Here is a 144,179-nt window from a genome sequence, read left to right on the forward strand (position 1 = left end):
GGGTGGCGCAGTCGGTTAAGCGTCTGACTTCAGCCAGGTCACGATCTCGCGGTCCGGGAGTTCGAGCCCCGCGTCGGGCTCTGGGCTGATGGCTCGGAGCCTGGAGCCTGTTTCCGATTCTGTGTCTCCCTCTCTCTCTGCCCCTCCCCCGTTCATGCTCTGTCTCTCTCTGTCCCAAAAATAAATAAACGAAAAAAAAATTAAAAAAAAAAAAAAAAAAAAAACATCTCAGGAGATTCTTGAGGGAGAAGGCAGATTCATTTTAAGAGTGTTCTTTGGGCTTGAGCACTTTGTTTTAGTTTTGCCACTTGCTGCTGGTTTTGAAACAGAATTCCTTGCTGCTTCTTTTTGTTGTCCATTTTTGTATTCTTCCACTTTATAGATCTTTCCCAAGGTGGCTGGTGAGGAGGAAGAAAGACAATTGAAAGGGAATAATATGAAGTAAACTATATTAACAAATATTCTGACTTTCTCTGTTCACCCCTTTTTCTCCCCAAATACAAATAAACAAGGTAGACTCTAGAACATTCTAGGCAAAAATTTCCCATAAGAAGCCATTAACCTTTGAGGTAATGAGATGGTATTTGAATACAGCCTTTGTTTACCAACATCACAGGACTGTGGCCGCATTGGGGATGCAAGTGGCCTTGGGTGGGAGGTTGGGGGCCAGCTCCTAAGGAGAAAGGGACAGGGGAAAGAAAGTGCAGCCCATACAGCATTGGGACTCTTTCCTTGGGAAGTTCCTGTGAGCTGGCAGGAATGCCTGGCAGCCTAGGGCATGACCAGCTTATGTGTGGCCCCTACCACTGCCCCAGGGTGCAGTTTACTAAAGTCACATATGAGGATCGCCTCTTTCTGTGACATGTGGCCACGGGAAACTCATCCCGGGGAGAATGCTTGCACAGAGGCAGATGAGGGTGGCGGTGGCCCTGACTGTCTGGAAAGGATAGAAATGGTCTCAGACAAACTCTACTGAAGTGTAGCCAGTGGCTTAAATTTTGAGATTTGGATGGCTTCATCATTTGGCTTCTTTGAGCTGATGGAGAAAAAATGTGATTCACAATTGTATTCAGTGACCATCTAGTGCCCTTATAAACTCATTGGCATGTATGCATGTGAATTTGGCCATTTAGTCTGAATAAAATGATGCTTTGTTGTGATCAAAACACTGGAAAGTGCCCGAGGGTCTGGGGACAAGGGCAGGGAAGTCAGGTTTAGCTGAGGCTCGGGAGAGGTGAGCAGAACACACGCTGAACCTAGTGGCTTCCCTCCTCCCTCTGTTCATTAGGAAACTCTGGGAGTGTGAGTGGCGGGGGTGCTCCTGCCGCACCGAGAGAGGCCTGGGGCATTCTGAGTCTTCTGGTTTCTCACTCCACTTGTATACACCCTCAGCAGGTAAATGGGACAGGACACGTTGGCCACAGGGGCGGAACCCGGTTACATGGGGTTACATCGTGACAAGGGGAGATGGATTGGGTTTTGAGGAATGTGAACCAGGGATAAGGTCTGGAGAACCCTGACTGCCCTCCATCTCCCGAGGGACTCAGGACATCTGCTCGCCTTCGTGTTTCCCTCTGACGTGAGGACAGCGCTGTGTGTCTTCCCTGTGGTGGGGTCAGAGGTTCTGTTTGCAAAGTTCTTTTGGCTCCCTGGGGTGTTTTTCAAGTTTAAAGACTCCAAAGACCTAGACTCCTAGACCTGGGTTTTGTTTTTTAAAGCAGTTATCCATACAGAATCGTGCCAACTGTGGAAAACACTTTTATTAAACCCCATTCATATTGTGAAATGTCAGAAGAGGAGCCAGGCCATTATTTTAATACTCAGACTGTGTCTACCCAACCCCAGTCTTCCAGGTGGAAAATGCAGTCAACCATATGTAGATTTTACTAGTATCAGTTTTACTTCCCACCATGGCAAATCAACCTGTACTTTCTCTGTTTTTTTATTCTTGATTTTGTTGTTGTTGTTGTTTCGTTTGCTTTTGCTTTTTGTTTTGTTTTTTTTGAGGGAAGAGCCATAATTATTTGGCAAATATAATTCCAGCCATTTGACAAGTTATTAAAACTCAGTCAGGCATTTCAGTGTTTTGCCCATGTGTTGCCAACCATCTGGATATTTCTACATTTGTGAATATTCCTGTGCTGTCTGGTATCTTATGGACAATAGCTGAATTTTTCCACCTTTTCTTGGAATGATAGTCTCAAAGTTGTAGACCACGTTGATTTCCTACCCCCCCCCCCCCCCAGTTTACATCCTGACCTTTCCTGGCTTATCGATTGGATTTTTGGTCAAACATTCATGGTTGCAGTGAGAGCTGTGTTTTCTTCATTTCAGAGTCTGGGAAGTATTTGGCGGTTTCCAGTGGAAAGTAAAACTTGAATTTCAAACAAAGATGAAATAGGGAGACTTACATAAACACGAAGGTTTTGTTGCATTAAAGAACAATCCTTGGTATACTTATGAAATAATTTTAGAATTTGGGGGGTTTTAAGAGACTCGTTTATTTCGAAAAGTTCTTAACATTCATTTGGAAGTTTCCTTCTTAACCAAGGTTGTCCTCTCCGGCTCCTCAGCATCGACTGCCAGACTGGGTGGGCTGCATGGAGCGCTCAGCTAGGAATGGCAGCTGTCCCTGGCTGGTATTTGCCTTAAAATTTTTTGGGGTGTGTCTGCACCCTGGCAGCCTTTTGTGACTAAATGTACTGGCTTACCGGGGTAGCTTCAGAAAGTTATTTTTGACTTTCATAGAGGATCTTGATTAACCTATCAGGGTTTGACTGCATGTGGCAAAATCCCAACTTGAATGAATTTAAATCCCAGAATTCATTGCTTTGTGGAGCTGTACGTTTGGAAGTGCAGGGATTGAGCTGGCCTTAGGGGCTGAGCCCTAGAACCCAGGTTCTAACAGCCCCCAGACTCTCTCTCCATCTCTTGGTGTCTTCTCTGTGTGACATGAGAGCTGTCACTAGCAATTCTAGGATGCTCCCTTCAGAGTCTTATGACTGGAAAGCAAAAGCAGTGCCTGGGTTCCAGCTCCAGTTAAAACAATTCCAGTGGAGTCTTCTGAGCCATCTGGACTCACATGAACAGAAGTCTGTTACTAGAATTGGGGGAGGCTTCACTGGATAGACAAAAGTGATATGTATCCTTTACAGAGCACATTTTGGATTTGCTGCCTTACAGAAATTTTAGGGTCTTGGGGCTCCTAAAGAATTTAGGCAAGTGGAAGACTTTGAATTAGAATCCACATCAATCCCAGTAAAAGACGGAAGAAGCTGTAGTTGCCAAGGGAGCCCTGACCTCCTCTGGGCACTTGAATGTCCTCTGGCCGAGGCTAGACAGAATAGGAAGAGCAGAAAGAAACTTAGATTTTAATTTCTTCATATTTTAAGCTCTGAGACCAAGAAGGCTTCACTCTTGGACTCTAAATTTTCCTTGAGAATTTTGTAACGGGAGGGACTTGAAATCGGGATATTTCATATTGCAGGTATTGTATTATCAGAATACCTATCATTTCATCTCATTGCTTACACTCTGGTGGGCTATTTTGGACAGCATGAGTTGGCAGAATATGGGATTGGGAAAGGACAGGCAGGAGTGGATTTTCAGCTTAGAGGTCAGCATGGCTTTGGAGTTGGCTAAAGAATGAACCCTCCTCCTTTCAGAGCCTTTTGGGGGCTGGGGGAGATCCCTATCTGTAACCCCAGGAGGACACATGGTAGGACAGTGGTTGGCAATGGGGAGGCTCCTGAAGGTGGAGCCGGTGGTCCTGATCCTCACTCTGAAGGAGCAGCCACAAGTTGACCTCAGGGTAATGGTCATGCCCAGTGGGGCCAGGTTAATGGTCATGCCCAGTGGGAATAGTCTTCTGGGGATGTTAAGGGGACTTCCATTTTCCTCTCCTCATGTTTCGCTTCTGGCCTCTCTCCTCATCCTGTACCCCCTTTCCTCCATGAGACTTGCTGTATCTGAGGGGTGAGTGGAAAGAGCCCAGTCTCCATTGGCCTACTTTCTCTAGTTGGTGACAGTAATGGGTTAGAAGACACAGACATGTGAGTTTCCTCTTCGGGTCTGCCTTGCCACAGGCTCCATTCCTGCTTCCACATGGGAGGGTCCTGGGTTGTGGCTCAGGCCTGTTGCTTTCTCCCCACCTGTGAGGCAGCGGCCCTGAGGGGTTCTGCTCCTAGGCTCAGCTCTCCCCTCTGTATTCACCTGAGGGTCTGGAATTGGAGAAGAGAGGAAGACAGGAAGCATGATGACGGTCACACAGCCGATCCACCCTCTTTAATTTAACCTTATCAATACTAAACCTGTTAGTTTGATTGTTTGCCTATGTAGAGAATATAATGAAGTCACAGTATGACTTTTCAAAAGTAGAACAAAACAAAGAAAAAAGCAAAAACAATATTTTGGATCCAGAAAGGGTTCAGTTACTGTTTTTAATCACAGTCTTCAAATCATGATTTTTTACATGAATTGTGTCCATTTTGGATTACTTTTTACCATTGAATCTTTTTTTTAATGTTAATTTATTTTGAGAGACAGAGAGAGAGAGAACAAGCAGGGGAGGGGCAGAGAGAGAGGGAGAGAGAATCCCAAGCATGTTCAGTGGTGTCAGCACAGAGCCCAATTGGGGGCTTGAACTCATGAACCGTGAGATCATGACCTGAGCCAAAATCAAGAGTTGGACACTTAACCACTGAGCCACCCAAGTGCCCCTACCATGGATTCATTTTATCAATTAATTCTGAACTTTCCATCCCTTTATTCTGAGAAATAGCCCTTGACAGAATTCCCTTTCTGGGAATATACGTATTTTCGTTCGTTGTGGCTATGCCTGTACCCTTAAGGATGGATGGTGATGTCTGAACCAAGATAGTGAGAAGTGAGATACCGAGTTCACTTTGAACATGTTACATTTGGAACTCACATGGGACTATCATCACATAGGCAGTAGGGACTGTCAGTCTGGGATGGTTAGGCCAGAGCTAGACATCTGGAAGTCATCAGTTTTGCTAGTAGTTGAAGCCTGTGTGGCATCCTACACTCCCCTACCCAAAACCATCCTGGGGTGGACCTTCCTTTCTTCTTTGGAGCCCAGGCCAGGTTTTTTTGTTTTTTTTTGTTTTTTTTTTTTTGCAGAGTCTTTAGGTCTCTCATGGGACAGAGGGTGGTCTGGCAGTGAGATAGGAATCCTTGAACAGATCTGTACCTAAAGTGAGACCAAATTGTGCCTTTAGACTCAGTGGACACTCCTTAATATGTTTTCACTATTTGCATGATCTTCCTGGTCCTTGGAGGTATTTGGGTTGGATATCCTTGGTTGATCTCATGAGTCTAAATCCTGCTAACATCTTTTTCTTCAATCCATCAGCCATTTAAGTGAGAACCAGGCATAGGGTCAATTGTGGTGTCAAGAAAGATGCCAGAGTGGCAAGGTGAGCAAGGGGCAGGTGAGGAGTTTTGCCCCTGTCCACTATGAAAAATGGGCCCTGCAGATGTTGGTCAGGCCAGCCTGCCTTGGGAACCTAGCTCTGGCATCCCAAGGGCATTCGTCAGCCCTGGAGAATCCCTTGAGGTCACTGTGCAGAAGCTGAAGACCTTCTAAGGACAGACATTACAGAGCCATTGGAATTTTGGTATCTATCCTTGAGCAGAAAGGGATCCATACTTTGACCCTTGAAGCAAACTGGCCTTCTAGAGCCCTCTTGGATGAGACCTGAGGTTTGGAGCTAGACCAAAGGAGCAACTCTAGGTACTGACTGTGCCCTTATTTTCCATTCCTGAACAAACCAGTAGAGGTCTCATGGGAACCATGGCTCAGACATGTCTAGCCTGGCAGTGGCTGAGAATCTGAAAGATCACCAAAATACCATATGCCACTTGGTACATGGCAAAATATTCTTGAATTTGGGTAATGGTTACTGGCACAAACTCTGGAAGTGGCTTTGCCATGGTATGAAATTGCTTCTGTCACAGCAGACTTTAGTAGCTTCCTTCTTCTGTCTGGAGCATCTTACCATCTGCTCTATTCAAAGACAGCCTTGAATGGGAAGAAAAGGGGAAAGACATGGACAGGAAATTCTTTTTTACTTAATCTAAAATCCCTTAGGCTGCAGCTTAAGCTCATTTCCTCATTTTGCATCCTGTGGAGAAGAAAAAAACAGCTTGTTGTGGCCCTAACCTGTCGTGCACGCTCTGTGAGATTACCTCCCAGTGTTCCCTCTGTTGGGCCATATAATTCCTGTTGTGTTGACTTTGGGTTTTTCCTTTGTCCTTTTTAAAGAGGCAGCTCGTGGGACACATAGCTTTAAAGAATATACCCAGTATCATATGTCCTTATCAGGCAAGAATACTGAGAACTATTATAAAAGGTCACGTGCTGCATTTATCTAACAGAGGGTGGTCTATTAATAAATTCTAAGAACACTTAGAATAAATGAGGAACCACTTTGTCATATTGCATCTTTGTACTCCCAGAATGTTGATCCCACAGCACAGAACCAGAATGCAGTCTGCAGTCCTGGAAACCAATTTCAAAGTCTTTATGCCTTTACTTCACATTTAAGGAAGGAAATCAGGAGACCTACAAAATGATCATCAGGAATAGAACATATTGGCATGTTTCTAGTCCCAAGAAGAAGCTTTCTGTCGGGTAATCCAAGTGTATGCACATTGATTTGTGCTGCCTGGACTGGCTGTTCCTTAGATAGATGCTGATTTGATGAGTTCACCGAGAACTTGGGCTCAGGGAGCTCTGGGTGGGCCTGGAATGACAGACAAGATCACTTTTGATCTAGGGTCTCTCTTCTTCTCTTCCTCCAGTTCTTTCTGAGGAGGGTACAGATGGTAGGAAGCATCACAAATGACATCAATTTTAAATATCAAAGTTGATGAGAATCCAGGGGGTGAAAATACCTGCTAATCAAGCCACCGTATAGTTTGTTTAACTGTCCCAGTTTGCCTGTGCTGGGGGGTAGGGTGGGAGGAGGGGTCATGGTAGACTGGCCTCAGGCCTTTGGAAAACCTTACATTCAGGATTGATCTTAAGGAGATTGATCCTCAGGCTGCTTTGAAAGTATGGTTCCAGGTCCCCCAAAGGTCTTTGTGTTTAAAAATGACCTTCATTAGGTGACTCTCTAAGGCCTAAAACGTTGCTATTAGAAAAGTCATTTGGTCTCAGGTTTTGTCCTAAGAGTGCAAATATCCCTGAGAGAGTACCTCGTCCACTTCTTCCATGCCTTCAGAGAGAGGGAGGATGAGGACACCCAGCACAAGGTGCCATGACTGGGGTGGGTCAGGAGTGCCCCCCCGCCCCCGCCCCGTCCCGAGGGAAAAGCAGCATGGTGGAAGAAATGGTAACCACAACTACAACTACGGAGGCCTTATCTTTTTTACAAGGGTGGTTTCACTGGCAGTGATCACAGATCATGTATGGGCCGGAGCAGATTCTGAGGATCTGGGAGCTGTGGGGGAGAGGGAGACCTGGGCTTTAGAATGGGACAAAGCAGGGCTTGCATTTGGCTTCCCCTGGGTGCAGCTGTGTGACTCTGGCTGAACCCTAACCTCCTTGCTCTAAGGCCTTCTTTCCCCCTTCTGCAATATGGAGGGAGTTACGTGTGTTCTCCCAGGTTATGTGTGTTCTGAGCGTCTCCTGCAGCATAAGGTTGGGTGCTCAGAGCGGTGCATGGTGGACGGTAGACACTCGATAAATCCCTCTTCCTGGGGCGCCTGGGTGGCTCAGTCGGTTAAGCCGCCGACTTCGGCTCAGGTCATGATCTCGCGGTCCGTGAGTTCGAGCTCCGCGTCGGCTCTGTGCTGACAGCTCAGAGCCTGGAGCCTGTTTCAGATTCTGTGTCTCCCTCTCTCTGACCCTCCCCCGTTCATGCTCTGTCTCTCTCTGTCTCAAAAATAAATAAACGTTAAAAAAAAAATTAAAAAAAAAAATCCCCTCTTCCTATCCACTGAACTCTCCCATTCGTATTTACTTTAGAGCAGTTGCACGCACCATATGGCCTTTTTCTCAGCATACACATGCTGGCTCAGGCAGTTATCAAGTGGAGACACACTGATGGTACTTGATCATTGGCAACAGGAGAACAAACAGACTCATGCATGGATGCAGTTGGAGGCTCTGATTGTGTGAGCACAACGAAATGAGATTCATTAGGTTTTGGCAACCCAGAGGTATTTGCCCCTTGCCCTTCTTTACTTGTGCCCCTTACTGGAGCTCCTTGAAGGTTTTGAGTGTTTCCCCATATGCTGGGCTGATGCAACCATTTGAACATGGATTCTTGCGTGAGTTGGAAATTCATCTATGCCGGGTCCAAGGGTAGATGTGAGGCAGAGCCGGGAAGAACAAGGAGTATGTTTATAAATTGTTCTTCTTTTCAGATACCGGTAATGAAAGTCCAGCATTTTCAGGCCTAGGCGGGTTTGTGCTAATTGAATCACGAGTGCCCAAGAGAAGATGTGACAGTGTTTGGGTTTCACAGGCCTCTTGTTTCAGCTGTGTCTGTCCGGGATCTAACTTTTCTTAGATTTGGAATGGAACCGTAAAGAAAAATGTTATTCACGCACTCATTGATTTGTTTTCGTCCTTGGGAGAACCGCCCAGCCGTGAGCATCCCTTTGCAGGCTTTGGAGACCTCGCTTTACTCTTGCACACCTTTTGGTCACTGTGAAATAGCAGATTCCTGGAACTGATTTCTGCCGTTGGGGGAAACATGGAATGCAACTCGAAAAAGCTCGTTAGTCAGATGGCAGAGGAGGAGGAGAGGTTTCTGGAATGAAGCCTTGGGAAAAATAAAGGGAACCGAGGGAAGGGAGCCCCAGTCCTCTGGCTAAGTAAGTCCTGGAAGGTTTCTTGTGGGTGAGGCAGGAGTACGTGAGCATTATTGAAGAGTAGCTGTGATTGCTAGTAACTGCGCAGGAAGTCAACCCCTTGCCGTGTGTACAGTCTCCTGAACTCAAAATTCCACACAGAGTACCAGGTTTATTTTCTGATTTCTCCCATCCTGACACCCTCATCTCTGGAACTGGGGACGGGTTGCTTCGTGGGTTTCTCTTCGTGCCCGTAGTCGGACAACATGCTTTTGTCTCTTTCTCTTCTGCTTTCAAATCATCATATTCATTCTCTTCTTTTTTACTCCTTGGATTTCTTTGAGTGGGGTCCACGAGTTCTCCCCTTTTCTCATCGTGTTCCTCCTGAGGCAGCGGGGAAGTTTTGGGGTATGTTAGGGTCATCTGTGCTTCCTGTGTTCTGAATTTTCATCCAGTATTAAAATCACATACTAACCAATCCACGTTTCATCATGAAACACTTCCCCTTTCTTTTTCCACGAGGTTCCAAATTCACTTTTCTTAATGTTACTAAGTTAAAAGGTTTCCAGGTTTTTTGACTACTTTTTTCTTTCCTGGGAGTGCCTGGCATCACTGAATAAACAGTTTCAGATCCAAATTTGCCTAAACTTTATTTGTGTGAATGTTTAGCATGTGTTTATATTGTGTTATGTGTTACGTGTTAGGATCCATTACGGTGTGGGCTGAGAGATTTTGTTTGACAAAATGTTATGTCTCATTTGGGTTATTTTTGAAAATCTAGAATACTTTTACGGAACCTCAGAACTGAAGAAACAAATGGAATTGTGCTTCTTAATAACTTGTTTTTCCTCTTCTGGGACAAAATATGGAGACATTTAAATTAGTTATATTCAGATATACCAGAGGCTTATCTCCCTTTTAAGCTGTTGATGATCTTGGTTTGTTTTCTTTGTGGAAATGAACACTTCCATTATCTCACTTTGGCTGCAATGGATAGTCTCCCTTATCATGAAAATTTTATGTTGCTCTCAGAGGTATTTTAAAGATTATCCAACTATACCATACAAAATGCTGAGAAGTTATTTGATATATGGTTGCCTCTGGAGAATATGTCAAATTATGAGTTCATTGTTCCTGTGCTAGCAAAGCAGCATAATCAAGCCAGAGAATGCCTCGAGTTTGTTTTGATTCACTTTTGTTTTAAATTTACCACCCACTGTTTTATCCAAAATACATAAAAGCTTGTGGGTTTGGTATGTTTGTCTTGCTCTCATCCTGTAATGATGTTCAAACATGATTGTACTTAAAGTCTTTAGGACCAGACAAATGAAGAGTCATTTGCTCTTTTGATAACAATATCAGAGAACACTGGAAAAAAAAATTCGTTTTCCCAGTCTGTGTTCCCGTAAGTTCATAGTCATGCTGTTTGCATAGCTGACCACCCACTGAAGCCAAGGCACGTGAAACTGCTGTCCACTAAAATGGGCCTGAAAGTCACATGGGACCCACCCAAAGATGCTACCAGTAGACCCGTGGAGCATTACAACATTGCCTATGGGAAGTCACTGAAAAGTCTTAAATACATCAAGGTGAATGCCGAGACGCACTCCTTCCTTATTGAGGATGTGGGTAAGTGACACTCTGGTCTTGTTCCCAGTCAGAACTAACTGTACACCAACCTTCTCAGTTCCCTTCTTAGGTAGGATGGCTGTTTGTGAGACACAGTGTGGACAGGCTCAAGGGACCTCCTGGTTCTTTGGGAATGGGGAGCCGAGTTCATGAGGCTGTGGCTTAACCTTTATCTTGCCCCTGGGCTTCCTCATTCTGCATTTGAATTCTAGTATTTCTGGATATCTCTCTAAATGGATGTAGGAAACCATTTTTAGTTTCTGAATGTGCTTTTGGAAAATACGTTGGTCCTTTGTTTGTTTCATAGAAACTCAACTACTTTGTAGCTTCATCTTGAGATTTCTAGTTTACAAATCAATCAGAGGTTACTCAAGTAATGAGTCCCTGTGAAGGTACGTATGTGCGATATTCGCTTAGCCACATCTGGTTCAAAGATGTAACATTCTCCCCGTTAAATTTGATTCTGGAAGTTTGTAATGTTTGCAGTTTTTCCTAGATATATTGTTTTATAAGTGCAGGTATAGGCGGTTTTGAACTTAGGTTTTGAGCTGCCACCTCCCAGGGATCCCCTGGCTTCTGCGTTTTTGATCTGACGAGCCTGAAACTCCATTTATTCTACAGTCACGTCACAGCCCAACCTCACGATGGATCGTGAAGAAGTAACAGAAGTCAGCATCCATGACAGCCAGGTCTCCCTGTGCCAGGTCACCATTTTCCTGCCTTCCTCTGGTGGATCAAAATCAACTCATGACTCCTTGGGTTCCTGGCCGTAGTCTACGCACTTACTCCTCCACCTCCTGCTCCCTAATGTTAGGTTTTCTGAGTAATGGAGCAGAGAGTGTATAGAAGGGGCATAAGGGGGGCCAGATTTCCTTCTTGGTAGTTCCAGCCACACATACATTTCTCTGAATCCTTTCCATGTCAGTATTACCCTAGAAAGTCCAACTACGAGGTTAAATGGAGATTCTGTTGGACCGAAGGCATGAGCAGGGTCATATCTGCTTGTTCAAACCTTAGGTTGTTAAGATTGCTGCAGAGAAGAAACACGTGCAAAAAGAGAGCCCTAGAGCTCACTGAAAAACAAATAATCCCTCCCAAGTAACTCACTGATGAGTTAACAGGAGTCAGAGACATGTGGATGACATTTCTTTGAAAATACGAATAACCTCAGGATGAAGAGAGAAAGTGCCTGGCGAAGCATGATTTTGCGTTCTGTCTGGATCTAGAGCATTTTCCCGTTGGTCTGGCAGGTCGTGCCAAACCCTCAATGCCACCAGGCCCTGCCTCAGTCAGACAGAAGTCACACTGGCCTTGAGCACAGCAGGGATGCTAGATGGCATCACTGTGTCGCTGTTCCTGGACCTCTGGCCCGAGAACTAAAGTTCCGTTGCAGGAATACTCCTCACTTTGAGAAATGTAATAACCGTTATTGTCTTTGATACAACTAACTCTTATCTCTCCAGCCTTTGGCCCCTCACATGCCCGCACACTTTCGTCTCCTCAAGGAGTTCGCACCTTCACTTACCTTTTGCAGTACTTTATTTTGAGGAAAACCAGCACTACTGGAGTTTCGCTTTCTGAAGCTGCACATTTGGGGCGCACTCACTTGGTAATGTGGCGTCTTGGCTTCCCTTCCTGTTCCACTGACTTCAGGAGCTCAGCCAAAGAGAGCATCGCAATTTGACCTTGACCCCTAGATGCAAGTCAAAAAGTGGAGCCCAGTTATTTCAAGATTAGCATTTCCAAGATTCCAACAACTGTTTTTCTAGATATTTGTTGAAATAGTCAAAGACAGCACGCAGATCTAGTAAAGGGAGTGTTTTACTGGGATAAGGGGAAAATTTCACGAAGCTTTATGTGTGTTGCAATGAAGATTTCCCATGTGCTAAATTTTATGAGTTCCACTGACATTTTCTTACTGTTTTTTGGAGATTTCTGTTTGGAGCTTTCATGGAGAGATATTATTGGCAGTTACTGATAGCATAGGTTAAAACATCTAGTTAGCAGACAGTGCATTTCTATTTCCTGCATTAATTTCACATTAAAAAACTCAAAAGCTTTTTCTGCCTACTGCTCATGGATCCAGGCTTATTACACATGCCATGTACTTTGTACTACAAATAAATTTTGTGTTCTTTGGGTCAGGTGTATTTTAGTTACATGAGAGGAATGTTAGCGATAGCGATTAAAACAGTGAGAGAGAAAGCCGTAGTTAGACTTGTCGCTTAATTCAGATTTCTTTATTTGGTTATATATGAGGAAGACGGTTAGTGAATCGAACTGTCATTCTTGGAGATGTGAAATGGTGGCTTGATATAAACCATATGTTTCAGAGCCGGGTGTAGTGTACTTTGTGCTGGTTACTGCAGAAAACCACAATGGAGTGAGCCGTCCAGTTTACAGAGCTGAAAGCCTGCCTGGTAAGTCTTACCTAGAATTGGAGGCTGTCTTTGTTACTTAGATTGGGAGAAACATCTCTCCTTGCTTTCTCAGGTCTACACAAACGTAGAATCTTTAAAGAGTTCCCAAACAGGAATTTTCTTTTTTTTTTTAGACTTGTCTAGCAAGCTGAAAGATTGAAAACTAGGAGAGATTTGCTCCTTCTTTTAAAGTAATTTGAATGTAGGTCATTCGTGTTTTGTCCTATTTTTTTGAGCACTCGTTAGAGTAAACCACGTGCAAAAGACCAAAAAGATGTGTTGTCGATAAAGCGTATGTGCCTTGTTACTGATGTGGCCTGAGCAGATCCTCTGGAAGAGTGTTGAAAAGACCATTAAATATACGTTAGGGCTGCGCAGAAATGTGGAAAATCCAATCGTTCTTGTTTCTAACTATGAAGTTGCATTTTCCTCATTTAGGAGGTGAATGGATCAAGATTGATGGTTTTCCCATTAAGGGTCCAGGACCATTTAATGAAACCGTCACAGGTACCTCGTGCTCCTTCGGTTCATGTCTTCACTGAGGCACCGTCTCGCAAGAGGGTGGTGTTTCTGTCACACACATGTGCTCACCAACCTTCATTCAGTTCCCATCGCTAAACTAACACACATGCCACACGGTTTTGGTCAACCTGCTGTGCACCTGATGGCCCAGACTGCAGCCATTGTTGCTCATTTCTCACTGTTCTTTCATGTTCTGGAGTGGGGAGGTGTCCGCGTCCACATCTGGGGATACTGTTGCACTGTTAACAGGCAAATATGGTGGTTGAGATGGCAGTCCTGGCCTGATGAGGATTGTTACAGCTCTTTTTCCTGTGGATGGCGTAAATGAATGGAACCCACCAAGCAGTGGCTTTTATTGGCTAATATGCTGCATGCATCAAGTCTTTCTCTGTTTTCTTGTAACCATGGGATATTTTGTGATATGTTAGAGAACCTGCCTTCCATCTCTGCTCCATATTTGTATATATGTTGTATCATTTGGATGTTGCTGTTGTCTAGTCATGTTGTTTTACTTGTTGAGAGAAGTGTGTACATTTCTTGTATGTTCTCGTATGAATGTGGTTGTTTTGGAGTGTGGTTGGATGATATCCCAAAGGCGATATGGCGAGGAACTGTATATTATTTTCATGACCCATGTTTTTAAGTACATCAGTCTGGTGTTGTTGTTGAGAGGAAGGTGAGTACTTTGAAACCAATGACCATAATCTGCTTCTCAGGTCAGATTTGATGGGTGTAGGCAGCTTCAAGGTCCCTTTTCCACCAAAAAGGGGTGGAAAAATGAAACAACCAGAAAAGGAAACTGGCTTTCCAGGAAAGGTGATATGTTTTTGTTCCAATATGTTGGACTTGTGTTGACCCCAGGGGTGATGGAAGGGAGACATGTTAGAGGTGATTACATGTGAAGGGATGAAATTTGGAAGAGAGAAGTAAGAGACAGACATGCATTGTGGAGTCATGCTCCAGAGTGAGAGTGCGAGCAGAGAGTGTATGAGGGTGACAGGAGAGACAAGAGCAAAAGGCCAAGGGTCAAAACGGAGAGGATGGTGACAGTAAAGTAGCCAAGATGGTAGTACACCTAGGAATATGCAGAATAGACAAGGGTGTTTATTCCTCGATTGTCTACCCCTGAAGAGGGACATGTAAACTCTTTGCTGACAGAGGTTCAGTGCCTTGTATTTGAATCTTGTATTTTAAATGACCATTTTATTTTTTATAATCTTTCTGATAAAGTTTTCTGAATGTCAGTGGTTTTAGAACAAATAGTTTTCTTTTGCTTTTTCTTAAGTAATGAATTTCTTGTGCCTTATTTAATAGAAGTACGTGTATGTATGACCTTTCTGTGTGTGTGTGTGTGTGTGTGTGTGTGTGTGTGTGTGTATGATATAAGCATGAACTACCAAAATGCTGGGAATTGGGACTCATGGACAATCGTGTTCCAACTCATTATTGGTCTTATGTACAGTAAGATGATTTAACCTCTCTCTGTAGAAGACTTTGTGTGCCCTAGTTGTCAAAGAGCACTCTTCTATAATACATAATAGTATATTTGTTATACATTATGTTACAAAAGATACTGGAAGAAATTAGCTGAAACAATTTACAGCATATGGTGTAAAGCAGAATTTTTTTAATGAATATCCAGAATGCATGGACTTGGTGACAGTGCACATTTCATTGTTATTAAAATAATAAGAATAATTTATGAGAAGTGATCAAGAAGTGATCGGCATGCATCTACACCTTTTTTTATAAGGCTTGGAAAATACTATGCTGCTGTTCTGAGGAATGGTTAATAAATTATAATCCTGGTAGTTAAACAAAAGAAGTATTCTGAATTCCAAGTGTCTTCATTCAAAGGAAGGGATTTGTCCTGGAGATATTGGCAGACATTGGCATTGACTCCTGGGGTGAGGTCCCAAGGGTTCCCTTTAGTGCTTTGACTGGTGACATCCCACTTTATTCTAGTGTTTTATTTGAAGCCAGAGGAAAATCTATTCTTTTGCTTTGCTGGAAACAGTAGTTTCAGTTCAAATTCCAGAAGGCCTCTTTATGCTGCTGAGACCTATCTTGACCTCGTTATCTTTCCTTAATTATTAGATTCATTCATTTAGCGCCATTGGTTTTGCCAGCATGTCTGGATGCTAAAGATACAATAATGAAGAAGATAGACAAGCGCTTGCCTTAATGGAGACTGTAGTCTAGAGGGAAAGAAAGATAATAAACATATAAGCAAAACATAATGCATATAATCTGTATTAGTTTGCTAGGGTCGCCATAACAAAATACCACAGAGCGTGGCTTAAACAATAGATGTTTATTTTCTCGCAGTTCTAGAGCCTGGAAGTCCAAGATCAAGGTGTCAGCAGGTCTGATTTCCCCTGAGGACTCTCTCTTTGGCTTGCCTTTCCTCTAGGAGTGCACATTCTTGGTATCTCTTTGTGTCTCCGAATTTCTTCTCCTTAAAAGGACACCAGTTAGATAGGATTAGGGCCCACCCCAGGGGCCTCACTGTAATTTAACCACCTCTTAAAGGCTCAGTCTCCAAATACATTTACCTCCTGGGATAACTGAGGGTCAGGACTTCAACACGTAAATTTGGGCGGGGGTGGGGGTGGGTGGGGACACAATTCAGCCTGTAGCATGATCATAAGTTCTTTGAAAAGTGAACAACATTGAGATCTAGAATAAGCAGGGTGGGGGAGCCCAGGAGGCGCAAAGATGGTGACACCAGGCTGAGATGGTATGGGGACCGCGGGGGTGAGCGTAGGAGGAAGAACGTGCCAGGGCCGACTTGAGTGATTCTCAGACTGGTCGCTTGTCCAAATCTGAAAACCCAGAGGACTCAGAAAGTAAGAGGACTACGGGGCGCCTGGGTGGCGCAGTCGGTTAAGTGTCCGACTTCAGCCAGGTCACGATCTCGCGGTACGTGAGTTCGAGCCCCGCGTCGGGCTCTGGGCTGATGGCTCGGAGCCTGGAGCCTGCTTCCGATTCTGTGTCTCCCTCTCTCTCTGCCCCTTCCCCGTTCATGCTCTGTCTCTCTCTGTCCCAAAAATAAATAAACGTTGGAAAAAAAAAAAAAAAAAGTAAGAGGACTAAGCAGAACTGCAATTCCCTGGCAGAAGTTTCAGCTTTGGCTTTGGGTAGCTCCTGTTCTATCTTTCAGCTAGAAAGTTCTCTGTGTATTTAAATGTAAGATCCCTCTCACTGAGACTTAAACCCATATTCCTCTGTTTAGTCCAGGGAAGAGAAGTCCCAAGTTCAGATACTGGAATCTTATTATTTACCTCCCCTGAAGACTTCTTTTCTGAAGCTGTTTTAGCTTTTTATTCCCCCTGTTGACTGGATGTGGGGTTATATGGTCTGTGCAAAGCCAGACACTGGGGTCGGGACAGGACCATGGCCCGACTCTGATTCCAACCAGCCCAGCGACTGGGCGCGCAGGTCAACCTGCCTTCACCAGGCTCTTCATCTGGAAAATTTTAGTTCTCAGTAAGATCATATGTATTTTTTTTAAGTTTATTTCTTTATTTTGAGAGAGAGAGAGAAGAGAGCAGTGGAGGGGCAGAGAGAGAGGGAGAGAGAGAGAATCCCAAGCAGGCTCTGTGCCGACAGTGGGGCATGAACTCAGGAATCTTGAGATCGTGACCTGAGCCAAAGTCAAGAGTCAGATAGATGCTCAACCCACTGAGCCACCCAGGCGCCCCGGATCATATGTATTTTTAATAAGGTGATGGTTTTCTAAAAATCGTCATGCTGCCCTTAAGCTATGGGGCCCAAACTAGACATAATATGGAGGGAAAAGTCAGATTTGTGCCTCATATTTTGTTATATCATATTTTAGTTCCTGAAGCTTGCTCATTTTGTAGACAATTAACTTATAGCTCAGACTTGAGCCCACAGTTCTCCGTGGCCATTCTCAGCCAACACTGGCTTGGTACCTGACCTCCAGTTTGCTCCCCAAATACAAATAGCATGTTGGCGCTAGGCTCATAATGGTCTGTCCACACTGGCGTCCTTCATGACAGTGGCCCATGTGACAGCTTCACCTCAAGCTTTCCAGCTGCTGCCACCTACCACCCGTGGTAAAGCTGTTCCTCTCCACAGTCATCTCGCCTCCTCAACTGCCTCGCTCTCCTGAGCTCGCTTTCAGACCTACTCAGGCTTTGGGTCCAGAGACACGTCCCATTTCCACGGTCCAGAGCCGTCTCCTGGTTCACTTCTCGTCTTATCCTGGTCCCACTCATGTCAGCACGGCCGGCCCCCTGACAGAGGGACAGCCTCAGTGGCCTGCTAGTCCCCCACCCCCCCGCCCCCCATCCCTCCTGCCTGTGCGTTGTTGAGCCTCATGGGAGAAGCAGAGAGTTGAGCTGATCTGCACCATTGTCACTCCTTACGGCTGGTTAGCCAACTCCACGCGGGTCCTCAGCGCTGCTTGGCTGTTGTTCTATGTGCCCTAAATCCAGCTCCTTCTTTTCTTCCATGGGTTGGGCCAGAATGTTGCCACTTTGCTCAGGCTCCTCCCTCTGCCCGTTCTCCTCTCACTTTTAGCCCTGCTTCCCTCCTCCCTGGGAAATAAAGGCCATCAGCGTGACACCCCTCCTCTTATTTCCTGTGACCTCCAAACTCTCATCTCCCTTCCCTCCTCTCGGCTCTGAGGAAAGCTGCAGTCTCCACGTCTCTTCAAGGCTGACTTCATGCACGTGAAGCTGCTTTGCACGCGTGGTCAAGCCAGAGGGCAGGCCTGGGTTCGCATCCATCATGGCAGCCCCGACGCTCCCCTCAGTGCCTGCCTCAAACAGCTGATACCTGCTGTTGAACAGGTGTCCAATTATTTGACATGGAAATGATGAATCAGGAAGCCATGCGCCCCACAGTTTGGCGTCTTCCTGCCCTGGCATTTCTTTTCATAGGCAATACCTATAGGCATATGAGAAATGGGTATTTCATAATCTAGAAATACGAATTCTGCCCTTTTCTATCAGTTTGCTCATCAAAATGAGCACTGACCTTCAGGTGTATTTTCGTGCCAATTTATTTAAATGTGACTGATGTCGAGCGTGGAAACTCTAACCCTGGTGTGCAGCGATGGGCTGTTTCCTGACCTGTTGACTTCAAGCCGCTGTCCCCATCAAGCCGGTGTCTCTGCCCTGTGCACGGCTGCCCGGGCTGCCCAGGACATTCCCAGATCCAGATTCCTCAGCTGTAACATGCTGCACTCGACAAGAAGTTTTTAGGCTCCTTTTCTAAGAACTGTCTCAGGTTCTAGGTTTCATTCTACGGTTCCTTTCAGCTTTGAAAGTTCGTGAATTTTGGACACTAAGTGGATTGATTCACCACTTTTCATGGATGATTTTAAGCTTAGCAGGCGATTGGGAATCATTTTTATTACTGAGAAATGGCTCTGAGCCTTTCTCTCCACCCTACTTTGGCTGTTTTAGGTCAACAAAGTCAAAAATCCTATTGGCAAAGGGAGAAACACTGACTTGGAGTGTCTGGTGTTGAATGTGTGCCCAAGGACACACAAGTGCACAGCAGAAAGAATTGTCTCCAGGGATCCACTGAAAGTGCCTCCCCCAACAGCCCCCCCGTCTGTGCTGCCCTCCCCTTCTCTGTGTGTGGTGGCAGGAATCCTGCCACGTGGGCCAGAAGACACGCGTCCGTGTCACTCTGGGTAAAAGGTGCCGGCACAACCCACCTGTGGGCAAATCACACACAGTGCTGATTATCTGATTATCCATCAGGTAATGCTGGAGCCAGACCATGGGCTGCTCTGTGCCAGACTTAGAGTAGACTGCAGTCCAGAAATTTTTAATTAATTATGATCAGTTGGTCTTTTTGCAAGCTAGTTTCCATTAACGTCCCGGCCAACGGGGGTTTAATAATGTCTGTGGCATTATTTCCTCGGGAGCTTTCTCATGCCATCATCAGTTGTTACTAAGTACGGTTTGCAGGGCAAAAATCAATTTCTGGTTCACAGCCCGGGTGGTGAGCTCCTCAAGGGCCGGGTCCTTTGATTTACTCATTTTTTTTTATGTTTATTTATTTTTGAAAGAGAGAGAGAGAGACACAGAGAGAGACAGAGAGTGAGTGGGGGAGGGGCAGAGGGAGAGGGAGAGGGAGACACAGAATCCAAAGCAGACTCCAGGCTCTGAGCTGTCAGCACAGAGTCTGGCGCGGGGCTCGAACTCACAAACCATGAGATCATGACCTGAGCTGAAGTCGGATGCTTTAATCGACTGAGCCACCCAGGCACCCCAATTTACTCATCTGTTTATCTCCAGGGCCTGGGGCAAGCACACAGTAGGTGCTCCATAAATGTTTTTTAAGCAGAAATGCACTTGGAGGCTGCTTCCACTGGGGGGCTGTGCCCTGGTATAGGAGATGAGCAGTGACGAGAGCTTCCGCATCACACAGCGCCCTGTCAGGAGGCCAGGGTCACCTCTGCCTGGTTCAGCCGCGGACTCTGGGGTGGTCCTGGGCCGGCCGGTGTGTCGGCCACAGAGCGGTGTGGTCGTTAATCAGAGATCCTAATTCTTGCCTTCTGTTTCTTGGAATGATATTGACTGTGTCTGTGGATTGGGATTCCTCGAGGCGGCTGGTCTGTGAGATGAGATGGGTGCACAGTCCCTCTGCTGTGGGGTTACCTCTCGGTCCCTCGGAGGCACTGCCCGGAGACAGGTGCCTTCCTCTTGGGGGCTCCCAGCTCTTTATCAGAGTGACTGCTTCCAAGTCGCCTGTCACATTAGGGGGGAGACTTCCCTAACCTTCAGGCCCGTTCTTCAGTAATGAGAAAGTAGGGCGTGGAGGCTTGTGTGCGGAGCTGTGTGACTTCTCACGTGGCCGGATGTGCTTGGGTCAGAGCCAAGCCCTCGGGGGTTCCAGCCCCCACAGGTTTCCCCTGGAAGGGAGTCAGGAGCCATCACCGACGGCCTTCTCTGACGCCAGGGCTTCAACCAGCCTTCTGTGGCGTTTCCCCTGTATTGATGAAAAGGATATGTGCTCACAGATTTTCCCTTCCGTGAGTTGCTAGGAAGCCAGTGGCCAGGAGTGAGGCTGTTTGCTCGGGGTGGGCTGGTGCTCCCTTCAGAGCCGATGAGTGGCTGCTCCAAGCAGACAGGGCAGGGCCGAAAGCTGGAGAGATGAGCTGTCCCCACGTGAGTGGCCTTGAGTGAGGGGCTGCTCTCCCTGCCTTCATGTCCTGCGGTCATTACTAAACCCAGTGCTTCTGACGAGGTCAGCGTCCTGGGGGCCAGGTGCCGCCCTCTGACTTCATATCCACCGTGGCCTTTTCTTTTGATGTCTGAGTGGAAGAGAGGGAGGGCGTGGCCCCTGTGAGGTCGCCAAAGAGGGATGTGCTCATAAGGCAGGATCCCTGCAAATGCAGATCTTAGTCCTGAAAGAAAGCCCTTTTCTCTTTTAGCTTTTCAGCCTATTCAAATATCGTAACTGGGTCTTCCATTTGCAAAGGACATGTTGGGTCACAGTAAGAAGTTGAATTCTTAGTAGCCACTCAGCAAAAACATGGTCTTCATTTCCAGGGAACGAGTGCGTTACTTAGTTGTCTACTCCCGAATGAGAGCGATGTAGACGAGCTTTAAGACTAAAACAACTGAACCAAACAAACCTTTGAACTGGGACATGATTTTCCTCAGAATATTTCCCAGTCCTTCGTCTCGGCCTCCATAGTCTCCGTGTTACACCGCGGGGTGAAGAAATGCCAGAGGTCTGCATTTCAGCCGCTGAGGAGGTCAGAAAAGGACCGTTCCCCCTTTTGCTTTTCTGTGGCCCCCGTGGGTCCTCAGGAAGTGCCTCTGGAAATGACGATACCCCTAGAGGGATCTAGAGCAGACGCTTTCAGTGACTGCGACTGCCCATCATGGATGGAGGAGGCCTCCACAGCTGGAGAAGCTCCCTGGATCCCCTCACGCTGTGTCCGTGGGGCTGGGCCAGGGCTGGGCTCCCCCCAGGCTCCTGTCGCAGGTGGCTGAGGACATCGGTGGCTGGTGTTGTTCTTCAAGGCTTATACAGGAGCTACTGCCGTGAGTAGGAAGCAGACCCTTGCTCTGCCTACACAGTAAGATGGTCAGCTTAGTGTGGGGAGAGATGCCCCTCGAAAGGCTTAGGATCTATAAGAACTGAGGAATGTGTCCATGCAGGTGGTTGCTGAACCTCTTAATTCTTGTGCCGGTGGCCAGGCTTCATGACCAACTTGTGCAGGTGTCACTCATGTAGCACTGGCCGCCATCTCAGGGTGACCTGGCATTTTGTAGCCCTGGTCCTGTGGGGTGAAATCGGTGGCATAAAGTACTTTTCACTGATGTTCTTTGCACCACCGAGGTCGAAGTCAGCCACCGTTTGACACGTTGGATAACATCCTGAAGCTGCTGACGCACTAGTGGTTCTTGGGGCTTCTAAACCTGGGGTTCTTGGAACCTGGAAGTCCGTGAAGGTATAGGATTCACCGGCCGTGTCCACAGGAAGTGCTTTCTTGATGATCAGTCATTCAAAACGTTACTTTCTAGTGTAAAACAAACACCAAAATATTAAAGAGTAGTCTGCAGAATTGACGTGCAATTTTGAGATAAAGACTGCATAAATTGCCTTACTCCAGGCTTCTGGGATTGTGCCATCTGCTTTTGCTGTTAAGTAAACTCTGGTGAAAAGTTTGAGGAGCTATGCTAAGTGATAACGTGAAACGAACAGCCAAACAAAACAATATGGCCACAGCTGAGTGGTCCCAGGATGGCGGAAAGTATTTGCTTTGTTTCTGGGACCATCCCTACTGGATTCCGAGTGCCCTATTTTAGGGCACCAGTGCTGGCTGCCTCACACAGCCTGTGGGGTTCTGACCACACCGTCCTTTCTCCACGCCATGCCAAGAAGGATGCCCTGAGGCTTGTCATCTGGTGACAGCCTGGACATCACTGCATCATCCCAGGGAGCAGGAGAGAAGAGTTTGTGAAGACCTGGACAGGTCCAGGGGGCAGGAGAAAGCTTGACGGAAGACACTTAGGTTGGTTGATTTAAGAGTTAGTGTGAGATGTTTTATAAAGGCTCTTTAGGGTTCGTGATCCATCACAATGTTAGTAATTGACATTGATTAGCTTGGGGGAGATCAAGGTTGTTTTTCTTTCTTTTTCTCTTTCTTTTTTTGAAGATCTTCTGTCTTCTCCCAAGCCCTGAAAAGGCAGTAAGGGTCCAGTGCCTCCAAGTGTGGGCTTAGGGCCACCGCTCTAGTGTCTCTGAAGGACGGAGAGATGTGTCTAACTTGCAAAAATTCTCTCCTTCATGTTCTGAATGCTTCCCCGGATGAGTCAGGCGGCCAGGCCGTCGGTGGTGCTGCCCAGGTCCTGGGCTCTTCATCAGACGGTCTTCCCTGGAGTGCTGAAATGTATAAATGTCAGGGGAACCGTGTGATGAGTGTATCCTGATGGGACAGATGGACCAACTTCTCTTAAGAGCAGCCGGGTCCTTGGGGTCTATGCTGACATTTTCCGTAAGTGGGTGTCCTCGTGGTGTGGAAGTCACGGGCAGTGATTACTGGAGCTGCAGACCAGATCCTTCACCTGAGGTGTCTGTGAGGCACCAAGGGGACCTTCTCCCAGGGCAGCCGCCATGCTGGCCGCTGGTGACACCGACTCTATAACCACCGGGAACTTCTGAACAAGAACGAAGTGGAGAGAATCAGAGCTACAGATCCCACAGATCAGGGTTCCAGCCCAGCTTAGTGCCCCTGCTGTCTGGCTTTGAATCCCCCCTTAACCATTCTGAGCCTCGCTTCCTTTGTAAATGGGCCATTATTGGATTATTGTGAGGATGTTTGTCAAATGCCTTCTGCCTGGTAGGGATCCAATTATCTTACGAAGGTTGGTGACATGGTGACAGACACTATTCCAAAATAAAGAAATAAGACAGTCTTTCTCTTTCTGGTTAAGTAATTCTTTATTGTTAAAAATATTTTCTCACTGTTGTTAAGTTGTTAGTAATAAACTGTCAAATAAAAATATTTGGCCTATCACACAAAAGCTTAGTAGTCAAATCACTGAGGGTGTTTACTGGAAACGAAAACATGGCATTAAAAGGACTTCAGAGGAAGAACTGCAAATGTGGGTGTGTGGAAGGAGAGTTTTGTGAAACATGCAGAGGTGTCTCAGGAGATTACGTGTCAGAGCTCGCCCAGGAAGGAGCCCTTGGCAGACAGAGGTGCTTGCAAACCTATCTTGGCAGATGTCAGTCAGTGCTGGCCTGGACCTATGTTAGCGACAGGGAATCCATACTCTGAGTGGGGACAGCAAAGCCCATGTCCTGTCTCTGTTCTGGCTGTCCGTGGTTCATCTTCACACCCCTCTAATGCACATTTTCTCCCCTTTTCCCATCCTGTCTCTTCCTTATCATGTTTATTCATCAAATGTGCACGTAAGCTTTGGACTCTCTGGCCCTGATGGGGGTGGGGGCTGGGGAGTGTTTCCACAAGCCTTCCAGGTGATTCCGCCCCACACTACCGTGTGGGGGCCACTACTCTAGCCTCACAGGCTGGACCTCTTCTCGCTGGACGGACCGGTGCCCCCACTGGCCTCGGGGGTCTGATGTTTGGGGTTGGTGGGGAAGCTGCCTGGGGCAGAGGACGAGTGAGCACACAGGCCTGCCCTGCGAGGCCATGGGAATGGGGATAAGGGCCATTTACCTTTATCTTTGTGAGGCCTGGAGGTCAGGGAAGTGGGGTGTCAAGTTGGTCAGTGGAAGAGACCACTTAAACCTGGTCCTCAGAGCTGCGCACCGAGTGATACCTCACACTCTGCGGAAAATGAGAATGTCCTGGTAGCTGAGGCCAGGCTGAGGAAAGTGGTCCCTGGACAGCAGTGGCCACGGACTCTTTTAGGCCAGCGAAGAGGAGGGACTTGATAATTGTTAGATGCTTTCAGTTCATGGTGCAAAAAGGGGTCTGGATTAGACCACCTCGCATTTGAGAAGGTTTTCAACGTAAAGAGTCTTTGGCAATAGGGCATCTTTTGCTTTTGTCTGGTTCTTTGCAACGCATTTTCGTGGCGCCCCCCGTGTGCAAGGCATCATGATGAGCTGTGTAGCGCAAGTGTGGCCCACCCATCCAGTGAGTCTGGTAAATGAATTTCATTTTTATCACAACTGCACACACAGCTAGCAATGAATGTGTGCTTAATATATGCCAGGAACAGTTTTAAATGCCTTTTGTGGATTAATATTACAAAATTCGACATGCTATATACTACTTTACAGAGGAGGAAATGGAGCTTCAGTGAATATTCTCAAAGTCACACAGCTAGTGAGTATCAGACTCAGATTCAAACCCTGACTTTAGAGTCTGTGGAAACCCAATTCAGAAGCAACCATGTTTAACTAGCTTCAAATTGTAGATGGGCAGAGCATCACGTTGGTTTTTAAAGTTTTTTTCTTTGCATCAAGAGCACATTCTGAGTCCGTGTAATTTCAGAATATTTGCCAATTGGTGTGGCTGGCAGTACAGGTCAGGAGCGATGTCCTAATCCTGTTTGACTTTCTGAGGTCTGCTATAATCCAGATGGTAATTGTTGTCCCCAGTTGACCTGCCAGGTAGATGGTGTGTAATTGATCGCCACAGGTCTTCTGTTATTGACCAGTTCTGAGTAAGATCTACCTGGTTAGGTTGTACCAGGAGCAAGGGAGAGATTGTGTCCCGCCAAGGTTAAAATACACTCTGCACTGGTCAATGTGAGCGGGATTACCCGTGGCAATTGTGACTTCCTGTTTTCAAGATAAAAGACTTACAGAGATTTATTAGAAAAATTTCACAGGGCTTCTGTGAAGCTATCACATACAGCTTAGAGAAGACACCGAAATAGTTTCATTGCAAGTAAATGTGAACCATACGGATAGTTTTGTTTTTTTTTTTAATGTGTGCATCAGCTTAGAAGAGAGTTACCAGATGATCTATAAAAGGTCTATGAAAGATGTTTGATGGTGTGAAGGACCCAGCATATTAAAGAAATTTTCAAAATACCTGAAAAAAAAATTATAGCTGGCGTTTCTAAAACCAAGGTTAGAAAAATGGAGGGCTGTGTTGAGGGGGGTTGGAAAAATGGAGGGCTGTGTTGAGGGGGGCATTTTCACCTTACTCTGTGGTTTTCAGAGTCTGGAACGTCCGTGTGGTGTGGGAACAGTTCTCAGGGCAATCTTTGGTGAGAGGCCTTCTCTTGTTTGTTTGTTACCTGCTGGGTATACTGTCTGGTCCATTGAAACACACGCACGCCCACATACACGCACACACACACGTGCGCGTGCCCACACACACACTCTTAGTGCCCACTGTACGAGGCATTATACTCATACCCTGAAGACGGCCTGTTCAGTTCTGAACCTTGTTTGACATTCATTCATTGGCAGACGAGGTTAGGTGGTTGCCAAGGTGGCATATGGGGTGAGGGGAGAACGTAAAGGGGAGGCGTCTAGTTAGACAAGATTGGAACTCGGCCCGCAGTGGTGGAATTCGGGTCTCCACTGGGCACTCGGTAGCTGTGCGGCCTTGGGTCAGTGACTTCATCTCTTTGAACATCAGTTTTCTCTCAGGGATTATGATGTCTGTCCTACTTACTTGGAAGCTCTTGTAAAGACAATTAAAATAAACCATGTGAGGGCTTGGGATAAACTGTGAAGGTCTGTATACAGTAGGCAGTGTGGTTGGTGGTTGGGGCTGGCCTCAGCCCTGTGGTTGGTGGTTGGGGCTAGCCTCAGCCCCGTTCCCTGTTTTCCCCTGAGTTCCTTGTACAGCAGGCTCAGCCTCCTTCCCAGCCCTGGTGCGGAGAGGTTGGACAGCAGGTCGGAGCCGGGGGTGAAAGCCCATACGATCTGAGGGGGCAGCCACTGTCTTTGCCACTGGGCAGTGTGGTGGATAGTTAGTGGGCCTCGTGTGGGTCAAGACAGAGCCACAGGCACGTCAGGCAACAAACTTGTGCCGTCTGAGACTGAACTCCTTGTCCTTGGAACCTTACCCCTTCCTCCTCCTCAGGGACTCTGTCACTTTTCCTTGTTACTGTTTTGTCAGTATTTTACTGTTGAGTGTCGGAGGTTATTTGTCTGGAGCAGAGACCCGCCACGTTCCCCAGGCCCAGCAGTGACAGTGCACCCTCCGGGAACACTTTCCACTGTAGCACGCGGGACATGGCTGGAAGCGTCCCAGGCCTGGAGGAGAGCTCCAGGGCAGGGAACAACCATCTCTGTCCAATAATTTATTTTTTAGCTGACTCCTGTAAGACCCATGTGTGTGTTTTCAGTACATTTGCCCATTTTGCTGGACGTCATCCCAGAACTCCCGTGCTGACGTGTTGCTTTCTGCAGTGGTAGGAGCATCACTGTAGGCCGCAGAGGGCTTTAGACCAAGAGCTCGGGGTGGGTGAGTAACACTGAGAACAGTCAAATTGATAACAGCACCATGGACATCTGTCCTGTTTACTGCCGCTCCTCGAGAAACAGACTGTGGCAGCCATGGTTGGGTGGTGACCCTGTCATTTCCACCCAAAAAACAAGCGGTGCAAATGGCCTGTGGCAGCTTGAGCAAGAGTCATTTTCAACCCCACATCACTGAGAGGCGCCCTTGAAGAGGTATGAACTTTTTATAAAAGTCAAATAAACATCATATGTTGTTGGCAGAGATCATTTTCACCTTTTACACTTTTTAAAAATGTAGTACCAACCCCTGCCCAATGCTGGGCATCCAGTGAAATCAAACCCCAACCTCAGGTGGTTCACCCTCAGAGAGTCTGTGTCATTAACTCATGAGAGGATCTTCTGTTAAAATGGAATTTCGTGTGTGTGGTGACAGTTTGCATTAGAGTCCCACGGGTAAAAATGACTTAGAAGATGTAAAGACAGAATGAAGCAAAGGGTTTTGCTTCCTGTAAAATTTTCTTTCTTGACTTCTATGCCCATGCTTATGGCTCCTGTAAAGTCTATTTCATCACTTTGCACAAATCTGAAAATGACATGAACACTATTCCTGAGAAATTAAGCTTGGTTATGTATTTTGTTCTGATGAATGTCCCCCCAAGATCTGCTAACTTTAAAAAACAAACCAAAACGTCGTTGTTGATAAGTGAGACTGAACATGCTGTTCCTTATTCAGATTTTACTTTTATATGTGTTGTTTTATAAGACATTTTCCTCAGTATTTAAAAAAAAAATCTTTTCACTGTAGCCCCACACAAAGTCTGTTTGTCAGTGACCCATGCTGATGAAGAAATTCATGTCCACCTCTGTGACACCGTCATCTGTGGATAACTCAAACACTTAATAAGTTTTGGCAACCTGGATCTTTCTAGAAACATGGGACATCGCATTGTTATGGGTATGAAGTAAGAGATCCCCACTGGGAACTCTTAAGAATAACAAATCATAGGATTAATATAGGAACTCATATAGTTAATCAATGCTGTGCCATTAATGAGTATTAGTACTGAACAGTTTTGGCAAATGATTTTCTTTTGAGCTACTTAAATGAATATATTTGTCTTTCCATATCATTTGGTGGTCCTTAATTTTTATAGAGGCTAGTCCTTGAAATTGAGAGCCTACCTCTTAACTTGGAACAAAACGGAGATCAGTTTGGTATAACTCCAGGAAAAGTTACTCGATATCAGGCTGCAAGTTCCATAAAGTTAGTCCCTTGACTACACTATTGGGCTAAAAACAAAAAATCTTAATAGTTACTACTTTGAGGGGCACCTGGGTGGCTCAGGTGGTTGAGCATCCAACTCTTGATTTTGGCTCAGGTCGTGATCTCAGGGATCGAGCCCTGCGTCAGCCTCCATGCTGAACATGGAACCTGTTTGAGATTCTCTCTCTCTCTCTCTCTCTCTCTCTCTCTCTGTCTCTGTCTCTCTCCCTCTTTCCCCCCCTCCCTCCCTCTGCCCCTCCCCTGCTTGCACGCATGCTCTCTCTCTCAAATAAAAAAAAAATTACTACTTTGCATATTGGGCAAAATATTTATTTTACCATAACATGATATTCTCTAAGTAGTCTTTAGGAATGCAGGTGCCCAGTAACTGAGTAGGTAACTCCAGCTAGTGTACAAAAGAATATCCCTTTTGATTACATTTAAGACATTGGAGCCATGTGTCTGGCTTTTTAGAATAACCATCTCTAGTGTCTATTTGTGTTATTGAAACTCACACTAACTCGTGACATTAGATTCTGTTTCTATGTCTTTGCTTAGCTAAGAATGTCTAAAACACTAGTCAGAATTACTAATGGGCTGATGTAGGTTGAAGAACAATACCTGGGAAGACCTGGCCTCTGTAACCAGAGAGACACATATTAGCCTAACCGTATCCTGATGCAGGGCTAGAATGTGGCCCACTGTCAGAAACAGGCAGTGTGGTCTCCCCAGGGCCCCTCACCCTTGTTCCCAAACTTGTCGGCTCTTAACTGATGTAAAAACAAGATTCAAAACACTAAGTACTGGCCACCAGAATGCATTGCTTTGAAAAAAGTGAACAGTCAGAGCGTTTCTGGAGATCGGCATTTAGCAAGAGGATTTCTAGGCATTGATGTCACGAGAAGGAAAGAGCGGAGACTGGGGTGAGCAGCGGGGTTTACCTGGCGGGGCAAGGCAGCCATGAAAGAGAAATTACAATAAAAAGCAGAAGCCAGTTAGTATTTAGCTCTTAGGGGTTTAACCGTAAAGACAAGGAGAGGCTGTCTTTTCAGCCTTAGAGAGGAGAGCTTCCTGGAGGACAGTTAGAAATAGTACCGAATTGCATTTCCTATGTTTTTACACTGACCTTTAGCTCTCACCGGAGAATATATAGTTTTGGCCTTAAGAACTCAAAACAGGTGAAAAAGGACGTTGTAAAACATCCAAGATTTCTGGCTGGCAGCCCCACAGTGGTATGTTTCCACTTGAAGTTCTCGAGAACTCTCGGTCCGAAATGCGGGGAGGAACATGTGAGTGGAGTGTCGATACCCGTGGGGGAAATACGTTCCTCCTCGAATGCGTTAGCGAACATGGAGGTTTCGAGCACAGCTGCCAGACTTTGGACTGACTTGACATACTCAATGGTTAAGTCTGAGGGGTGTACTGTTTAATAATTTCTGTGTCATGTCCTCTTTAAGAAAAGGAAGTGCCAAACAAGCCCTTGCGCGTGCGTGTCCGATCCTCAGACGACCGGCTCTCCGTTGCGTGGAAGGCACCACGCCTGTCGGGAGCCAAGAGTCCACGCAGATCACGGGGTTTTCTTCTGGGCTACGGGGAAAGTGGCCGGAAGATGAATTATGTTCCGCTGACAAGAGATGAGCGAACACACGAAATTAAAAAGCTGGGTGAGTTTAATGGTAACTGATGTTTTGATGACCGATGCAATCTTGTCAATGTTTAGAAGCTCGTTGATGACAGAAAGGTACATGGTAGGCGTAGCGTTCATTTTCCAGGTATTGCGATTCTTCCGAACTGAACTCTGCAAGGTCTGCCCTCCGTGCCTCTGCCCTTTCAGCCTTCCGTTAGGGGCAGGACAAGGCCTCCCCTCCAGGTGTCCATCAGTTCCTTGAGTTGGGCCATTTTTCTGGACATGAGAGGGAAGCTAAGGTTTTCTCATCTTGTCTCTGTTTCCACCATTTTGTCCTTTTTTTTTTTTGGTAATGTTTTATTTATTTTTGAAAGACAGTGCAGGTGGGGGAGGAGCAGCAAGAGGGGGACAAAGGATCCAAAGTGGGCTCTGCACTGTCACCCAGAGCCCGATGCACAGCTCAAACTCATGGTCTGCGGGATTGTGACCTGAGTTGGACGCTGAACTGACTGAGCCACCCAGGTGCCCCACCGTTTTGTTCTTTTAAGCTTTGTCCTAGATCCCAGGACACTGGAACTTGGGTCCTTTCAAGATGAAATGTGGTGACTGCTGATGGAAGCTGCATATCAGGCCTGCCTTCCTCCTTCTCTGCAAACCTTTATTGTGGGAAGGAAGCCTTGGCCACGGAACGTGGATGGGAGGGAACGTCTGCTGTAACGTGGAGAGATTATGTGCATTGTTCTTGCTTGGGTGGAGGCCTGACCTTTGCTGCCTTTCTCCCCCTTTCCTCACACCCCCTTATTTACCTGATGAGTTTGGTGGTCGGCGTTGGGTAAGCGTGGGTTGCCCTTTGTGTGTCCTCCACTTGGGGGGAAGCCAGGCTCTAGAGAACACGTGGTCTGCTCAGTTCCTCTAGGCCTAAGTCATGTAGAGCCCAGGGCTGCTGGGCAGGACGGCCCACGTGATTCTAGGGCTCATTCCAGAATACTTACCCCATGTTCTCCAACATTCGCACCAGCAATAAGTATATTGGCCCCCCACTGCTTATTGTCATTCGTTTCCTAATTGGGTCAGTACTCGGGCCAGAAAGGGGGTGTGATTTATTGGGCCCTCCCACAAGACTCCTGTGGGACCTGGTGGTCTCTTCACTTGCATGCCAGGCTTCGCTCAGCTTCCAGCACCCGCGAGATGGGCTGGAGGTGGGACGGAGGGTGGGCTCCAGGCAAAGGAGCCCACGAGGACACGGAGCCGTGTGCCGTAAGCAGTGTCCCTGGTGAGAAGGCAGTGGTGCCCGTGGCTCCTACTCAAGTCTTCTGTCAGACACGACACGGGACAGGCAAGTAGTGGGAAGTGAGTCTGGCGAGACAAGACGGAGGAGTGGAAGAAGGAAGGGAGAAGAGAGCCCAGAGGGAGGGTGCCAGGCTCACAGGAGCGATGAACAGCGGTCGGGGGCTCAGGGGCGGTGGAGGAAACAAGTCAGCCTCCTGCTGGCCCCAGGCGCCTCAGGTGCTCCGAGAAGACAATCCACTCTGCTCGGTGACCACATATTGTGGAGTCTGGACAGGCAGCTCTGAGTTCCTCAAGGCTCTCAAAGCCTGGCCCCCTGGGCTGCACGGTGGGCACTGATCGGGGCAGATTTGATCCGTGTGGAGACACCGGTGGAAGGCCAGGCTGGATTCCCCTTCTGCAATAGCCCTGAAGTCACCGTCCTGCTCACTGCTCTCTGTTCAGCCACATGCTGAAGACTCTTGGAAGAGCCTGGTGGGTGTTCTGCCAGGCATAGCATCCAAACCATCTCGAGATACAGACTCCAGACCTCCCCAACAAAAATGACCAGCCACCCCTCTGCTCCCGTGCCACTGGCCACCACACGGGGTCACAGAAGGAGATGGACAAGTCTGAGCCGTGGGTGCTTTGTGAGGCTTCAGTATGAGCAGCGAGGCCTGGAGCTAGAGGCCCAATCACTCTTTGGTCGTCCATTCTTGAAGAGCCTACCTCTTGCCATCTCTTGTAAAATGGCTCTGTTTTGGTGACACGGGCCAAATTCTACCCAGAGTATCAGCAGAAGAGTGGAGTCTCTGTTTTTACGTCCTGAGACTGCAGGGGGCCTTTTTTAAGTGGGCACTTTTCACTGTGCTGAGCCTCTCACAGACACCACGCAGTAAGACGTCGGTCAGTGTGAACAAGCGTCTCATCTGAGTGGTTCTGCTGCCTCTTGATTTGCTCGGTCATGACCCCTGGCTCACCTGAGGGCAGAAGAAGGATTTGTTTGCTGCTTCAGCTTGAACAAATGTGGGACCTGAGGTCAAGGATGGCTCCGGCCTCAGCCTGATGAGCAGTGTGGACCTCCTGTGCCTCAGCTACACCGTGTTAGCTTTTGAATTTTGACCAAACAAAAATGTGTTGGACTTGCCGTCGTGAATGATCCCAGAGGCTGCCGTGAGGAAGAAGAGGTCTCCCTGGACGCTGGCTCCAGCACGGTTGGGAGGATGCCGTGTATTCCCGGGGAGATGTCGCAGCGGGCCTGTTGTGTTAGGAGATGCCCGTGTTCTCATTTTTACCAGAATTAGGGTTCTAATTCTGTTCATAAGCCAGATGCCATGAAAAGCGTGGTGCCTGCAGAGAACGGACAGAGTGCAAGCGGAGGCAGAGATGCGGGCACAGGAGGTGGGAAGTGCTGTGGTGGGCACCCAGGGCTCAGGGGCCAAGTCCCCTCCAGGGAGGCACAGTGGCCCCGGGCTAAGGAGGCGAGAGAACAGAGCAAGCACCAGAGCTCACGTGCGAGTGGGGCAGTAATGAAGGAGCGTGTGAGTTTGGGCTCCCTCAGGAAGTGAGGACAGACAAGTCTGAAGTCCAGACACCTGCGTTTCTGGTGAGTCACATGCCTGAGGTCAGGCTCTGTGGCTCTGAGGAGGGGCGGGGGTGCCTGGGGTCCCAGGGGGCACTGGGCTGGTGATGGTGGGATCAGTTTGGAAATTTCATTTCCAGACTATCAATAATCGGGCACAGAATGGAGTGTGTTGTGATACCAGTGAGGCTTCATTGCTTCTGTGAAGAACGAGTTGGTTGCTCCGTAGCCGGTACTTGGCTCTGGGCCCTGCTCCCTCCTCACCCAGAGGAGTAAAACTTGGGTGTTGGACTGACCACCTAGTCCATGACCTTGGGTGGGTCACCTTGTCCCCCTGATCCTGGTTGTTCATATGTGAAAAGGAGACTGTGAGAGTAGCTTCCTCATGGAACTTTTGTCGGGACTAAATGAGTAACTGATGGGACATGCCCAGCATGGCAGAGACAGACCCAGACACGTGAGCTGTCCCGGTTTACTCTTCCTTCATGATAATCTTGGGCCAAGTTTAGTGTGGAGAGCTTGCAAATCAAGAATCTGGGCATTAAAAACAGTCTCGGAACTTTAAGAAGTACATCGCAAATATGTAAAAACATCAATTGTGGGAAGTTACTCATTTCTTGGTGGCTCTTGATAAATGATGGGTCACATTTTTTATGTTTATTTATACGTGTTCCCGGGTTGTGAGGTTGGATGGCACAATTTTTCTTTGTTGACCTTGGGCTGCTTCCTTTGTCAATAGCACCAAGAAATTGATCCCCTGAAGGGACTTCTCTCTGGAAGCTTAGTTTGATGCTCTATGAATGTGAGGGTTACAAACTTGATTCTTCCCTTTTATAAAACATACATTTCAAAATTCTGTGGTAGAGTAAGATGTCAGAGCCTTAGCCTCAATAATAATTTATCATCCCAGCATGAGTTTTACCTGCTCTATCTCTCTCTGTAAGTATGTATGTATATGTATATATGTGTGTATATATACATATATATATTTGTATATACATATATATGTGTACATATATGTGTGTGTATATATATACATATATATATAGAGAGAGAGAGAGAGAGAGAGAGAGAGAAGAAGAGGGAGAGTGGAGGTGCTCAAAGATTGTCAAACATTGTCCGCTTTCCCTGAAACGTGATTAGTCTACAGCAGTTTAGTTTACATAAGTAGGTTTCTCCACGTGAGGTTTTTGAACACTGGTCTCCTTTTATGTTTAACTGCCATATTGTTTGTAAAAACAAAACGTTTGTTCTTCCCTTGCTGTGAAACTTTGCAATCCCTGAAAGCAGACCTCTAGTGTTACAGGTTTCTGTTAGGACCTCAGTGTCCCTTCTGCTAATTTGCTTAGGTATTACCTGATAAGATTGTTGTCTGCACTAGAAATATATCAAATTGCCTCATTTTTACTCTTGAGCTGATCAAGGCTGCTACAGGAAGCTCGGTCGGAAGAGCCTGGAGTTAGGCATTAGCAACTCTGGATTTGGAGACAACTTTGAGTTCTTCTTAGGGGCGTGGCTTTGGGCAAGTCAACCAATTTTTTTCATGGCTTTATGTCCTTATTTATAAAACAAGAAGGTCACATTGGAAGATAATGAATGAAGACTTCATCTGGGTCCCAGACTCTATGGTTCCAAGGTGCTTGAGAGTTACAAGTTTTATTTCATCATTGTATTTTTTTCACAAATAAAGTTTTCAAGTTTAGATTCAGTTGGATGCTAGTGGGCCCAATGTCCAATTAGGGGAGTGGGGTGGCGGGACCTAACTTAAAGAACAATCCAGAAATAAAGGGTATGTTTAAACTCTTACATTTGCTCTTAATAAATCTTTGGAGACTCAATTCTGAGGATGTTGGTTTCTAAGGGCCCAGCATGCTCTCTGGACTGCTAATTGGATACACTCACTGTTTTTTTCTTGCTTCCTTCTTTTCGATGACAGAAACAGAGTGACCCCTCTTTCTATTCTGGAGGTAAAAAAGAAATTGAGGGATTTCTGTGGGTAAAATATACTATTCTTTTCTTTTTTAAACACTGCTCACCTTTCTTCAATTTTGGTGAGATAGAAACCTACTTCTCAAGAATTATAGGTAACCGTCACTCCCACATTTTCTAACATAATAGTGTTCTTCTTGAGCCTAGTTCTTACAGTTCTTGGTCTCATCTTTAATTGTCTAGAAGAAATTGGAATGCCCCCAGAAAGCCAAGATTGGTGGTAGGGGTGGGAGACGCAGACAATGAGGGTGTGCATTCCGGAAAGCCAAGTGCAGAGCCTCATCCCTTGCCGGTTGGTCCACAGCCTCGGAGTCGGTGTATGTGGTCTCCCTGCAGTCCATGAACTCACAGGGGCAGAGTCAGCCTGTCTACAGGGCTGCCCTAACGAAACGGAAGATTTCAGGTATGTTTCCAAGGATGCACCTGCTCAAGTCATGGTCTGTGTGAATGAGGTCTTGTTTCCAAATGATGCTGGCTAAGCGACAAATTAACTGGGTGTCATTCAGTGTGAAGGTAACAACAGGGCTGGCTCGGCCACATTTCAGACAGAAGTGTGTTTCTTTTATACTCAGAGCCCACAGAGTTCTTCCAATGAAGCATATTTCTTTGTGTATTTTGAATGGCTTCTCTGTGCGGCAAATTTGCCGTGATAGAAGCAGCCAATCGTTTGTTCCATTTAAGGATCCAGTCTGATCCAACATCGGTGGCCCTTGGGGTCAGACTGTGAACAGAGAGGAGTAGGAGTAGGTGTGGAGGGGGCGGCATGCAAGATCTGTACTCATGCTTCATTTCAGCTAAAATCCCCGAAACACAGCATTGAGAAGAGGAAGAAAAGGTAGTAGAGGCTTTCTCATAGCCTGATCATTGGTCATTTACCAACAGAGGCTTTTTTCCTACGTCCATTCACAGGTGGTTTTTAATATTACTCACATACTAAGAAATTACACATACCTATTATGCATTCTGTGCCTTAACCTAAAGAGGCAAACCTGTAGCATGATTATTTTCATGAATTCACAATTTATTTGTGATTACAATAGTATATTGTGGAATAGACATTCTATTACTATGTATAATACAGTAATAGAATATACTATGTATAATATATGTATTATAATTTTATATCTGTGATGATTATGATTGCTTACACTGTGTAACAGAAGTCTCAAATACACGATGTGGCACTTTTATTTTTCATTATTTGTTGCTATAGAAGAAGTGTCTCCATCGCTTTTCTAACACGCTAATTATTTCCACCTTCCCCTATTTGTAGCATAAGCCGCATCCTTTTGAAATACCATCCCTTAAAGGTGAAAAGAAAAAAACAAAATAAAACCCCCAAGAGACTAAAAAGCAAAATTGAAACCTCTTAATCTTCATTTATGGTACAGATTGAACAGAACTTCACGAAGAACAGGCTTCGTGACTATAATGTATTCCACTGGAAATCTGCAAACTGAAATCTATTTTATGTCTGAGTGTAACTCTTAATCTGTCTTGAAACCACATTTTCTAAAATGCGAAGACATGGAACCCAGTGTGATTTGTGCAGTTGTTTGAGCCAGAATTTTGTTTCATGCCATGATCGCCAAGGAAATGCTCTGGCTTGACCTTTTCTCCCCCAAAACTTTTGCTTCCTGTAAAGATTGTGTGATTTCCCAGAAACTTACAGTATGTGTTAAGAAAACACTGAGTTGCTTGGAGAATCGTGGACCAGGGCAAAGCATCCCTTTTGTACTGTGCTATATGTCAGCTGGATTGGGCAGCTTTTCAAGTGAACTGCCCATTTCTTAGACTGTGTGTGAGAAGGACAAGAGTGGAGATTTTAGTTTATCTACATTAAGCATAAGCAATTTAAAAATTGTACAGCGTGATTAATGAACCCTGGGGGCCCAGAGGAACTCGGGGCAGAGCCTGTTGTAGAGACAGCCTCTAAGGTGTCCCGTTGTCATTCCAGAAGAGGATGACCTGGATGTGCCTGAAGACATCAACGTCCGGGTCATGTCATCCCAATCTGTGCTTGTAGCCTGGGTGGATCCTGTTTTGGAAAAACAGAAGAAAGTTGTTGCATCAAGGTACTTTTCCTTATTTCTTTGCCTTTAGGTATGAGAGATGTGGTTTTTCTGGTGCTCAAAAGACCTGTGTTTATTTGAATGACTGTATCTTCTGACATACATGGATGATGGCCTCTTCCCATAGCTGAATGGTCAACTATTCTCTGGCAGTCCAGCTAGTCTCGAGTGTGGTCACACACTTCCCACAGCTCAGATGCTATCATGGCCTCGTGTGTAATGCACACAGGAGGACCTCGCCTCTCACTTGCTCAGAGTTTTATCTTGTGTCTGGAAATTCCCTCGATTCCATCTCTTCCTTTGCCCCATTTGTGTTTTGCTTCGTCTCCTGACGATCTAGTTGTGCAGAGGGTGTGGGCCCATCTTAGAAGGAGTCTTCCCGTCCCTCCCATTACCCAGGAAAGGTTGGCAGGAGCAAGGATTTTTACACAGAGAGGTGGACATTTGTCAAATGCCTTGCACACTGTAGTTCTTCTTTAGACATTCTTCAGACACTGAATTTCTTTATGTCCAGCTCATTTGTGTACAGCAAAAGACAACTGTCTTGTCTCTTAAGCCACGATGTTATGCTCTTCAGATTTTTATACTGATTTGCAACAGCAGTAGAAGAAAAACCAATCATAAGGTTAAAATAATTTCTATGTTAAAAAAAGCCACTGGTGACAGCATTTCATGTTACTGGTAGGTTAATATAGCCATCAAAATTTTATGTGTTAAATGACGGAATAATTAATATTACCAAGAGAAAGCCAAAGATTTGGTAGCCACCAGGGCACTATGTATTAACTTTTGAACCTATCTACGACCAGGAAGAGTGAATGTCCTTTAAAAAAAATGAATGGAATCGAATGCTGAGATTATATACATATAATGTGTGTGTGTGTGTGTGTATATATGTATATATATATATACATATATACACACACCATTATTTGTATTAGATTTAGTTTCTGTCACTGTCTGTTAGTGAAAGAAAGAAAGAAAGAGGAAGAAAGAAAGAAAGAAAGAAAGAAAGAAAAGGAAGGAAGAGAGAGAGAGAGAGAAAGAAAGAAAGAGAAAGAAAGAAAGAAAGAAAGAGTAGAAGAAAGAAAGAAGAGGAAGGAAGGAAGGAAGGGAGAGAGAGAAAGAAAGAAAGAGACAGAAAGAAAGAAAGAAAGAAAGAGTAGAAGAAAGAAAGAAGAGGAAGGAAGGAAGGAAAAGAGAAAGAAAGAAAGAAAACCTAATAAGGAAGCACGCCGACTCCCTCTCCTGCCTCTCCATTCGCCTCTCCTCCTCGCTCGTCCCTCCGGCCTCCTCCTCCTCCTCTCCTCCTTCATCTTCTCTCCTCCCCCGTCCTCCCCTCCCCCCCTCCCTCCCTTTACCTCCCCTCCCCTTCCCTTCCTTCTTCCCCCTCCCCTCCTCCCTCCCTCCTCTCCCCCCCTCCCCCCTCCCTCCCCCTCCCTCCTTCCCTTCCTTCCTTCCTTCCTTCCTTCCTTCTCTCCCCCTCCCCCCTCCCTCCCTCCCCCATGCGCCAGAACCTAGCATAAGGTAACGACATCCGGATGCGTACTGCCACGACTACAGAACGAAGAAGAACATCCGACAGAAGAAAGAATCTGCTTCTTTTGAAGGACCTCAGAAGGGTCTAGTGATTCTCTCCCTAGCCATTTGGCCTCTCCCAACACAAAGCGTTCCTGATTACCACTGGACTTTGATTTCTAACATCTTGATGAAAACAAAAGAGGGCTTCAGTTTTCTTAGCAGGACTCTTATATTAATTGGTGAGCTGTGTCTGAAACTGAAGTCTTCATTATTAAATATAATGAATGGCCCCTTTTTAATGTTTCACATGCTTTCTACTGCAAAGTGGCTGCAAAGAAAATTTCTTGGAAAAGGAAGACACTAAGTGGCATTTGCAACTCTCAGAATGTTGAGGATGCCTTCTGCCTGACATTGTTACACCCTGTTTGCCCACACCATTTCTCTCTGTGATAATCACACAGTAGAGCTCCTTTTATAAGCTCCTCTATCCTGCTGTGTTTATTACACAGTTTTGCTCCTTCTCATAATGATAAGTCTACTCAAAACCACACGTTGTCTTTCCTCCTGATAACTGCTTTGGCATGAATTGGATCTTCTTGTCTTTCTTTTCTGGAGAACCAAGATACCTTGGGCTGTTCCAGTTTTTTAAAAAAAAATTTTTTTTAACGTTTATTTATTTTTGAGACAGAGACAGAGCATGAATGGGGGAGGGGTAGAGAGAGAGGGAGACACAGAATCCGAAGCAGGCTCCAGGCTCTGAGCTGTCAGCACAGAGCCCAACCCCGAGGCTCGAACTCGGGAACCATACGATCATGACCTGAGCCGAAGTCGGACGCTTAACTGACTGAGCCACCCAGGTGCCCCTGTTCCAGTTCCTAATATTGGCCTTTCCACACCACACACACACACACACACACACACACACACACACACTCACACTCACACATCTCTCATAAGGCACTTGCCTGGACAAAGCTGTCCCCCTTCTGTCTCTTCCCTTCTGAATCTCTGCTCGATCTTTTGATCTGTAAGACACTAATCTCCGTCTTTCCTGGCCTACTTTAGACACCTTTCCCTGGAACTTAAGAGTAAATTCTCTGACTTAATAACATAGTCAAAACTTTAGATTTTTCTCCTCTTTGATTTCTCTGCTTACCTCCAGAAGTCATTACTTATGGGGAAGGAAAAATAGCAATGAATCTAGCGTTCAGTTGCAGGGAATTGGTCAGCTGGGTGCGTGGCTGCCTTGTGTTTTCTTACAGACAGTACACCGTGCGCTATCGAGAAAAGGGGGAATCAGCAAGGTGGGATCACAAGCAGACCTCGAACAGACGTGTGTTGGTTGAGAACCTGATTCCAGACACCATGTATGAATTTGCAGTCCGTATTTCACAGGGTGAAAGAGATGGCAAATGGAGTACATCTGTCTTCCAGAGAACACCAGAATCTGGTCTGTATTTAAAACAGAGAGAGAGAGAGAGAGAGAGAGAGAGAGAGAGAGAGAGAGCAAGAGAGCGCACAAACGGGGGAGGGGCAGAGAGAGAGGGAGACACAGAGTCCAACACAGGCTCTAGGCTCTAAGCTGTCAGCACAGAGCCCGACGCAGGGCTGGAACCCACGAGCCATGAAATCATGACCTGAGCCAAATTTGGATGCTTAACCGACTGAGCCACCCAGACGCCCCAGCAGAGGCAGTTTTTAAAGTAACATTACTCCGAAATCTTGGAAGTGTTTCTATGTATGAATGCAAAGAAGTTCAGGAACCGTTCCCTTGGATCTGTGTTTTATCCTTCACTGGCCATTTTCATTAGCATGTTAGTCTGACATGTGGAGCACATTACATCCTAGGATAGAGAATAATTAGGAATCACTACTTCTTCGTGAATGCCCCTGGGTAATGCCTGGCTCTGGAGGGTAGGAGAGACTCTTCCTTCCTAAGGCTGAGGTTGTGTTTGATCCTGGGGGAAAATTCTGCTCTGTATCAATTATTTTTTAAAACTATGTCTTTAAAACCTTTATGAGAAAGAAGTTTGAACTGGATTTTAGTCTTCTTTATATATTTCAATATTCAGCAATGAGAGGAATTCTGAAATTCTAAAAGCATTTCCCTAGATAAGTCTAAACTCACTACATAAGTTGGTAGCACTGACATAAATCACTATATTACACTAAGAGTAATGAGAGTGTAGATTTTTCTCTCGTGTATAATAAAAATTAACACAGTATTGCTTCAGTGAAAAATCTGTATGTAGGACCACATGTCATACACTTGTTGAATATCCATAAGGGCATTTTTAAACCTTGGGTCCTTGTTCTTTTGTAGCTCCTACAACAGCTCCTGAAAACTTGAACGTCTGGCCAGTCAATGGCAAATCTACAGCTGTCACTGTCGCTTGGGATGCACTGCCTGAGACCGAAGGGAAAGTGAAAGGTAGGAACCTCATTATTTAAGGTATAAGGTGCCCACCACAGCAAAGTACTCCAAACAGAGATGTGTCCGTTGACTCTGATGAACACCAGTTCTAATAATAGCAGGATCGGTGACTGGAAAAGCAATAGGGAACAGCGTACGCTTGTGGGGCGCTAACCCAATGGACAAGGGTATTTCATGCAGGGTTTTCATTGTCAGGAAGGTGCAGGTAGTCGTGAAGATGACTTTCCATCTTCCCTATCCACAGGGAATTTGGTGCTGCTATCAGGAGGGATGTTTTTGATTGTGTGGGTGTGACAGCCTAACCTTTATCCATATAAGCCTCACCTTGTGTTTCATGCTAGGGGTCTTTTCATTGTACCAGGAAGATCATGGAACGTAGAAGTGAGTTGGAACCCTGTGGGACCACAAATATCTTGAATGAGACCATAAATACTTAATGGGTTTGAAAATCAAGTAATGAGGGGCGCCTGGGTGGCGCAGTCGGTTAAGCGTCCGACTTCAGCCAGGTCACGATCTCGCAGTCCGTGAGTTCGAGCCCCGCGTCGGGCTCTGGGCTGATGGCTCAGAGCCTGGAGCCTGTTTCCGATTCTGTGTCTCCCTCTCTCTCTGCCCCTCCCCCGTTCATGCTCTGTCTCTCCTGTCTCTCTCTGTCCCAAAAATAAATAAACGTTGGAAAAAAAAAAAAAAAAAAAAAAGAAAATCAAGTAATGAAATAAAATTAAAAAATGGATTTTTTCCTATTTTTCAGCCTTTTTAATTATTATTATTATTTTTTTGGCTGAGGAAAAATAAACTATGACCTTAGAAAAAAACACAGAAGATGAAAAGAAAATAGAATAAAATATTCACAACTAGTTAAATTTAAAAATTGTTGACAATGTTAAAGAAAGCACAAATCATTTTTTTTCTTTCTTTTTTTTTTTTTTTTTTTTAATTTATTTGGAGAGAGAGAGCACGAGCGGGATAGGGACAGAGAGAGAGGGAGAGAGAGAGAATCCGAGGCAGGTTCCACACTGTCAGTGCAGAGCCCAATGTAGGGCTCAAACTCACAAACCTAGAGATCATGACCTGAGCTGGAATCAAGAGTCCAAGGCTTAACAGACTGAGCCACCCAGGCATCCCACAAATCACTTCTTTTTAATGTAAAAATATTTAAGAACCTTTCGGAAGTCTGTTGGAGATATTTTAAAAGGCTATATGGAGATTCCCCCCTGACAGTGCCTATATAAATGCACCCTAAGGGTACGTTTTATTGTTATTTGATTTTAGAAGACAACTTAAGTCTGTCCAGAATACTCTGACAAGTTTGTGTAAGCTTAAAGAAATAGAGACAGTTATTGCTAATCTCCTTTGAGGATTTCTTAATTAAAAAACTGAAAAGTTCTCTTGTATACAACTGTAAGTTGTCTTTGCGGACCTGTAAGGTTGTCCGTGGGACAAATAGAAGTTAAGGAAGGTAGATGTGGGGCAGTAGTTTCTAAACTTACTGCTTTCTCACTTCGCAGTTTTTAAAGAATATATTATACTGTTCTTGCTCATTTTTTTTTTCCAGTGGAATAAATCAGAAGCAAATGAAGAGAAGAAAGTTGGCCCTTTTAATCATCCTTTTTATGACAGTTTGAGCTTTGGCTGTATTATTGTTGTGATGCTGAAAAGGATTGTGAAAATTGTGTAAATACGTTTTTTGGCTGACTACTTTTGTTAGTTATGAAAAAAAAGTCAATTGTTCCTCTTTTCATGACTTTATTACCATGCTACTTATTTGTTTTCTTTCCCTCTCCCACATCTTAGTTTATATTTATAGCTCTTTGGCAAATGAAGCTCCCTCGTAGTCAATGAAATATTTTCAGAAATAATAATAGCTACTGAGTTTTTGTGTCCAAAAGAACTCATGTATCTTAACCCTGTTAGGTGGTTTTAATAAAGGTGTGGTGGTGGGACTGAAAATTCATAATTACACTGGGGAATTTATATGTATGAGAAATAGAAGACATAATAGAAGAATATACTTCGACATGGTTACATTTTTTCCAGATGAATTCATAAAAAAAATCTGTATGACAATATTTTATAGCAGTGGGTTCTTTTAGTTCTTACTTGTGACCACCACAAATGACTAGTTTGCTCATTTTCAAAGAGAAAAGAATGTTTGGGTGTTTTGTTTTGTTTTGTTTTGTTTCTGGACAAATGCTACAAAAGCATTTTCAGTTGAAGTTTTTTAATTAACATACTTTTTAAAGATTAGATATCAGGGAAAAGAAAAGGTCTTCTGTGCTCCTCTATGTAGGATGTAGATAGTATGACAGTCGCTTAGCTTTTCTGTGATCCCAATTATTTTTTGTGGTTAGTGCATCCTCCCATTAATGTGATGAGTTCACTGGGAGGAAAACAGACCTGACAGTTTTTAGTTGAGGGTGGAAATTCTGCTTTAAAACATGGCTTCTTTACGTTAGAGTATTTCCACATAAGCATAGAGATATATTAGTTCCTTGGACTGAATTTGCTCTGATTTTCAAAGTTTAAGGACATTACATGTTTGTACGTGTCTATAAATATCACTGATTCAAGATGGAAACATTAGACATCACATAAATCTATGAACTAGCAACTTTTCCCCATAGTATTAAATACTGTGAAATGCCCTTATATTAAGACTGTAATTCCTACAAAGGTGAAATTCTGCTCCAAGTATAGAATTTATCTGGCCTAAGACGCAAATAAAAATAGCTCAAACGAACACACTGAGGCTGTTAAAGGTGGCAGCAATTGAGATTCAGTTCCTACAGTTGTCATTTCTCCCATGGCTGCTTCTACTCAGGGTATATTAATGTGACATAGTAAGTTAGCAAAAAGCACAATGAAGAAAAAGTCCCAACGCAGCGTAAATAGTTTGGGTAAGTTGTATGAAGACTGGCCTCCTGGGTTCCATGTGTTTAATTTGCTAAAAATGGAAAATTGCCTGCTAAACCCTCCATGACCCTGTCTGGTAGCCCGAATGAACGCTAGTTCACCTTCCACTGTCTTTATGCTCCAGCTGCTGACTCGGCGTGCATTGCTGGAGTATTAATTTTAGTAATGCACGTTCTAATTCATCCTGCCCATACAGTCTGTCTGCTGGACACAGGACTGTTTTCAGTTTCCTCCTTCCAACCGTCTGCCAAATCATTTCAGAATACATTCTTTCATACGCCCCGGCTCTCAAACCATTTGGAGCAAAGTCCCTCACCTATCCTGGAGAGACTACTTCTGCCCTAGTGGATGGTCTGCAGCCTGGGGAACGCTATCTTTTCAAAATCCGGGCCGCAAACAGGAGAGGACTGGGGCCTCACTCCAAAGCCTTCATTGTCGCTATGCCAACAAGTAAGCACCGTGTGTCTGTGCCTCTCTCTCTCTTCATTACTGCTGTGGTGTGTTACTTTGAATCATGCCCTTGGGTTTAGTGCTGCTCTGTTGATGATTTGGGGGGCTAAATTTGCCTATTGATTTCTAAAATATCTTTGTTGTTCCTTTAGAAATTAGTCTCCCCGGAGACTAAAATATTATTGATTGCTAGTAACATGAATTGCTATTACAATATTACAATAACACGAACGTATTAATTATGTGATTAACCTCATATCACTGTATAATTTAGGGCTTGTGATGACACGGGAAGAACATTTTTGCAGGTGTGATGTGACATTTTTATGTGTTAGCTCTCCTCAATTTCTAAATAGCACTGAAAATTTTTAGTTTGTGTTCCATTGTTTTGGAGTGCAGCTTTAGTGGGAAGAATTTTAAGTACCTTGTGTGTCTGACCACTCTGAAAATTAATAAAACCCAAAATTGGAGTGAGGCTTTTGGACTGGATTTTCTTTTCTGTTTCCCCGTATTGACACCCAATATCGGTAGCTGTCTCCTTCACTGTGATGTGAGGATGGCTCCAGAGTGTATACTATAATATTCAACCATTCTGTGCTGGAAAAAGTGAAATGGATGAGGTTTGCTCCCTCCGGGTCCTCCATTGCCATATACATTCTCCTTCTCTCCCCGCATCCCTTCCTACATTCAACCCTGCTGTCAAGAAAGGGTAAATTGTAGGGTACGTGTCATATAATGTTTGCCTACACGAGGAGCCTTTTTAGCTTAGACCTTATTTTGAGATTGCAAACGTATCTATTATTAAAGGGATTTTAAGTAAGAAGGAGGAAGCAAGTACCCGCATGTTAGGGGCGGGGAATAGGGAACACTTTGTAATGTCTCAAAAATTACAAATTTGTTGCTCACCCTTCACCTGCACATCACACACAGCACATCCCCATTTGGTCTTGAGTGTAGATCATTCAACATTTTGTACCAAGCTTATGTGTATTTCTTGCCTACATCGCTAAGAGTGGCTGTAATACATCTGTAATATCCTGACAGTTATGTTAAGAAAATCCTACATAAGATCTTGCATTGCCAAAATCAAGGATTACTTACAAGTACTCCTTTCAAAATGCCTGAAGTAATAAGCTATGACATAACTTGATTCAACTTCTAGAAATGTAATACAATTTGCTAGGACTACTATATCTTTACTTAAAACAAAAGAGGTGTTTAGGAGAGATTGCCATAATGTGGAAAATGTGTCCAATGTCTAAAGAATGAGAAATTACAATGACTAATTATAAATGCCTTCACACGGTCATGTTAAATGCTCACCGCATGTGGCACAGCTTTCAAATCTTTTTTGACGGCAAAATCTTTGAAATCTATTATAGCTGGTTCTGGCGTGTCCGATGTGCAGAAAACCCACGCAGAGGATAACTGGAAGCCTGAAAAGCCGGAGATGTCTCCCAAAGCTCCCACTTCCTCAAAACACACTCATTTGCCTGTTTCTCCCCGAGGCAGAAATGTCAAGAATCCTCTTCTTGACTTGAAGAACAAAATATTGGCTAACGGTGGGGTGCCCAGGAAACCCCAGGTTCACTCCAAGAAGACTGCAGTTTTAGATCTTCAGTCGACAGAAATCACCGGCGAGGAGGAGCTGGATTCTCGGGGAGACCCACCAACCACGTCCTCGGAGACTCAAGACCAGAAGCCACAGCAGAGGCCACCAAGTAGATCTGTCCCCCCAGCCCTTGCTCCTGGAAGGACTCCAGCCAGAGCTCACACACTAGCGCTGCCCCGAAAGGAAAGTGTAGACAGGGCTCCCTACCCTCGTCCAGGGGCCTCCCCTTCCGCGCCAGCCTCGTCTGCACCCCACACGCCCACTGAGGGCAGCCCTCACCGCCCTTCAGGGGGGCCCTTCCCCAACCTGCCCTCCAGCTCTGCTGACAATGACTCGGTGGGCCTAGAGGAGGAAGAGCCAGCCGCAGGCTCCCCGGCCCCCAAGGACACCGCTTCCCAGCGGCCGCCTCCCAAGAGCCCCACCCACGCTCGGCCAGCCGTGTGGCCCAGCCGCCAGGCCCCCTCCAGCGCCCTGCGGGACAGGAGCCCTGCGCACCACGGCACAAAACCAGCCTTGCCCGCTCGGAGGGCACCCCATTTGGGGGATAGGGAGGAAAATTCAGACGCTTCAGTCCCACCGTCCAAACTTTCTCCTCCCCAGGGAGGGTCATCTCGGGTTTTGCCCCCTGAACCACACCCCGGAGCTCCACTGTCCAGGGGCTGGAAGGCTGGGCACGACACCCCAGCTACCAAGTCCAGTGTGCCATCACAGTCCAAGTCGTCCTCGTCTTCTGGTGTCTCCTCAAGGACACAGGCCTCTGAAGGAGGAGATGCCTCTGATGGTGCTGGTGACAACGATACAGAAGATAAAGGCAGGCAGGCTGAGGCCACGGCTCCCACGTTCCGGGCCCGGCTGCCAGCGGGTCCGCCTGTCTCTGGGCATTTCAGTTTGTTCAGAAACAAGCCCTTTGCTGCCCACACGAGATATCCCAGCCGGTTTGGCAGCGGCCGAGGACTCCGGCTGCATCCCTCCAGCTCCCCACCGTCCACCGTGTCCCCCCGAGTTCACTCGAGGGTGAATTCTCAGTCAGCTGCTGACCATACGCACGGCTCGAGTATCCACAGAGACGGCGCGGAGAGTGAAGCAGAGGAGGAGAAGCCGCTTCCCGCCACCGTGGTACACGACCACGTGTCCTCCTCCTCCTCCTCCTCCTCCTCCTCCTCCTCCTCCTCCTCCAGGCAGCCTTCCTCCCTGGGTGTGGATCACCTCAGAAGAAGCCCGCAGAGAGGGGTGAGCGCTCAGCGGAAGGAGCCCCTGGCGGAGAACCCCAAGTCCGCGGGCACTGTGGCAGGTGCCCATCCTCAGGGCAAAGCCCTGCCCCCCAAGGCGCAGGATGTTCAGCAGAGCACAGACGTGGCTGTGGAGCGCGGCTACCCCAAAGCGCAACTGGCCCCCGCTCGGCGGTCACAGCACCACCCCGGGGCCAGCGTGCCTTCCTCCGAGGTCTCCGTGGCGCAGCCACAGCCCCGTGGTCCCCAGAACAAGGAGATGGGGCGTCTGCCGGCCAACCCCCAGCCCGAGCGTCCCCACCCCGCGGCGCAGGAAAGCGCCTCTTTCTCGGACCCCTACGCGGCCAGAGGCAGTCAGTCCCCTCACACGGCCAACTCCCGAGGGGTGCTCCCCACGTCTCCCCACAATCGCAACGAGGATTCCGAGGGCCGATCTGGCGGAACCCCCCACGACGGCGCAGAAGCAGCGGCCCGGGCCAGGGAGGCCACCGCATCCCTTCCCAAGCACAGCCAGCTGGAGGCTCAGGCAGGAGGTGCGGGCGACAGTCACCTCCGCAGACCCCCGGTCTCCCCGCCGAGGCCCGGCAGCCCCCGCCCCCACCCCCTCGCCCGCCCCAGGGGCCCGGGCCGGTTGGGGCCCCAGGCTGTGGGGAAGAAGGACCCAGCCTCCCCGTCCAAACGCCAGCCCCTGCCGTCTAAATCTCAGCAGTCCGTCTCGGCAGAGGAGGACGACGAAGACGCGATGTTTTTTAAAGGAGCAAAGGACAAGGACCCTCTGTCTTCCTCTGTTCTAAAGTGGCCCTCCTCCTCCAGCCCCAGGGGCGGCAAATACGCAGATGGGAACAGCGCTAAGGACAAGACTGAGCCCCTCGTTGTGCCCGCGCCTCCCAGGGTGAGCTCCCCCCAGGACGAGAACGACACTCCAGTGCAGCGTCCTCCCCCTCCAGGCAGCCCCCCGAGAGCCCCACACCTCCCGCCCCGACCCCCCCACCGCAGCCCGGCCACCGCAGGCCCCGCCGCCCGGGTGCGGTTCACCACCCGCGCCCCTCCGGCCTATACTGCCACCACCCCCATGCTCTCCTTGCGCCAGCGCATGATGAACTCCAGGTTCCGGAACCCTCTGGCCCGCCAGCCTGTGAGGCCCCCTACCAGGCCAGGTAATGTGCTTTTAACTTAACATTCTCATTGTGGCTCTCAGTAGCGTTCCTAGCAATTTTGAGAGGCTTTCATTTTACCTTATGGAGCGTCCACTGTGTCCCCGCACTGTGCTAAGGGCTTTGCAGACGGAAGGTGATTTCATCCTCTTAACCTTGCTTCTTGCCTTGTTTCTCCTGGTTTTCGGATGAGGAAGCTAGGGCTCTGGGATCTGAGTGGTTTGCCCGAGGTCAGACAGCTTCCCATCCCAGACGTGGATTCCCCACCCCCCCCCCAACCCTGCCCCTGCCGTTCCTTTGTCACATGCTGCCTCTTTGAATTCCTGAACATATGCTCTTAATCCGTGAAAATGTGTCACGGTTGTGATGCCAGACTCGGGTTCCTGTGTTGTAGGTTATTTTTAGTCCTTCACCTGCCAGGGTAGATTTAAAGAATCCACAGTAAGGAATTGGGTACCTGTGTAGGCTTGACCTCGTTCTTGTTGATTCTCAACTTAACACACCCTGGGACAGACTCCGATGTGTCGCTTCGACTTTGCAGTCAGTGAATGTTGTTTAAAACTTCAGGAAAAAAAAAATGCATGTTAAGGATGATTGTCACACAGAGGAGTAACGGGCAGATGTGTGACTTACATTGAGAACAGAATGCAGACAGCTATGAATTAGAGTCTGCGTGGACCCCAGGGCAGAATCCTTGCTTGGAATTTGGGCATGATGGACGATTCTTGAAAGAATGTATTAGTGTTTGTTAGTCTGTACTATGTATTGTTAGTTTGGCCCACTGTAAAGACATAGAACAATGCACCATGGAGAGGTCAGTTTTCTATTAAAATGGACTATTTTAAGCAATTCTAAGACCTTGATAATAGATGTGAAATCCACATTCCCTGGTGGGTAGCAGAATTTCCATAAATATTTAATTTTCATTAACTATTTGAGCAAGAAAAATAAGTCTCTGACCTGCAAATAGTTGTCAGAAAGCCCAAGCACTTGGTGCTGTGGGTGGGGCTGGGCCAGAGCGCTCCCAGCGCGGACCTTGCACTAACTGTAGCTGATCAGAAATGCCCAGAGATGAAGAGGAAGGGCAGGTGCTAGGAGCAGACAAGAGAGCAACGGAAGGGGTCCCTAACTGAACCTTCTGTTTTCTCTCTGCGCTAACACTTCTCAAGCGGCGCCGAAGACGTGAGCAAGCTTCGAGTCAGCCCCGAGCGTTCACACTTGGCGACTGATGAGTGGACCTGATTCAGCTAGAAATAGTTGTTGGGTTTAGTATAATCTGAGAAGAGCAGGACAGCATCTAGTCTATTTTAGAGGTAGTGTTCTCCATCCTTCCAACTCTCCCTCTGTCCTCCAACTGGCTAAAATAATGCTATAGCCATTACTGTCTTAAGCTTTATCTAGAAAATTTACTTACTCTGGACTGTCACCTTTCCCCAATATTGTCAGAAAACTGTGACTTTACTGTACTTTTAATAGACATTCATACTGGGTATTTGGAAGTCACAATTTAAGACTGGCATCTAATATGTATAAGCTATTGGTTTAAAATCCTGTTTAGTATTTCTTTTAGAAATGATATGTTACTACTTAGAGTTTGGTATGAAACCAACTTGACAGGAGTGTTGAATTTACCAGATTTTTTTTTGTTTGTTTTTGCTGTATTTTTTCTTTCTTTGTTTCTTTCTTCCGTGCCATGTAGGTTATAATGGCAGACCAAATGTAGAAGCAAAAGTACTTCCTGGTAGTAATGGAAAGCCAAGTGGACAAAGAATTATCAATGGCCCTCAAGGAACAAAGTGGGTAGGGTAAACTTCTTTACACATACCGGTTATTTTCATGCTGTTGGGAGGAGAAAATGGTGGGCATTTTGCAACAATAAACGAAATGGTCTTTCGTTTTTCTTCTCTAGTTGTAACCACTCATATGTCAGTATACATGCGTGTTGTTTCTTCCAGTGCTCAGAAAGATCTTCATTCCCCTGAATCACTAGCGTGCTTTCTTCGCATTGCCAATAAAATAAAAGGGGACTTTATTTCCTGTTTGCTTTGATGGGTTAGGAAAATCACACAGACGTATGTTCCAACTGCACGCTAGTGCTTAGCCTCTCAAATGGGCTTCTTCTCCACCTCTGATAGCTTTATATTTATTGTTTTTCTTATTACTTGATTAACTAGTATACACGTTTTCCCTGTAAATTGTCTCAAATCCTTTGCAAACGAAAGCAGGGTGAAAACAAATGAGCAAATCAAAACATATTGAATCAAACAGGCAATTTTTAACAGATCACCTTTTGAATTTTCCAATAATTGTTGTTTGACTGAAATAAAAAATAATTATTAGTATTTTATATATGCTTAAGCTTTAATGACTTTCACTTCCTGAGGTTAAGATAAATGCTAGGGATTTCTTGGCAGATTAGAGGGTAATGGGGAGAACACTTTACAAAGTCCCAGGATTTAAAATATTTTTCATTTTTCATTATTCATTATGCAATTATTCATAGTTTGGGAATTCCCGGTCAAAACTTCCCCTTCATGACAGTAAGGTGTAAGAAAACATATTGAGAGACTCATAAAAGTTTTAGTCACAGGTAAAAGATACATTTAATCATTTCTCAAAGGAACAGGAATTTATAAAGGAAGAATGTATATTAAAGCAAAATGTCATCGTAAATGATTTTTGTAAGACTTTTTTTTTAAGTTTATTTATTTATTTTGAGAGAGAGAGAGAGGGAAGGAGGGAGGGAGAGAATGAACAGGGGAGAGGCAGAGAGAGAGACACAGACAGACAGAGAGAGACAGAGAATCCCAAGCAGGCTCCAGACTGTCAGCGCAGAGCCTGACGTGGGACTCAGACTCACAAACGTTGAGATCATGACCTGAGCTGAAATCAAGAGCTGGATGCTTAACTGACTGAGCAGCCTTCATTGTAAACAATTTTGCATAGAAACGGTATGGAGTCGAGTTCAAAAGTAGGGTTTGTACAAATGAGTTTTAATTACCAAGACAGCACCCAACAAAGTGGCTTCCTCCCATGGCCTGCTGTGCAGTCATGGTTCTCAGACACCATGGGACTTGTCAGTTAAGGTCTGGGGTAGGGCTAGGTAGTTAGCACGTTGGACAGTTTCCCAGCTGACGTTGAGGCTGCCGGTCCAGGCCGCACTTGGAGAACCACCAGTGTATATAGCATGAGCTTGTTTCTTAACAGGGATGGTAATAGCTTCCCCTCGCCCCAATTTTATGATTCCTTAGAATATGAAGTTTTTGCATGCATTCTGTATTAGGCAATTTAATTACAAATTAATTTGTTATAGCAACTTCGATGTTTAACACTAACAGACTGATGGAAACATTTCCTATTTTTAATACACTAGCAATACATGGTCATGGCTGGAAGTTAAAACAATTCAGAAATCTATGAAATAGATATATTTTAGGCTAATAAATACCCCAAACTACGCCTCTGAGAAAACCATTACGAACAGTTTGGGGTATGTCCGTCCAGAGTATTTTTCCCTGCAGTTTTAAGCTTATATATACACGTGGATATATTTTTATTTCTGCAAAATAGGCAGTCCTGTAATCTGAGTCTGTAGCAGTTGATGTCAATATATGTAGAATTGCCAAATCTGTATCATGGGCTGCTAGCATTCCACTGTGTGGATGGGCCATAATGTATTTAACCCCTTCCTTCCACTGATGAACACTTAAGTTGTTTCCTGCTTTTCAGCATTACACACAGCATACTAAATGGTAGCAGCATTTTGCACATGTTTTGCGTATTTGAGAAACTTAAAACAATTTACATATTCTATGGGTAAACAATAATGTGACATTTACACTTCATTCTTAAACCTTGCAAATGATGTGGACAAAAATAATGTTTCCTACTCACATTATGGTCTCCTTCTGTGGAGGCTTCATGCATATGTTTGTGTAGTTGGATTAATGCTCAGTATATTCTTTAATCTGTGTCATGGGTTTAGGTCGTGGATCTCGACCGTGGGTTAGTATTAAATGAAGAGGGAAGGTACCTCCAAGATTCACAAGGAACTCCTCTTCGGATTAAACTGGGAGGAGATGGTCGCACCATTGTGGGTAAGTGACAGTGGTTTTTCGGCCACAAAAATGTTCTGAATTAGCTGTAGAATAACAACCCCCTCCCCATTTGTGATGGGGGCCCTTGGTCCAGTTACGTTTAGCCATGTGGAAAGGAGTGCCCCACAGGGGCAGAACGTAGCTTTTCCCCTGATACAAGTGTAGTTATACCCTTGCTTCAGATCCCAGCCTCCAGAAAAGGTGGTGCTCGACTTTGTTCTTGAAATAGGGCAGCCTAGAGCCACAGGAGGCAGCAAACCATGGCACGAAGACCAAGCCCTGCCTGCTGCCTGCTTTTGTAATGCCTGTGAGGTCAAACGCGTTTTTGCGCTTTTAAATGATTGGAAAAAAAATCAAAGAATAATATTTGTGAAGTGAAAATTATTCAAAATTTACAGAAACACCCCTTTGTGTACTCTCTATGCTTTTTTTTTAAAGTTTATTTGAGAGAGAGAGAGAGAGAGCGAGTGCTCACAAGTGGAGGAGGGACAGAGAGAGAGAGACAGAGACAGAGAGAGAGAGAGAGAGAGAGAGAGAGAGAATCCCAAGTAGGGATTCACAAAGCCTGATGCGGGTCTCAAACTCACGGACCTTGAGATCATGACCTGAGCCAAGATCAAGAGTCAGATGCTTAACCAACTGAACCACCCAGGCGCCCCAAAGTTTCATGGCAGAGTTGAGTAGCTGCAACATAAAGCTTAAAATATCTGGCCCTCCTTCTTCTCTGGCCCTTTGAAGAGTGAGTTTGCCACCCCTGGTACAATGTAACACTTTTCCTCCTGAGGCTTAGGAATCGGGAGGAGGAAAGAATTACTTTCCTTACCAGAGACTAAGAGTTGTTTCAAGGTAATCGGACATATCGATGAAGTATTTACATATTTAATAAGGTAATACAGAGTAATGGGCAATATAATAAGCCCAGAAATCTCTGGATAACGGCAGACACTGCTACCTCTGTTAATATTCTTTTATTCCTTCCTTTGCTTTTTACTGTTTAAAATACACAAATACATAAGTTTGAGAAGACACTCTGCGTTTATTTTTTACTTCCTCTGGATTATTTCATCTTGTTGCACGGCTTTGGTTCGGTTTTGTTTCAGATCTGGGAGGGACGCCTGTGGTGAGCCCTGATGGCCTTCCCCTCTTCGGACAGGGGCGGCATGGCAAACCTCTGGCCAGTGCCCAGGATAAACCCATTCTGAGTCTTGGAGGGAAGCCCCTGGTGGGCTTGGAGGTTGTGAAAACAACCACCCGTGCCCCCGCCACAACCACACCACCCACCACGACAACCCCAAGACCCACGACCACCACCACCCGCCGCACGACCACCACCACACGTCCAACGACCACGATTCGAACCACTACGCAGACAACCACCACCCCTGAACCCACCACCCCTGTTCCCACCTGTCCCCCTGGGACCCTGGAGCGGCACGATGAAGATGGCAACCTCATAATGGGCTCCAGCGGGGTCCCAGAGTGCCACCCCGAAGAAGGTAACGGCCTTCGTTGTAACGGTGGCCCACGTAACTAGCATGCTGCGTTTGAGAGTAGAGTCACAGAGGCTGCAGGGAGGGGTAAGTAGGTCACCGTGGAATGGTGAGTAGAGGCATCTCTAGTCCCACGGGGTTTGCTCAAGACACCGTGTCTCAACTGGGACTGCCAGATTTAGCAAAGAAACGTACGGCATGGGACATACTTAATATGAATAATGATTTGCCTGGCAACCCTATCACAACCCAAGTCAAAAATGTAGCTAAAACATGGAACATGACGAGTGTGGACTAGCGTTTCCCCAAGTGGCTATTACCGGATCGTCGTAGATCCGCACCTGCTGTATTTTTGTAATGAAAAGGTTCTGTGATTAGCTATGTGATTTAAACTAGGTTAATGATCTCTTATGGTTGGATTGTTCAGATCACTGAATAGCCTCATTGTGAGTTTCCAAGAAGAGTAGTGTCCTGAGCACATTTGCCAGCTGAACACTTTCTTGATCAGCGCTCCCTTTGGAAAATGCTGGTCCTTGAGTAGCTGGGCTCTGGTGGCTGCAGGGTAGGACTGCTGTCCGCTGGGTAGGGCTGTGTCATTTCCGCTGCTGGGGGACACCCAGTCAGGACTGTCCTCTGCCCCTGGAGTGTCTGCCTGCTGAGAGGGGCCCATTCCCCCTGAAGCAAGGACTCTTCGGTCTGGTCTCAGGGGAGCTGCAGAGTCGTCATCTTTTCCGCTCAGTCCCTGCTCAGGCTGCTTCGCGAGAGGTCGTCCTGCATTTGTGTCAGGCTCGGAGGAAGCAAACTCATCCTCTTTCCCTTAGGTTGAGATGAATCGCAATGTAGGCTGTAAAACATGTCTTTTTAAGCTGATGCAGAGTGAAGGCGCTTCATTTCAGGAATCATTTTGCATGCCCGGTCTTTTGCACAGCCTTGTTGACCATGATAAGCCCAATCAACTTGAACTTGAACGCTGTATTCAAAATGGGAATTCTGTTTGAAGTCGGTCTTCGCACAGAAACGCTCCAAATACACAGCAACATTGGACACATCTAAAAATTCACACCAAAGAACAAGGAAACATGCTGAGGAAGAGGGCTGTTGGGAAGATTTGCACACTATCATTTAACCCAGTGACCACGAATTGGAATTTACCTTTGGATTTCTGGTATGAAAATATTACGTACTTCCCTTGAGCTTTTACTTCTGCATACATTGGTGCATTCATTTTTGTATTTTTTATTTAAAAACATTTTTTTAGTGTTTATTTAATTTTGAGAGACAGAGTGTGAGTAGGGGAGGGGCAGGGAGAGAAGGAGACACAGAATCTGAAGCCGGTTCCAGGCTCTGAGCCATCAGCACAGAGCCTGATGCGGGGCTCGAACTCACAAACTGTGAGATCATGACCTGAGCCGAAGTCAAAGGCTTAACCAACTGAGCCACCCAGGCGCCTCAGACATGTTTATTTAATTGAGGTATAATTGGAACAGATATTTACTTAATAATTGTTTGCAACCAGAAGAGTGACTATTTTGGATTTGAATTACTACCATTTTAATGAATATTTGCATTTTCTTTTGTCTACTTTTACAGAGGGCTTGTAGCATATTCATTTCATTTACTTTGGATTTTTGGACTTTTATTTGGCTTGAAGTCAGTTTTTCATGGTATTTTTGTTCCTCCTCCTCCTCCTCCTCCTCTTCTTCCTCTTCCTCCTTCCCCTCCTCCCCCTCCTCCCCTTCCTTCCCCTCATCTCCCCTCCTTCCCCTCCTTCCCCTCCTTCCCCTTCTCCTTCTTTTGCAAATAATGATGTATGTGTATGTTTTTTACTTCATTTATGTCATCCTTCTGTGTCCCTAGCCCAGGCCGAATTAGTATCCGAGTGTTAATTATAATTGGCCTTTAGACAGCATTTTCAAAATAAGTACAAATCAATACAAGGTCTTTGAAAAAAACTAAATTTAGGGAAAGCAACATGTAATCTTTATATAATGTTAAAATGTACTATAATTATTATTTAAAAATTTTTCCTGTATGGTTGACCTTCCTTTTTTATTTAGACTGCTCCACTGACAGCTTTATTTTCTTCCTCGTATTAATTCTAATCATAGTTATTTTCATTTAAAAATTTTAAAATTATAGCTTTCTTGAGATATAACTCACATACCATAAAGTTTACCCTTCTAAACTGTATAGTTTAGTGGTTTTTAGTATACAGGGTTGTGCAACCATCACCACTATCAAATTCTAGAACATTTCCATCACCCCAAAAGAAATTCCATACCCATTAGCCATCACTCCTCGCTCCCCCCTCCTTCTAACCCCTGGGAAACCACGAATCCACTTTCGGTCTCTATGGGTTTGTCTATTCTGGACATTTCATAGAAATGGAATCCAATATGTGGCCGTTGTGTCTAGCTTCTCTCACTTAGCATGATTTGTATTCAAGTTCCATCCATGTTGCAGAATATATCTGTACTTTATTTCTTTGACTGCTGATCAGTATTCCATTGTGTGGATAAACCACATTTTATCCATTTACTGGTCAATGGACATCTGGGTTGTTTTCACCTTTTGGCTATGATGAATAATGCTGCCATGAACATCGTGTACAATTTTTTTTTTAACACCTGTGTTCAGTTCTCTGGGGTATAGGTAAGAGACTTGCTGTGTCCAATGGGAACTCTGTATTTATGTTTTTGAGGAACTGCTAAACTGTTTTCCATAGTGGCTGCATCATTTTACATTCCCAGCAGCAGGGTATGAGGCTTCTGATTTCTCCACACCTTCACCAACACTTGTTATTGTCTGTCCTTTTCATTCTCACCATCCTAATGGGCGCAAAGTGGTACCTCCTGGTGGTTTTGATTTACAGTCCCTAATAACTAATGATACCGACATGGTGGGTTTTTTATACTTTCCAATGATAGGTTCTGAAAGTGAAGGCCAGCATGATTAACTTTTGGGTCTAGATCAGCCCTGATTTAGAATTGAGTACATTCATTTGATAGATGTTTTGTCTTTATCATTTTGGCAGGTGACATCATTTTGAGAAAACCCTTGCGGTAAACTAAAAAGCGATAGAGTAGCTCTTGTTTTGTTATTCTGGTTTCATTCATAATTTTATCAAATAAAATAAAATTAGCAGATGATCACTAATCATCTGCATGTGGATCAGGTGTCTTGGGAGATAACAGAAAAGTAGGTGACATGCCTCTGCCTCTGAAAAGCTCACAATATAATGGAAATGACAGCAGGTAGAAACAACTCACTCTCTTGTCAGAAAACCAAGTTGTGGGGCGCCTGGGTGGCTCAGTTGGTTAAGCAGCCGACTTTAGCTCAGGTCATGATCTCATAGTTTGTGAGTTCGAGCCCCGCGTCGGGCTCTGGGCTGACAGCTCAGCTTCGGATCCTGTGTCTCCCTCTTTCTGCCCCTCCCCCACTCACATGGTCTCTCTCTTTCTCCCTTTCTCTCTCTCTCTCTCAAAAATAAATAAACATAAAAGAAATAAAGAAAGAAAACCAAATTGTTCATTACAAAATAAACCAGGACAAGCTATAAAGATTGTTTGGCAGTAACCCAGAGAGCTCTCCAGGCCTAAGCCTTGGTGTCTCCTCTGACTTATTTTGCCCTTTGATCTCCACTGCCAGGTCTCACTGCCCACTCATTATTCCTCCATCACACTTCCTTTTCCTTTAAAGTTTTTATTTTAATCACCCGGTGCTCAACACAGCAAGTGCACTCCTTAATCCCCATAGCCGATTTCCTCCTTCCCCTGCACCCACCTCCCGTCTGGTTGCCATCAGTTTGTTTTCTATAGACAAGAGTCTGTCTCTTGGTTTGTCTCTCTCTTTCTCTGTCTCTCTCCCCCCACCCTGCTTTGCTTGTTTGTTTTGTTTCTTAAATTGCTCATATGAGTGAAATCATGTGGTATTTGTCATTCTCTGAATGACTTATTTCACTTAGCGTTATACTCTCTGGTTCCATCCATGTCATCGCAAATGGCAAGATTTCATTCTTTTTTATGGCTGAATAGTATTCCATTGTATATCTATACCACATCTTCTTTATCCATTCATCAGTCAGTGGATAACCCGGCTGCTTCCATATCTTGCCTGTTGTAAATAATGCTGCTATAGACATAAGGGGTGCATGTATCCCTTTGAATTAGTGTTTTTGTGTTCTCGGGGTAAATACCCAGTAGTGTACTTGCAGGATCATAGGCTAGTTCTCTTTTTAACTTTTTGAGGAGCCTCCATACTGTTTCCACAGTGGCTGTGCTAATTTGCATTTCCAACAACAGTGCACGAGGGTTTCTTTTTCTCCACATCCTCACCACACCTGTTGTCTCTTGTGTTTTTGATTTTAGTCGTTCTGACAGCTGTGAGATGATACCTCATGTGGATTCAATTTGCATTTCCCTGATGATAAGTGATGATGAGCATCTTTTCATGTGTCTGTTGGCCATCTGGATGTCTTCTTTGGGAAAATGTCTGTTCATGTCCTCTGCCCATTTTTAATTGGACTATTTGTTTTTATGTGTGTCAAATTGTATAAATTCTTTATATATTTTGGATACTAACCCTATAAAGGGATATGTCATTTGCAGATATCCTCTCCTACTCAGTAGGTTATCTTGTAGTTTTGTTGATTGTTTCCTTTGCTGTGCAGAAGCTTTTTATTTTGATGTAGTCCCAATAATTTATTTTTGCTCTTGTTTCCCTTGACTCAGGAGACCTCTCTAGAAAAAGTTGTTATGGCCGATGTCAGAAAAATTACTGCCTGTGCTCTTTTCTAGGATATTTATGCTTTCAGGTCTCACATTTAGGTCCTTAACCCCTAATGAATTTACTTTTATGTACAGTGTAAGAAAATGATCCAGTTTCATTCTTTTTCATATTGCTGTTCAGTTTTTCCAACCCATTTGTTGAAGAGACTGCCTTTTTCTCATTGGATATTCTTTCCTGCTTTGTCAAAGATTAACTGACCATATAATGGTGGGTTTCTTTCTGAATTTTCTATTCTGCTCTATTGGTCTATGTGTCTATTTTTGTGCCAGTACCATACTGTCTTGATTACAACAGCTGTGAAGTCCAGAATTGTGATGCCTCTAGCTTTGTTTTTCTTTTTCAAGAGTGCTTTGGTTACTCAGGATATTTTGTGGTTCCATACAAATTTTAGGTTTGTCTAGTTCTGTGAAAAATTCTGTTGTTATTTTGGTAGGGATTGTATTAAATCTGTAGATTGCTTTGGATAGTGTAGACATTTTAACAATACTTGTTCTTCCAACCCATGAGCATGGATGGAATGTCTTTCCATTTTTTGGGTCATCTTCAATTTCTTTCATCAGTGTTTTATACTTTTCAGGGTACAGGTCTTTCACCTCTTTGGTTAGGCTTATTCCTAGGTATCTTATATTTTTGTTGCAATTGTAAATGGGATTGATTCCTTAATTTCTCATTCTGCTGCTTCATTATTGGTGTATAGAAATACAGCAGATTTCTATATGTTGATTTTGTACCCTTTGACTTCACTGAGTTCACTTATCAGTTCTAGCAATTTTGGGGCAGAGCCTTTTGGGTTTTCTATATAGAGTATCATGTCATCTGCAAATAGTGAAAGTTTTACTTCTTCCTTACCAGTTTGGATGCCTGTTATTTCTTTTTCTTGTCTGTTTGCTGTGGCTAGGACTTCCAGTACTATGTTGAATAAAGGTGAGCGGCGCCTGGGTGGCTCAGTCAGTTAAGTGTACATCTCTTGATCTCACCTCAGGTCATGATCTCGCAGATTGTGAGATCGAACCCTGGAATGAGCCCTGCACTGACAGTGCAGAGCCTGCTTGGGACTCTCTCTCCCTGTCTCCCTGCCCCTCTCCAACTTGACACACTCTCTCTCTCTCAAAGTAAATAAATATTTGAAATGAAATGAAATGAAATGAAATGAAATGAAATGAAATGAAATGAAATGAAATGAAATAAAGTGGTGAGAGTGGACATCCTTGTCTTGTTCCTGATTTTAGGGGGAAAGCTGTCATTTTTTCCCCCATCAAAGATGATATTAACTGTGGGTTTTTCATATATGGCCTTTATCATGTTGAAGTATGTTCCCTCTAAACTGACTTTGTTGAGGGTTTTTATCATGAATGGATGTACTTTGTCAATGCTTTTTCTGCGTCTATTGAAGTGATCATATGGTTTTTATCCTTTCTCTTCTTGATGTGATGTGTCATGCTGATGAATATGCAAATGTTGAACCACCCTTGCATTCCAGGAATAAATCTCATTTAATCATGGTGCCTGATTTTTTTTAATGTATTATTGGATTTGGTTTGCTAATATTTTGATGAGGATTTTTGCATCTATGTTCATCAGAGATATTGGCCTGTAGTTCTCTTTTGTATGTGTGTGTGCGGTGTCTTTATCTCTTTTTGGTATAAGGGTAAAGCTGGCCTCATAGCAGGAATTTGGAGTTTTCTTTCATCTTCTATTTTTTTGGAATAGTTTGAGAAGAATAGGTATTAAGTCTTCTGTAAATGTTTGGTAGAATTCTCTTGTGAAGCAATCTGGTCCCAGACTTTTGTTTGTTGGGAGTTTTTTGATTACTGATTCAATGTCCTTGCTGGTAATTAGTCTGTTCAAATTTTCTCTTTCTTCCTGATTCAGTTTTGGGAAGTTATGTTTCAGGAACTTATCCATTTGTCTGTCCTAGGTTGTCCAATTTGTTGGCATATAATTTTTCATAATATTCTCTTATAATCCTTTTTTATATTTCTGTATTTCTGTGACATCAATTGTTATTTCTCCTCTTTCATTTTTGATTTTGTTTCAGTCCTCTCTCTTTTTTCTTTTCTTTTTTTTCTTTTTTTTTTTTTTTTATTAGTCTAACTAAAAGTTTATCAATTGTGTTGATCTTTTCAAAGAGCCAGTCTCTGGTTTCATTGATCTGTTCTGCTGTTTTTTTACTTTCTATTTCATTATTTCTGTGTAACCTTTATTATTTCCTTCCTTCTATTATTTTGGGTTTTGTTTGTTCTTCTTTTTCTAGCTCCTTTAAGTGTAAGGTTAGGTTGTTTATTTGAGATTTTTTTTCCTGCTTTTTGATATAGGCCTGTATTGCTATAAACTTCACTCTTAGAACAGGTTTTGCTGCATTCCAAAGGTTTTGAACCGTTGTGGGATGTGTGTGTGTGTGTGTTTTCGTTTCTTTCCATGTACTTTTAAAATTTCTTCTTTTATTTCCTGGTTGACTCCTTCATTGTTTAGTAACATGTTATTTAACCTCCATGTATTTGTGGTTTGTGGTCTTTCTAGAATTTTTTTCTTTGTGGTTGACTTCTAGGTTCACAGTGTTGTGGTCAGAAAAAAATGCATAGTATGACTTCAGTCTTCTTGAATTTGTTGAGACTTGTGACCCAGTATGTCATCTATTCTGGAGAGTATTACATGTGCACTTGAAAATAATATGTATTCTGCTATTTTAGGATGAGGTGTTCTGAATATACCTGTTAAATCCATCTGATCCAGTGTATCATTCCAAGCCATTTGTTTCCTTGTTGATTTTCTGTTTAGATGATCTGTCCAATGATGTCAGTGAGGTGTTAAAGGCCTCTACTATTATTTTATTTTTACCAGTTCTGGTATGAACAGCTTTATGTATTTGGGTTCTTCCAAGTTGGTTGCATAACTGTTTATAATTATTTTATCTTCTTGTTGGATTGTTGCTTTTATTATTATGTAGTCTCCTTCTTTTTCTCTTGTCACAGTCTTTGTTTTAAAGTCCATTTTGTCTGGGGTGCCTGGGTGGCTCAGTTGGTTAAGCATCTGACTCCTGATTTTGGCTCAGATCGTGATCTCATGGTTTGTGAGATCGAGCTCCACATCGGACTCTATGCTGACAGCACAAAGCCTGCTTGGAATTGTCTCTCTCCCTTTCTCTCCCTGCATCTTTCTCTTTCTCTAAAAATAAATAAAGAAACTTTAAAAAAAGTTTATATTGTCTGATACAAGTTTTATTTCTCTGACTTTCTTTTGATATCCATTTGCATGATAAATATTTCTCCATCTCCTCACTTTCAATGTGCAGGTATCTTTAGGTTTAAAAATGAATCTCTTGTAGGCAGAATACAGGTAGGTCTTGTTCTTTATCCATTCTGTCACCCTATGTCGTTTGATTGCAGCATTTAGTCCCTTTCCATTCAAAGTAATTATTGATAGATATGTACTTATTGCCATTTTATTACTTGCTTTGTGATTGTTTTTGAAGATTTTCTCTGATCCTCTTTTCTTTCTCTCTTTCATGGTTTGCTGGCTTTCTTTAGTGATATATTTGGATTTCTTTCTCTTTATTCTTTGCATATTTATTAGTGGCTTTTGACTTGTGGTTACCATTAGGTTTGTATAGAACATCTTCTGGATAGAGCAGTTTATATTTAGTGGATAGTCATTTAAGTTCAAATCCATTCTTTACTCCTCTCCTCCCTACATTTTAGGTATATGGTGTAATATTTTACATCTTTTTATTTTGTAAGTTCCTTGACTGATGTTTTTATAGAAATATTCATTTTTACTGCATTTGCATTTCCTACCTTCATACTGTCATTTTTGGTCTTTCCTTTCCACTCAAAGAGTCCCCTTTAATATTTCATGAAGGGCTGATTTAGTGGTCATGAGCTCCTTTAGTTTTTGTTTTTCTGGGAAAATTATTTTATTTCATTTTATTTATTTTAGAGAATGCAAGCAGGGGAGAGGGACAGAGAGATAGAGAGAGAGAGAATCTCAAGCAGACTCTAGACTTGAGCTCTGACATGGGGCTTGATCCCAGACTCTGGGATTATGACGTGAGCCAAAATCAAGAGTTGGACATTCAACCGACTGAGCCGCCCAGGCACCCCAGTCTGGGAAACTCTTTATCTCTCCTCTATTCCAAATGATAGCCTTGCTGGATCGAGCATTCTTGGCTGCAGGCTTTCCCTACTCAGCACTTTGAATATATCATGCTACCTGTTTCTGGCTTGGAAAGTTTCTGCTGAAAAGTCTTCTGATAACCTTATGGGGTTTCCTTTGTATGTAACTGTCTTCTTTTCTATTGCCGATTTTAATATTTTTTTGTTATCACCATGTTTTGCCAGTTTAAATACAATATGTCTAGGTGTGGATCTGCTTTGTGGATTTTGTTGGGGGTGGTGGTTTCTCTGTGTCTCCTGGATCTGAATTACTGTTTCCTTCCCCAGATTAGGGAAGTTTTCAACTATTATTTCTTCAAATAAATTCTCTGTCCCCTTTTTTCTCTTTTTTCTTTGGGACTCCTGTAATACAAATGTTATTACATTTGATGGAGTCACTGAGTTATCTAAATCTTTTCTCATTTTGCGTAATTATTTTTTTCATCTTTTGTTCAGCTTGATTGTTTTCCATTACTCTGTTTTCTAGGTTATTAATTCATTTCTCTGCTTCTTCCAGTCTGCTGTTCATTCCATGGAGCATGTCTGTCATTTCATTTAACAAGCTCTTTATTTCTGTGATCCTTATCTCTGTATTAATGGTCTCACTCGTGTCTTCCACTCTTTCTCAAGTCCAATGAATATCCTTTTGATCACTGCTTTAAATATTCCATCAGGCATGTTACTTATATCTGTTTTGCTTAAATCTCCAACTGTAGCCTTGTTCTGTTCTTTCATTTGGGACTAATTACTCTGCCTTCTCATTTTGTCTTAGTCTCTCTGCCTATTTCTCTGTGTTAGGAAAGTCAGCTACATTTCCTGTTCTTAAGGGTAATGGCTTTATGAAGAAGAGTTCCTGTAGTGCCTTTAGTGCAGTGTTCCCTATTCCCCAGGGTCTGGCACTTCTGGGAGTATCTCCAATGTGGGCTGCATGTTCTCTGTTGTTGCTTCCTGGCCACTTTATCCACCAGGCCAGCCATCTGCAGTGGCTCTCTCCACCTGTTGTGGGCAGTGTTTGGTCCCTGGCCTGAATGTGGTGAGTTTTGACTAGGTGTGCTCTGGTCTGCTTGTGAAATGAGACCTGTCACCACTGCTGTAGAATTAAGTCCCTGCAAAACTCCTGGGTCAGGAGATGTGATGTTGGCAGGGGTTTGGGTTGGTCTTCTGGTGGAGGGGGCCACCATGCTAGGACTGAGGCAGTTGTGACTGGGAAGGGCAGTTCTTCCAGAGTGTGGGTGGCAGGGCTTGGCATAAGCAAGTTAAGTAGCCAGTGTCTACACTGTGCTGCTTCCTACAGGTGGGCCTGTGCTTATGCTGAGGGTTGGGGAAGGAAAATGGCACCTGCCAGTTCCTTTGTTCCTGGAGGGGTCTCTTTGTGAATGCTGTCTTTCTGGGATGTGCTCTGAGATGAGTGAATAACCTCCTCATTGTGTGCTTCAGGTGCTTTTCAGATCACTGTTTTCATGCTGTATGTCCATGGACTGTTTGTCTAGCCTTCTCTACAGGAACAGTCTCAATGTCCTCCGAGGTATCTCAGAGTCAAGCCTACTGACCTCTAAAACTCCAGGCTTTAAGGGGCACCTGGGTGGCTCAGTCAGTTAAGCATCTACCTTTGGCTCAGGTCATGATATCATGGTTCATGAGTTCGAGCTCCACATCAGACTCTCTACTGTCAGTGCAAAGCCTGCTTCAGATCCTCCATAACCCCCTCTCTCTGCCCCTTCCCCATTCTCTCTCTCAAAAATAAATAAACTTAAAAAAAATACCTCCAGGCTTTAAGCCATGCTGGTTTCCAAAAGTCATGAAATTTTGCTGCTCTCTTTCTTTGCAAGGCAATTGCCATGAGGATTCATTTTTCCATGCACTCCCCTGTGTGCTAGTCTGTCTCTTATCCTTCTCCACAACCACGGTTCCCTCTCCACCATAGTAGCCATTATCTGTTTCTCTCCCAAGCTGCATCTCTGCACTTTCTACCTTCTTCAATGTGGCCTCTTCTCTCTCTTTAGCTGTGGAGTTGGTTCTGCCAGTCTTCAGGTCGATTTCTGGGGTTTTTAGAATGATTTGATAGTTATCTAGTTGTAGTCATGAGATAAGCCTAGGGCCCTCCTTCTCTGCCATCATCTGCCTCTTCCCTTCATCACACGTCTTATATTTGCTTCATTCTGTCCATCTATAGGCTGGCCCTGTTGGCCCATATTCAAATTGTTATTCTTTATTGGGCTTCCTTCCACCAGCCTCCACTTGCCTGGGGATACCAAGCATAGTCCCTGCTTCATTCATCATTGGAATGAAACTTGTCAGGGCCAATGCTGGAGAGAGGCATAGGAGCAAGCATCTTGGGTGGGGATTAGCTTCTAAAGATGGCTTGTAATTTGAAAGATGGTCACAATCACTCTGGAAAATTCTATGCATTATATATGAAATGCAATGAAGTTTGTCATTTTTTGGTGTAACACCTTGTAGTAGCCTTGATATTTGTTCTGTAAATGTTGTAAAGACACTGAGAGCAGAGAGATGCTTTCAGTAAGAGACTCTGATGTCAGCTGAGGGACAGTCCCAGGGCTCCCCTTCACAAATGAACTGCAGAACCACCTGTATCCTGTCTCCCTGCCTCTTATTTGGCTCTCAAGTTTCTGTTTTTCTCATGCATCTTCTCTTTTGTGGTATTTAGTGCCGTCCATAATGAACATTCATAAGCACTGGGGCTTCATGTGCACACATCCAGTATTTAGCAAACAATATTTTGGTCATGGCATTTTGCAGCCTGGTAGCCTGAAATGCTCACTCTTGTAGTGCTTATGATCACCTGCGTTAGTGATCACTGAATGAATACCTTCCCTTCAAGACCCCCACTTCATACCCTCCACCCAGTGACCATTTGTTATCACATTCTGCTGGAAAAGTCCAAAAATTTTGTTTTTAGCCCTCTAATTTTCAAATCATCTTTTCTGGGGGCCCCTGGGTGGCTCAGTCGGTTAAGCCAAATTCGGCTCAGGTCATGATCTCGCCCCGTGTCGGGCTCTGTGCTGACAGCTCAGAGCCTGGAGCCTGTTTCAGATTCTATGTCTCCCTCTCTCTCTGCCCCTCGCCCACTCTGGCTCTGTTTCTCTCTCTCAAAAATAAACATTAAAAAAATTTTTTTTAAATCATCTTTTCCAATCCCAAAGTCTTGACTGCCCTAGTTAAATCATGCACCCTTTTCCTTTAAAATACTGCTTAAAAATAGTAGGAATAACCTGGTGTCATTCAATCATTCCAATAACTGAAGCAGTGTTTAAGTACTTCCTTATTTGTTATGGATGCTATATGTGTGTGTATGTATATTCGTGGAAGCACAAATGCATGTTATATGTTCATTTGCAGTGTTTTGTTGCTATTACTCTTCTCTCTCTCTCCATACTTGCATGCGCACACACCCCCACACAGACACACACACACACACACACACACTTTTTTTTTTGCTTGATATGACCCTCCCATTAGAGAATAAACTCTTTGCAGTGCAGGCAATGTCTTCTGCCTCATCTCACATTCTTCATGGTGTCTAATTATTCATGTTTGGTCGGTCTGTCTAAACAATATCTTAAGCTATAGGCATTCTCTGTTTTACTAACTGAGAAGTAAAAGCCAGTGATCTTTGTTTTTCAGGTTCCATTTCTACAGTGGATCAGATGATATCATGCGTGTGTGGAAATGTTGAGCCAGCTGAACATCTTCAGTCATTTGTAACATGATCTTGGGGCATGTTTCAGAAAAACATCAGTCATTATGGAAAGCTGTTCCACCCTCCCACACCTCACTCTCAGGACAGAAAACATAAGGAGAATAGTTGGAAATTCACTTGATCTGGACCAACTGTGCAATTTACAAATATTGTTGGTTTTCAAATAGCTTTTACCTTTTCTCGAAATTTCTACTCAGAATTTTTTAATAGTTTTGTTAAATATCTTTGGAGCTGAGGCCCTAATTCTTTGGTGACATCTTGCACTCGTGTTTTCTTCATGACCATTTGGATGAACTACTCAAGAGAATGAACCATACCACCGTGCTGGCGGCTGGCAGTTGTAGCTCTTTTATGTGAAGAGGTGGAAGCTTTTGATATTGATGCCGAGTTGACTTACAAAGCATCTAGTTTTATGTAGTTCCAAATGCTTCCAAATGGCGATCAGGTGGGACAAATCCTGATGGTCAGTTTTTTTTTTTTTTTAAATACACTGACATCTGGAAGTTTCCATTACTTGGAACCAAGATGGTGCTATTTTAGGAAAATTATGCCTGGCTTTATTTGATCTTAAGGGGGAAAAAAAAGAGCACTGAATCACTCAGTAGGATGTTTACTCTTGCCAGAAGACTGAATTGACACTCATTCAAGAAGTGATCCCAGTTTGCAGGTAAAAGGCATCATTTCTGTGGCCTGCGGCACATAATGCAATATTTTAGCGCCTCGAGAATTCCACTTAACAGTGAGAATCCAGCAAGGAAATGCTGTACTTTCCCCTTTTCTTCTTTACTCTGGGATGCAAAAATTATACAGTTTATTCATTTTTGATCTGGCTAAAGATTAAAATGGAAGAAACACATCTGAACCAATAATGAGGAGAAACAAGACTATGTTCTTAAAAGTTAAATTGACACAGAAAAGAAAAGTGGTACCAAAAGAAACAATGGCAAGATGGGCCCAAACTGGGTGATGTGAACTTGAAAACTGTCTGATTTGAACCAACCCAGAAGTAATTCCTCTTGGATCCAAGAATATTGACATTGGAATGACCTAAGGAAAAATTAGGTCTTAATAGTTGTTCTTGAAATGACAGTCCTGACCCCTGAAGGGTGGATGGTAATTTACAATTTCTGTCCTGCTGACATTCATTGGCCCCATCAGAACACACCAAGGGTCACCACCTCAATGGTAAAGCAGGTACCGGGGAATCTCACAGGCCCTGGATTGTGGGCTCCCCACCAGAGACTGGGGGGAGGTTAGAAGGGAAGCAGTGAAACACAGGGAACTCACATTGGTGTGGTTTGCCAAGGTAGAATGGAGGAGAGGCAGGAAATCACCCTGCTTCCGAAACATGTGAGCGTGGCAAAATCGGGTTGGAGAGAATGAAGGCGTGATGAACGAGGGAGTTCGCAGATGGGCTGATTTTTGTTGCCATCCTGAGCACCAATCTCCCACTCTTCCGCTTTCTGAGAATGTCTGTTCTCAGGCTTGTGACCTGCTGGGCCAGGGCCCTACCCGCAGCCTCCTGAGAGCTGCCTGGGCAGGCTGGAGAGTGGGCACTGTGTGCAGAAGCAAGGTCAGAAAGCGCTTTGTGTTGGAGAGCCAGCGTGCTGGAGCAGGCGGCTTTCCTCTGACCCCTAGGGGGCGTTCTGAGCACCCCTGTCCGAGTGTGAAGGAGAGGATTTCTGGGTGTCAGCATTCTAATGCTCTCCCGTCTGAGAAAGTTGAGCGGCCCTGGCCTGGTGACTGACCCCCTGGGCCCTGGACATGATTCCAAGCTGCAGAGAGGAAACCTTTCTCCTCTTTCTTCACTAGATGATTTCTCAGGATTGGAGACTGACACAGCGATACCCACAGAAGAGGCGTATGTTATCTATGACGAAGGTACTAACTGGTTTTAGATAGATTGGATTTGGATAATTTCTCTCCTTTTAATTACTGAGTGGATGATCTCAATTTTGAGTTTCCTTCAGACTCTGAGCTGCATGGCAGTGCTCGGGAAGGTGGTTTTACCCCAGCTTCCAAGTGAGCCCCCCATTCGTATTTGATCCAAAGAAGAACAGTGTGCTTCATATGTGACTACAGCCTCCAGACAAGCCCCTGTGCCCCCCATTGTCTCCCACCCCCCAGGAATTCTGGAGCTGCTTGTCTGGGCCTCTCCTTCGGCCACAATTTGTGAACCCACTTGGTTTAACCCACAGCTCTGCTTCCTCTCTTAGCTCCTCTCATTTCCCCCTTTTCTCTTCTTTTCTAATTATGTAAAAGATGCAGTGCTATAGAGGTGTTGATTTTTTATCACAGAACCTTTTCAAGTAAGGGTAATCTCATAAGAAGAAGAATGCAAAATACCTTGGATAGAGTCTGGAACAGTCGTTCCGTAAAAGTAACGAGGGCTCTTATTCCTTTATGACCCTGTGACGGTTCTGTGTATTTTATAAGTTGCCACAGCAGTGCAAAAACTTCTTGTGGGCATCTTGTTCCCATCCGAGTGCTGGCCTTTGACACTCAGGATGTTCTCGCTTTTGTGCTCCTTTGCCTGCTGTTATCTGTAGCTCCAGTGGCCTTAAACCACCAATGAGACAATAATGTCACCTTTGATGCAGTCATAATAAAGTTTGATATAGTGGTTTCATCCCACAGTTTAAAAAACAAAAAGAAAGAAAAAAAAAACAAATGTCAGAGAAAAAAGAAAAGTTTCTTAGCACCTTTGAAAACACTAAACTCCTTTCTTATTTGAGCGGTGGAAAGGAAGCAGCGTTTTCTTTTTTAAATTAAAGGATCAGGGGTGCCTGCGTGGCTCAGTTGGTTAAGTGTCCAACTCTTTCTTTGGCTCAGGTCAGGGTCTCACAGTTCATGAGTTTGAGTCCCTTACTGGGCCCTGTGTTGACAGTGAGGAGCCTGCTTGGGATTCTCTCTTTCTCTTTGCCCCTCCCCCACTTGCGTGGTCTTTCTCTCAAATACACAACAACAACAACAAAAAATGAATGTTAAAGGATTAATCCCACCTCCTCCCCAGAAAAAAAAAAAAGTCCATTCACAGAAGGACTAAATTTCTAAATTTCTAAAAAGTCAAGTTTATTGTCTAATGTGAATCTTCTATGACTCTAAAAGAGAAAATTACTTAGGCAGAGAATGGCCAGGGACCAGTTACAGGAGCATGCTAAACCAGATGAATTCTAAGGTTCTGTCCAGCTCTGATCCTAAAATCTCATTTTTCTGCTCATATATATTTCCTTTTCCTCTTCCTTTCTTTCATCTGCAGCTGCTTTTCCAAGGGGACTGAAATGGGAGGAATAACTGTTTCATTGGGAACAAATTATGTTCAGGCATAGCATTTATTTTTGGGTGTGTGCATGAGTGTTTTAGTCTCAAGTTGAATGTTAAGAAGGTGTCCCTTGGCCACTCATGGTGCCCCTTTTCTGGAAGTTCCCAACTGCAAAGCCTTCATATCATTTCAGATTATGAAGTTGAGACCTCGAGCCCACCGGCCACCAGCAGGCCTCCCACCAGCAGGCCTCCCACCACCAGGCCTCCCACCACGGCTGCGGCCCCTGAGGTCATCCCGACAGAAGGCTCCATTAGCTCCTTTCCTGGAGAAGAGTTTGATCTGGCTGGAAAGAAACGATTTGTTGGTAAATAGAACCTCCTTAATCAGAGAAACATGGGGTTTTAACTTTTTTTTTTTTTTACTTTGAGGAAGAGCATAACTAATTTCTTGGCCTGGTCAAGGCAGCCCATTTGGAGCAGAAACTTTCCCAGAGGGAAGTTTCCATTTGGGGGTGATTCAGTGAGTCAGTCCTGCTTGGATACACGTTAACTTGGTTTCTGCAGAAGTCAGGAGAGGGAAGTGTGCAGGAGAAAGTTCAGTATCCAATAGAGTAGAGCTTAGAGAGGCTGCCTCGTGTAGACCAAGAGGAAGGAACACTTTTAAACATCTTCAGGACCAGAGAACATGACTAGTTTTGTTCTAGCAACATTTCCAAGCCGGGGCTTCCACTAGGCCTCGCCTATGTGTTGCTTGTTAAGTTCTTCGTAAAAGACGAGCATCTTACTGAATTGAGCTACTGGTTCTTCTTACAATACCACAGAGCCAAAGTTCCTTCTCTTCCATTGTATCCTGTGATTTTCATTAGCCTCAGGGACTTGGGCTCTAGACGCTTACTTTATTCTTCTTTCTCAGCTATTAAACAATTTCAAGAGGAAATACTATTTCACTAAACTGTGCCTCAGTCCCTGTGGGAGTCTTCTTTTCCCATGCCCTTAATGAACTTCACTAACGAGACAGTTAGATTAATACGTTACTAAGTGGAAAAAAATATTACCAAGTGGAGACAGGCAACAGCTTAAACTAATATCACACTTTTCTGTTTCCAAAACAAATGTTCTGCCATAAGCAGAGAACGGCTCTCACCAGCCAAGATGTAGTACTGAGTGTCTAAACTTCATGTGCTTGAAGAGCAAGAATATTAATTTGAGGTAGCATTCCTGAGGCAAGTGCTAATGCTGGATCATGGCGTCAAGCAGCCTGGCTGAGTTCACCAAGTGTTCCGATCTTCCTCTCTGTGCTTCTACGACAGAAACGAAAATGCTTTCAGCACTGTTGTTTGCTGTTCCAGAGAACTTTTCTGAAGACTGAGAGGCTTGCTATTGTCTGGCTATTTTCATATGTCTGTAACTCTACAAAGCATAGTAGATTACTCCCCCAAATTTCCTGGTTAGATCCATCGACAAGCTCTCAAGGCCTAATTTTATCCAAATTATTGGAAAATGGAGGACCTAAAAATTGCTTTTAGTCCCAATGGCCACTAAGAAGGAGAGCCTGTACCAAAAGATGCAGTGGAACATTTAGAAAGTACTAGAAATTGTCGTCTGAAAGCACTTGAGAGTCTTGCATGTATAAAGCCCTACCTCCAGCTCCAATTCCTTGACATTTCTGTCTTCTTGCAGAGCATGTATGATAAAGAGGTGTGGCTAGAGGTAGAGTCTCCTGTCTGGCCCTTGTTTTGTGGGCCCTCTTGGCATTAGTGGCTCAGATGAAACATGAGATATCAGTCTATGCCCTGCTTTATTCCCGGGCCCTTGTAGCCACTGAGATACGTGTGTAGAAAAACCTTGAACCTGTCCATAAATGAGAGTTACTGTTACCGTACTTAGCAGTAATGTTGTAAAGACTGTTCAGGCCTGACCTTGTATAGATATTCCAGGTGGTCATGGGTATCCCTGAAGCTCTACAGAAGGCCACACAAGGACTGAAGGCTAGAAACGGTACATCTTGATCAGTGTATTTTTTTTTTTTCTGGTTCCAAGTCAGTCTAGGGAATGAATTGTGCTGAGAGAGTTCTAGAGCTCCAGTTAAGTGTCAGCTGGGCCCGATTCTGACCTTTCCAAATGTCTGGGCATACACATGGCGGAATGCTGCAGACGTATACTATGTTGAATTACAGTTTGGGGATCTTTCAAAATTACTTTGAAGACATAGTCATTGACGTTCATAGAGTAACAGGATCTTTTGAAACCACTAGATTGGAAGATAAAAATGCATGGATCCATTAAAGAGAGCTAAGCATGTGTTTCTGAGTTTAGCAGGTCTGGAGCCTCTGTCTCACCGAGAAAGGCTGAATCGTGATGGCTCCATAGAGCAGACATTACGTTTCTGCCTCTAGGGGAAGCTTTCAACAATACAATTGGGTATCTCTTTTCTTTTCCAGCTCCTTATGTGACATACCTGAGTAAAGACCCATCAGCCCCATGCTCTCTGACTGATGCTCTGGATCACTTTCAAGTGGATAGCCTGGATGAACTCATTCCAAATGACATGAGGAAGAGTGATCTGCCCCCTCAACATGCCCCCCGCAACATCACTGTGGTCGCTATGGAAGGCTGCCACTCATTTGTCATTGTGGACTGGGATAAAGCCACCCCAGGAGATGTGATAACAGGTGTGTCCAAGGAAGATGCTCAGTGTTCCCGTTGATCTGTAGGTGGAAAATACAGACTATAAAGGATGAATAAGTGATGGATAAGTGGATGGATGGATGGAGGAACATATGGATGATGGATGGGTGGATTGGATGGATGAATGCAAATGCCTCCTTTTAAAAAGATGAAATAGGGGCGCCTGGGTGGCTCAGTCGGTTAAATGGCCGACTTCGGCTCAGGTCATGATCTCGCGGTCCGTGAGTTCGAGCCCCACATCAGGCTCTGTGCTGATAGCTCAGAGCCTGGAGCCTGCTTCTGTTTTTGTGTCTCCCTCTCTCTCTGCCCCTCCCCCATTCGCACTCTCTCTCCGCCTTTCAAATATGAATAAATGTTAAAAAAAAATTAAAAAAAAAAAGAAGGAAGAAATATAGGCAAGAAGGAAACCTTTGTTGAGTAGTATGAAAAGCACTGGGTGGAAGTCTAGAGTCCTGAATCTTAGTCCCAGAATGGATTACAAGACCTTGAAATAGCTACTTAATCTCTTTGGATTTTAGTTTCTTCATATGCAAAATATGGTTATATCTCTAAATTCTATAACCCTGCAAATGGCCAAGGAGTCCACATAGCCATTTGTAAGATCAGATCTTGCAGCACAAGTGATGAAAAACCTCCTAATGTGCACTGCCCCATATGAGAGTCAACCTTGGGATCAAGACTCTGTCTCTGGACTTAATTCAGACATGATGCCTGTAGAATTGTAGAGGGCATGTTTCTGGACCACATACTCTTGTTAATATGAATCCCAAAGCTCCCTGGAGAATTCGGTGTCATCACATCGTCATATACCCTCCACCTAACCTGAAACCAAACCTCAGTGCCCTAATCCCAGGTACTCATGCCCCTAGCATAAATAATGTAGGTGAGGTATTTATAGGGCCTTGGGCATTTCCAATATAAGGCTGTGCCACTTGCTGCTGTATTCATAACCATGGAACATTTTGGTGCATGACAGCCCTGCAATGTGCAGGAAAAGCAACAGACCTCAAAAGGCTAAAGGAAAAAATAGTTGGAGCTCTTTATCAGTAAATGAATCAAGCACCGGCCATCGTTACGTACAACGTCACTGTGAGCACACATGGCTTGCCGTCACTGTCATCAGAGGAGGAGGAACTCCTGTGGAGAGAGCAGCAGCCTTTCACAAGTTCTCCCACTATATTTGTTGAAGAAAGCAAAGAATGCATTCCTCCAGGGAACAGTGTGGAAAGGGCTTTGGAGCCCAGCACACCTGCTTCTGGTTCTGGTGTGCCCCTTGGTGAGCTGTGTGACTCTAATCCACTCTATTTATGCCACCAAAATAGCTCTTGTGAAAATAATCAGTCACAGGTAGCTTGCCTCTTAGATGCAGTCGATGCTGTTGCCCTTCTCCACCTCCTTGACTTGTGACCTGATTTTCTTAACCTCTGAGTCTCTCTCACAGGCTTGTCTGCTTTGCCCCAACAGTAAATATTGGAACTTCTTGAGATTTGGCCCCAAGTCCCCTTTCTTTTTTCCTCTAACTTCTCTCCCTCCAGAATCTCACCCAGGAATGTGGTTTTAATTCATCTTGGAGATGAATCATTCATTGATAGCTCAAGGCTAGGCCTGCCTGTCCTCAAGCTTCAAACGGTAAAATCAAATAGGCACTTGATGTCATAACCAGGATGTTTCCAAAGCATCTCTGACTCAGCATATCCAAAATCAAGCTCATGATCCTTCTGATACCCAGCTTGCTCATCTGTGTCTCCTATGTCAGAGAATGACCCCACTCCCCACCCCATTTCTGCAAACATGAAGCTTTGGGATTGTCTTCAAATCTTCTACAGTTTCTCCACCATATTCAGTTCATCACTCAATCCTATCAGTTTTACCTTCCAGGCTTCTCTTGAACTCATCCATTTCTCTCCATTAACTACCACATGAACCTGAGTAATCTGAGCGTTACCACCTCTCACCTGGATATGACAGTCGCTGGCTGGCTAGACCACCCGATCCACACCCCATACCTGATTCATTTTACTCTGCACCAGAGAGAGGCATCAAAGACAGTCTGGTTGTGTCTCCCTTTTGAATGAAAAGCAAAAACCTGTGTGACCTAAGGACACTGAGTATTTTCTCTCTTCTGTGCTTCTTCAGCTTCATCTTATGCTGTCCCCACCCCCATCACTCTGAGACTCCATCTCCTGCTGGTTCCTCGGTCTTCAACATCTTTCCTGGTCTTCCCTCTATCTGAGCCCCTCCCCCCACCTCCTACCCTGCACCTTGACTGCATCCCATCCTTCAGTGTTCAGCCCCATTTTCATGACCCCAGGGAGACTCTGCCTGCACACATCTCCAAATGCATGGACTGCCCCTTTGTGACTCTCATCACAACCATATAATTCTGCCTGTGTGTCTGGCTTGCTCCTCCTTCAGGTTGAAATAAAACGAGTCACTGTTTTATCTCCAGCACGTAATATAGTATATGACAAATAGTAAGCACATAGTAAATATCTATTAAATGAATTAATGAATGTGAACTTGGACAAAATATTTAACCTCCCTCTAAGACTCTCTTTCTCTGGGGATAGCAATGCCTACATACTAGAATCAAGAGAATTAATCAAAAGAAAACTTGATTGAACGTGTTTAGAATAGTGTTTGGAACATAGGTGGTACCTGACAAATATTTTCTTCCTTTGTGTATGGCATAAGAGACTCATGTAGAGGATGCACTGCGCTGTGGCATGAACTTCACTTGGCCTTCTGAGGCAGCCTTGAAGCCTTGGCAGATGTCATGGGCCCACTGGGATCCATTCATAGCACATAAGGCAGAAAGAACCACCTGACTAACTAAACTCACTAAACATCGAGGTCAAGGGCAGGCACAGATATTCAACAACTAGAAATCAAAGGAGATCCTTCACCAAATGGGTGAGGAGACCGCTGTGAGTCTGGGGTCTGTCAGTCCCCCACACATACACGTGAACACGCACGTGTGTACACACACACGCAGAATTCACCATCAACAGTTTCTTGGTTTCACATGAAGGACAACTGCGTATATCTCTGCCAGGAAATTCTCAAATACTCATGTAGGTCACTGATTTTTCTTCTGCTGCCTTTTTCTCTGTGCAGTCAAGGTTAGTCAAGGTGATTAGTCCTGACAAAATGAAGAAGGCCAGGAAATGTGGGAGATAAAGAGAAGGAAGGGAACCAGCAGTTGTGAAGAAGTATGTTTAATTTTGTTATCCATATCTGAATTCACCAGAAGGTACCAACATTATACCCCATCCAGATGCAGCACGCAGCTCTCTCTCATTCTTGAGCTTTTCCCACAGAAGGGAATGCCGCTGTGCTGTTGCCTCTTCCTTGTCCTCTTCCAGGGGCATACCTCATGGGTGATGTGGTTCATTGATGCTCAGTGGGTTCTTCCTTATCTCCACTGGCAGGTTACTTGGTTTACAGTGCCTCCTATGAAGACTTCATTAGGAACAAGTGGTCTACTCAAGCTTCTTCGGTAACTCATTTGCCCATTGAGAACTTGAAGCCAAATACAAGGTATGATGTGTTCATCATTAAAAAGAAACAGAGAGAGGGGTGCCTGAGTGGCTCAGTCAGTTAAGTGTCTGATTCTTGATTTTGGCTCAGGTCATGATCTCATGGTCATGAGATGGAGCCCCTCATTGAGCTCTGCACTGAGCATGGAGCCTACTTAAGATTCTCTCTTTCTCTCCCCCTCTTCCCTTCCTTAGCTTGCATAGGCTCTCTCTCTCTCAAAACAAATTTTTTTAAAGAGAGAGAGAGACCTGTATGTGTGGTCACAGATATCCTCAGGTTGAAAATGAAAAGATCGATGAATAGGTTTTATGATTTCTGTTGCAGTCTCTATTTACTTCTCATAGAGTTTCCAGGGATGCTCACTGTATGTCATGTATTTTATTAGAAGAAATTATTCTATTGTGATTGTTAGTCTATCATGTTTCTGTTTTATTACCAGTTTTCCAGAGACTAGACACTACTTACCCTTGGGGAAAGAAAGGTGGCTCTGTGTGTTGAAGGGGAATGGATCCATATGCAGTCAATCATGCGGTGGCTTTAGGCAGCACAGCCTTCATATGTGACATCAATGGGGCAGCAATTACTAAACATATTAGTTAACTGGTACTCAGACTCTGTGATGTAGAAGATCAGACCATTTAGAAAGATGCATTTTACACATTAATAAAGGTTACAAGTGCATCTTCTGAAACTGGACAGTGACTGGTTGGCCAGAGGGCCATCCGGGAACCAGAGTTTCTGGCTGTCAGTATGAGAGCTACAAAACTTATTCCCAAGGCAACAAGAGGGTGAGTGTGCATTTCCTCTTGTATACTATCTGGTTTTGATAGTAATGATCATCAGAAAAGCTTTTCTGGTGGATGAAAATGGACAAAGCACCAAGAACATGATGGTCAAGTATGGTGTGTATGTAAACCAGCTCTCTGGGGAGAAAAATCCCTGATTAATGGTGTTTACCAATTTCTGTAGTGTGAATACTCCTGCCATGTCCAATTCCAGGCTACCAGTGGGCCTGCATGATTCTTGAATATTTAATGATTGGCTTTCTCAAGCCCATACAAATGACTCCAGCACATCAGTGTCACATCAAGCCCTATATTTATGGAGTAAAGAGCTCTAAATGACATGTCTGTGGACCTGAGGTCTCTCATTTTCTGTACAATCAGAGGAACACAGAGAAGGTTGAAACAAAATACTTTTCTTAAACAGAAATGTGCCAAAGGGCTAGAAACTAGGCAATAGCCATGGGTACTGAGACACTTGTGAACTAGCTGAGAACCTTCTTCGGGGGCTTGGAACTGCCATGTGGACTTACCTGAGTTAAGTGTTCACAAACTATTATGGGCTTCAGGATTTGAATAAAAAGCAAGGAGCAAAGCAGGAACCAGAGAAAAGCACTTTTCTTTATTTTTCCCTAGTAATTATGAAAAACTGATTAATTAAAGCAAACAAAAACAACAAATTTAAGACAATGGAGTCAATATCCAATTTTTGTGTTTGTGTGAGTGACAGTGCTTTTCCAGAACAGTCTCAGTGTCACAAGGCTGAAAGAGGTGTGAGAGAGGTTCTTCCTCATAGCTTCTGTGGTAGAACTTGAATCCCAGTCTCCTGAATCCCCACCCCATGGCCAATGTTCTTTCTACAACTTTTGCTGCTAGGCTGATCTTGAGTTTTGGATAATGTCAGGAGATGGTTATGCAGGAGGAAGGTATATTCATTCTTCCAACAGGTCTGCATGAGGGCTCATGATTCCTTAAATATGTATTTAGTATTTTCTCTGTGCCAGGCACCAGACTATGCACTGAGAAAGGGGGTGGGATCGGTTGGGGGTCGAGGGGGTGGATTAGGGTGGGGGAGGCAGACTGTAAACTACACCGTGGCCTTGTCTTCATGGAGCTCACAGTTCTTCAGCAATAATATAAATAATAAAATTTCACAAGTCAGTGTCCTGAGGCAGAGTATAATAGGGGACTTTTTTCCTGAACTTGTCAGGGGGGCAGTCAAGTGGGCTTCCTTGGGGTAGTAGTAAGCAGCAGTTAATCTGGAGAATGTGGATGGGGCGAGGCCAGGCAGAAAGGACATCCAAAAGCATGGTATGTTCTAGAAAGGAAAGGAGGCCAGTGTGGTGGCAGAGGAGGAAGAGAGGAGTCTGGACAGGCTGGTCCCAGAGGGTCTTGGGAGTCCCTTGAGGCTCCTGTTTTACCCTCCACCCACAGTCAGTGCCCTGATGGACAGGCTGGAAATAGCAGCTGCTACTGTAGCCTTCTCTCTAGGATGCCTGCTCAATTCTTCCTTCCTTCCTTCCTTCCTTCCTTCCTTCCTTCCTTCCTTCCTCCTCCTCTTCCTCTTCCTCCTCCTCTTCTTCCTCTTCCTCCTCCTCCTCCTCCCTTCTCCTCCTCCTCCTCTTCTTCTTCTCCTTCCTCCCCTCCTCTCCCTCCTCCTCCTTTTCTTCTTCTTCTTCTTCTTCTTCTTCTTCTTCTTCTTCTTCTTCTAAGTTTATGTATTTATTTATAGAGAGAGCACACAAGCAGGGGAGAGGCAGGGTAGGGGAGAGAATCTCAAGCAGGATCCACAGTGTCAACACAGAGCCCAACATGGGGCTTGAACCTACAAATCGTGAGGTCATGACCTGAGCTGAGACCAAGAGTTGGACATTTAACCAACTGAGCCACCCAGGCACCCCTGTTCCTTCTTCTGATGGAGAGTGCTGGCCAAGGCACAGAGCACACATGGCTCCTCTACGCAGATTTCCTCAAAACCCCCGTGAACAGCCTGATGTAGGGATGCCCATCTTCTCCCTGTGTTACGCTGATACAAAATGTCTCTGGTGGATCCACATTAGTGGTCCTCATCTTTATTCCATGGAGGCTGCATGTCCCTGTTGTCAGCACTATCCTCAGGGCTTCTCCAGATCCCACCTGAGTCCCTGTGGGAGACATAGGAAATCCCCTCTAGACGAGCCACTGTGTAAAGAACTAAGCTTTGGCTGTTTATAACTGAATCTTGTACTTGAATTTACATGGACATTGCACACCTTGTTCACCCATCTTGGTCCCAGATCACTTTCTAGAGTCTGCATGTTTCATTTATACTTAAAGCACAAAGACTTAGGCTGGGGAGCTATTCAAGAGAAGGTGCCAAGAACTTATATAAGAAGGCAAAGTTGGATTGCTCTTGTTACTTGGGTGAGTCAGAGACTATTCAGTGTTTGAAATATATATATTTTAGTTTCTAGAAGAAGTTTAATGTGGTTTTGAAAGTAGGAACCTTACTTTTTTTTTCATAATTTCATGTTTTTCAGCTTAGTGTATTTAAATTTGCTTTGACACATTAGGTGAGGTTCAAATGGAAATATGTCCTTGGAATTGGGCCGTGAGGGCTTTGTTGGAGGACAGAGTAACTGCGTGGACAGAGAAGGTGGATGAGGGGAACACTTAGGTTTCAGTGGTGAGACAGAATTGATACAGTGACGCAATCTTACGAGTCTGGCGTCCTGTGCCATCTCCACAATTGTAGAGCTGTGCTTCCCTCGGTGGACCCTGGGGACTGGTATCAGGACCACTGCAGCGATGGCTTAAGAAATATTCAGCGGAAATGTCTCATGGAGCCTCTGAGTATGTGTCATTCCTTAGGTTTTGATTTCCCTTTTTAAGGAAAGAAAGTATCTGTAAGTTTGACCAGTATCATTGACGTATGCCAAACCCACTGCCTGCAGAATTTTGCCTTAAATAACTCCATAACCACTGAATAAAAGTATGCATAATTGGGAAAACACAGACTGCTGAGTGAATTGAGATTTGGAAACTCATATGTTCTTAATTGTGCATATCTTTTTTTTAAATGAAATTTAAAAAGGATTCTCTTCTAAATGAGATGTGAGTGACTTTCTTGAAAGGCTTAAAAGAAGACCAGATTTCCCAAATGAGCTTTTCTTTGCTGTTTAATCAAGCCCAATGTCAAATATCTCTGTGTAACTGTGAGGCCCAAGACTCCCTTGGTGATCTCAGAAGGTCCGAGGGCTTGGCACTGGGACAGTGATGTAACAGAAGTATGAATTTGCAATCTGAATAAATAATTCACCTCTTGAAAATTTAGCACACTTTAATTAATGCATATAACCTGTGTGCCACGACTGACCATAGGCAAAGGCTTGTTATGAACTCTTGGAAATGGCAGAACCACCACTTACAGGGGTCTATTACTTCCTTCTTCACCTGTAAGTAGCTGAGGACCACAGGAGCACAGGTAGTGTCTGGTGTTCCAGAGGTAGAGAAGCCACGAAGATTAACAGTAGATTTAGTGGGTCACAGTTGTGGCGTTGGACTCTGGTAGTTTGTAACCACCACTTCTTGTCCTGCAGCTCCTAAGAGCACAAACCAAGATGTCTAGGGACTCCCAACCTGCTTGGCCTGTCAGTTTCCCGCTAGATGAACAAGCCCATTCTCTGTTCCAAGACAAAGATTAATCCACAGCAGAACCTCTCCAGGCCTCTTCCCCTTCTTGGACTTGCTTCTCTTTCCTTGAGGCACAGAAGCTTGAAACTCAGTGACTTTTAAAGCTCCAGAGCCAACCATAGTACTTGTCCATGCCCAAAACATCATTGTCAGGTTAGTTCCACTGAGGAGGCCAACCTCGGGACTGGCTGACTTCTCCCTGCCCACAGTGAGTTGCATCGTTACTGGGTCAAACATCCTGCTTTTCCACAGAGACCAGTGATAAGAATTAGGTTACATTTGAATTCTGCTCTGTAAGTGTCTTGCTGCTCTAGCTTCTCCTTCTCAAGCTGTGGAACTCAAGTGGGGCAAGAGCAGGGCAAGAGGGGTGTCCATCCAGGGATGAGCCTGTGTGGGACCATGTAGCCTTGATGCCTTAAGGAACACACACTCTCTAAGTGGCTTATTTGCCCGATTTGCTCCTTCTGCTGCCATCAGCTACATTAGTCTATGCTGTTAATTGTATTATTTTGAAAAGTTACTAGAAAATGAGAAAGTTCAGGAAAAATATGAATATCAGTGATGTATTAAGTAACACTCCAGGGCGCTAGGTGGCTTGGTTGGTTAAGCGTCTGACTCTTGGTTTCGGCTTAGGCCACGATTTCACAGTTTGTGAATTTGAGCCCCATGTCAGGCTCTGTGCTGACAGTGTGAAGCCTGCTTGGAATTCTGTCTCCCTCTCTCTCTCTCTCTCTCTCTCTGCCCCTCTCTTACTTGCTCTCTCTCTCTCTCTCTCTCTCTCAAAATAAATAAATAAACTTAAAAAAAATACTCAGGACATCTGGGTGGCTCAGTTGGTTAAGCGTCCAACTCTTGATTTTGGCTCAGATCATGATCTCATGGTTGTGGGATTGAACCCCACATAGGTCTCCACGCTGAGCTGTCTCTCTCCCTCTCTCTGTACCTCCCCCTGCTCTCTCTCTCTCTCTCTCTTTCTCAAAAAGAAAAAAAAATTACAGTCAAGCCCTTCCACAGAGCAAATGCTTAATAGTTGGGGAATCTGTCTTATTACACAGAAATTAAAGAAGCTTCTCTTTCAAAAAATGTTTTCTTCCAATTTCAGGTACTATTTTAAAGTTCAAGCCAAAAATCCACATGGCTATGGACCCATCAGCCCTTCGGTCTCATTTGTTACAGAATCAGGTATCTGCAACTTCATATTCTCATTCTTCTCCTTTTCTCAAAGACAAATCACTTGGAATCATGACTACAATGGAATAAAAACTGAAGAAGTACAATCTTTTCTATTTAATGAGTTCATATTGGATATCACTTCATAAAATAAACATCGTTTTCTTTCTGCTGTGCTAAAATCTGGATAATAAAATTAAGAGTAATCGTCATTGGGAACTGCCTGGAAAGTGGAAAGGTCAAATTCCAATGAAAGGGAAAAATCTAGTTTTCAACCATGTGGGAAAGATAAGTTTGAATCTCTCTGTAGAAGATTTAGTTACAGAGCTAATTTTTTTATTACAAACAGCTGAAGAACATCGATGTCATGTGGCCAGAGAGGCGGTTGCTTCTTCCAATTAGTTAGGTCTTCAAGATGCTTCTTTTGCCAGGAGACAAAGATGTCTTTACTTCATACGGAGAGTTTAATTAGAATAGCAGCCAGTCTTACAAGCAGTGTCACTCAGAGGATGTTGGTGCACTGGGGCATGCTGGTGTACAGAGCTCTCTGGCCCTCCCATAAGGTGCTCTTGTGGTCATGGTCCACAGCAGTGTGCACAAACTGGCCACGGCCACAGTCCTGTGTTAGCAGCCTTTCCACATGGGAAACTATGCTGGGAGCTGTTACCTATGACTCCGAACGAACCAGGTCACCTTCAGAAGCCCATGTGAACTGGCTGTGCGCTAAAATTGCCCTGGCCTCTCTTTGGTTAGATTATTTCCCACACGTAGTTCGATCCCAGGACATTTGTCATTGGAAGCTATTTTTAAGCATGATGATTTGAAATCTGCATCACAGTAAGTAGAAAAGATAAAATCTTTCATGGGAATACGCTTCATACTAGAAATGCTGGCAAAGGACCTCAAAAGCGTTTTTACTAGTTTCATTTAAGAAGTGTGTTCCTCATTAATAATTAAGAAAGAGAGAAAATCATTTCCAAGGGTTAATTTGGTAAAGAAGGGAACGTGTCTAGTTCATGGCTACATTTCCTAAAAAGAGTGTGGACCTTTGGTGACGATCAGAATTAACATGATAAAAGTGTATAGAAAAAAATAATTCAAATCTAGAAAGCTATCAAGAAATTCTGGCCCCAAGTCTGAGAACAGAAATGTAATTTCTGAGACTGCCATACAGTTTAAAAGAGATAGCTCTCTGCTACTCCCCCTCCTAAGAAAAGTCCTGCCGTGCCCCCACCCTAACCGTTGTGGCTTCCAAAGAGTGAGCGTTGGCCCCCCCACACCTCTGAAGAAGACTGTCTTTTACAGTCAGCTCCGAGGAGATCCTTACGTATGCCATTTGACAATTTGATAATTACTTGCAATTTGACAATTATTTGCCCTGGGCATCTTTGCTTGTTCAGTGAGTTTGTTCAAGCTTCTCCTTCCCTTTGCACAGCCCCGCTGAAAGTGGTTACTTGACAACAGGAACATTGTCAAGTAATTGAATTCTGGCACTTGCCGAACATAAAAATCCGTGAAGCAAACGTGTACGTGTAACGTAGGCTGCACCACAGGGGCAAGCTTTGGTTGTTGTTTGTGCTGTGCTGTTGTTCCGTATGTTCCCCTCCACCCTGCCCTGGAGTATTTGACATTTTTTTCAGCAGACTGTTGAAACTTAAGAGCAGGAGAGCAAAACAGGCATTCACACTTACAGCTAATGGTAGGTCCCTGTTCTGTGAGAGTGAATGAAAGATCTGTACAAAGGGGTAGCTCAAGGGAGATTTGGGTAATGGAAATATTCTGTATCCTGCTTGTTGGGGTTCCAAGAACAAATGCATGTGTTGAAACTCACAGGATATTTACCCTGAAAGGGCAATTTTTCTTTATGATCATTAAAAAAAAAAAATGAATGGCCCATGTTTACCTAGCCTGTGGCATTTTATAAAAATGAACTATTTCTTTTTAAGTAACTCTTTTTTAAGGTTTATTTGTGTTCATTTGAGAGAGAGAGAGCACGTGCATGCATGCTCGCACAAGTGGGGAGGGGCAGAGAGAGGGGGAGACACAGAATCTGAACCAGGCTCCAGACTCTGAGCTGTAAGAGCAGAGCCCAACACGGGGCTCGAACTTGCGAACTGGGAGAACATGACCTGAGCCAAAGTCGGACCCTTAACCGACTGAACCACCCAGGCACCACAAAAATGAATTTTTTCTAAAGCAGCATTCCTTAAAAAGCTAGTTCCGTATTTTCTTAAGTGGCATTTTTTGGGCTAAGATACAGAGATTTTAAGTACCACTTTGTTGAGGTGCAAGTGGCATACAGTAAGCCGCACACACACACGGTGTACAACTCAGTAGCTTTTAAAGTGTTTACACCCTTGAAGCCATCACCACAATCACACTAGTGAATATCACTGTCACCCCAACGTGCTCACTGCTGCTGTGCAACCCAGCTCCCCTGTCCCCGCCATGCGCCCATCTTCTCCTGTTTCCAGGCAACCACTCCTCTGCTTTCCGTCTCTCTAGATTATTTACACTTTCTAGAATTGTATACAAATGAAATCATACAGTGTGAACTCTTTTGTCTGGCTTCTTTCACTCAGCAAAATCATTTTGAGATCCATCCATCCATATTGTATATATCAATAGTTCATTCTCTTTTATTACTTAGCAATATTCCATCATATGGCTGTGCCATAACTTACCCGTTCACCTGTTCATAGACATTTGAGTTGGCTTCTACTTTCTGGCTATTACAAACACAACTGCTATGAACATTCATGTACAAGTGTTTGCATGGACAAGTGCAAAGTGTTTGCATGGACAAGTATTTGCATGGACATGTCTCTTGGATAAATACTAAAGAATGGGGTGGATAGATCAGATAGTGGGTATATGTTTACCTTTTTAAGAAACCAAACTTTTTTGTCAAGATAGACACATCTTTTAAAAATGACAAATATTGAATTCTTTTGTAGTACCCGAATCAAAATCTTAACTATATTGTCCCACAACTTCTATGTAAATAATAAGGCAATTTAATTAGAAAAGAATATAGGTGGTGGGCAGGGAGGAAGGGACTTGTTGGGATGAGCACTGGGTTTTGTATGGAAACCAATTTGACAATAAATCATATTTAATATATAAAAAAAGAAAAAGAATATTTCTCAGAAGGAAATGCTTAGAAAATAAAAACTAAGGAAAACATTGGCGTCTCTCAAATAAAATATATTGTATCTATTCCAGGGAGTTCTTCAGTTAGCACTCTCAGTTACAATAAACATTTCAACAATTGCATGGTTGTGAAATATGATAGTGAAGTCAATTATTTTTTTTTTCACTCTACAGACAATCCTCTGCTTGTTGTGAGGCCACCCGGTAAGTTTCTCTTCTTGACTTAAATAATGAACCTGACATTCTAGTAATCATGTTGAATACTGAATATGAGATTGCTATGATTACTCACCAGTAGAAATGCTAGACCATTTTTGCATTTTTTTAATGTATTTTTGAGAGAGAGGGTGTGAGTGGAAGAGGGGCAGTCTCCAAGCTGTCAGCACAGAGCTGGACGTAGTGCTCGAACCCAGGAACCATGAGATCATGACCTGAGCTGAAGTCGGAAGCTTAATCCCCTGAGCCACCCAGGCTCCCTGACCATTTTTGCATTTTTATGATTTTTGACAACTTCTGTGGTTTCCTTGTACTCTTCATCCTGATCTAGGGAAAAGAATGATCTGAGAATTTTTTTTTTTATAGGACCCTAGCGGCTAATATCTATAAAAGAAAACCATTATGGAGTGGCCAATATCAATGAAATAGATAACTATATTTATATTCCCTTTCAATATTTTAAATTGCTGAAAAGAAAGAAAAATGGATTAAGTGTACAACGCATCTTTTACTTGGTGTTTCAAACCAGCTGTGAAAGCCCTATTGCTCAAGTTCAAGACAGGTCTTATGAGTGACAGGAACAGTAGGAGCCTATGCTGAGAGACTTTCGGAGTGGAGAGGTAGCATGGCATGTCCAAAAAGATCAAATATGCCATTATATCTTATTTGCCTTGAGGCTTAAAGGCCTTTTCTTACTTCAAGAATCCCTTATAGAAATGCAAATACAGTACTTGAAATATGTTCAGGTAAGAGGAACTCCTCAATTGTACTTCAGTGCCAAGAAAGAAGGGGAATGAGGAAAAGGGTGCCCACTGAGGAGGTGAGAAAAGCCCTGAGAGGAGGGGAAAGGCCAGTGAACAAGCCAGATTTTCTGATACTTTGTGTGACAATAAATGTTGTGGAGTGCCATGACTTAGAGATTATGTTTTGTATTATCAAGGTGGTGAGCCCATCTGGATCCCATTTGCTTTCAAACATGACCCCAGCTACACGGACTGCCACGGCCGGCAGTATGTGAAGCGGACGTGGTATAGAAAATTTGTGGGAGTTGTTCTTTGTAATTCACTGCGGTATAAGATCTACCTCAGTGACAACCTGAAAGGTAGGTCTTTGAGAATGGTGTGGTGTGGGAAGGTATGGAAATGGAAATTTTTTATTTTACCAGGTACTAAATTGACATAGCAGGTGCATCAGAATGTATTTGAAGTGTGGACCCATTATATCTCACTCTGGCTCAACACAATTTGGATATTTAGGCTCTATTTTGGAGTTACTCGTTTTTGTTTTCTGTCTTTTTTAAATCCACTGCATTTTAGAAATGAGGTCCAAAATTCTGGTAGATATATGAAGTCCAATTTTCGTTGCCATTAATTCAATAATAATAGTATGAGCGTAAGCCAGAAGTATTGAAGAACAGTTCTGCCCACTCTAGTCCTTGCCATTGCCACACCGTTGTGAAGAAAAACTGTAGACGGTGAAGCATACATCAGAAGTATTATTTTTTTCTGTGTCTGAATAAAAATTGCATTGTTTTCATTATGGTAAGGCATTAAAACAAAGAATTTCATGAGTATCTTGAGCTACTATTTCAAAATGCCATTTCTACCCAGCTGGCTTTGACCCATCCACCTATACAAATTTGGGTTTTTTTATTTTAAAACTTGCACACCTTTAAGATTTTAGTACATACATTTTTAAAACCTTTATTCAGCTGCTATAGATTTTTTTCGTAGGTCATTTTGTTTTTGTTTTTGTTTTTCATGCTAGTGGTGATCATTTAAAGACAATGTCAAAACAAAGTCTTCCGTACCATTCTCCACTCTGGCAGTTTCTCAGTGTGTGTACCTCTCCTAACAGCCACTGTCTATTTGTTTATCTGTGCTCTTTCTTTTCTCACCCACCATTGTGCTTTCCGTGCCCTGCATCAGAATTCCTGGGAGAGATTACACAGCCACTCCAGTATCCCAGGGTTGACTGAAACAACTGCCCTACTGTGCAGCTGTGGTTCAGTACCACGGACAGCAGCTTATGACTCAGACACACACCCTACTTCTAGTTATGTATGAAAATAGGTTCTATTTTTTACAGATCTTCATGCCTTTTGTAATTATCTCATAATATATTCTCTATCACAGTTTCATCTATTCCTTTTTTTAAAGAACCAAGGAGTAAAAAGCCCTACCAGTTAAAAGCTGAAACTGCCTATTATATTAATAGTTTCCATTCAGTGAGGACTTGTTAAGTATTTAGCATACACAAGCTTGCTGAATCCTTACAACACTTATGAGGTTGGTGCCATTATAATTTTTCCAATGTGGAAAGTATGACACACAGAATTTAAGTACCCAGTTCAAATGGTCTCCAAAGCTTGTGCGAACTCTCAACCAAGCTGTACATTTTTTGACCAGTCACTGACCCATTGTATTCCCTCATGCAGATACATTCTACAACATTGGGGACAGCTGGGGAAGAGGTGAAGACCACTGCCAGTTTGTGGATTCACACCTTGATGGAAGAACAGGGCCTCAGTCCTACGTAGAAGCTCTCCCCACCATTCAAGGTAATTAGAACAAAGGCCTGATTATACCACCCTGGGGGCTGGGAGAGGAAGGCTAATGTAAGGAGAAAATCACCAGAACTCTCCCTTTTGTTTGCCATTTAAAGACAGGTGTTGGTAACATTTTTGGATCATAAAAATAAGGAATCAACAAAATACTCCAACCATGTGCTAGAATTGGGGTAAACTTAGGAAAGGCAGGGATACCAAGGAATATAAGACCTTGTCCCTACTCTCAGAAAAATCCTTCCCTGCTCTGTAACTGGGAAAGGTAAACAAATAGTGAAAGGTAACTAATTTAAGGAACAACTTAAAATACAGATAATGACAAGAGTTACATCACATAATTGTCCTATTGTCAGGTAATTGTGCAGATTATAGTCTGCACAATAGGGAGGCAGGCCACTTGAAGCTATCAGGGAAGAAGAGCCGGAGTCTGAGCTGGGTCATAAGAAGACCTAGACATGCAGAGATTGGAGAGTCTTCCAGGCAGAGGATGGCACAAACAAGGGTACAAAGGAGGAAAGAGTCAATGAACATGCAAACCAACCATAGCTTATCATACACTTCAGAAGATAGTGTATCAACTATTTCATTAGGCATTATAGAGTGAGAACAAAGTATATCACTCTTAAAGGTTAACAACTTGCAATACACTACCAACTCCCTCAACTGCCAAAAAAGTAAACAGAACAACTGAATGAGGTACAGCACTGTTTCCATTATGCCCTTAACTCTTAGTGATCTAGCATTTTCAAGACATGACATGTTCCAGCAACATGTTTTAGTTTACAAAAAAAAGATACAATACGCTGGGATGCAAATTGCCCATTTTTAAAGAGTTAAGATAGAGTAAAATACACACAACAGTAAAATAAGTGATTAGAGTTCTCCTAAGAAACAGAACCAGAAAGAAAGAGAGAAACAGAAAGAGAGACAGAGAGAGATTGAGGGAGAGGTGTCTTAAGGAGTTGGCTCATATGATTGTACAGGCTGGCAAGTCCAAAATCTGCAGACTAGGCTGGAGACCCAAGGAAGAGTACGTGTGGCAGTTTGAGTCTGAAGGCAGTCTGCTGGCAGAATACCCACCTTTCCAGGGGAGGTTAATCTTTTCCTAGTAGGGCCTTCAATTGATTGGATGAGGCCCACCCACATTCTAGAATAACCTGCTTTACTCAAAGTCTGATGATTTGAATGTTAATCTCATCTAAAAATGTTTTTACAGAAACATCTAAAATATTTGACCAAATATCTGGGTACCATGGCCTTGCCCAACTGACATAAAATTAACCATCACAGTCAGTTTATAAAATATATCACATTTCTTTATTTTTTCAGACTCTTGCATTGCCCCAGGGTTACTATGCATTATTTATAGTTCGCTGTGTTTCTGCAACTGTGGCCATGGTTTTGGTTCTGAATAGAGGTGCTGCTTACTTAGTATGCTCACTGGTGGAATGGCGGGTAACCTTTCAGCTGGCAAGAATGAACAGGGCCAAAGGGGAGTTGTCACAAACGCTTTTGAGCAGGTTGGGGCCTCACTTTAACTTTATGGGAGAACTGCTCAGAAATGCTATAGTATTCTTTCCTTGGAGAGATTCACTGGAAAGATCTAAAAGCCTACCCCAGATTCCAAGAATTAAACCTGGAAGCTTGAGGTTCCAGGCAAGTCAGGAGGCCCTAAATTCTGTGAGGACAGGTGGGAATCTTGCTGAGAGTTGCAAGACTCAGAGAAACATTCTCTCTCTCTCTCTCAAAATAAATAAATAAACTTAAAAAAAAATAGGGGTGCCTGGGTGGCTCAGTCAGTTAAATGTCCAACTCTTGGTTTTGGCTCAGGTCATGATCTCACGGTTTGTGGGATCGAGCCACATGTCAGGCTCTGCGCTGACACTGTGGAGCCTACTTGAGATTCTCTGTCTCTCTCGTTCTCTGCCCCTCCCCCACTCATGAATGTCTCTCAAAATAAATAAATACACTTAATAAAAAAGACTCAGAGAAGCATTTTACTTACTAGGGTACCGACCAGCTTATTATAAAAGTGTACAGTGGGTGGGAGCAGACAGGTGGAAGAGACACATAAGGCACAGTGTGGGGAAAGGACACAGAGTGTAAACACCCTCTCTGGGAGTGCCCTCCTCCCAGCATCTGAACCTGTTCACCAGCCCAGAGCTTTCAGAACATCGTGCTTTTGTGTTTTTGTGGAGGCTTCCTTACATAGGCATGATTTAAGAAATCACTGGCCCTTCATGATTGAACTCAATGTCCAGCCCCTGTCCCCTCCGCAGAGGCCAGGAGGTGGGACCAAAAGTCACACCCTCTAATTACATGGTTGTCCTCTCTGGTGACTAGCCCCGCCCATAGATGCTTTCTGAAAGTAAACTCATTAGCATAATCTCAGGAGTGGTCCAAGGCATTTGTTATGAATGTCCAGATACCTTAACCACTCTTATCACTTAGGGAATCCAAGAGTTTTAGGAGCTGTGTGCCAGGAACAGGGATAAAGACCAAGTATATAATTCTTATTATAAATCACAATATCACAGATGCACTTTCTTTCCCTCTCTTTCCTTTTGCCCTTTTAGGCTACTATCGCCAGTATCGCCAGGAGCCAGTCAGCTTCGGCAACATTGGTTTTGGAACCCCCTACTACTATGTGGGCTGGTATGAGTGTGGGGTGTCCATTCCAGGGAAGTGGTAACCATGGGATGATCGTGCTGAAACTTGCCCCGTCCGGCCCCCCTGGGCTAAACTTGCACTAGGGGCTGAGAGCAGGAACAGACAGAGAGCGTTCCAAGCCCCACCGACCCTGGGTGCCAGCAAGGCCACATGGTGGACACCGGACATTTCAGGCGTCTTCAGTCTGGAACTCAGTCCTCCTCTTTGGCCTGGACTACACACAGTTCAATGTTGCTGTTAACTTTGCTTCTCCATGTGGTTTCCTTGTAATAGCACATCCCAGAGAAACACGCAACTACAGTAGGGGATGCCCACTGATTGAGTACAGTTTTCACACTTTTTAGGCACAAAATTCAGACATGTCGTCTCCAGGGAACAGCATAAGTAAACATGCGCTTGCTTCAGGGACTGCTACATGCTTTCTTTTCTCTCATTGGACTCTTCCAAAATTAGTCAAATTTAAGTTTCAGATCACTCTCTATGCAGTAGAACTGAATTACTAAAAACACCACCAAAAGAAATCTATCCTACTTCAGATTTATTCCATGGACTTACCCACTACTAGATCAAATGTACCAAATCATATTTGTAAATTCTCAATTTTGGTATATATATATATATATGTATATATGCATATACCTATCCTCACTTGTCTGCAAGAACACCGATTAAAGTTGCTAAATTTGTACTTGTTCACTAGATAAATGTGTGTGGGACTTTTTGGAGCAAAGGTACTGTTTATTAACATCTTTTGGAAGTATCCACAGAATCCACAGTATCCACAGAATCTGTATACTACATAACGAGAACAATGGAAGTGCATGCCGCTAGACTGTGGGAGTGATGGGGATACTGCAGTGTTAGCAGTGACCTAGTCACAGACCGAGTGCTTTCTACCTAAGGAGACAGACAATCTTTCCAGACCCTGGTGAAAACTACTAGTTGCCTCTCTGGGGACATATCCCGCATGTTTTCAGAATAACTGGGGACACCTGGGTGGCTCAGTCAGTTAAGCGTCCAGTTCTTGGTTTGGGCTCAGGTCATGATCTCATGGTTGGTGAGTTCAACCCCTGCATTGGGCTCCCCAGTGAGTATGGAGCCTGCTTGGGATTCTCTCTCTGCCTCTCTCTCCCTCTCAAAATAAAGAAAACATTACAAAAAAAGGAATAACTAAGATTTTACATCCCAAATGATTTAAAAATCCCGTTTAAAAAAATCCTTTCCCCTTTCCTGCCTGAGTATTTCCTCCTCTACATATGAGCATCTTATCCCTTTTGACTACCACACAGGAGCATTTATTTAAAAACACGTTATTCTAATTCTTTTTAAAATATGGTGTCCTTTCCACAAGCTTGGCTCCCCTGTGTCCTCAGGCAGCTCCGTGGGATGAAGATTTTGCCTTCTTTCATAAAGATTTCAGCATAGGGGAAGCAAAGGTCGGAAGGAGCTGGAGGCGTGCCCTTTTCTGGAGCCCCCAGGCTGTACCACCGTGTACTGATTTAATGGCAGAATTCAGTCCAGCCTCCTGGAGTCAATTATTTTCAGTACCAGTACTGTGTTGAGATGAAACCTGATGTATCTGGTGGGTTTGAAGCTAAAACTTACATGGAAACAGGTAACTTTGCAGGGTCCTTTCGATGGGGCTGTGAAAGCTGATATTCTCCTCAGATTCCACAATCCCCTTCCCACGATAAAGAACAGTAAAGAAAATACAAGCATTCTGACAACCTGGGAAGATACTAGAATTCCTGAGGGGGCAGATTAGATACCCAGTTCGTATGTTACTCACGGTTTAATGTGCAAAATAGGATGGGCTCCTCTGAGGAGTTTTTGGGGCTTTTGCCCATGAAAGGAGGATTATTTAAAAAAGGATGTCTGAAAACCTTATTCTGTACCCAAATGAATGTTCAAACACACTTCACAGTTCTAAGTGAAAGATCTGATCTTTAAATATAAGTGAATTTTCCCAATAAACACACAACTTGCTTCCTCCATTTCTCCCGCCCACCCCTCCAAACTTCTGTCTGGTTTTAGCCTCCACTAGCATGCTATTGGAGAGCAGAGAAAGATGCCAAAATGAGGCCCTGGGGAGGGGAGAGAGCACCAGCAGATTGCACATTTCCTGAAAGTGTTTCCTTGGGTATAAATAATTCATTAGCATGGACAAGAAGAGAGCCATTTGGTCTGTTCCACAAGCCTGTTGTGGTTACGGGGCCTCCTTTGGAAGATACAGAGCTCTGGATCGTCCTGGAGACACAGGCAACCCCTCCTCTGTGATTCACACACTAAAGGGTGCATTCCCGGCTTCACCCCCAAAGGACCGTCTGCTCATTTCACATACTAAAGGACATGTGTCCCTCAGAAGGAATTTACACTCACCTCACAGAAATAAAAAGAATTTACTTGCATTCACGCATGCAATGATTTTCAAGCCCTGCCTAGATCCTTAGACCGTATTTCGTTATAGAAATCTAAACTTCTAGTGAAAGTAAACGCTTGCAGTTTTTGATGGAAATTCCTACAAACCCCAGATGACAGAGCAGCCAAAACAAAAACAAAAACCAGTGAATCTCAGTATAGGTAGGTGGTATATTACTGATACTCTGTCCATACTAGGTTATGTAATGGTCCAAACACATGCATGGTGGCCACATCAAGTTCCTGGTTCTGTGTCAGTTCTGGACGCCACATTCTCGGAACACCACAGGTCTCAAAACCGCTTCGTGCCAAGTTCGGAGGAAATTAATGGACTGTTTCCCCAAAGAAGACTTGCTCTGTTTCAGAGGCTCTGAGGAAGAAGAACTTGCCAACTCTAGAAGTCAGAAGTAGGCACACGTGTGAATTAAAGGGAAAGAACATTTGGCTCCGTGGGATGCAGTTTCAGAAGGGTCCAATCATCAGAGGAGCCTCATCGGAAGGTAGTGAGATGTCCATCACCGAAAAGCCTCAAGTATACCTGGAAGTGTAAACTTACAGTTGGAGGCCCACACCTGTTTTTCTATGGGCTGTGAGCTCAGAATGGTATCTATGCATTTAAAGCATTATAAACATAAGAGACAGCTGAACAAAAAACCAGTAATATATTACAGAGACCATATGTGGTTTGCAAGGTGTAAAATACCATCTCACCCTATTAGAAACAGTTTGGGTACCTACGGATCAGTTTTCTTGAGGTTGAAAGAAGGTTTAAGCATTTAAAAACTAGCACATAGTACTTAACAGATGTCCATTCAGTTTTCTCTTACTTGAGTTCTATTTATTTCTGACCATCTCTACAGCCTGATAATGCTTGAACGCTCCAAGTGGTTGGATCCTGGGTTCCCAGTTTTCCCATTTGGCAAACCCTTTGTTTGTGCTGTGGTCTCAGGAGGTAACTCGCTCTTTGGGAGGCTTCATGCATATTTATTACCGTCTGGTTAGAACATAACTTGCAGCTTTTACAAGATGAGTTTTGACTTATTTTCTCCCCTTTGACCTACTCGAGCCACGTGTCTTGGTCAGTTCAAGGGGGCTGGGGAATTTGGAAATGTGGTGATAAATGGGGTTACACTGGGGTTCCTCTCTCTGCATGGAAATCAGCTCTTAGTCACTAGTACAGTTATGTGATGATTCTGCTGATAGAATCAATCAGCCCATGCTTGTGTAGCATCTTACATGTTGTAGATGCCTTAAAATCATCTCCTTGAGGTGTAACTATTTTGTAGTTACAGGTTAGAAGTGAGTTTAAAAAAAAATATCTTCCCAACTGTCCATTTCCAACCATTCTCAGATCAGGTTGAGCTCAGTAAAATTGTATGAAACCACAGAGTGTACCTGTTATGAATGGAGGTGTGGTTTTAAATCTTAGTTGTGAGATTATTAATGTACAGAGTTTAGCAATCAAATGAGAGCTAAGCACGCAAAGGTTTATGATAAAAGTGAAATGAAATTGATATGAAATTGCAAGTCAACAGGGGCTCCTGGGTGGCTCACTTTGGTTAAGCATCTGACTCTTGGCTCAGGTCATAATCTTAGGGTCATGAGATTGAGCTCCGCGTTGGGCTCTGTGCTGAGCATGGAGCCTACTTAGGATTCTCTCTCTCCCTATCTCTTTCTGCCTCTATCCCCTGCTTGCACTCTCTCTCTCTCTCTGCAATAAAAAAATTTCAAAGCAATGAGAAAATGAAGCCGACAAATTTAACACATGCACAAAAATGTTTGATCTAGATTGGGAAAGCAATATTCTCTCAGGCAGTGGTTATTTGATGGCCAAGAATAGAAATACCTCGAGAGTTAAGTAAAGGGTTTGTGTAAGGTTGGACTGCACAGTCTCAGGACAGAAAATAATATGTGGGAGGCACTGCTGAGTCACAGGGATTGTCAGGTTGGGAAGTAGTTGTTTTTTTCTCTTTTCCTCTCTGGTATGTTGTCTCTCCTGCTCTCTGTGCACAGCCCCATTCCCTTCCCTGCAGATGGCTTTCTCTGGATGCAAGTGGCCCAAAGGGCTGCCATATACAACTGCAGTGTCTGGCTACCACACTGTATGCAGCGATCTGTCTACAAGACCTTGTAACTTTGCTTCTCCAACTCTCCAAGTCTCTCAGTTTCCAGTTCCAAATATCCCCACTACACTCTGATTGGATATGTTGGGCAAGGGTCCACATGCTGATCAAATCAGCTCTTCCCATGTGGTGGGGTCAACTGGTAGAAACCAGACTGCCTATGCCTGCCCCATGCACAGGGGCTGTTTGATATGGAGAAAGGTAATGACTGATGTCTTGGGACAGATACACATAGGTGAATAAGAAATCAAATAAGAAAAGTGAATCATTTTAAAATCTGGCCATTTTTAAATCTCAGGATGTGTCATGTTTGTTCACTACGAGGCTTTATGTTTTCTATGCTCTTGTCTTTCTACCATTGGGGTAATCTCCTGATAGAATCCAGGCATCCACATCAGGCAAGATGCTACCCAAGCATGGGTTGATCAGTTCTATCAGCAGAATCAAATCAAAGAAGTTCGAGGATAATTCCAAATATTTCTGATTAAATTATGGGCTGGATGCACTCTACCACACGTTTCTAAAGAAAAAATTAACGTATTCCTTTTACTGAGGTGCTCCCGGAAATTCTTATATTTTGCTATTTTTTTTTTTTTAAAGTAGGCTCCATGCCCAATGTAGGGCTTGAAGTCACAACCCTGAAGACCAAGAGTCAAATGCTCTATCTACTGAGCTATCCACGTGCCCCAGTTTTTAAATTTTGGACAGAAATAAGAAAATATTCAAATACACAGTCTTTTGGAAGCTTTCTGTTACCAGGTCAATGATGAAATAAATGGCTGATACTAGCATAGTCTTCCTGAATGAGATACAATGAATTAGCCAGAAATGGAAACTTCTTGATAGCCCTGGAAGTAAATGGCCCTGAATACTCACAGGGGTGGGTGGTGGTTGTGGAGGGTCTCTGGAGTGATGAGAGGTACACTTTGCTGGGTGCTTTGAGATACCCACCTTCCTCAGGGTAAAATCCTAGGTCCTTTCCACAGCCTCCAAGGTGCTCCACAATCTGGTCACCCCCCACCCATGCCCCCAACATACCCATTGACACCAACAACCCGGCCACCACTCTGCCCTCCTGCTGCCCCCTCCAGCTGCTCCTGCCTGTCACAGAGCCCACACAGAATGGGCTCACAGTAAATATTCGTTAACAGGGTAAACATATGGCAAAGATACAGATAGGAATTGAAAAGACAAAGCTTTTCCATCCAAGATTATCAATGAGCAAAACGTGCTCCTTCAGCCTGCCAGTCTGTCTAGGGTTCCCTCAGATCCCTGCAGCTTTCTGCAAAGCTGTCCCCAGGGTGCTGACATCTGCTCCCCATCGCCACTCACCTGCAGCCTCCACTGCCCCTCATTCAGGAGACTCTTCACCTCTCAAGGCAGATGGAGCCAGCAGGTGAGGCCACCAGTCTCCCATGAGCCTGCAGTGTGCTCACTCTATGCCCCGGCCTTCCACCTCATCCCACACATTTGTCACACCACTGCCACACCCAGGCCTCTGTGACCCACCTCACACCCAGCTCCCCTGGCCCCAGTCTCCCTAGTGGCTTAATCCAGTGGACACCGGTCAGTCTTTTCCAATTATTGAGGTTTGGCAGCACTTGAATACTTACCAGCTTGTCCTTGAGCCATTTGCCACATGGTTCTTCCTTTCCTGGCTCCAAAATGGCAGCTAAGTCCTCTTGTTTTTTAAGGGACTTTGGATAATACCTGAAGGCAACTTTCTCCTCTGCCTTTCTTTCCAAAGCCTAATAACATTAAAGGGATTTATGCAAGGGCAGGGGATGAATGCTTTGGGAGTTACTGTGGGGAGGAGACATTTCCCCCAAGATGGTGGGTAGTTGCTAGATAGGCCCTGCAGGCCATTCCTTCCCATCTCTCCAGGGATGTGGTGGAACGAGGATGAATGTAGTGAGCCAGTAGGGCTGGAGCTGAGCTCACAGAGGTTTCTAGCTGACTCCATCCGGAGCCTTCTCCCACTGACACACCGCAAGGAGCAGGAGGGTGTTTCCTTCAGCTGTGCAGGCCTGAGAGTGAACACACAGTGACAAGCCACCCCTTCTTTCATGCACCCTGCTAATGCCAATTGAATTAAAAATATGTGCCAGACATTCCTCTAGGTACTGTGGCTATGCACCCAATCCCTGCCCTCATAGAGATTGTATATCATGGAGCAGATGGAAAACATGCAAACAAGTATACCATATGTCAGTTGGTGAACGTGAATGAACATCAATAGAGTGGATGATTGCATCACGGGCAACTGGAGGCTAGAAGCAGGAAAGGCCACTCAAATGCTCAGTTCTGGGAAAGACCTAGGATTTGGTGAGAGAGAAGGAAAGTGGGGCATAGGAGGGAGCACCAGTAATGACTGAACCTAAGGAGTTTCTACCTGGGCATATGGGATCTCAGACTTGACATGTAAAAGCAGTAGTAAAATAATGCTCATTTCCTGGTCTTTTAACTCAGTAGGAATACCCTAGTTGATTATGTTGCTACAAGTTTAACACCATAGCAAGAGAGTCTAGATCTTGCCTACCCAGAGGACTCCTACCCACGTCCAAACCTACCCACCCAACTAGTGACCCATCTTCAAGCCCAGACATCACCAGTGAAGAGAGGAGGGACAGCAAGGCTTTTTCATCCAAAGATCAAAGAGTTAGGACTCATTTCTCCTTTTACACAGTAACTGGATACTTACTTTATGTTTGGGAGACTAAAGGGCTCTTTTGTAATTTTCCCCAAACAAAGGGTATCTCCCCTCCAACAGACAGATAATTGATGTCCATATTTTCTTTGGAACCTTGCCAAACCAACCTCCAATGCACACTGAATTATAAGTGTCATGAAGGCAGAGGCCATGTCTGCTGGGTTTTTTACTGTCATATCCTGGCATCATATACAGAGCCTGGCCCATAGTAGGTGTTCAGTAAGTAAGTCTTCAACAACAAAATGAATGAGCAAATGAATAAGTGAATGCATTCTCTGTTGCTCTCCTCTGATTGCATTTCTTCTAGGTATGCTACTTCTTTCAATCTACTGGCTCTGTTCAGTTTGTTTCAAAGGACAGAGAATTTGAGGCTAGGATCATTATCTCAAGAAAGTCCCACTAGCCTGGAGAAATTCTTCCAGTGTCTCCAGTTAGTATCTCCTCCAGGTCTTCAGTTAGCTTATTTCCAGTTCTGTGACAATGTTTTTCATTTATGCAAATTTTTTTTTGCATTTGGAAATTGGAAACCTGATACCTGAGATATATTATATACCATTGTCACATAGAACTTAGAATATGAAAGTTTGGTAACTCAAGACTATCATGCTTCCTTTATTTTTGCCAGGAAGCAGGGGAACTTGCAGTTAAGGATAAGAAAAATTGAGCGGGGGAGGAACCCCCATGCAAATAGCAGTCCCCTCAAATCTCCTCCTTGCCCTAGTCTTCCAGAAGGCTTTTGACACTAGGTAGTGAGAGGGTCTGGCTGGGAGCTGGGTCTCAGACTAGGGAAGGAGTGGCTATAAAGGATTTTAAAGATGGGTCTCTATGACGACTGCTTGCTTTCACACTCCTAGCCTGGTCTGTTTTTATGCCTTTACAGTCCACTTGTACTGGAAAAGTCAGGACTCCTCAAAGCACCTGCAAGTTACAATTCCACCTGCTGTCCCTTTCTGAGAAAAGAAGCGTTATGAAAGAGCTGTCCCACCCAAGTCTCACTGGACAAGAATGATACTAGAGCTAGAGGGTGATTGTAGGGACCCTCAAATGCATCCATCAGATTATCCCTTTAGGGAGATGATAGAGATAGATAGATAGATAGATAGATAGAAAGATAACAGACAGACAGATATACAGAGAGTAAAACCCACCATGATTTCAATAGTGACAGCAAGAAAGAGGCTTAGACAGCAAGAGACACATGGGAAGAGCCAAGCTGCTTGGTCCAGGATGTTTGTTCACAATTCTCTATCCTTGCTCTCCACAACTAATCAGACCTTTCCAAAGATGATACAGCCATCCAAGTAGACATAGACCTTATACATATTTCATCAATTAACCAAACATTTATTATTTACTGATTGTATAAGGCACAGTAATAGTGCATTAGCATCCCAACAGTAAACAGATGTCACATTCAAATGAGAATCATTCAAAGAGGTTGAAGAAAGGGAATGGTTATGTAGGTTCGAGTGGGGACCCCAAGGAATACTGCATCAGTGGGCTGTGGCTGCTCTTGAGTCTGAAGGGCCAGAGGAAGGAGTGCTTAGCAGAATCCAGAGGGAGGTCCTCATACAGCAGTCCAGTTTTAGAAAAGCGATGACCTCACTCAAGGGACCACGCCAAGTTCCCTTATTTTCCCTTCCCCATCTTCCTAGTTCCTGCCAGGTCCCCATCACCCAAAACCATCTGGAAGCCAGGTGGCAAGGAGGCCAGCTGATGAGGTTGAAACAGGTTGGCTCTGCAGCAGAAAGCAGGGTGAAGGATGGAACTGAGCATACCTGGAGAGACCAAATTAGAAGCATGTACCACATCTGGGAATTGATAACTCATTTTTCACTATCATTACTTCCTTTTAGCACATTATGATATCATTAGCAAAAATGAGTTGAGGACAAGTTTTAGAGCATTCATTCAAATAGAAATGGACTTCAAACTCTGTTCTCTTCCTGGAAGCTGGTAGAGACTTCACAGGGTATTTCACCTAAATCATTATAGAGTTAAGGAAACTGAGACTGAAAGCTGAAATAAGCAGCTAACGCCACATACTGAGTCACAGGTCCTGCTCTTCTCCCTGGCAGGAGTGACAATATGGGCATAAGGGTCACCACTCGGCTTTCCCTGACCATGATAGACTGCTAATCAGTCAAGGTGGTTTTCTCCATCAACCTGCATTTGACTAGAGCGTCACCATCAACATCTATCTTGGGCAGTTGTCTCACTGAACAGTGCCAGCAGTCAAGGTCAAACCTACTTGCCATCTCATACTGTAAATGTCTCTTCATTTTGATTCCTGGCAAGAACTAACCTTCTACTCTCAGCACTCCCCCCCCCATATGTGGTCAGAATTGGGGGGAAATGATAGTTTGAATCAAATCAGTGTTTTCTACCGAACAGCATCCAGTTTTTGGTTTAATTGACAAATCGGGTTTCCTTCAGCAGCACCAAGTCTTCATTTAATTCAATTTATCAAAGATTTGTTTATAAGCCTTTGCTACATAGCACCATGCTAGCTGCTGCTGAGGCCAAAGGGAGAGAAGGTGTGCTTGTCGCCCTCAAAGGTTTAGTCAAACTTAAGGAAAAACATCCATCCCACTCTTCCTGTGTCCAGGCTGACCCTGGCATTACTTCTGGTTACTTTTCCAGCTACCTCCTGTGATGTCATATTCAGAGGAGCGTCGCATCCCCTCTGTCCCTGCCTCAGCGTGGAGCCAGCCATATTGTTTTCACTGCTCTCCCACTTGGCTCTATCCAGGCATGGCATACAGACCATCCGCCCACCCTACAAGACCCTAATAAACCCCATCCCCCTACCACCTGCTTGGAAGATTTGGAAATTCATGAATTTACTTTGAAAAAGTAGGGGAATTTGATGGTGAATTGAAAGATGGACCTTGAAAGGTCTCTATGGGAGGTAGTCCTGCTCTAGTGGAAGTCTGAGGTTCATTCAGAAATGAACGTGTGCAGTGCAGAGTCCCTAGCATTATACTTCATTCTGAAGCAAGACTTCATGGGCTTCAACTTCAGACTTAGGGAAATACTGGGAGAGTGGGTGCAATCTGACTTGTGCCCTCAACACGTGATGTTTAGGAGCAACATGTTGATCCTCCCTTTTTGATTCGACAAATTTTCAACGGCATGATGTGCCAGGGGGTATGAATGAATGACAAATACACATAGCCCATGCCCATCTCAGAGTTCACAGTCTACACTAAAACAGTACTTGAAAAGCTGGGCTTCTTTAAAAGATTGGGAAAATTGTACCTCAATGATGGATAGTGTGTATTTATTTGTATCTCTGTGCTGTCATCTTGATTGTTCTGTTCCATGTGAAGCACAGCTGCTTTGAGTCTCTAAATTCCATTGACAGCATTTTTGGGTTGCCTCGTTTTATAGGAAATATTTATTTGGTGACCAGGGTTCTGTTCTGTTTTTGATATTGAATTGGAGAATGCTGTTTCCCCACTGGGAATGCTCTAGTTAATGAGAAACAAATGGTGGTCTGAGAGGTACAAAACTTGTTGACCAGTCCCAATTTTCTTGGTATTAATTTAGGGTTATATCTATAGTCAGCGTATTTATGAGTTAATTGGTAATTATTGAGTTATAAAATAGATTGTATCCGATTTTACACAGGATGTAAAATGTTCAAATGCAGGGTAAATATTATTAATGCATCCATACATGCATCCATAACAGCCAATTTCAGTAAGTCCTTACCAAGTGCCAAGGGCCCTTCCAAATACAGATTCATTCCTGTATTATATATATTTTTTTGGTCTTTAAATCATTTTGAGGTATGATTGACATACAAAAAAAACCTGCATATAATTAGTGTATAGAACTTGGTGAGTTTGGAGATAGTATATATTCGAGAAACCATCACCACAATTTATGCCTTAAACATATCCGTTACCTTCAGAAGTTCCCTCTACCCTCTTTATTTATTATTATTTTGTGTGTGTGATAAGAACACTAACATAAGATCTACTCTCTCAGCAACATTTTAAGTATACAATAAGTAGTAGTAGCTGCAGGCACTATTCTGGACAGTAGATCTCTAGGGCTTATTCATTTTCATAATTGAAACTTTGTAGCCTTTGACAAATCCCTCTCCATTTCCCCCTCTCCTAGCCTCTGGAAACCGCCATTCTACTCTCTGCTTCCATGAGTTTGACTCTTAGATTCCTCATATAAGTGGTGTCATGTAATATTCTATGCCTGGTTTATTTCACTTGGCCTAATGGCCTCCTGGTTCATCCATATTGTCACAAAAAGCAGGATTTCCTTCTTTTGTGAGGCCAAATAACATTCCATTGTGTGTCGGTACCATATGGTTTTATTCACTTCTTTTTTTAAACTATAGCCACCATGCTTTACATTACATCTCCAGGACTTATCTTATAACTGGGAAGTTTTTACCTTTTGACACTTGACTGATTTCACCTATTCCCAAATACCACCTCTGGTAATCACCAGCAATCTGTTCTGTATATCCATGAATTCAGTTTTTTTGGGCTTTGTTTTGTTTTATTTAGATTCCACATATAAGTGAACTGTTACGGTATTTGTCTTTCGCTGTCTGACTTATTTCACTTAGCATAATGCCCTCAAGGTCCATCTATGTTGTCACAAATGGCAGGAGTTTATTCTTTATTATGGCTGAATAATATCCCAGTGTATATGCACATCACATCTTTTTTATCCATTCATCTATGGATGGATACTTAGATTGCTTTCAAAACTTGACTATTGTAAATCATGCTGCAATAAACACAAGGGTGCATATATCTTTTCGAATTAGTGTTTTCATTTTCTTCAGATAAATACCCAGAAGTGGAAGTCCTAATACATATGGCATTTCTATTTTTAACTCTTTGAGGAACTTCCATACTGTTTTCCATAGTGGATGCACTAATTTACATTCCTTCCAACAGTGCACGAGGGTTCCCTTTTCTCCACATCCTCACCAACACTTGTTATTTCTTGTCGTTTTTATACTAGCCATTCTACTCGGTATGAGGTTGTACCCCATTGTGCTTTGATTTGCATTTCTCTAATGATCAGTGATGTTGAACACATTTTCATGTACCTTTTGGCCATTTGTGTGTCTTATTTAGAGAAGTGTTTATTCAGATACTTTGTCCATTTGCTAATTATTGGATTGGAGGGTTTTTTTTTTCTTTGAGTTGTATGAGTTATTTTTTTTTAATGTTTATTTATTTTTGATAGAAAGAGCATGAGCAGGGGAGATGCGCGGGTGGGCAGAACAGAGGATCCAAAGCAGGCTCCTTGCTGACAGCAGAGAGCCCTATGCGGGGCTTGAACTCATGAGCCACGAGATCATGACCTGAGCTGAAGTCGGATGCCACCCAGGCACCCCTATGAGTTTCTTTATATATTTTACTAACCCCTTATAAGATATATGATTTACAAATATTTTCTCTGATTTGGTAGGTTGCTGTTCCACTATATAAAAGTGTCACTGTTTGGTTATGCATTTACCAGGTGATGGACATGTGAGTATTTTCTAATTTGGGGGTGATTATGAAAAAAAACCACTATAAACGTTCATATACACGATTTTGTGTGAACATAAGTTTTTATTTCTGTAGGAGAAGATTCCTTAGTAATGTGGTAATTATGTGCATGTTTAACTTTCTAAGAAATTGTCAAACTGTTTCCCAAAGTGGCAGTACCGTCTACATTCTTGCCAGCAATGTATGAGAGTTTCAGTTTCTCCACATCCTTGTCAGCACTTGGATTTGTCAATTTAGTTTTAAAATTTTAGCTATTCTAACAGGTGTGGAGGAATATCTCATTGTGGTTTTCATTTGCATTTCTTAATGTCTAATGATGTCGAGCATCTTTGCATGTGCTCATTTACCATCCTCATATCTTTGGTGAAATGTCTTTTAAAATATTTTGCCCATTTGTTCTAGTTGGTTTGTTCGTTTTCTTATTATTGAGTTACAAAAGTGTTTTATATAGTCTGAAAACAGACTTTTGTCTTTTGTCAAACAAATGATTAGCATATATTTTCTTCCAGTGTGTGGTTTCACTTTTTAATTCTCTTAATTGTGTCTTCTATAAAGCAGAAGTTTTTAATCTTGCTGAAGCCTAATGCAACAGTTTTTTTTCTTTCATGGATTATGGCTTCAGGAAAATATATAAGAAATTATAAATATTTTCTCCTCGAAGTTTTATAATTTCTTCTAGGAGCTTTATAATTTTAGCTCTAACTCTCAGGTCTATGATAATCCATTTTGGGTTCATTTTTATGTAAGATACAAGATATATAAGTTGAGGTTCTTTTTTCTGCATCACATTCAGTGATACTCCAGCACTATTTGTTGAAAGACCAGAATTTCTTTATTCAATTGCTTTTGTGCCTTTGTTGAAAATCAAATGACCCATAAAGTGTGGGTCTATTTATGGACTCTATGTTCTTCTATGTCACTGATATTTTGGTCTATCTTTATGCCAATACCACGGTCTCTTAAAAAAAATTTGTAGCTTTAGAAAAAGTCTTGAAATCGGGGCGCCTGGGTGGCGCAGTCGGTTAAGCGTCCGACTTTAGCCAGGTCATAATCTCGCAGTCCGTGAGTTCGAGCCCCGCGTCAGGCTCTGGGCTGATGGCTCAGAGCCTGGAGCCTGTTTCCGATTCTGTGTCTCCCTCTCTCTCTGCCCCTCCCCCGTTCATGCTCTGTCTCTCTCTGTCCCAAAAATAAATAAACGTTGAAAAAAAAAATTAAAAAAAAAAAAAAAAAGAAAAAGTCTTGAAATAAGATAATATGAGTTATACAACTTTGTTCTTTTGCAAAATTATTTTGGCTAACTTGCCTTTCCATATACTTTTTGGAATCAGCTTGCCAATTTCTACAAAAAAAAAAAATCCTTGTGAGATTTTGGTTGACATTGCACTGAGTCTAAGATAGTTTTGAAAAGAGTGTACAACCTGACAGTAATGAGTCTCCCAATCCATGAATTTGGTATTTCTTTTGATTTATTTAGACCTTGTTTGTTGTTTTCATCAACGTTTTTAGTTTCCAGGATATAAATCCTGCATATATTTTGTTGGACTTATCCTTATGTATTTCGCATTTTGTTTGGATTTTATTTTTTGCTTTACTTTAAAACTTTTTAAATTTCCAATTGTTTATTGCTAATATTAGAATTACAACTCACTTTGTATGTTGATCTTGTGTCTTCAACCTTGCTAAACTCACTTATTAGTTTATGAGATTTTTTGTTGGCATAATAAGACTTTCTACATAAACAACCATATTTTCTGTGAATAGAGACAGGTTTATTTCTTCCTTTTCAATCTGTATGCATTTTATTTCTTTTTCTTGCCTATCACTCTGGCTAGGACATCCAGTATGATGCTGAATAGGAATGGTGAAAAAAAAATCTTTGCCTTCTTCCTGATTTTATGAGGAAAGTGTTTAGTCTTTCACCACTATGATGCTAGCTGTAAGCTAACATTGTAGATTCCCTTTCTCTTACAGATACTCCCTTCTATTCCTAGTATCCTTTGCGTTATTATCATGAATTAATATTGATTTTTTCAAAAGCTTTTCTGCATCTCAGATAGCTCAACAGTTTCTACTATTTGGTCTTTTGATATGGTGAAATATATTATTATATTTTCAAATACATAACCAGTATTGCATTATTATTATTATTATTACTATTACTTGGTATTAATTTCAGTATGATAGTATTTTTGTTAAAGTTTCTTGCATCTATGTTTGTGAGGGATAATGAACTCTAGTTTTCTTTTGGTGTCAGGGTAATTCTGGCCTCACAAAATAAGTTCAAAATGTTGTATCCTTTTCTAATTGCTTTAAGGACTTACACAAAATTGTTATTATTTCTTCCTTAAATGTTTAGTAAAATTCTCCAGTGAAGCCATTTGGATCTGGAGTTTTCTTTGTTGGAAGGTTTTTAACTACATATTCAATTTCTTTAATAGGTATGGAACTATTAAGTTCAATCTGTTTCTTTTTTTTATTTACTTTGAGAGAGAGAGAGAGAGAGAGAGAGAGGAGGGGCGAGGAAGAGAGAGGGAGAGAGAGAATCCCAACCAGGCTCCATGTTGTCATCACAGAGCCTGATGCATGACTCGATCCCATGAACCTCAAGATCATGACCGAAACCAAAATCAAAAGCTGGACACTTAACCAACTGAGCCACTCAGGAACCCCTAAGCTGTTTCTTTTTTACATAAAATTTTATAGTTTGTGTCTTGCAAAAACTTTATTCATTTTATCTAAGTTGTGAAACTTATGGCATAAAGTTTTCATGGCATTCTCTTAGTATTGCTTTAATATCTATATGGTCTGTAGTGATGCCCTCTCCTTCATTTCTTTTTTTTTTTTAATTACTTTTAATTTTTTTTATAGAGACAGAGAGAGAGCAAGCAGGGGAGAGAGACAGGGAGAGAGAAAAAGAGAGAGAGAGAGAGAGAGAGAATCTTAAGCAGACTCTGTGTTCAGTGGAGAGCCCAATGCTGGGCTCAATACCATGACCCTGGGATCATGACCAGAGCTGAAACCACGAGTCGGATACTCAACAGACTGAGCCATCCAGGTGCCCCCTCTAACATGAGTAATTTTCTCTTCTCTTTCTCTTGGTTAGTCTGTTTAGATCTTTATCAATTTGATTGATCTTTTAAAAGGAACAGCTTTTGGAGATTTCCAGGGAAAACGGTAGAATAGGAAAATCCAAGGCTCACTAATCCCAAGGATACACCTATAAAATACCCACATCTGTGTAAATAACCAAGAAAATGACCAGAAGACTGGCAGAACACACTCTCCACAGCTAATGTAGGAAGGTCAGAGACACAGTGGAGAGCTAAAAGGACCCCCAGGACTGTTTGTGGGAGGGAGGGAGAGATGCCACCAGTATGGAGAGGGGAGAGGAGCAGACCCCACACCAGGCACCCTAAACACAACAGACCTGAATTGGAAAGATGTCTCCCCATAACAATTGGCTTTGGAAACCAGAGGGGCCTAACTTCACAAGTTCTTATAATTATTGGGGCTTAACACCTAGAACTTTAAAAATCAGCAGGCTCAGCTCTAGGAGAGGCTGAGGAAGATAGGAAACTGAGTTCCCTTCCTTAAAGAAACAGCACAACAAACAGCCTGTGGAGATGCAGCATATAAACAGCAGAAAAACCCCTGGGGTAAACAGGAGGGAGATTTCTTTACCAATCTCAGAGTATGTGCTGGAGGGGCATGGATATTTGGGAGACTTCTCCAAGAACAAAAGATCTGGAAAGCACCATTTTCCTCCCCCACCCCCCAGCCTAGGACACCTGCAGAAAACAGCACAGTGCCAACAGTGTTGTGCTGTTCTGTGGTCCTGCCTCCTCCAACATGCCCTTGACAGGAGTCTATCCAAATTGGTCCCACAGCATGGCAGTGTGGCAGCAGCTCCAACAGGAGTCAGCACCACCCCAAAGTACTCCTGCCAAGGGGAGAAGGAAAGAAAATCATACACATCAGTTTGACTGTGGCCCCGGTAGTGGGCTGCTGGGAGACATCTGGTCTGAGTGCAAGCTATACCTACCAACAAAAGCTTCTCAGGGGACAACATAGGAAGAGCACCCTACAGTTTGGTGCTGCCACAGTTCTGACAAATGCCTGGTCTGACTCAACTCAAGTCCAAGTTGGCCCCAGACCGGCCAGCTACCAACACAGAGACCAAACCTTGGTCACAAGCAAAGAAAGCTATTGCAGATGACTGGTCTAAAGACAAAAGACTTTCAGCCACAACAATAGGGCACATGCAACATACATAAGAGACACCCCTCAAGCACTAAGTTCTGGTAAGCAGGAGACATTGCACTGCATGGCACTACAGGACCTCTTCTTCATAAGGTCACTAGTTTCTAGAACAAGAGATATGGCTGACTTTCCTAACACTTAGAAACAGACACAGAGAGTTACACAAAATGAGGAGAGAGGAATATGCCCCAAATGAAAGAACAGGACAAAATCACAGCAAGAGACATAAATGAAACATAGATAAGTAATATGCCTGATAGATAATTTAAAGTAATGGTCATAAAGATACTCACTGGACTGGAGAAAAGAATGGAGGACCCCAATAAGACCCTCAATAAAGAGAGAGAAAACATAAAAAAGAACCAATCAGAGATGAAGAACTCAATAACTGAAGTTAAAAATACACAAGATGGAATAAATAGTAGACTAGGGGAAACAGAGGAACACATCAGCCACCTGTAGGAAAGAGTAATGGAAAGCAATCAAGCTGAACAGGGGAGAGCAAAAAGAAAAATAAAAAATTAAAATAGTAAGGGAACTCAGAGGCTTCATCAAGCATAATAACATTCACATTATAGGGATCCCAGAAGGAGAAGAGAGAGAAAAGGGGGTAGAAAATGTATTTGAAGAAATAATAGCTGTAAACTTCCCTAACCTTGGGAAGGAAACAGAAATCCAAATCTAGGGGGCACAGAGAACCCCCCACCAACAAAATCAACCCAAGAGGTCCACACCAAGACACCTAGTAATTAAAATGGCAAAATGTGGTTAGAAAGAGAATTTTAAAAGAAACAATAGAAAAGAAAACAGTTACCTGCAAGGGAAACCCCATAAGGCTATCAGCTGATTTCTAGCAGAAACTTTCTAGGCCAGAAGAGAGTGGCATGATATATTCCAAGTACTGAAAGAAAAAAGTCTGCAAGCAAGAATACTCTATCCAGCAAGACTATCATTCAGAATAGAAGGGGAGATGAAAAGTTTCTTAGACAAATAAAAGGTAAAGGAACTCATCACCACTAGAACAGCTCTACAAGACATATTCAAGGTGACTTTTTGAGTGGAAGAGACTAGCATTTGGTTGGGTACACTGAGTGAAGCAGATGACCCTCACAATGCAAGTGGGTATCATCCCAATCCGTCGAGGGCCTGAATACAACAAAAGGGTAAAGGAAGAGCAAACTTGCTCCTTACTTGAGCCACTCCTGTCCTCAGACATCGACACTCCTGGTTCTTGGGCATTTGGACTCTAGCTTTCTTGGTTTTCCAGCCATCAGATGACAGATCATGGAACTAATTGGCCTCCATAATCTTACGAGCCAATTTTTATAATAAATCTAATATCCGTCTGTCCATCCATCCATCTATCATCCACCCATTTCCTACTGGTTCTGTTTCCCTGGAAAACCCTGAATAAACACTCTTCCGGTCGGTACAGACTGAAAGTAAATAATAAACATAGTGTGTTACAAGATGGTAGGTGTGGTGAACAAAAAGAAAAAGAGCAAGATAAGGGGCATATGAAGTACCTGGGTGAATGTAGAGGTGGAGATGATAATTTTAGATAGGGTAGTAGAGATAAGCCTCACTGAGAAGAGCCATCTGAGCAAGGCCTCAAAAGAGCTTTGCAGATATCTGGAAGATTGTTCCAGAAAAGGGATCAGCCAGTGCAAGGCAGGACTGACCTGCCAAGGCCCATGCTTTAGAAGGCCCCGCACAGCACAAACACCCACACAAAATACATCTATTGAAACCATGCACAGGTGCCTGAGTCATTGAGAATCTGGTGCACAGAGCTGGCACAGTGCTACCCATAGCCCCAAACATCTGCTGTTAGAGCCAGCACTGTTCAGACCCCAGGGCAATGCCTCTCCAAAGCTCTTGCTGTATGTTTTTGAAACATTAGGCAACTGGTTTCCAAAGCTCCACTGTTGGTGGACTGAACTTTGGCCACCATCAAGTGCAGAGAGGGCTGGGCAGCAGAAGCATGTTGGTAAGGGGTATGACAAAGTGATTAAAATGATCAAATCCTTAGTGCGAATGCACTAGATTCTTGCAGAACAGATGTCTTTCTTTTCCCAGTGGTATCAAATATCTACTTTTCTTTCTTCTCTTCATGTTCTAATTCTTGATCTGGGGTTCTCATAGATGAGTATGGTGTTTCCAACAGTTACACATGGAGGTTGAAGGGTATTCTGCAATAGTAAACGATTCATCTGACTCTTCAGTGTGCATGTGTACACAAAACATGCCTGAAGCACTGTACCAATTCTTTCCAGTGACAAGATGCTCAGTCTTCAGTTACAAAATCATAAATTTCTATTAAAATATTTAAGATGAATATTTGAATTAAAATCTCCAAACATTTTGGCTATACTCAATTGATATTTATTTAAAATCGTGATATTAATAATCATGTTGTATATTTTGCCTTATAATTTCAATAGATAATAGAATAATTGAAAAGAAAAATTACTGCTTAAAATACAAAGACAATTTCAATTTTTAATTATTTACATTTAATTTATTATATTTGATGAAAATATCTTAAATTTTTGAATACTTTGATTACAACTAAATTTTAGTTTTTAAAGTTGATTTTTTTTTTATTTATTTTTTTTTTTTAAATTTTTTTTTTTTTTCAACGTTTATTTATTTTTGGGACAGAGAGAGACAGAGCACGAACGGGGGAGGGGCAGAGAGAGAGGGAGACACAGAATCGGAAACAGGCTCCAGGCTCTGAGCCATCAGCCCAGAGCCCGACGCGGGGCTCGAACTCACGGACCGCGAGATCGTGACCTGGCTGAAGTCGGACGCTTAACCGACTGCGCCACCCAGGCGCCCCAAAAGTTGATTTTTTTTTTGAGAGACAGAGAGTGAGAGTGAATGGGGTGGGGCAGAGAGAGAGGGAGAGAGAATCCCAAGCAGGCCCTGAGCTGTCAGCATAGAGCCCGACCTGGGGCTCAAACTCATGAACCGCAAGACCATGACCTGAGCAGAAATCAAGAGTTGTCCCCCTAATCAACTGAGCTACCCAGGTGACCCCTAAATTTTAATTTTTAATGCTTAAATAATTATTGTCAATATAACATAAATAACGTAAAATTTGTCATAATAATTTTACTGAAATAGAGACAAAGAAAATAAACATTATGGATACATATAAAATAATTTGTGAAAGTCTTTATTTCATCTCCAGCCCGACAACACTGAAACATCCCGATAATAATGAAATACAGTCTTCTTTGGTATTTTTCAGATTTTCAGTCACATAAAAACCGTAACTTATGCATTGTTTCTATTTATGTATGTTGATGTTTTATGTTTATCTTATTAATTTTTATATGTTATTTTTAAGTATGACGGTATATCTGTCAAGGTAGGAGAATAGAACAGATTTTGTTTAGAATTGGTTGTTGTGATTTGTAGCTTCAAATTTAGACACATGGCATGCGCCCATCTGTTCTTGCCCCCTGGGTGTTAGGGGAGGACCTGGTCTGAGACACAGATTGGAGAAGGTGCATTCAGGCAGGACCACAAGCAATTGCAAAGTCTTTACCTGGCAGGCCTGGGGAAAAGCTGCCCTTCCCACACCAGGCTTGTGCAAAGCCAATGCATCACAGCCTCGGAGGAGACCTGCAGTCAAGGACTCAGGCCATGCTCTTATGCATATCTGCATTCCTAGCCCGGGCATCTCCATTCAGAGGTCTCTTTATCCAGATCTTCCTCAAGCACCTCTGCCAAGACCACTTTATCAGGGGCGAGAGGAGCCTTGGAGATACTTCCTTCACTCTGAGTCAGTACTTGGTACTTTTCCACTCCCGGGCCTCCCCTTAGCTCCCAGGTCCATAAATGGCAGGAACTTTTTGTCTTAGGCTCCTGGGGCGGTGAGGAGATCCCACGTCTTTGCTCATCCATGCCATTCCATGAGGAAAAACGGAACAGGAGGGAGCCAGCACTTCCTCCTGGTTAGAGCATTATTTATACCATTGCAGAAAGTGATTAAGGTCTTGCCTGTTGCTTTAGTTTCGGTTTGTCCTCTTAATCAGCTATTTGAGCACCTCTCAGCTCAGCTCCCTCCACTCAGCTCAGCTCCCGACGTGCCCTGGAGGACTTGTAGGCTACTGAGTAATTATTGCCACTCCTGAGTGAAATGGGAAGCCAAGGAGCAAAGATGTGACAGCATCTGGCTAATGTTACAAAGGGATTATTCTTGGTGCTATGTGGAGAAGACACAGAACACGGGAAACATGGGTGAAGGGAAGCGGGGAGACAGGCTCACCCATTCTCCATAGTGTGAGGCTTGTATAGCATAGTGTAATTCCACTTTTCAAGGAAATATTCAGAATTTAAACCACATACTCCTAAATAACCCCTACATCAAAAAGAAAGTCAGAAAGTAAAATTGAAAAATATTATGAATTAAAAATGAAAACACAACATAACAAAATTTTCAGATGCAGGTAAAGCATCTTAGGGAGAAATTTATAGCATAAAAATATCCATATTAAGAAGGAGAGACTTCTCAAGTCATTGAATTAAGCCTTTATTTTAAGATGTTAGAACTAGAAGAATAAATTAAATCTGAAGCAAGAAGAAGAAATAAAATAATAAAAATAAGAGCAGGACAGTGAAGTTGAAAACAACAGATAGAATGGAAAATTAAAACAAAAGCTGCTCTTTATTTTTTTTTTACTTCCACTTTAATTAACATACCGTGTTATATTAATTTCAGGTACACAATATAGCATTTCAACAAATCTATACATTATTCAGTGCACATCAGCATAAGTGTACTCTTGACCTCCTTCACCTATTTCCCTTACCCTACCCACCTCCCCTCAGTGTGTTCTCTAGAGTTAAGAGTCTGTTTTTTGGTTTGTCTCTTTTTTTCCCCTTCGTTTGTTTTGTTTCTTAAACTCCACAGTTGAGTGAAATCATATGGTATTTGTCTTTCTCTGACTGACTTATTCACTTAGGATAATGCCTCTAGATCCGTCTATGTTGTTGTAAATGGCATGATTTCATTCTTTTTTATGGATGAGTAATATCCCATTATATATATACACACATATATATAATATTGTTATATATATATATATATATATATGCCATTTCTTCTTTATCCATTCATCTATTGATGGACACTTGGGCTGTTTCCATGATTTGGCTACTGTAAATAATGTTTCAGTAAAAGATAGGGATGCATATATCTTTTCAAATTAGTGTTTTGTATTCTTCAGGTAAAAACTCAGCAGTAGAATTACTAGATCATGGTTAAGTCTACCTTTAATTTTTTTAGTGGCCACACCAGTTTGTATTCCCACCAACAGTGCACGAAGGATTCTTTTTTGCGACATCTTTGCCAACATTTGTTTCTTGTGGTTTTGATTTTAGCCATTCTGACAGATGTGAGGTTTTGGTTTTGATTTGTGTTTCCCTGATGATGAATGTTATTGAGCATCTTTTCATGTGTCTGTTAACCATCTGTATGTCTTCTTTGGAAAATGTCTGTTCATGTCTTCTACCCATTTTTTATTTGGATTATTTTCTGGTGTTGAGTTGTAGAAATTCTTTATATATTTTGGATACTACCCTTTATTGGATATGTCATTTGCCAATATCTTCTCCTATTCAGTAGGTTGTCTTTTGGTTTTGTTGATTGTTTCTTTTGTTGTGCAGAAGCTTTTTTATTTTGATGTAACCCCAATAGTTTGCTTTTCCTTTTATTTCCCCTGCCTCAGGAGACATATCTAGAAAGATGTTGCTATGACCAATGTTAGACACTGCCAATGCCCTCTTCTGAGATTCTTACAGTTTCAGATCTCACATTTAGGTCCTTAATCCATTTTTAGTTCATTTTTGTGTATGGTATAAGAAAATGGTCCAGTTTCATTCTTTTGCATGTAGCTGTCCAGTTTTCCTAAAACCATTTTTGAAGAGATTGTTTTTTTTTCCTATTGCACATTCTTGCTTCCTTTGTTGAAATTAATTTACCATATAATCATGGGTTTATTTCTGGACTCTATATTCTGTTCTATTGATCCATGTTTCTATTTTTGTTCCAGTACTACATCTTTTGCTACTACAGGTTTCTAATATATCTTGAAATCTGGAATTGTGATACCTTCAGTTTTATTCTTTTTCAAGACGATTTTGGCAATTCGGGGTCTTTTATGATTCCATATAAATTTTAGGATTGTTTGTTCTAGTTCTGTGATAAATACTGTTGGTATTTTGGTAGGGATTCCATTAAATGTGTAAATTGCTTTGGGTAGTATAGATGTTTTAACAATGTTTATTCTCCCAATCCACGAGCATGGAATATCTTTCCATTTGTTTGTGTCATCTTCAATTTCTTTGACCAATGTTTTATGGTTTTCAGAGTACAGGTCTTTCACCTCCTTGGTTACATTTATTCCTAGATATTTTGTTGGTTTTGGTGCAGTTATAAATGAGACTGTTTTCTTTTCTTTTTTTAAGTTTACATATTAATTTTGAGAGAGATAGAGCACACAAGCTGGGGAGTGGCAGAGAGAGAGGGAGACAGAGAATCCCAAACAGGCTCTGTGCTATCAGAGAGCACAGAGCCTGTGCTATCAGCACAGAGCCTGATGTGGGGCTCCACCTCATGAACTGTGAAATCATGACCTGAACTAAAATCAACAATTGGGGGCTTAACCGACTGAACCATCAGGCACCCCAGCTGTGGTTTTTTCACATACGGCCTTTATTACATTGAGATATGTTCCTCTACACAAACTTTGTTGAGGGTTTTTATCATGAATGGATGTTATACTTTGTCAAATGCTTTTTCTGCATCTATTGAAATGATCTTTTTTTTTTTATCCTTTCTCTTGTTGATGTGATGTATCACACGGAAGGATTTGCAAATACTGAATCACCCTTGCATCTCAGGAATAAATCACACTTAATCATGGGGACCGCTTTTTTAAATGTATTATTGGATTCAGTTTGCTAATATTTGTTGCTAATATTTTGCTAATATATTTGCATCTATGTTCATATTGGCCTATAGTCTCTCTCTCTCTCTCTCTCTCAATCTCTCTCTCTAAGTGTCTGGTTTTGGTATCAGGGGAACACTAGCCTCATACAATGAATTTGGAAGTTTTTCTTCCTCTTCTATTTTTTGGAATAATTTGAGAGGAATAGGTATTAACTCTTCTGGAAATGTTTGGTAGAATTCACCTGTGAGGACAGCTGGTCCTAGACTTTTGCTTGTTGAGAGCTTTTTGATTACTAATTCAATGTCCTTGCTGGTAATTGGTCTGTTCAAATTTCCGATTTCTTCCTGATTTATTCTTGGGAAGTTATATGTCTCTGGGAATTTATCCGTTTCTTCTACGTTGTCCAATTTGTGGGCACATAATTTTTCATAATATTCTCTTATAATCCTTTGTATTTCTGTGGCATTGATTGTTATTTCTCCTCTTCCGTTTCTGTTTTGTTTTTGTTTTTGTTTTTGTTTTAATTTCAGTGCTCTCTCCTTCTCTCTCTCTCTTTTTGACGAGTCTGGCTAAAAGTTTATCAATTTTGTTGATCTTTTCAAAGCACCGGTTCCTGGTTTCATTGATCTGTCTTGTTGTTTTTTAGTTTCTATTTCATTTATTTCTGTCTAATGTTAATTATTTCCTTCCTCCTACTGGTTTTAGGTTTTGTTTGTTCCTTTTTTTCTAGCCACTTTAGGCTAAGGTTAGGTAGTTTATTTAACATTTTTCTTGCCTCTTGAGGTAGACCCGTATTGCTATAAACTTTCTTCTTAGAGCAGCTTTTGCTGCATCCCAAAATTTTGGGGCCATTGTGTTTTCATTTTCATTTGTCTACATGTAATTTTGGATTTCCTCTTCAATTTAGTGGTTTATGCATTCATTGTCTATTAGCATGTTATTTAACCTCTATGTATTTATGTTCTTTCTAGATTTCTTCTTGTGATCGATTTATATTTTCATAACATTGTGGTCTGAAAAGATACACGTTTGACTTCAATGTTTTTCAATTTGTTGAGGCTTGTTTTGCATCCTAATTTGTGATCTATTCTGAGAATGTTCCATATGCAATTGAAAATAATGTGTATTTTGCTGTTTTAGGATGGAATTCTCTGAAAATATCTGTTAGATCCATCTGGTCCAATGTGTCATTCAAAGCCACTATTTCCTTGTTGATTTTCTATTTGGATGATGTATCTATTATTTTAAGTAAGGTGTTAAAGTCCCCTACTATTATGACATTACTATTGATTGCTTCCTTTATGTTTGTTATTATCTACTTTATGTATTTGAGTGCTTCCATGTTGAATCTGTAAATATTTACAATTGTTATATCTTCTTGATGGATTTTTTCCCTTTTTCATTACGTAGTATATTTCTTTGTCTCTTATTACAGTCTTTGTTTTCAAGTCTATTTTGTCTGACATAAATATTGTTTCTCTGGCTTTGTTTTCACTTCCATTTGCATGATAAATGCTTTTCCATCCCTTCACTTTCAATCTGCATGTGTCTTTGTCTGAAATGAATCTCTCGTAGGCAGTATATAGATGGGTCTGGTTTTTTATCCATTCTGTTACCGTATGTCTTTTTTTTTTTTTTTTTTACATTTATTTATTTTTGAGAGACAGAGACAGAGCAGAAGCGGGGAAGGGGCAGAGAGAGAATGAGACACAGAATCCGAAGCAGGCTCCAGGCTCTGAGCTGTCAGCACAGAGCCCGACGTGGGGCCCGAACTCACCAACTGCAAGATCGTGACCTGAGTCGGAGTAGGATGCTTAGCCGACTGAGCTACCCAGGCGCCCCACCCTATGTCTTTTTATTGGAGTGTTTAGTCTGTTTACGTTCAAAGTAATTTTTGATAGGTGTGCACTTACTGCTATTCTGTTATTTGTTTTATGGTTGTTTTTGTAGTTGTCTGTTCTTCTCTTGCTCTCTTCTCTCATGGTTTGCTGGCTTTCTTTAGTGATATATTTGGATTCTTTTCTCTTTATTTTTTGCATATCTATAACTGGTTTTTGTTTTGTGATTACATTAGGTTTGTAGATAACATCTTCTGCATATTAGTTATGCAGTTTGAGTCCACTCTTTACTTCTCTCCTCCCCACGTTTTAGGTACATGATGTCATACTTTACTTCCCTTTATTTTGTGAATCCCTTGATTGATTTTTATAGATGTCTTAATTTGACTGCTTTTGTGCTTCCAACTTTTCTTACTTGTACTTATAATCTTTCTTTTCCAGAAACACCCTCACAGACACTTCGAAATAATGTTTTACTAGATATCTGGGCCTCCCTTAGCTTGATCAATCTGGCATGTAAAATGAGCCATCACAAATGGGAACTCAAAAGAAGATAGGGATCTGCGGGACCCTGGGTGCCTGGAACATTGTCTGGCACACAGGTAAATGAATCAACGTCTGACTCTGTTCTAGGCCATTTGTATGCACAAAAACTAAGGCAGAAGTGGTGAAGTAACTCTCCCAGTGACACAGTAGGTAGGGGTGACACTGGGGTAATTCCTCAGAAAACATGGTGAGGGCTCCATGGTATAACTCTGTCTTAAGTACTTAGGCAGCACCTTTCATGCCGTAACTAGTCAATAAATTGCAACATTCTTATCTAATGAGCAGTCTCCCATCAGGTCTGTGGTCTGTGAGAGCCTGCGACATGTTCACAAATGCACACCATTTCCTGTCTTTTGTCATGTTACAGCAGATGAGATCCTGACATTGTTATGGACTCATTAGTCACTCAGAACATTATCATACGCTGTGGGTTTGATTAAAACCCCAAATGCATTTTTGCAGCCCCTTTCTGTGCCTCTGCCTGCCATCCACCTGTTAATAGAAACTGGACCCCTAACGTTGATGATCCACTTATATCTCATTATGTAAAATTCTGTCCAGTTGGAGCCAAGAAGATTGTCTTTTCCTTGTGAAGAAAGCAAAAGTTACATATTTGCATTGGGAGAATAACAAAAATCTTAATTCAGTCTGAAACAGTGGCCTCACTAATTTTTAGTAGTTTCTGACCTGGGCCAATATGGGCAGCTCTCGGTTTATGAAAGATTCATACTTAGCATCCATCTTCATTGTTTTCTGCTCTGATGACTAGTGCAAAACAGACATTTCTAGCTCCATTCGTCTTCCAAAAAGCCACCAAGATCCTGGAAGACTTTTCCATATGGCTTATCAAATATTGCTGATAGATCCTTCCTAAAGAAAAACACCTGAATTTTGCCACCATCATAAAAGAGTTTCTTAAAATTTTTAAATATGGAAATAAAATATTGTATGTAGATATCGTATGTAAGATAGGAATTATGAGGCTACACAAGTCTGTTTCTATAGAAAAATCAAATTAGTTGTACAGTGTCCTATGGATGACAACCCTCCCGGAGTGAATCCTGCTTGTATAACTTTTTTCAGCTTGTAAACCTAGCACGCAGCCAGTCCTGAGCACTGGGAGAATTTTCTAGGCACTAATAATGATGCCTGCTTAAGGGTGTCTGTAAAAATGGCTGCAGAGTAGGTGGTTATGCATGTAACAGTGTATAGGCTGCACACTAAGCAAGAACGTGGAAGGACATATTTAAAAAGAGGATTTTTAAGAACTTAGTCTCCTCTTTACATTAGTTTTCTCATATTTCAAGTAATCAAAACCTATTGCCAAATTTGAAATAAAATTGAAGTGTTAACTTTCACTTAGACTAGAATATACAAAGTACTTTTCTCATTAAACGTACCAAGTTACTCAAATGCCCCGGAACCACTGACTTTCATCTTTGCTGCTGACCAGATGCCAAAGCTAATAGAGCTAAGTGGGACCCAGGGCCCTTCCAAATGGAGGCATTGCAAGTAAAATCTTAAACCTCATCAGTCTCCAAAGTTTCTTTTCTCTTTTGGAATGAGGAGAAAATTCAGATATGACAAAGCATTAAGAATCCTCATAAGGACACAGGAGCCTGCAGATTCAAGGGGGGAAAGGATGAGAATTCTGGCTGCTGAGATGTTTTAATTCCCTCTGAGTTGGGTCTCTGGCTGTAGGGGTTGACTCGGATTTGTCAATAGGATGTAAGGCTTGTATGAACATTGCAGAAAGGTGTCCATAGTGTCCAGAGTCCTTTCCTGTTATGGACATTATTGTTTTATTAATAAGTGGACAGTGGCCATTATTGCAGCTTCTCCTGAATATTCTGGTTCTCCTCTTTCCAAGCACTGGGTTAGATTGCAATTCCTGGTCCTTCCAACAAAAGTGACATGTATCACCTCCAAGAGAAGCATTTCATTGCCCATGTGAGGCACTCCAGCACCCCCTCTTCCTCTTTGGGAGTTGCGAAGGAAAGTGCTGCCATGCATACTTGACCATCCTGGACTCTGGGTGACCATGGTGAGCAGAGCTTCCCACAGATTCGTATTACGTGGTGGCAGGAGAAGGGGTGGGCTTCTGTTGGGTTTCTCCTGTGATTTGGAGATTATTTGTTACTACAGATTAGCCAGGCTAATCTACCATCTGCTGTTTTGACTTCCCCAACATTCTTTTTTTTTGTTTGTTTTTCAGAAAAATGCTCCTCCATTTCCCCCCAAAGAGACCACCAGGATTCCATCCTCTGCCCATCCAATCTGTGTGGAGATGTGCCATCTTCTGGCTCCAGGAATGGGTAGATGAGAAGAGCCAAGTACAGGATAGTATATCATCCTTTAGGAATCAGGGCGTCCACAGTTCAAGTCTGCTAATGAGCATCAGGCCCAGGACTCCTACTGCAACATTTATCAAAGAGATGTATCTCTCCACCAGGGTTGTCAGGCTGATAGGACATGTGTCTAATGCTGCTAGTGGCTATCTTGCTACCAACTGGAAAAAGCTTGACATATATCAAAACTAATACACAAAAAGCCCAAAATCAAGAATTAAAGAGGAATGGATCCTGGAGACATGGTTTGAGCACCTGGATCCAATTATATTTCCAGGAACACACTCTGTAACGTACCAGTTGGACAAGCCAGCGGCTTAGCTTTCTGTGCATACATCAGTTCAAGTTGGGTTTTTGAGACTTGGCATGAAAACAATCACCCAGGAAAAACATAACTGGTGGGACAATTCACAGACTTCTCTGAATCTTGGACTCCCTCTAAGACATTATTAAATAAGAATTAAGAGAGGTTAAGTGGGTTGGCACAGTGAGTGCTGAGTGATATGGAATTAGAGTGAGTGAGTCTTATGGGCCGAGTTTGTGAGTGAAGAAGGGGTACTGGAGAAGCTGAGGACGGGGGTTGGGTGAGGGTGGAGTGTTCTAGTAAATGATTCTAGAGTCGAAAACCATGTATTTAGGTCTTCTTTAATGTTCTTCAGAGATGCTAGAATAATAGAAGTCCTTTTTAATTGCATTTGACCTTTAAACTGAGCTACTTGAACCTTACACTGTGTTTATGGATCCCACAGGACTCTAGGTTGACAATTTTTGTGTAGCACAGTTTGTAAGGCAAAGAATACTTTCTTTCTCCTCAATTTTAATTCCTCTGTTTACAACTTTTGTTTTGACTTGAGAAATCTTCACCAATGTCTACAAACTTCATTGTTTCTAATATTAATATCCATAGAAGAATGATAAAGTACAATTATGAGGGGACTAATATGAAACTATACAAATGTCCAGGTTTTCAGTATGGTTTTATTTAAAAAACAGACTAAGAAAAAAATTTGATTTTATCCAGAGACTCTTTTTTTGAAAATATAAGTGTTGCATTTCATAATGAAATCAATGCTAAACAAAGATCTGTTGTTTTTGTTGTCTGAACTGATTTGGATAAATTTCTGCAGGACGAACTTTGGTTAGCAGTACAGACAGATGATGACTTACTCAGCACTGGTTTTCTCAGAAATGTAGCATAGCACATTCTACTAACCAAGGCAATACCATCATGGTGATGGGACTATGGCTGTATTGCCTTTTCATGTTATTTTGAAGTCCTGAACTGCAAATGCCAGTGTTGAAGATATATATGAGTAAATGAGTGATAATCCAACAGTATAAATGTTACTTGAGATCTAGTACATCATGAAATGCTTATTGCCCAAAGCCGAAGAAGAAAAGGGGCAAAGAAGCCAGTGAAGACTTAATAGTCTTTATTTTTGGTGAGAGACTATTCAAAGTATTGGGCCTTGTTTTGTTCTTGTCCCTGTGAGATTTGGAAAGAATTTGGGAAAGGAAGCAGCGTCTAAAGGAAGGAACACGAAAACCTGTGAAGTTAGCTTTACAGAAGTGGGGGTATCTCTGCAGAAAAGGCAGAGGGGCAACATAGAGAGCGGCCTCGAGAATCTTGTGGGTGGTGATAACAAACCGTGGCCAGGTGTTCTCCATGTCAAGAGGGACAAGAAACAGCAGATGGGTTTATGATGTAACTAGAAAATTTTAGATTACAGCAAAGGAAAAGATTAATGGTGAAAAGTTCTTCTAAGAAATGCTGTATTGTCATCCAAAAACATATTTAAAATACAGCTGATTTTCATCTTCCTTGTAAGGCTTTGAGGAAAAGGAATGTATGAGATGACCATATGAGATGTGCCTTTGGTGGCATCCCGGCTGGATGCTGGACCCCAGTAACTCTTCATGCTCTTAATGGTGCCTATGATTCCAAAAAAAGAGCCCCCTGTGAGAATGTGGAGACCCTAGAATGGGAAACAACAGAAATCACTATGGAATCACAGAACGTTAGAGGTTGGAGGGACCTTGGTTTTCATCACAATCCTCTGGACCTCTCCATCACACCTGGCATATATTGTAATTAGGTGTTTGTTTGACAACTGACATCCTCTTTAAGTCAGGAGCCAGTATCTTTGTTCCCGGCCCAGTGCCTGGAACTCTAAGTAGTCAACTAACATTTGTTGAATGAACACAGGAAGGAACTCTCTTACTTACAAATGAGGAATCTGAGCTCAGGGAATTCACACAGCTGGTTAGCAGTAAAGGCCTTTTCACCCAATCTTTGCTACATTCATCACATTTAATACATTTACTGCAGAGAGGACTAGCCCCCAATTCAACTAAATATAAGTCTTAGTCAAGAGGGAACTGTTTTTTTGGGTGAGGTCTAATTTATTTTGAAAGTGGAACCTTAAATTGCAGAGATTTGCCTTTGAATTCCTTACAAATTCAGCTCAAAGTACATGTGACAGGCCAATACTTTGGAAATATTAACATCTCCCCTCTTTCCCAAGATTTCCTTCTTCTCATTTCCTCTCCACTGACATGGCTGGTGCTTTTGTGTTCATTGTTTCAGGAGGGTGTGGTGGTGTGGAAAGCAGATATCTACTCATTTATTCAGGTATGAACTCATTCCATAGATGCTCATCCCATGCTGAAGACCAGCAAAGCACATTTAACACATCTGCGAGTAAAAAAATAAGCCAGCAAGTCTCAGCCTGTCCCTGACCAGGCAGATGATGGCACAGAAAGACGACTTCGTGTACTGGCTCCATTGCAAGAAGGGGAAAGACGGGTGCTTCTCCTCGGCCTCTGTGAGATGGCCCGTCCCAGATTCCCTCCCACCTCTGTGACCTCTTCTGCCCCTTTGCTGATGTGCCTCTCCAAATGAGTTGGGAAAAGCTAGACAGCCCTGAAGTTTGGCCCTAGACCCTCCTCTTTTCCCACACTGTGCAATGGACTGGATGTTTGTGTGCCTCCAGAATTTGTGTTGAAAGTGTGGTCCAATGTGATGGTGTCAGGAGGTAGGGCCTTTGGGAGGTGATTAGGTCATGAGGGTGGAGCACTTGTAAGAAGAGATGCCAGGGAGCTTGCTCTCTCTTTCCCCTGCCATGTGAGGACACTTCCAGAAAATGGCTGTGTCTAAGCCAGAAAGAGAGATCTCACCCAACCATGCGGGCACCCTGATCTCAGAACTTCCAGCCTCCAGAACTGTGAGAAATAAATGTTTATTGTTCAAGCCACAGTCTGTGGCTGTTATAACAGCCTGAATGGACTCATATACATTCTACTCTCCACTTTGCACTGAGAATAGGAAGGAAGACTTTGAGGAGAGCTGAGGGCAGAGCTCTATGGAAAGGGATAGTTTGCTCAAAAATAACATCCTATCCTCGTGATACTTGCAAATCTCTGTGGAGTTAGCTTCTTTCTGTGATCTAATTCATTCCTGTTTCTAATCATTCTTTTAAAAATGTCCAAGAATCAATTTTCCATTATTTACATTACCGTTTTTCATGATTACTGGTAACTCAGCAGCCAAGGATAGCACAATTATAAATGTTTAATTTTGTTTAGATTTAATTTTGTTTCATGACCCTGTGCTTTGATACCCTACATTAAAAAATATTTTTTGGAAACCATGTGCCAATTTAAATTAACTTGTGGGAGATATTCTTTTTTCTTTTTTTTAATTTTTTAATGTTTACTTATTTTTGAGAGAGAGAGAGAGAGAGAGTGCAAGCAAGGGAGGGGAAGAGAGAGAGGGAGACACAGAATTCGAAGCAGGCTTCAGGCTCCAAGCTGTCAGCATGGAGCCCAATGCAGGGCTCGAACCCACGAACCGTGAGATCATGACCTGAGCTGGAGGTTGGACGCTTAACCGACTGAGCCACCCACGCACTCCAGGTGAGATATTCTTTATTCTCTTTTTTTTTTTTTAATTTTTTTTCAACGTTTTTTATTTATTTTGGGACAGAGAGAGACAGAGCATGAACGGGGGAGGGGCAGAGAGAGAGGGAGACACAGAATCGGAATCAGGCTCCAGGCTCCGAGCCATCAGCCCAGAGCCTGACGCGGGGCTCGAACTCACGGACCGCGAGATCGTGACCTGGCTGAAGTCGGACGCTTAACCGACTGCGCCACCCAGGCGCCCCTCCAGGTGAGATATTCTTAAATGAAATATAGAATGTCTTGATTTCTATGAATTGCTGAAAATAGCTTTTTGGTTTCTGAGTAAATAGATGTGTGTTCTTCACTGAATATTTAATTGGATGTCCTTTGGAGATAAACCATTTAACTCCATTTGATTCGGTTTGATTTGATCCAGTTCAACTTAGCTCAATTCCATCATGTTTATTAATATTTATTAGCACCTTCATTCATATATAACAATTTGTTAGCAATTTCTATCACAGTCCCTAAATTTGAAAACTCATAGTCTAATCGGGGAAAAAAAAAGACAATTTCAAGATAATTTAAAAGCCAAAGCATGGTTCTTGGGAGAAGCGGGGATGACATAATTAAGGCCATCATACCACACTCCCCTCCCGTGTCCATGGCAGACATTGCTAATCATTGCTGCATTATCTCTGTAGTCAATGGCATCCCCAGGATCTTTCTCAGTTAGTCACTACCAATCAATCAGTATGGGTATGTTACCTAAACCTTTTATCCATCCTGGAATAAATTATATAAATTCTCAGATGGATTCCAAACTGGAGAATTTCATCTGGGTCTGGGCCTGCAGGCTTTGTCTTAAGAAAATAAAGGAGCTTGGTAATTACAAGGATTTATTGGTTGAGCATGAATTAAAACAACATGAATCTTTACTGAATTTTTTCCAGTCAACTCAGAGCATAGATTCCTACACTATTGCAAAGAAACATTTGAGAAATTAATCAGAGTTTTGAAGTCTGAAATAGAGATTAAAATTTCAAAATCTGCAAAGTGCATTGAAACTCAGGAGAGCAAGATTCCATTGTGCTTTGCCACTAATTAATTGTATAATCGTGGATGATTTTCAACCCTTCTGTACATTTGAGTTCCACTATGAGGGTTAGGAAGTGAAATATTTTTAAAACATGTTTTTCAAAACGATCCAAATTCAGCACCCTAATAAAACAATAAAAATGCAATGTTTCCTGATGGAGCTGAGGCTTGGAGCCTGAGCCCTGACCCCCATTGGCTTCCCCTCAGCCTCCACCTCAGTCTCGTGGAGACCCCTGGAATGTTTGCAAGGAACATCAGCAATTGGAAGAACACATTTTTAAAACTCCCAGACAAGAGATTCTTGGGATATTCTTCCAGCTCTACACACGGTAATGAACATAAATCAGCTAGAGGTAATTCATACAATTATGCTGAGCGTTGATAAAAACAACAAACTCTGGGAATCATTCATATTAGGGGAAAATTTGAGCAGATGGAGCACATAGTCAGTTCTCGCCTCCATTTAGGGCCGTTCACTTCCTCACCCGCTCTCGAGGTCCTGGTTTTGGACCTTCTGTACGGTCCATCTGATTGTTTGCATATCACTTTGCTCTCAGTGCCACGTGACAGTGTGAGATCATCTCTGTGTACACAAAACGAGAAGAATGAATAAACTTCTAGTGGACTTGGAGGCCAGATTGTTAGCTCCAGTCTGTTTTTAGCATTTTGACATTTTCTTCTTGACACCAGTTCAGTAACACATTAAAAGATTTTCCAGGGGCTGTATTAATCATAATGCCATAAAACAGACTCACTGGATCCTGCACTTCATTGAACTATTAAGGTTATACACACACACACACACACACACACACACATATATATATATATATAAAATATATATATGTAGAATATATATATATAGAATTTATATATAAAGTAGAATTTATATATATAGAATATATATAAAGAATATATATATATATATAGAGAGAGAGAGAGAGAGAAAGAGAGAGATAGAAGTAGAATCTTTGTGCTCTAACAGTAGCAGAACAGGTGTCTGGTGATTTGGTTTTTCTAGGGTCTAGACTTGCTTAGGTCTTGACCTTGCTGGGGGAGTGCTAGAGAGCCTTGACAGGTTACTTATGTCCTGCCATTTATAGATTCAGTCCTGCTAGCTTTGAAGTTGGAATCACACAAGGAAAAAAAGACAAATTAAATCTTTTAACAAAATCCTCCTTTTGATTGTTCATTCAATAATAACTAAAAAGAACTCTGGACATCCCTTCTGGGATAAACTTTCACAACAAATTTTTCAAGCTCTTGGGTTCTAAAGAAACTGGATCACTTACAGGGGATCCAAGGCCTCACAAAGATTCCAGAAAGTAGCAAAAAGAACAAAAAGATAAGTTTGGACAACATCCAACAGGACTGGAACCCAATGTCGGCAATACTCATTTGTGCTAGAGGTGATGAGCATTAAAAAAATTTTTTTTCTAGAAATTGTCTTTAAGAGGGCAAGAGTCAAAGTGAATCAGAATACACTGGGCTCTACTTAGGAAGAGGGATCTTGGAGCTGGAGGATATATCAGGCTTATTCTCACCTGCATTTTTTTCATTTGGTCTCCCTACTGACATTCTTCCAGCTCTCAGGCACTGTGTACTACCTTCTCGATGGGCTGAGACTTCAGTGGTCATGGACCTGGTCTCTTGTAAGTGTCTTATAGTCTAAGGCAGTTCTCAGCAGCTTTAAGAAATACCCCTCTTGGCCCACCTCAAACCTTCTGAATTGGAATTACTGAAGGCAGCTCCTAGAAATAAGTATTCCTTAAATATCGGGCGGGGGGGGAGGGCACCTGGGTGGCTCAGTCAGTTGGGTGTCCGATTTCTGCTCAGGTCATGATCTCGCAGTTTGTGTGTTTGAGCTCCGTGTCGGGCCCCATGCTGACAGCTCAGAGCCTGGAGCCTGCTTTGGATTCTGTGTCTCCCTCTCTCTCTACCCTTCCCCACTCATGCTCCATCTCTCTCTTTCCCAAAAGTATACATTATTTTTTAAATTTATTTTGAGAGAGAAAGTGCAAGCAAGGGAGGGGCAGAGAGAGACAGGGGCACAGAGACAGGGAGAGAGAGAAAGAATCCCAATGTGGGGCTTGAACTCACAAACCATGAGATCACAACCTGAGCTGAAAAGTAAGAGTCAGATGCTTAACCGGCTGAGCACCCAGTGTGGTGCTCGAACTCACAAACTGTGAGATCATGACCTGAGCCAAAGTCAGACGCTTAACCAGTGGAGCCACCCAGGTGTCCCCATTTATGATGTGCTTTTCTAATCTCTGCTGATGCTGATGTAGGATGTGTGTTGCTATGACGATTAGGGGAAGGAGGTAAGGATTAGGAGTGGAGGTTGCAAGGTGGAGAAAGGTACCGACTACATAAACTTTTGTCAAGGTGACACCTCTGAGTAGGCATCGCTTGTCACTTTGCCTGCTCAACAGGGGCCACAGGTGTCTGCTACTGCCCAGGCTGAGAGCCCGGCTCACTGTCTGTCTTACATTAGCCTGGATCTCAAAGGACAACAGGTAATGAGGAGTTTCCCTGGTGATAATTTTATAATGTGGCAATAGTCAATCAGGCCACCACTTTCCATTACGTATTACTTTCTAAATGACTAAATTACTTACTAAATTCTGCCACGGGCAATGTTCGCCCAGCACCAAGGCAGTCAAATACTGAAAACATCAGTTAGTCTGGTTATTTTACATAGTACAAAGTCCCAAACTCAATTGTTGGATAGAACTGGGTACTTTTCAGTTGGCTCTCTTTAGTGTGATATACCCAGGGCCAAGGCAAATGTACGAGATCTTGCAGGTTTTGTACAGTTTGCAAATAACTTAATTATAGGGCCCAGAAGGCGGCAAAACAAGTCAGTGTAGGACATGGGCTAACTCAACAGGAGCAACTGAGGCAGGAAAGCACAGGTAGTGATTCAGGTTTACAGCAGTCAAGGCAGGTGAGAGGTCTGGAGGCTGACAGCCAGGCTAGGCCTGCACTCACAAGTCAGAAGCAACTAAAGTCAGTAACCAAGACAGAGGCCAGGAGCCAGGATCCCCAGAGGTGGGGGTCAAACCTGTGGGTAGGAGTCCGGGGTTCAAGATCATGACCGATCTCAGAGGCCAGCCCAAATTCAGAGTCAACCAATACTGCACATCACAGGGGCCAAGCACCTGCACCATATAGTTATCCCCACCACAGTTACAGAGTAGGTATGACCCATAGCTGAGGTGGGGCAACAGTTCCAGAGAACAGTGGTAGTAGAAAGTAGTAGAAATTTGTTGAGTGTAGGCACTGTGTTAGCATATATTGTTTCATTTGGTTTTCAAAATTCAACGCATACTTACAAATGCCACCATAGAGCAGGATTGTGCCAGGTGCAAGGGATTTAAAGATAAATAAAACCTTGTCATCACCCCCTGACCTCAGAGGCTAGAATGGTCGTTCTCAGATGGAGCGATTTTGCCTCCCAAGGGACGTTTGTTTGGCAACAGTTTTGGCTGTCACCCCTAGGGGAGGGGGCGAAGGCCAGGGATGATGCTAGATATCCCACAATACATAGGACAGCCCCCACAGCAAAGAATTATGTGGTCCACAGTGCCAATAGTAGAGAGATTGAGAAAGCCTGGTTGGGTTGGTAGAACGCTCATGTACCTCTGTAAGTGCAATACAGTGTTAGGTGTGGGATGGGACTACCCACGATGCAGTGGGGACTCCGTAAGCAGGAAGATCACATCTCCCGTGTGGGAGGGAATGGAAGGTGCTCAGGAAAGACTTCTGGAAAAGGTAGGTCTTGAAAGAGAGCAGGTGTTGCCCTGGCAGATGGGGTGCGCAGGGAGGCAGCTGTATAAGACCAGGGGCAAGGAATATGCCATGGCATTTTGATTTAGACAGTTACACTGTCTAAACCAAAATGTTTTTTTTTTTTGGCCAAGTTTTTGTTTTGGCACATTAAGTGAGAAAACATTATAATCAAAGAAATCCCCATTATCGATTCTGAAGCATGTTTTCACCACTCACTATTGTTTGGTTCACTTCGATGGGTTGAGGTCAAGACAATGAGGGTGACTTTCCCACTCGGGAGCTCTGAGCTTTCCTCTGTGAAGTGCAGAAAAGTGAAGTAACTGCACAGTCAGCTTCCTCGGCCAAGGAGGGCATAATGAAATCAAGAACCTATAAAATATTTTTGGAATTTGCTGGAACTTCTTGCATTTTTACCTAGGGCTGTCACTTTGCTAACACTTTCTCACTTCAGTCCTATCCCACAGAATCAGTCAGCTGAAGCGAGCCAGCCCTCCCTGCTGGAGATTCGTTTATGAACAGAGGCTAGAAAGACAGTTTATGGAAATGTTGCCTTGTATAGTCAAACCTTAAATGTACTCCAATATACTAAAGAAACAGTAACGAGATGTCAGGATAAAAGGAGGTCAGTATCTGAGAACGCAAGAGAAAATGTAATAAATGAGTCCCTGAGCAGGAGGTGGGTTACATAAAACCCTGGCTGATGTGGCCAACAGACTTTTCTGGAACTCTGGAATTCAAACCCTCTTCTTATGGCATAGGATAGGGTTACAGGAACATAATGTGCCGGGTAATTGATCAAACCAGTAAAAATAACAGCAGAAAAGTTCAGAGCTTTGACAGGCTTGATTCTTTTCAGAAGGAAGCCCGGCTTGTGAAAGTGCTGATGTGCATCTTTGCAACCTCCTATAAAAGTGTGGTGAAAAAAGGGAAATTTATACTGGCACTCCTCCACTCGTCAGCTGAATTTCCAGCGCCCTGTTCACTAGCCGGCCTCGCTGGCTGTTGGCCGACTGCGACACGGGGAAGGGAAGCCCAGAGCTCACGTTCAAAGGTGGGAGGCTGCACCTCAGCTTACGACTGGGAAATTAACCAGAGGAAGACATGGGGCCAGGAAGGGCGAAGACACATGTGGGGACGGGAAGGGTGGGGACCGGAAGGAAAGGAGGACCTTTCCTTTCTGAAGGAAAGAAGGACCTTAATCGCTGAATGAACTTTCCAGCAACAAAGATTACTGATGGCTTTGTGAGCAGAAGCAATCGCCTGCCTGGTCAGATAGCGAGGAAGAAAGCAAATATACCCAGTGGCTTTCGTGTGTGACAGAACGGCACTCCTGTGCCAGCCGGGGGCCTGAAGATATTTATAAAGCAGCACTCCCAGGGTCCCCTCAGAGAAGAGGAACACACACTGCCCTGTGTTTTCTTGTCCACTGATGTGCTGCCACTGAGCTGTGCTGGGTCCTGGTGCCTTGTCGTAACCACCGGATTAGGGGACTCTTGTGTACAAGTGGAGGAAACCGTCCCGTGACCTGGAACAGTCCGGTCATTATCTTTTACATCATTGCCTCAGTGTCCCTCGTTTCACTGGATTTGTCCTTCACTAATTAATCTTGTATTTCTTCTCTGGTCCGCGTTCTGGGGACGAGGGTGGAAGAAAGAGACGGGGTCACTGGAGGTCCACGTGCCCTCGGGCAGATTCCACCTCACACGAGAGTGCCCTGGCAGAGGCAGCCCATCACAGCTCTGCTGAGCCCTCACCTCTGGCATGGAGCCGCTTGGGAGCCTTTTTCTCATTCATCCCCAAAGACATAATCCACTCACCTGGAAGAGGTACCTTCTTCATCCCCACAAAGATGCATATGTGGGGGGCAGCCCCTCTTCTCATTGGTTTCTTACTCAGACCAGGCTACATCCCTTCCTTCTACCCGCCCCTCTCCCCTTCATGCTGCACCTGAGCTCGGGATGGTACCCCAGCTGCCGGACCCACAATGCAGAGAAGGGTGGGGACAGCCCTCCTCTGATGCCCCAGTGAATTGTTCCCATTGGAATGGTTGAGTGGGTCCAAGGTTCAGTGATGGAGGTTGCGATGTCAGCTGTGGACACACCTGCCCGTGTGCACACGTGAGTCTATGTGCAATCATGAATAGTCCTTGTATCGTGAACACAGTCAGCTGAGGATTATGTAAATCATTCCAGAACTCAGAGGAGCAGAAGAGGAGCAACCAGAGATGGACCAGGAAATTGTGTGCTTGAAAGGAGTCAGAGATGTTAAGTTCTGTAAACGGAGTAACAGCACAGTAGAGGCAAGAGTCCTGTACATCCTCAGTCTGCCCCATGTGTCACACTGAGGTCGTGAGAGGGGATGGGAAGCTGTCCTCGAGAGAGCTCTTTTGGAAACAAGTGGCTTAGTGGGAAAGAGCCCTGCAACTAGAAAAGAGATGTGGTTCTTGCCCCAGCTCTGCCACTGAATAGCCGTGTGATCCCCTGGAAGTCAGCCACACTTTCTGGGCCTTAAGGTTTCTTGATGTTCTGAAATGCTGTGGATTTAGAAGACTAGATGGAATTGTACAGCTATGAACTGGCATAGCCTAAAAAAGATTCTGGCCCCCTAGAAACTTCCTCCACCTCAGAAACCAGTGCCACCCCCCAGGGCTTGCTTTCCAGCCTGTTCTTTTTCCAACAGACTCCAGCAGAGCTCACCTGCCCTTCAAGCCTCCGACACCTGGCATCATGGGGCCGTCAAAGGGGATAGCGTTAAGTGGCAGTGTCTGGGTGCCCCTGCCTCAGAGGGGTTCTCCATGCGGCCCAGGGTCCGTGGGGCCACAGCAGCAAGATAGGGGAGAAATGATGACATATTTCAGCGCAGAAATAACAAAACAGGCTTCCACTTTCCTGCCAGCTCTGAGCTGTTTCCTCCTTGATGCTCCCCACAGATACGGAACAGAAAAGGTGACAGCACTAGCAAGGCCGCAGGTGTGTGTTTGCCACGCCAAGCAGAGCATCTTAGGCTTTTGTGACCTGTGGCAAAAGAGAGTCCTATTCAATTTGGGGCACCTGGGGGGCTCAGCTGGTTAAGCATCCGACTCTTGATTTTGGCTCAGGTCACGATCTCACAGTTCATGAGATCGAGCCCCACATTAGTACTAATAGCACAGTATTATATTAGTATTAGTACTAATAGCACAGAGCCTGCTTGGGATTCTGTCTCTCCCTCCCTCTCTCTCTCTGTCCCTACCCTCGTTCGTGCTTACGCGCTCTCTCTCAAAAGAAATAAATAAATACCTTTTTTTAAAAAGAGAGAGAGAGAGTCTTATTCAATTCCCAATCTAGTGACAGTGGCTTTTTTACTCCCTCTCCCCAGCCCTACAGGACCCCATGCCTTCCAAGGGCAACGGCAGGGGTGGGCAGCTGAGAGACAGCTGACTGCTCTTAGGGGCAATGCGGCTGTGTCGAGCATCCTGGCCTTTGCTGATGTGGCCTGTGCGGGTGCATCTCTGGTGGGCACGGCGCTCTCCAGCCGCAGCCCAGGGAATTCCCGTCATGGGGTGGGTAGCTCCCGCGAGCCCGGTGGCGTGCGAGCGCGGGCACCCTACTCTCTCCGCTCTGGCCGTGCTCAGGGGCCAGGGTCCAAGTGTCGTCCCGCTGTGCCCACGCCCTCATCTCCTCCACGAAGACAGAGAGCTCAGGTGGCTCGGAGGCTCCTCTTCCCACAGGAGGTGGTGCTGCGTGAGGCAGTCCCTCTGCTGAGCTCTGCCCAACTTCCTTTGGTCCTTCCTTTGCTTCCTCAGCCCCTTCCATGCTAGGTTCTCTTTGTTCCCACCCTCAGTCATCTACCACTTCTTCCGGGCTCCCTGCAAACAAGGCCCAGAGAGAGAGAACATATTTACATATTTTTCTCCCCAGCAGACCTTCTACATCGTGCTCTCAAAACGATCATGTCTACAAGGGGCCATTTGACACCCACGGAGAATCCAGGCGGCCTGAGATCTTACCCTGAGGCCAGGTCAGGATGCTGTAATGCCGAGATGGTCCAATGCCATCTTGGTGGCCTCTTTGGTCTCAGAGGAAATGCCACAAATGGCCTGGCCATGTATGTAGCTTTGACATCAGATGCACACAGGCGGAATCAAAGATCTTCCTGTCCTGGGCTCTATACGAAGGCCTTACATGTCCGCAGTGTCTAGGAAAGTGTAATGCACACCAGCTATTTTATTAAGACCCATAAAACAAACCAAGAAAAAGTGTGCTGTGACTTTTTCATAAGCATATATGTTCAGGCCTCTGAAAATGGTGCTTTATGTGAAATATGTTTTCTTATTGAAATATAAGTTACTGACACTTAAAAAGTGAAACAAACGTCTTAACTTTTATGAAAGCACTTAAACAATGGCAATGCCCGTTTCATAAGAGCAATTGACACATAAAAAGAGTGATGGCACTACCTGTAAAATGGCCTAGCGTTGTCTAGACAAACACAAACTTGGAACAGCTCAGATTTGGAACAAATGGATTCCTTCTAGAAACGTAATCTCCATTCATGTTTTGTCTGAAAGCCAAACAGCCTATAGAAATAGGATTCCCTTGCTATCTTTTTTTTTTTTAAGTTTATTTATTTTGAGAGAGAGAGAGAGAGTGAGTGTGCAAGCTGGAGAAGGACAAAGACAGAGAAAGAGAGAGAGAGAATCCCAAGCAGGCTCCACACTGTCAGCAGGAGCCCAATGTGGGCCTCAAACCTGTGAACTATGAGATCATGACCTGAGATGAAGTCAAGAGTAAGCCACCCAGGCACCCCTCACTTGCTATCTTTGATTCGAGGGAATATTTTTAGGACTATTGGGTCAACATCAACCAAGATAACCTGGCTACCAAAGATGAAAGCATGCATCTCTAGAAATCATTATCTTTTGAGGACTAACCTAAGTGGACCAATAATTACAGAAATAGTGGCTAAGTGAATCCAGAGGGTTCTAGATTTAATTAATCCTAGAATTAATCTTGTAGTACCACTGATATTACACCGAATGGACTAATGATCCCCAAACTCTGGGCAAAGGGCGAAGGGTTCATAAGGCCATATGGACAATAAGTGTGGCATAATATTTTTCAAATGTATGTAGATGCTGTTAGAATTAGTAAAACATAGTTTAAAAGTATTGCTTTTTAACATTGACTCAGTGGATATTAACAATACATCTGGGGGCGGCAGCGGTGATTCCCTGAAACGTGTTTCGTGTTGCCAAGTTGAGAATCACATGAGGAAAGCTTTTACTTTAGGTCTTCAGATCAAGTCACCCATCCTTTCAGGTGGTTGTTACTAATTTTGTAACGTTTTTGACTTCCCTCTGGCATTATTCACTGTTGAGGGAACTTATCCTGAATTGTGTCCTACTTGTCGGAGTATTTTTGAAAACATTCGAAAGTCCAGTGTGTCTCAGTTTCACCCCAAGGGTGGCTATTTAGGGAGATTTCCACTAGGTCTGATTGTACTTGATATTGGTTTATGCTGTTTCCGGTCTATCACTTTCAGCCGTCTCTGGAATGTTCAAAGAAATGAGTACTGAGGACTACAAAATGGTATCACTTAGGGAGCTAGATCAGTCATGAGCAATCTCTGGGTACAGTTCCACCTAGTGCTATCCACTCAGCTTCTTCATTCCATTAAGTGAGCTACATTATTTAAATGGGTAGGCGTGGCTCTGGCCCGATGTTCAGCATGAGCTGCTGGGGGGCTTTTTCTGCTGAGAGCCTTTGGGGATGCCATTACTCTAGTCTTAATATGATGGTCGCTTGTGGATGGAACCACTTCTAGAAGCACAGTCAAAGCAGGCTGGAGGAGACAAAGCGTGAGCCGAGCCATGACAAAGTGTGGCATCGTTTCAGAAGAGCCCAGCGTAGAGCAGCCCAAGAGAGTCAGCTGCAGTCTCAGAGGGTATATAGACACCCACTGCTTTTGCCAGCAGATCTTCCAGAAGATGTGAAAACTAAGACACTTATCTAGGGGACTAATGCAATAGAAAATTTACCCTAAAAAAACAGTTTCTTTTTTATTCCTTGTGATGGTTTTAATGTTCCAGTAACTCATGCTTTCTTTTGAGAGTTGAAGATAAAGCATCCTTCCAAAACCCTGTTCCATATGCATCTAGAACTGCCTCTACACATGTCCAGTCCTAGATGCATTTTGTGGGGCAGGGAAGGAAGGTTGTCTTGGATATTGATAAACAGCAGGATAACAGGAAATGCTTTCCCTCTCCAGCAAAGACCTCCTGAGGTCCCGCCCACTGTTTGATCTTTTCTCTTCTGAATTTGAAATGAATGATCCAGATTGGTGGTATGAGAATCATGCCCTGCAGAACGCTGAGCTGGAAGATGGCTGGGACCTGGTGCCTCGTTAAATCAAACAAATATTCTGAGCAGTTAAAACACCCTTAGAGACACTATGTTTACATGTCTAGCTTCTAACAACAACGGAAATTGGAGTGAGTTAGGTTGGAGGTCTGGGCGTCCACTGCCAGCAACATGCTCAGGAGATCTCGGACAGTTCAGAGTCGTTGCTTTTCTGTTTCCTGTCACTTCTCCCAGTACAGACCCTCCTTATTTCCAGTTTCCTGGACTCCTCCTTCCCCGATCCTCCTCGTGGCAGACCGTTTACTCCCACTGCAAGTATCCTTCTGGCCTCTGCAACAAGGCTTGCTGAGTGTCCGTAACCTGACATCTCCCTGGTTTGTCTCAGGGAGGGACACCCCCCCCGCCCCCAACCTTCTGCAGGAGTAAGGCTGATCGCTGGGGTCCTTACGAGATCCTGAAACATTTTGATTCTTCTTTACCAGAGACAGGAAGAGAGAACCTATAGCAAATCTAGTTTTTATTATTCCTGCAAAAAATTTTAACTTTCTATTTTTTTCTACTCAGAGACAAGCCTGAAATATAAATTGCCAATAGAGTTGTGTCCCCTCACTTTAGAATTATGTAATATAATGTATTTTGTTCTGTTTTGAGGTGTGACAGCAGTTCCACGTGTGGCAGGTTTTTCTCATGATTGTAAGGGGCAACAGATACATCCGGGATTGGTCCAAATGCTGGTCAAATACCCTTGAGGTTTTATTTATCCATTTGTCTACTGGGGTTTGTAAAAAGTAATTTATTTTCCCCATGATTTTAGATCTGTATGTTTCACATAAAAGGGAGATCACAGAGTGTAAAGTCTGAGACGGAAATAGCTAATAACTAGTAGTGGCCAAATTCAATTTGTAAATACTTTGAACTTGCTTCAAAAGTAATAGCACTCTGTTCTTCAAAATGGAATAGTAGTGGACTCCTCAAACGCCTTCCAGGTTCAACCTCTGCCCCCTGGGCTCAGCCTCTGATCACCCCAGAGTGAAGGGCTCTTTCTGGGTTGGTGACTTCCGCCCCCAGCAGGATGGGGTAACAGGGACAGATGTACCTTCCTACCCCAACCAATGAAAAAACTGAGAAAACATATGGAACAACTGCTTTCAAGGCACTTCTGGGGCAGCAGGAGGAGTACTCGGGAGTGTCTTGCCCCAACGAAAAGGAAGAGGCTGTCAGAACTGACAACACAAAGAGGCCAAACTGTGTGCTGCCTCCAAGAAACGCAGTTTAAATATAAAGACACAAAAAGATTGCAAGTGAAGGCCTACGGAAAGGCCAACGCCAATCAGAAGAAAACCAGGACAGCTGTATTAATATCAAAAAAGTCTATCTTAGAAGAAAAAAATATCAGATACGAGAGGGTAATTTCATAACGGCAAAAGGTCAAACAATCGAGATGATATAAAATCCTAAATGTTTATGCTCTTAATGATGTTTATGCTTCCCGGGCACCTGGGTGGCTCAGTCGGTTAAGCACCCAACTTCGGCTCAGGCCATGATCTCGCGGTTCGTGGGTCTGTGCCCTGCATCGGGCTCTGTGCCGACAGCTCGGAGCCTGGAGCCTGCTTCGGATTCTGTGTCTCCCCCTCTCTCTGCTCCTTCCCCACTTGTGCTCTGTCTCTGTCACTCTCTCTCAAATATAAACATTAAAAAATTTTTTAAAAAAATTACAGAGCTTCAAAGTCCGTGCCATTAGAGCTGGAACCTGGGGCTCCAGGGTAGACTGTCCTTTCCCATGGAAGAGCAAAGAAATAACATCCAATTTGACAGTGGAAACAGTTGTGGAGCCCCTTTCAGCCAAAGATTAAGGGTGTAGCGAAACCAAACCTTCAGGGGCCCTACTTTGCCAACCTTTCCTACTTTCACTCCAAAGAAGGGTAAGGAGTTTGCTCTCCAACCACTGGTACCACGGCTCACCTGATACTTCTTTTTGGATGCGAGGCCCCTGTGATGGTGACTGGAAAGTCATAGTTACTAACACATAATAAGAAGCCTAACAAGGGTTATCCCTGCTTGGCATTGACTTTGACTCTCTTAGGAAGCTTTCCCATAGGTGTGCTTTGACAAAGCGAACGTCCTGGTTGAGGGCTTTTCTCGCAGACATCCTGGGGTCTGGGGGGGAGCACGCCTGGGGGACCGTATGGCTGGCCCAGCCGCTCAGGAGTTCTGTTCTTGGGCAAGGTTTGCAGCCTCCCCATGTCTGGCTTTCCTCTTCTCTAGTGGGGACAATACTAGTACCTGCCCTGTGGGTTGTTTCGAGAACTGAGTTTTCTAAAGTGCTTAGCTGAGCGCTGGCACACAGTAAGTGCCACATGGGTGTTTTCTGAGCACAAGACACAATTTTTAGCAGCTGCCTTGAAGCAAACACACAGGCAAAGGCTTCGTGTTGTGCTCATTGCTCCGGGCCACTTCAGCTGTTGCTTCTCTCCCCAAGCTCCACGAAGCTTGTGTGCCTTATGGAAGCTTACGGTATCTTATGATATGTCCCCGAGGCCGCAAAGCCGAGACCCCGCCAGCTTCAAGTGGGCATGGCATTTGGCTGGTCCCGTGGCCTCTCTTCCATTTTCCAAGAGAAGAATCTCTAAACTAGTCAAGGACTCATCTTCATCCCGGTAACAGAATTTTTCATTAGGGGTGTTGAACAGTCTGTGGCAAGGTTTACAAAGTTCTCAAGTTTGAAAATGTGTTGAGGCGACGGGAAAAATATAGGAGATGAGGGAAAACATCACTGTTCTTTATTATTATTTGCTGCCCCCGCACTGTTTCCCCATTTTCCGACACACTGGGGACGTGTCTTCCAGTGACAGCAGCCCCCTCTGCACGGTAGTAGGAAAAGCATGGGGAGAGGTGGCAAAGACAATGGAGCAGGGGCATTTTGAACCCACCATACCCGGGCCTCACCTTAAAAAATGGCAAAGCAGGGGCGCCTGGGTGGCGCAGTCGGTTGAGCGTCCGACTTCAGCCAGGTCACGATCTCGCGGTCCGGGAGTTCGAGCCCCGCGTCGGGCTCTGGGCTGATGGCTCGGAGCCTGGAGCCTGCTTCCGATTCTGTGTCTCCCTCTCTCTCTGCCCCTCCCCCGTTCATGCTCTGTCTCTCTCTGTCCCAAAAATAAATAAACGTTGAAAAAAAAAATTTAAAAAAAAAAAATGGCAAAGCATTTCAGAACGCAAAGTAAAACAAGAAAGGCTTTTTGGCACAGTACAAGAAGACCAAAAACGTTCTAGAAACTCCGTGCGGCAGACGCCGCGATGGGCTCCACCCTTGAAGAAAGCCACGTGGCTTCAGCCTCCAGCCCCGGGGCACCAACTACCTGTCAGCCTCTCCTGAAACGGGCTCTGGATCCAGGGGAGAAGGTCTGTCTTCATCTGCCACTGGTCCCTTAAGACAACTGTGATGGGAGCAGATAAACAACCCTCCTGCCAACTTCAGGACACATGAAGTTCCTGTTCAAACAATAGGAAAACATGTTTCGGTGGGAGGTGAACCTCAAAGCAATAGGCTCCAGCTTCTGCTGCTCCGACAGGGGTTTGGTCAGTGTAACCGCCCTTCTGTGGGTGCTACTCGAAGCCAAGAAACACGTGTCCCCACTGCAGCTTCCAACACAAACTTCCTTAGCTCCGTCGTCTCCCAGACAAGCATTCTTGCCTCTGCAGATGCAGGCCTTGCGGTCCTGGGGCTTCTCCTCCGGCAAAGTGACTCAGAGAACACAAAGGACCAATGTTTTCTAACTTGCTGGTTCAATCAGAGTCTTAGCGTCCCTACCAAAGGGGTGCTGACCACTTTTTCACCCATAAAACACAGTCTGCTTCTATCTTAGCCACCATTGATGGCTTGCGTGTTTTCTCTAGGATCCCTGCGGATGCTTTGAACCTCTTCTCACCGACTGGGGCTCCTGAAGTGTTAGGTGGCTCTTAAGAACTGGCAAAAATCAGTTTACTAAAAAGGAGAAGAGAATCAATGGATACTGAACCTTGTTTTAGGATCATGATGTCAAATATACTGCTTATCTCTCTGCAGCCAAACAACTTTGCACTGGCTTTTACTAGTGTACTAGAAAAAAAATAGGTTGAAATGAGATTAATATTTTTATTTTTTTATTCAAAAAAAATTTTTCGTGTTTATTTATTTTTGAGAGAGAGATTGAGAGTGCGAGCAAGAGAGGGGCAGAGAGAGAAGGAGACACAGAATCGAAAGCAGGCTCCAGGCTCTCAGCTGTCAGCACAGAGCCCAATGCAGGGCTCGAACCCACGAACCATGAGATCATGACCTGAGCCAAAGTCAGATGCCCAACTGACTGAGCCACCCAGGCGCCCCTATTTAAAAAAATTTTTTAATGTTTATTTCTTTTTGAGAGAGAGAGAGAAAGAGAACACAAGCAGGGGAGGGGCAGAGAGAGAGAGAGAGAGAAAGGGAGACACAGATTCTGAAGCAGGCTCCAGGCTCTGAGCTGTCAGCAGCATAGAGCCCACCCAATGTGGGGCTTGAACCCACAAACCATGAGCTCATGACCTGAGCCGAAGCCGACTGAGCCACCCAAGCACCCCAAGATTGATATTTTTAAACTTACCTGCTTCATCTCTTACCAAAAATATAATAATAATGGGAAACAAAGAAGGCCACCACTTCATGAGAAAAATGAATTCTATGTACCATGTGATTAACACTTAAGAGGTGATAATGACATTGTGCTCAGCATATGCAATATTTTCTTGTCTTTTCTCATTCAGTTCTTATAATTATTCCATAAACTTGGAAGAGTAGATATGATTATCTTTACCTTGTAAATATGACTCGTCTGAAGCCGCGTGATGATGTAGTGTCAGAGCTGGAAGAAGAATTCGGTTCTCCTCAGAACCAGTACTGGATCCATCTGTGGCCAGACAGGCTCCTCTCAGCCTTGGATCCAGCCCATCTGTTCCCACTGTGATATTGGAGGCTCTTGACCTTCTTCATTCTCATCCCGCAGCCCCCACCCTGGGAAGGCAGCCCTTTAACAAAATACTAAATAATGGGACGGCACTCCAGCCGAGGTTTGGTATGATAACGTGAAGATCAAATTACTGGAAAGGACCTGCATCTCCCCGTAACGCCTGCCTTACACAAGGATCACATACAAAGCAGGTGCTCTGACTGTGTCACCGGGCCCTGCAACTGTTAGAACCAGCCAAGCTAATGTGGGACAGGGAAGGGACGCCACGTGCTGGTGGGGTCCAGCATTCAGCCACGTGAAAGGAGCAGGTGGTGGTAATGGGGTCTGAAGGTGCAGCCAAACTGCAGAACTCCAGAATGTGGCCGTTCTCGAATGTGTCTTCATCGGCAGAATCTACTCCTTGATAGAATGCTGGCGTGGAACCCCTTCGTGTAAGTCAGCTACCAGGAGAGCTGCCTCTGGCCAAGCCGAGGAGGAAGCTGAAAACACCCAGCTCCCAGTTCTCTGGGTCCCAAAGCTCTCCTTGCGCCAGGGGTCACAATTTGAGAACCACTGATCTAATCCAACTCCCTGCTTGTACAGATTTGAAAGCTGGGCCTGGAGCAGCTAAATGGCCTGCCAAAGGCTATTTATGTGACAAAGCCCGAGCTGCTGTCCTGAACCCTAGCTTTAGGCAGAGAGATTAAAAAAGCTTAGACTCTGGTACTGCAGGGTCTGGAGCTGATTCCTTGCTACACTACTCATTGGCTGTTTGACTTCAGACAAGATCCTTAACGCTTCTTAGCCTCAGTTTTCACACTGGCAAGATGCAGGTGATAATAGTTGCACACCTGCCTCAGAGGGTTGTGGGGAGGCCCGAATGAGAGAGTAAAGCACTGGGAACAGCACGTAGCAGGGACTAAACATCGCCCTGTTTAGTCGCAACATTCCTGTTGCGACACAGGAATCAGCTGCCTGAGCTGGAAACTTGGTAACAGCGACTTTTCGTGAGGTGTTTCCCCTTCACAATGCACACCAAGGCCCCTTTCCGGTGTTCCCAGGTGATGCCGGTAGGATTAATCGTATTTCCTCTTTAGTCCATATTGCATTGGTGACCATCACCCATTGCTTTAGCTGTCTATCACTGTAGGACAAGCCACCCCAAAACTGAGGGGCTCAAAACCACAACCAACTCCGTGCCTGCCATCCTGTGCTTTGGGGACCGGGTAGGACTTGCCAGCGATGCTTCCCTGACATGGTGTCAGTTGGGTGACTCAGCTCCTACCCACGTGACCTCTCTTTCCCTGTATCCCTCACCATTCGGTGATGGCGCTGAGTTTCCAACATGGCCGCTGGCTTCGAAGGGGGCACCGCGGAAGCGGAAGCGGAAACGGGGAGGCCTCCTGAAGTCAGGGCTCAGGGTAGCCGCCTGTTGGTCACACAAGCCTCCCGGCAGCCTGAGTTCCGGGGGGAGGAAATTGGTTCTACCTCTGGGTAGGAGGGGCTTCCTGTGGACACAAGGAGGGGGCGCTCTTGGCACCCGTCAGCAGTGCTGACCACCCTGCAGACAATTTACCAAAGTGCTCTTTTTGCAATTTACCACACTTATTACAGCTGTTTATCTCGCAAGTCTTCCTCCTCTGGGTGCGCCGTGGTGTGTTTATCCGGTCGCCTCAGGGCAAAGCACACAGACTGACGTGCAGAATATATGCTGATTGAATTTAGTGAAAAACAAAATGAATGAATCTTGGTTTTAGCCTTAACTTGTCAACAGTAACAAACAAAAACCACTCGAAGTCGTATTTAAGACTTGGAAAACGTCAGACTTTCATTCCTTTTTTAACTTTTAATGCACGTACTTCTCTCTCTCTCTCTGCCATTGGGTTTTCAGCCTTTGGGCTCTGCAAATAGGCAAATAACAGTTTTGAAAGGATGTCATAAGAAAAAGTGAACTTCACCCAAACTGCAGACCAAGGTGGTCTGACTGGAGAGTGTGTGGGGGGAGGGATAGCCAAGCCTTGAAAAAAGATGAGATGGGTTTAATATTTATGTACATGTTGAAAACTGAAACTTCAAAAAAAGTACATGATTTCTTAAAGCAAAGCAAAGTTTAGCAATAAAAACAAATCCTCATAACGTCTCTTAGGGAAGCTGCACTTTAGCCCCAGGGCACATTCTTGCCTCAAACCTTGGTAAATAGATTTTTCTCTTCACAGAAAGCTGTAAAGCAGATCCTGGGTTGGCATAATGAAGCTTTGTTTCTATCTTCGCAGCCAAGCTAAACGGCGCGCAGTCCCGTGTCGGCCGAACTGCCCAGGAAGGAGAATGCAGGGGGCTGAAGCAGGGCCCAGAAAGGCAGCAAGGCCCCACCTCAGCGAAGTGCATTCATGGGCCTCGGGGGCTCTGGCCCAGTCCTGGCCTCTCCGCACAGCCAAAGGCAAACCGGATACCCTTCTCTTCTCAGTGGCGGTGGATTCCTGCAGCTGTGTCCTCAGCCAGGGATTGAAAACCAAGGGAGGCAGTGGGGCTGGGGGTGTGGGTGGGAGGGGTGCACAAACTTTCCACTTTACCATGTGCTTGGAACAAGACAAATCCCTAAATTGTCACTGCAGTTTAAGCAACCCCAGCCATGTGGAAACTCGGGAGGCCTGAAGCCAGGACCATTTGTCAAGCATATTGGATTCCAAAAAGGAATCTTAATAGTTACCAAGAAAACCTTGCACTCTTTGGGAGGGAAACAGAGCTCTGTTAGGAGTTAGGCAGATATGCTTCCCTGGAACACTTCTGCCCCCTGGTTTAGGCTGGTTATTTATTCTTGTGAGCTGTGCTTTGGGGACTGGCAAACTCCAGATGAGCCACATTAATCCCCATCCTGGTGGCACAGACATTGCAGACTGTGAGGCTGGGCGGTGGGGGGATGGTGCTGCTTGGTTACTAGCTGGGAGTAATGGCTTAAACCGAGAAGAAGGGGCATAAGGACTCAAGCTGGGGTCCTGGCACCAATGAGGGGCCAAACCCAGCGGCTGCCATTTCCCAGCTATCCCATCTTCGAGGCTTTATTTTCTAGGAGCCTCTCGATTTCCTCATGTGCAGAACAGAGGTAATCACTCCTTCTCGTAGGGTTGTGGGAGGACCATGTTCTTCAGCACCACACGAGGACTTCATAAATAAGCTCTTACTAGTCACTTAAGAGCATGTGATCCAAAGCTGTACCTACAGTCCTACATTCATGGAACTTTCCCAGGAGAAGAATTCATTAACACAAATCCCCATTTTACGGCGGTGATACAGAACAAAGAGACCACGTGAACTCAGAAGAAAGACATTTGAGTTCATGGGCATAGATCTCAAGGGAATCAGACTAGCAGTTATCAAATGCCAAGTTATTTGTCTCACTCACTGCATAGAAACCTCGTAGAAGAACGTTCTTTTCTCCACAGCTGACTGTATTGATGCAGAAGAACAGTCTCAAGGTAAGTGTAGTTTTAAGAGACATTAACGTCCTCTGCACAAGCACGTTCTTGAACATAAGCACCTGGAGCTTGAGCAGAACGAGTCCGAAGGTGTCCAGGTCGGTAGTTGAAGAGGATCTTACTGAAAGCCTCACACTTTTACACATCTTCACCCAGTAATTTTCAAGAGTGTGAACTATCTATAATTTCTCCTTTACAGGCAGTAAATAATTACTGCTTTGTCATAAGAAAAAAAAATTGTATTTTAACTGAGAGAGGAACCAGTGTTCACAGTCTTGAGTATGATCTTACAGAAAAAGGAGATGAATCTTTGGCTCTCCGTTCTGGTAGATTCAATGCTACCTTACCAGTGGAAGGGGAACTCAGACATACTTAGAAGCTGCTAGGTTGAAACTATCTGGAAGAGCTCATCAGACCAGCCAGGGCCATCCCTGGGTGAACTAGTCCACAGAAGGCAGAGCTAGGGCCATCCCTGCGTGAGGGGGTCACCATCTGGAAGAGGGTGATATACCAGGAATATTGAGGCCAGCCTGGCTGACCGGCAGGGTTAGAATCAGCAAGCACAGTAAGTCTTCCAAAAATAAATGGGCCAGAGAGAAGAGCTGCCTTGAGAGATCCTTAACTGGGGCCAACTTTATTCTAGAGCCTTCCATCCAAGGTTCAAATCAGGGCTATTCAATCACCCCTATCAGCATGATTCTTTTGAAGGGCTGAGGTCGGGCAAGGCAGTTTTGAGTCTCCCGTGAAAAGTGGATGCTCTTTATTAGAACTTCAACTTCTACACTTTGAAGACAGAATCACACGCTAAAGCCAGCTTGGGACGTTCCCAGATTCCCGGGCTTCTTTGTTCCTGGAGAGTTTGGGTTCCGGGCCTGAAGAAAATCAGGAGCATTACAAGTTATCCATCACGTCTGCATTCAGGAAACCTCATCCTTCTTGACTCAGTTTACCCTGAGACAATAGTAGAGTCCATGGCCTCCCAGACCTACTCCATTGGGGAAGCAAAGCCTGGTTTGGTTTCATGCTTCTAGCAGAAGAATCAGGAAGTTAAACCAAAACTTTCTGTAGGCTCTGGACCTTTCTATCTACTGGTGCAACCAGATCATAGACTCCAGAATAAAGCTTATCTCAAATTCTCTATTTTGTCTTACCTAGTTCGGGGATGAATGCACTGATGGAGGTTGAATATCAGAAACAACTTCTTTAAGGTGTTGAAGGAGAAAATTAAATATTGGATGCATCCACAAGAAATGAACTAACCCAGACACAGACTAATTCTCTAAAGGAACACAGGAATCCCAAGGAAGTCTTCTACTGTTTTCGGAAAGCAGGATCAAACCAGGTCTATTAAAGCTAAAGGTCCTTTAGCTGATGTTGCTTGGTGGTCTGATGGGAATTGCATCACAAAGGAGAGGGCAGACAGAGGGATCTGAAAAACACAATCTAATAAGCAGGAAGTCATGTGTTTCTGGGGGACACTGATTGATTCCCAGGAAGAGTTTAAGGAGAGCAGTTGCTCATTGAAGAATACAGAGAGGTCTTTTATTTCAGTCAAAGTCAGCTACACACTCAGAGGGACAAGCTTAAGTTCCACACTCAGCCATAGAAGCTCAAGTTCCATAAAAAAGCTTAACCTTCTCTCCAGAGTCAATATCATTAAGACAACCTATACCCTTTGTCTGAAATAGAGGCTTCCCAGGGTGAATTTGCTTCCAAGAGGAAAAAGATGGGCAAACCAAACTGTTTTTTAATTCGATTTAGAGTAAAAAATCCTAATTTTCCATAACCTATTACCAGCAAGGTGACAGGAGACAGGAGTTGATGTTCCCTAGGTCCAACCATAAGGGCAATTTTTTCTCTTGCAAGGATGTGAGAAGTTCATTCAAGCCCTTGCTTCCAACTGTAGCAGCTCCTGTTCTCATTCAATTTTTGGCAAAATATACTCAAGAGGTTTCAGCTTTATCCAAGAAGTTTTTGAGACTTGGGAAAATATGTTGAGAAA

The 144,179-nt window shown here is 43.7% G+C and overlaps 1 protein-coding gene across 1 annotated transcript; it reads left to right on the forward strand.

The window, feature by feature from the left end:
- Nucleotides 1–10,289: 10,289 nt before the first annotated feature.
- Nucleotides 10,290–90,569, forward strand: FNDC1 (fibronectin type III domain containing 1). The gene is made up of 22 exons (XM_032593271.1): nt 10,290–10,452; nt 12,786–12,872; nt 13,311–13,379; nt 29,514–29,720; nt 34,825–34,923; nt 36,478–36,595; nt 39,376–39,563; nt 40,437–40,544; nt 43,719–43,907; nt 45,290–47,905; nt 49,602–49,702; nt 51,888–51,999; nt 53,100–53,495; nt 67,962–68,030; nt 69,605–69,778; nt 71,855–72,085; nt 75,533–75,641; nt 81,198–81,277; nt 84,593–84,622; nt 85,575–85,736; nt 87,072–87,194; nt 89,777–90,569. The coding sequence occupies exons 1-22, from the start codon at nt 10,305–10,307 to the stop codon at nt 89,890–89,892; spliced, it is 5,532 nt and encodes a 1,843-aa protein (XP_032449162.1). The 5' UTR covers nt 10,290–10,304; the 3' UTR covers nt 89,893–90,569.
- Nucleotides 90,570–144,179: the final 53,610 nt, after the last annotated feature.

The sequence above is a fragment of the Lynx canadensis genome, chromosome B2 (genome assembly GCF_007474595.2).
Source record: "Lynx canadensis isolate LIC74 chromosome B2, mLynCan4.pri.v2, whole genome shotgun sequence".
In the NCBI taxonomy this organism is placed as follows: Eukaryota; Metazoa; Chordata; class Mammalia; order Carnivora; family Felidae; genus Lynx; species Lynx canadensis.

Bases quoted from the DNA above. Each gene is read 5' to 3' on its own strand.
- FNDC1 (XM_032593271.1), top strand. From the start codon at position 10,305: ATGGGCCTGAAAGTCACATGGGACCCACCCAAAGATGCTACCAGTAGA. The intron at 13,380-29,513 runs GTACCTCGTGCT...GTCCTCTTTAAG, and splicing joins ATTTAATGAAACCGTCACAG to AAAAGGAAGTGCCAAACAAG. The intron at 75,642-81,197 runs GTATGATGTGTT...TTCCAATTTCAG, and splicing joins AACTTGAAGCCAAATACAAG to GTACTATTTTAAAGTTCAAG.